General features: G+C 41.5%; 2 protein-coding genes and 1 pseudogene across 2 annotated transcripts; all 3 read left to right on the top strand.

The window, feature by feature from the left end:
• The first annotated feature begins 2,735 nt into the window (after nt 1–2,735).
• xkr5b (XK related 5b) lies at nt 2,736–41,214 on the top strand. The gene is made up of 13 exons (XM_034187764.1): nt 2,736–2,955; nt 12,786–12,875; nt 18,722–18,827; nt 19,025–19,191; nt 21,366–21,499; nt 21,765–21,843; nt 21,994–22,163; nt 25,675–25,786; nt 25,950–26,117; nt 27,357–27,547; nt 38,648–38,713; nt 38,859–39,042; nt 40,406–41,214. The coding sequence occupies exons 1-13, from the start codon at nt 2,847–2,849 to the stop codon at nt 41,020–41,022; spliced, it is 2,193 nt and encodes a 730-aa protein (XP_034043655.1). The 5' UTR covers nt 2,736–2,846; the 3' UTR covers nt 41,023–41,214.
• A 23,907-nt stretch (nt 41,215–65,121) lies between these two features.
• On the top strand, nt 65,122–127,735 carry ctsba (cathepsin Ba). Its single transcript, XM_034187754.1, has 11 exons — nt 65,122–65,279; nt 81,891–82,022; nt 83,137–83,222; nt 92,639–92,753; nt 93,080–93,195; nt 99,587–99,672; nt 99,752–99,898; nt 103,806–103,922; nt 105,602–105,730; nt 126,607–126,683; nt 127,020–127,735. Exons 2-10 carry the CDS (start codon nt 81,900–81,902, stop codon nt 126,678–126,680), a joined length of 993 nt encoding a protein of 330 aa, XP_034043645.1. The 5' UTR covers nt 65,122–65,279; nt 81,891–81,899; the 3' UTR covers nt 126,681–126,683; nt 127,020–127,735.
• A 13,159-nt stretch (nt 127,736–140,894) lies between these two features.
• Nucleotides 140,895–144,179, top strand: part of LOC117503750 — a 29,623-nt pseudogene continuing 26,338 nt past the window's right edge.

Genomic DNA, 144,179 nt, shown 5'->3' with positions numbered 1-144,179 from the left:
TGTGGTTTGACTGAAACAAATTGTCATTAAACTTAAAACGGGGTGAAGTGGAGGTTTAAGAGTTAGTAGGTGTTCACAGGAAAGTTATTTATTTATGTTCATTGTGAGTTGGATTTATCTTTTCTGTTGTGTTTAATCAGGTTCTTTTGTTTCTTTCTGTAAAATTGTATTGTAGTATTACTGGTTATTATTACTATTATTGTTGCTATTATTACTAATATATAAATAAAAAAATAAATTAAATATTACAATTTGTAATACATTTGACTCTTTTACAACAAACACTGAGCCATTATACAGAAAACAAGTGTGCTGACAGCTGCAACAGCTTAATGCTAACTTTAACATTAAAAACGCCATAGACATGCTAATGCGTTAGCATCGGTCCCGTTTTTAAGTTATAAAATACATCTATCAACTGTTTCAGAAGACCATAACAGGTCAGATTAACATAAAAAGGTAAATATTACTCACAGACATACTGTATGCTTTTTGGGGAAAGCGAAATAAAACATCAACAAAGCACTGCTTCGATCTGCGAATCACTGCTTCGATTGGTTCAAGGTTCAAAGCAAAGCCGCGCTGCAGAAACGTAACGGTTGATTTGTATGGAAGAAACGAAACATTTGCGGTAAAAGAGTTATTCAACAACTAATTGATGACTAAATTAGTTGACAACTATTTTAATAATCGATTAAATCGATTAGTTGTTTCAGCAGTACTAAACACCACCTTTTTCTGTCAGCTCCGTTTGCTGTGTGTGTGGGGGGGGGGCAGCGTGCCGCCTGTGTGCCTGGACTAAACCATTGTACAACTGTGCAGGGGTGGAAGGGCCCTAAGAGATCTTTCAATATTATTGTTACAGCAGAGTTATGTTTTGCAACATTTATACATTCATTCAAATTATATTCTTTTACAACATGAATTGTATGGACATTAATGACATGCAACACAAAAATGTATTTGACAGTTTTTTGTGTCCCCCCCCCAATGCTCTGGGCCCTGGGTACATAGTCCCCTTTACCCCCCCAGTCCGACGCCCCTGCCTATTTCTATTGCACAAAGTTTGTTGTTCAAGTCCACCCTTGCCTGTTCTTAATGTAATGTGAAACTGTGCCAGGAAGGGAACTTGCGCCAAATCAACATGCAGATCTACTTTGCATCTGCTGTTTCGAGGATGAAATAAGGGAGAAGCTAAAAGGACTTGCTTTATTCTTTTTTAAAATCTAGTATTGCCACATAACATCATCCCTTATAACATTTAAGATGCTCTCTGTCTCTTACTTCATCCAGATGTACTGTCATGCATTTTAGAATGAACTGGACTCTGTCATGTGACCTGTAATAGTACAAAAAAAAAAGTGTTTCCCCTCACACTTTTATTGAAATATGACTTTTGAATCAGGACAGCACGGTGGATTAGTGGTTAGCAGTGTTGCCTCACAGCAAGAAGGTCATGGAATCGATTCCCACCTGTGTCCTTTCTGTGTGGAGTTTGCAGGTTCTGTCCATGTTTGGGTGGGTTCCCTCCTGGTGCTCCGGCTTCCTCCCACATCCAAAGACATGCAGGTTAGGTGGATTAGAAACTTTAAATTGTCCGTAGGTGTGTGCGAGACTGTGTTTGTTTGTCTATATGTGGCCCTGTGACAGACTGGCGTCCTGTCCAGGGTGTACCCGGCCTCATGCCCTGTGACTGCTGGGACAGGCTTAAAGGTGAGTGAGTGACTTTTGAATCATCTCCAAAACTACCTGATGCTAGTGTAAAAACATTTTTTGTAATATGTGAGTTTTTTAAAATATATGCATTTCCATTAAGTGTATTTTAAATTTGATACTTCAATTTGAATTGGAAGCTAATGCAAACCGGCCTACTGACCGAACACTGGCTCATTGACTATTTGCTGCTAACAAGGAATAATCCAAAGAATACTGTAACTAAAATAAAAATCACCATATTTAAAAAATATTTATTTTACAGGCTACATTTTTGCATTTGCACATGCGTCATTAGCCGCGGTTCAGGGATTAAAACCTCATTTCTGCTTCAAACTGCACTCCAGTCATCATCTAACTCAGCAACAGATATCTGAAGCTTTTGTACAACAATCATTTCCACATAAATTCAGCATTATTTCATCATAAGGTGGCGGAAGCGATCAGAGCACAGTGGCTAAATGAGCTGCCAGCTGATGCGTTCACTGTGCGTCGGCTATTTCAAAGCGTCAGGGAATTTCGCCAACTTTCTGCTTCAAACGGCCTTGTTTATGCTTAAAACTGACCTTAGAATGATTTAAGAGGTTTTACCTTTATCATCTGATTTGGCTTGGGACTCTGGCAAGGGCAGTGCTGCTGTGATCCGAAATGATGCATGTGCAGATGCAAAAGGTGGACCAATTTTTAGGGCCGGACCGTTCGGTGACACTGGTCTGTTCTGTGTCAGCCTGATCCCGTCAGCTCTCGGAAGCTAAGCAGCGCGGGATCTAGTTCGTACTCGGATGGGAGACCTCTTCGGAACACCAGCGGCTGTGTGTGTTTCTCCAGGTAAACCTGGAGGTGCATCAGGAAGGGCATCTGGCGTAAAACTTGTGCCAAATACCAAGACGGCCCTGGCTGTATCCGCTGTGATGACCCCAAACAAAAAATAAATAATAATAATAAATCGCCCTGCGTGCCGTATGTGGCCCGCGGACCGGCTGTTTGGGACCTCTGTTCCGTCAGGGCGCTGTCTCTTTAACGGGACGGGCGGGGTCGCTGGGGGCCCAGAGAGCGGGCTGCGGCTGGACCGACTCCCGAACGGGACCAGAACCTGGGCCTCGGCCACAGACACTGTCCACGCTGTCCACGCCATGAGACACTACACGGAGACTCCGAGCCGCGGAGGCTCCTGCGTGTCCTGCTGCCAAGTTTGCGTCTTTGTCTTTACCGCATTTCTCATCGTTGCAGAGAGAACGGCGCGTGAGTTCCACCTGGGACACACACGCGCGCGCGCACACACACACATACATACAGTAAAGCAGAGTAATTTGTCACGTGTCCTGACTGATATGATGATGTGCGCGTGAGGCTGTGCGCGTCCTTTGCCCATGTTACTTGCGGGTCGGTGCGCGCGCGGGCGGGCTGCGGTCTGATGACAGTTATTTTCAAACACAGTGGTTTAGTGGGATGGTTTAGTTTTCACTGCAGCCGCTCAGTCCTAAAATCTGCAGTGTGTGTTTTTAAAATGATATTAGTCCCCCGAAAACCTGCAGATCTACTCATAATAACTCCAATTAATACTGCAGTTATTCCTGCAGAAATCTCTGAAGCAGCTGCATCATTCAGCTGTGTGGGAGTGATCAACACACACACACACACACACACACACACACACACTGCATGGATGTGGAGTCAAAAACATGCTGTGTTTTTCTAATCTGGAGGTTTGTGGTGTTGATTTTTGTTATTATTTTGTCGTTTTGTATCAGTTACGTGTTGCTTTATGGATTTCAGTGCACAGAGTCATGTTGTCCTGTTTCCAATCTCTTCTTTGGAAGTGCATGTGGGATTGAGTTTATCCCATGTCTGGACAGGTTCATGTTACATATGTGGATGGATGGATGGATGGAGGGATGGATGGATGGAGGGAGGGGGTGGTGATGGAGGAAGGCTGCAGAGTGGCAGGATGGATCAGTAGCTCTGTTGACTATATATACAGTTGTTACAGAACTTTAGCTGTGATGAAGTGCACAGTGAAGGCCACACAGCCATAAAGTCTCTTGAATTCAACTACTGATGAAATGCTGTCATGAGTCATGATGTAAATGTCATTCTAAACATTTCAATACAAACGGTCTCATACAAAGCACTATGTACGATATATAGTAAAGAAAATAACAGGTTATAATAGGATTTTAAAGGATAAGTTAATTTTTTTATAACTGGTGCCTCTGGGTTTTAGTCATCTTTAATCTATGTTTATATAACAGCTGAGTGGATCCTTGTCATTTTATTGGTGCTTTGTATGTCATGGATTATTTGTTCCATTTGTGTTGCATTGCATTTAGTGTGCAAATATTGGTTCCATACAATTTTGTGCTATTACACGCTGCAAACCCTGCCCACTCACATAGGAGTGGGGGCGGCATTACATGGCAGAGTTTGTTTTGCTGATGGACGATGATTTGAAGGAGCTAATTGATGGTGCTGCTAATGCTTGTAACACACAAACAAAAACAAATTCACTACACCATAAGCTGTCTGGAGGTATGAAGAACTGTTGGGATGAAACGCTGGCAAATTTCTGACAATTTTTCGCTGGACTGAGGAAGTACACAAAGTCTTCTTTTTTGTGTGTGTGTGTATGGGGGGAGAGTATCACGCACTATATAACTGTTTTTTCAAGTTGACTGAGAACAATTTTGGACTCTTATTTAAGTTTGTGTTGGACTGTTGATGTCAAAGCACCACACCAAAATGTAGTCCCTTTTCTGTTGTTTATAAATTAATATAATATCAAATAACAAGCATTTTAGTCGTATAGCAGGCCACGCAGCAGATGATTAGAGACCCTGCAAGGCTTATGACAAATGTGGGTGTGGAATCCATTATCTTACCAGGGAAATTAGTGCAGAAAATCCACTATGGTGATAGTGCAGTTTATCTGATAGGGAGGGAAATTCAACAAGTTGAGACTGTGGCCTGTTTCCACAGACGTGTCCATAAAAATCATAGAGGGATATGCTTTGCAAACTTAATACCCATTACTACATTGGATGATGTTGAAATTGAGGATGGCCCGTTGGCTGTCCCAGCAATATCAAATATTTTGTGTCTGCTGCTACAACCCACGTTGAATGTCTCAAACCTAAACCTACTTCCAGGCATCTTATACGAGGTCTATTAGATAATAAACCGACCCTTTTATTTATTTTTTAACTATATGGATTTGAATGACGTGCGATTACACCAATCATGCTTGAACCCTCATGCGCATGCGTGAGTTTTTTCCATGCGTGTCGGTGACGTCATTTCCCTGTGGGCAGGCCTTGAGTGAGATGTGATCCCGCCCTCTCAGCTGAATTCCTTTGTTTCACACGCTGCTCGAGATGGCACGAGTTGCTTTATCAAAATTTTTTCTGGACCTGTGAGGAATATCCGAGTGGACACTATTCAAGAAATTAAGATGGTTTTCGGTGAAAAGTTTAACGGCTGATGAGAGATTATGGGGTGTTTCTGTCGGTGTAAGGACTTCCCACAGAGCGGGACGTCGTGCAGCGCTTCCAGGCACCGTCGTCGGCCTGTTTCGACCTGAAAGCATCCTAATTTAAGGCTTAATTCACCCAGGACATCGTGAGAGAACAGAGAAGATTCAGAAGAGGCTTGCATGAGGACTTTATGCTGACATTCCACTGTTTAAGGACATTTTTTTAATGAAAGACGTGTGCGCAAATTCGCCGAGCCGTTTCCGTGACGACTCGGCAAATCTGTGTGCGCCGCGACAGGAAAAACACCTCCGTGTTGAAAACCATTTGTAAAATTCAGGCGGCTTTTGATGGCTTTCAACAAGTGAGTAACTGAGAAATTGTTTAACAGCTTGGGCATGTTCCAACTTGCCCGTTAAGGTTTCCAACGGAGGTGTTTTTCCTGTGGCGACCCCCCGCGGTCGGGTCCGGCCCAACATGCGACTCTGCCCGCACGTTCTTTCATTACAAAAAGTCCATTAACAATGGAATGTCCGAATAAACTCCTCATGCCGACTTCTTCTGAAAGTTCTCTGTTCTCTGACGACTGAAATGTGGACGTTTTCAACTTGAAACGGCGAGACGCTGCCGCCTCGAAGCGTAGATCGCCGTCAGTCGCCGTGGGCCATCCTTACGGCGACACTACCAGACCAAAATCTCTCATCAGCCATTAAAATTTTTACCAAAAACCAGCTGAATTTATCGAATGGTGTCCACTCAGTTGTGCCTTACAGTTTTGAAAAAATTTTGATCAAACAAAGCAGCAGTCTCTGAGCCATTCCTAAACAATGAAAAAATCGACGAGAGGGTGGGCGACTCCTCACTGAAAGGCTGCCCACAGGCAAATGACGTAACCGACAGGCGTGAAAAAACTCTCGCATGCCCATGAGGGTTCAAGCATGTCTGATGTAATCACACGTGATTCAAATCCATATGGTTTTTGAAAAAAATGATAAGGTCGGATACTTTTCCAATAGACCTCGTATATGCTACTCTGGAACCACCCCTAAATCCAAACAGTCCATCTGTCAACCCCACTGAGGTCCTTAGTCTGGGTCTCATTAATATAAGATCACTGTCCTCAAAATCATTGTTGATGAATGATCTAATTATGGATCATCACTTAGATATGATTGGGTTATGTGAAACCCGGATTAAACCTACAGCTGTCCTCCCCTTAAATGAGGCCTGCCCACCGGCATACACATTTAGTCACATCCCTTGTGGCGGAGGTGTTACTCTTATTTATAAATCTAGGTTTAGCTTTTTAGCTGTTGGGGGTCACAAATATAACTTGTTTGAGCATCTGATTCTCCACTCTGCTCAGGATATTATGGATTGCCAAGGTCAGAAGAATAAAAATCAGCCTATTATTTTGTCACTGTATATAGGCCCCCTGGCCCATACTCTGAATTCTTAGATGAATTTGGTGCATTCGTCTCTAACTTGTCAACCAGTGCAGATAACATTCTGATTATTGGTGACTTCAACATTCATACAAATAAGCCTTCTGATCCCCTCTGCAAATCATTTATCGAAATTGTGGATGCAATAGGATTTCAGCAATGCATTCAGGACTCGATGCACATTAGTGGAAATACCCTGGATTCTCGCACATGGTATTGCTGTCATGAATATTGACTTCATGCCTCTTGCATTGGTGGTCTCTGATCACTCACTTATTAGGTTTACAGTTTTGCTGCCATGTTTAGTGGAACATCAACCTTATTAATCACTGTGGCGACGCATCAACTCCTCAACTAAGACTGAACTCAAAGCTAGACTGCTTGATATCTTAGCTTCACGTTTGGAAAATGCCCAATCAGTAGACAGTCTTGTGGATAGTTTAAACTCAGTACTCAAAACTACACTTGACATGATTGTGCCACCTTTATTAAAACCACGCCACCTCAAAACACAGTCACCTTGGTTCAATGATTACTTGCATGACCTCAAGCATAAGGCTAGAGGTCTAGAATGGAAATGGCGTAATTCAAAATTCAAAGTATTCCACCTCACATGGCGTGGTGCTATAGACTATAAACATTCACTGCTGGCTACAAAGTGGACCAATTACTCTGATTTGATCAACAAAAACAAGCATAACTCAGTTCTTGTTTGACACAGTGGCAACACTTATTCATGGACAACCACCTGTTCGCTCTCCTTTTACAGCACAAGATTTCTTGGATTACTATGAGAAGAAAATAGAACACATTAGGTTAAACATATACCAGCATGCCTTAACCCATCCACTACACCCTGGTATTGAGGTGGGTGCCATTACTGAGGTATTACCTAGATTTAGAGAATTTGATAGTATCTCACTAGAAGTGCTGATGAAACTCCTAATGTCTACAAAAAGCACAACCTGCTTATTTGATCCTATACCAACAAAACTGTTTAAGGACCTGTGGCCCACTCTTGGGCCGACTGTGCTGGAAATGATTAATCTCTCATTAACTTCTAGATCTGTTCCTAAATGTTTAAAATCTGCAGAGAATAAATCATTACAAAGAAATCTAATCTTGACCCTAGTGTATTGAAAAACGATAGGCCGATATCAAATCTATCATTTTGCTCTAGAATTCTGGAAAAAGTGGTTTCACTGCAGCTCATGGACCACCTTACTGAGAATAATCTTTTTGAGCCACTCTACTCTGCTTTTAGAAAATATCATTCCACAGAGACAGCTCTCACTAAAGTGGTGAATGATTTTCTGCTTGCAATGGATTCGGACACCACTACGGTGTTGTGAAAGTGTAGTGACACGGACCCACAACAGGGGACGCAAATGAACGGTCAATAGATGAGCCAAAAGGTAACAATTTAATGTTGTGAAATGTGCACAACGAATATACAGACAATCTCAGAATATGATTACAGTCAAATTACAAAGGTGACGTGTGGGCAGGCTCGAGGATAGAAGACGTCTGTCCTGAGAAGGGCCGGAACCACACGATTTCTGCCACCACCGAACCTGGTGAATACTGGAGCCGCCAAGTCCCGAATTCCCAGGTGATCACCGTCTCCGACTGTCGGATCTGGTACTGCTGGCGAGAACAAAGACAGTCAAGTGTGGGTGTGTGTACACCCAGTAACAACAACGGTGGGACTGCCACCTCCACCTCTCACTCAATATGTGATGAGTACCGCAGTGATTCCTCAGGGGAAAAGAGTGCCGTCCTGCACTCACTCAGCTTCCACAGATAGAGGAACCGGTACTCCTGCAAACACTCACAATATACAGATATATTGTAACACAAAACGGCTGAGGATATTACCTTCAATGAAGTACGATATCTCGGCGATGAGGTGGAGATGACGTCTGGGTTTTATGGAGTGAGGTGATGAAGAATGAGTGACAGCTGTCAGGAAGTAATGAGTAACAGCTGTCACTCCCGGCTGTGTCCGTGGCGGCAGCGCCCTCTCGTGCCTGAAGCCCGCACTTCAGGCAGGGCGCCCTCTGGTGGTGGGCCAGCAGTACCTCCTCTTCTGGCGGCCCACACAACATACGGTTCTGGTGCTGTTAGATCTCAGTGCTGCATTTGATACCGTGGCTTATCATATTCTACTCGCTAGGCTGGAGAATCATTTGAGGATTACTGGGAGTGCCCTTGCGTGGTTGTCATACCTGACCAGTCGTTCTCACTGTGTTTTGTACAGTAACACTACCTCTAACCTTAGTGACATGAAATTTGGGGTTCCACAGGGGTCCGTCTAAGGCCCCCCGCTTTTCTCCCTTTATATGGCATCCCTTGGGTACATGTTGCGGCGTTTTTGGATTACCTTTCATCGCTATGCTGATGATACTCAGTTATACATGCCTATAACTGCTGGTAATATCATCCACATAAAATCCTTAGAAGATTGCCTTGCATCAGTGAGAAGCTGGATGTCTAGCAACTTCCTACTTTTAAACTCTGATAAGACTGAAATGATGGTTCTTGGTCCAATGAGACATCAGCATCAATTTGACCAGCTAACGCTTAGCCTAGGCTCGTGTGTCATACATCACACAGACAAAGTGAGGAACCTTGGGGTAATTTTTGATCCTACATTGTCCTTTGACCTCCACATTAGAGATACAGTTATATGCAAATGTTTGGGCAACCCTGATAATTTTCATGATTTTCCTTTTTAAATCATTGGTTGTCTGGATCAGAAATTTCTGTTAAATACAGTATATCATATAGCAGACGAACACAATGATATTTGAAAAGTGAAATGAAGTTTCTAGTATTTACAGAAAATGTGCAATAATTATTTAAACAAAGTTAGGCAGGTGCATAAATTTGGGCACCCTTGTCATTTTATTGATTTGAATACATTATCACTAATTATTGGAACATAAAATTGGTTTGGTAAGCTCATTGACCTTGACCTCCTTACACAGATGAATCCAATCATGAGAAAGGGTATTTAAGGTGGCCATTTACAAGCCTTTTCCACGTACGTGCCACAAACAGAGTCACTTGAGGTATGCTAAAGCACATTTGGACAAGCCAGCTTCATTTTGGAATAAGGTGCATCGGACTGATGAAACTAAAATTGAGTTATTTGAACATAACAAGGGGTGGTATGCATGGCAGAAAAAGAACACAGCATTCCAAGAAAAATGGGTGGTTCCATCATGCTGTGTGGCTCTGTGGCCAGTGCAGGTATTGGTAATGTTGTTAAAGTTGAGGGTCGCATGGATTCCAGTCAAGATTCTTGAGAGCAATGCTCAAGAATCAGTGACAAAGTTGAAGTTGCCCCGGGGCTGGATCTTTCAACAAGACAACGATTTGTGGTGTGATTTTAAGCGGGCTGTCCATGCTCGGAAACCAACAAACCTGAGATGTTTTGTAAAGAATGGTCCAAAATACCTTCAATCAGAATCCAGACTCATTGGAAGCTATAGGAAGTGTTTAGAGGCTGTTATTTCTGTAAAAGGAGGATCTGCTAAATATTGCTGTATTTTTTTCTGTTGGGGTGCCCAAATTTATGCACCTGCCTAATTTTGTTTAAAGAATTATTGCACACTTTCTGTAAATCCTATAAACTTCATTTCACTTCTCAAATATCACTGTGTTTGTCTGCTATATGATATATTTAACTGAAATTGCTGATCCAAACAACCAATGATTTATAAAGGAAAATCATGGAAATCATTAGGGGTGCCCAAACCTTTACATACAACTGTATTACGAGGACTGCTTGCTTCCACCTGCGAAATATAGCAAAGATTCATCCCATCCTGTCTATAGCTGATGCTGAGACCCTGATTCATGGGTTTAAATAAGCAGGTTGTGCTTTTAGTAGATGCCAAATCAGAAAGAAACATCAAAAGCATCACCCAAGACACAGAAGAAGAGGAATTACCGGTTGCTTTCCAATACACTCTCTACTGGCTGCTCATATGAGCTAACAAACTTAAGAACCTTAATTTTTTAAAATGAAGGATCACATTTATTACTTATGACAAGAGAAGACAAGGGAGCATGGATTCTTGTCACTAAAGAAGCTGAAACATGAATTGAAACAAAATTATGTCCAGCAATGGCACAATGCATTCTGCAACCTCACCACTAGATGGTACTAGATAAATGTTAATCGCTGTAGCTTTAAGAGAAAGTTTCATCTATTATTGGAATTTTATTGGAACATATTATTGTGCTTGTGATTATAAAACTGAAATTAAGTGTAGACAATACATAATAGGATGCACATGCTTAGCTGCTTATACATACATACATCCCCAATTCCAGTGAAGTTGGGACGTTGTGTAAAATGTAAATAAAAACAGAATACAATGATTTGCAAATCCTCTTCAACCTATATTCAATTGAATACAACACAAAGACAAGATATTTAATGTTCAGATTGATAAACTTTATTGTTTTTGTGCAAATATTTGCTCATTTTGAAATGGATGCTTGCAACACGTTTCAAAAAAGCTGGGACAGTGGTATGTTTACCACTGTGTTACATCACCTTTCCTTCTAACAACACTCAGTAAAATTTGGGAACTGAGGACACTAATTGTTGAAGCTTTGTAGGTGGAATTCTTTCCCATTCTTGCTTGATGTACAACTTCAGTTGTTCAACAGTCTGGGGTCTCCGTTGCCGTATTTTTTGCTTCATAATGCGCCACACATTTTCAATGGGAGACAGGTCTGGACTGCAGGCAGGCCAGTCTAGTAGCTGCACTCTTTTACTATGAAGCCACGCTGTTGTAACATGTGCAGAATGTGGCTTGGCATTGTCTTGCTGAAATAAGCAGGGACGTCCCTGAAAAAGACGTTGCTTGGATGGCAGCATGTGTTGCTCCAAAACCTGGATGTACCTTTCAGCATTGATGGTGCCATCACAGATGTGTAAGTTGTCCATGCCATGGGCACTAATACACCCCATACCATCACAGATGCTGGCTTTTGAAGTTTGTGCTGGTAACAATCTAGATGGTCTTTTTCATCTTTTGTTCGGACGACATGACTTCCATGATTTCCAAAAATAGTTTGAAATGTGGACTCATCAGACCACAGCACATTTTTCCACTTTGCATCTGTCCATTTCAAATGAGCTCGGGCCCAGAGAAGAGGGCGAGTTTCTGGATGTTGTTGATGTATGGCTTTCACTTTGCATGGTAGAGTTTTAACTTGCACTTGTAGATGTAGCAACGAACTGTGTTAACTGACAATGGTTTTCTGAAGTGTTCCTGAGCCCACGCGGTAAGATCGTTTACAAAATGATGTAGGTTTTTATTGCAGTGCCGCCTGATGGATTGAAAGTCACGGGCATTCAATGTTAGTTTTCAGCCTTGCTGCTTACGTGTCAAAGGTTCTCCAGATTCTCTGAATCTTCTGATTATATTATGGACTGTAGATGATGATTTTGGGGGTGCTCCTTTTATACCCAGTCATGACACTCACCTGTTTCCAATTAACCTGTTCACCTGTGGAATGTTCCAAACAGGTGTTCTTTGAGCATTCATCAACTTTCCCAGTCTTTTTTTGCCACTGTCCCAGATTTTTTGAAAAATGTTGCAGGCATCCATTTCAAAATGAGCAAATATTTGCACAAAAACAAAAAAAGTCTGCAGTTTGAACATTAAATATCTTGTCTTTGTGGTGTATTCAGTTGAATATAGGTTGAAGAGGATTTGCAAATCATTGTATTTTGTTTTTATTTACATTTCACACAACCTCCCAACTTCATTGGAATTGGGGTTGTACATTTTTATACCCACTTAAGGGTCCTGGGGGGCTGGAGCCTATCCCAGCAGACATAGGAAGTGAGGAAGGGTGCACCCTGGACAGTCTATCACACGGCTTAGCTGCTTATGTGTGTTTTTATCATTCATGCTCTTAATCGTAGTTTTTGCTGAAGTGTTAAATGCTAACCACATTCTGTCGGCAGCAGCAGGTTCTAGCTTGGGCTTAAAAACCACAGGATCTCTCAGCATGTGATACTTGCATTTACTGTAATTCGAGACCTCTGATTTTGTATTGTAACATCCCATTTTTTCAATTGATTATTGTCTTTGTGGACTGAATTTGTGTGTGTTTGTCTCTCTTTCACCAGTCATCTACTGCTTTGTGTACTATCTTTGGGTGGGCCACAACTACTGCTATGCCCATCTTGCCGGTTTTACTGCTCTCTTCCTGCTGCCAGGTGAGCTGATGCTACTTAACTTTATTCATGCCATTAAAACATCATGGCTGATGCAACATCAGTTGCTGTACATTTAGAACAACACAAAAGCAAGGTGAAAACAACAACAAAATTGACATCAGCGTGCAAAAACCAAACAACTTGAGGAACTGCCACTCATTCTCTGCAGGCAGACTCCTTCTTCTTTCGGCTGCTCCCGTTAGGGGTTGCCACAGCAGATCAATCCTTCCCATCTCACCCTGTCCTCTGTATCTTCCTGTCACACCAACCACCTGCATGTCCTCCTTCAGCACATCCATAAACCTTCTCTTTGGCCTCTCTCTTCTCCTCCTGCCTGGTGGCTCCATCCTCAGTGTCCATCTCTCTATATACCCTGGTATATAGAGAGATGGACGCTGACATTATAAATATAATGTCAACTCCTTACACATCCAAGCCTTCTCTGTCTCACCTCTCTGACTTTGTTCCACCTGTGCTGTCCCTCTGATACAGTGGCTTGCAAAAGTATTCAGCCCCTTGGTATTTCATGCATTTTAATTTGTTTATGGCATTTCAAATACAAAAAGTAAGTCATGCTTCTCAATATAAAAATTTCTTTAGTAGAGAAGCTTGAATCTTCGACTGGACTGGGTTGCTTGACGCGAGGACGTTTCACTTCAAATTACAGAAGCTTCCTCAGCTAAAATTCTTGCTCTGATAGTCTGACTTCTGTCTGACCCTTGTAGAGAATAACTATATGCCCCGCCTCGCTTGCGCCGCGGGGCATATAGCATCCGGGTTGTCAGTCCTTCCGTCTGTCTGTCCGTCTGTCTGTCCGGCTGCAGTCCGTTCACTGCAACATAGCTCGGCACCTATTGCTCGCAAAAACTTCATATTTGGTGGGTACATGCCTTGGAGGAGTACTTTGCATGGGTTCGAAGGCCGGTGACCTTGACCTACTTTTCAAGGTCACCAGTGGTCTCAACTATCAAATCCTTCGCCGCAACATAGCTTCGCATCTATTGCTCGCACAAACTTCTTATTTGGTGGGTACATGCCTTGGTGGAGTATTTCGCATGGGTTCCAAGGCCAGTGACCTTGACCTACTTTTGAAGGTCACCAGTGATTACAACTGTCAAATCCTTTGCCACAACATAGCTTCGCACCTATTGCTCGCAGAAACATCATATTTGGTGGGTACATGCCTTGGAGGAGTACTTCGCATGGGTTTGAAGGCCGGTGACCTTGACCTACTTTTAAAAAATTACCAATAGTTGCATGGGTTTGAAGGCCGGTGACCTTGACCTACTTTTAAAAAATTACCAATAGTTGCATTTGTTTGAAGGCTACCAACTTTTTTGATCACTGTTGGCCACATCTTCTAAATAAATATAATGTCAATCTGCAATTTTTCCACTGTGTATCCCAGTTTACGTCAAACACATGAGGGTTCAACCAAATACCTACCCCACACATGTACATATTACTGCACTTTACATGGAAAATAGTACTGCGTGCGGGGCATTTCGTTACGAATGTCTCTAGTTTTATGCTAAAATGCTGTTGAAAGAAATAAGACAGTTTTACTAAACAAGTCCATGTCTTAAGTTTTTTATAAATATCATTTTGTATCACAGAATCAATAATAAGATCCATTTTTATGTTAACAGAGTACAACCTTGCCTTTCGAAGTTAAAAGTTGTATTTGAAAGTAGCAATACATTTAAATATTTAGATAGAGGAAGTGAGTGATGCAAGTTTTCAGATGTTTGAGGAAGTTCTAATCACCACAGCGTGACTCTCTGCTGTCAGGTGGTTTAAGGACACCAGTTCAGAAGCCAGAACAGACAAACAAGATTTACATTCTGTAGCTGACAGCAAGGTGGTGAAGTGGGGACAGAATTGTATCCTTTTTAATAATTAATAAAAAAAACATATTATTTATAAGCTGTCTTTTATCAAAGCACTTGTGTCGAAAGTCAAAGATCCGACCTTGGTCATATTAAACCATTGCTTGCAATCAAACCTCTGAGAGCTCTACTAACATTTGTCAAGCGTGTCATATCAGAGAAATTTTTTTTTTTTTTTTTTTTTACAAATTGCTGTGTAGTTGAGCTCGAAGTGAACTCAGGCTGTTTTTCAAACTTTAAAATTGCATATTCTCATATTTTGTGATTATGACAACATATGTTGCTAATTATTGGGCTACTTCTGGGGACAGACGCATTATCGGCCAGTCACTCCTCTGGCTCATTATTCACATTAAATCTTTCTAAAAATTACTGACACGACCTCTCCCATTTGGCGTGTCTTCCCTTCTCCACTGGAAACCGAAAAAAACCCTGCAGTTTTCGCAACTGCTTTGGTGATTGCAGCTGAAAACAAAACAGTACACCATCTCTCCGTGTGAAGTGATGCTGTGTTTGTGTTGCGCACTGGCAGGCTGTCCCCGGAAGTGCTCAAATCCCACTATATCACTCAGGGGTTCAAACAAGACTGTGCTGCCCCATTACCAGCAACACATGTTGTAGTAATCAGAAAATATGAGAATGTGCACTTTTAAAGTTTGAAAAACACCAAATAAATGAAATGTTTGTCTTGGTTAACTTCCAAAAGAAGCTTGCAACTATTTTATGTTTTACCTGTGTTTTTTAGTATATTCCCTGATTTTGGTTTTATTCTATTGTTTGGCTGTGTTTTCAATATGTTAGGAATAAAGTCAAATAACTAAATGAATGATAGAGGACTAGCTAAGAAAGATCAATTTGTGGTAAATAGTCTGACCAGAGTTAATGATTATGATTGCAGCAGAGTTGATATTAAAGGATTAATAACTGAGCGCGAGGTCTGTACGGGAAAATATCAGACCGAGGTCCATACTGTCAAGACCTCAGTCTGATATCCCCGTACAGACAGAACAAGCGAGGTTAATAATTTGTTTATTATATGGCTGTTTGGAGCTGTGTTTTCATCTTGTTGGTCTTCATTCTGCATGTCCACTTCGAGCTCATTTGCTGTTAATTCCTTCAGTTCAAACTCGTCAGTGTAATAAAATTCGCTCGGAGAATAGTCCTCTTTGTCGCTCATAATTTCTTTGTTTGCTTCTTGTTTTATTTTGTCAGGGTAGCGGTCTGATATGTGAAAATATTAGACCGGAAATCAGCCAATCAGACTGGAGCCATATAATAAAACTTATTTTGCTGCTGTTTACAGTGTATGGTGGATTTTTGTAAGTCGTGTTTGTTGGCTGCTCCATTTACGTTTTTTTCTTCCAAAAGTAATTTTCAAAAAGGATTTTTCATAAATGAATGATCAAAAATAACTACAGAACTCAGTCATGTTCACGAACAACTTTTAATGTAACTATAGTTATTAAAACAAAGAACTTAATCCTTGAACAGAAGGCTCCTTCAGACCACATGACTCGGCTGTTTATATAATGGTGCATAGCAATTATACAACTAGCATCTATAACACTGGTAGCCACCAAACCTCAGCTTTGGGAATTTAAGACAGTAGCAGAAACAGAGAGCTCATTTTACGATATCTGTAACTTCAAACTACGAGTGCATCTGCAAAGTATTCACAGCGCTTGACTTTTTTCACATTTTATGTTACAGCCTTATTCAAAAATGGATGAACTTCTCCCCTCCCCCCTCAACATTCTACCCACAGCACCCCATAATGACATGAAAAAGTTTTTTTTCTAAATTTTTGCAAATTTATTAAAAATAAAAAACTAAGAAATCACACGTACATAAGTATTCACAGCCTTTGTTCAATAATTTGTTGATGCAACTTTGGCAACAATTATAGCCTCACGTCTTCTTGAATATGATGTCACAAGCTTGCTGCACCTACCTTTGGGCAGTTTTGCCCATTCCTCTTTGCAACACCTCTCAAGCTCCATCGGGTTGGATGGGGAGTGATGTTCAGTCAGATTCAGGTCTGGGCTCTGCCTGGGCCACTCAAGGATATTCACAGAGTTGTCCTGAAGCCACTCCTTTGATGTCTTGGCTGTGTGTTTAGGGTCATTGTCCTGCTGAAAGATGAACCGTCACCCCAATCTGAGGTCAAGAGCGCTTTGGAGCAAATTTTCATCCAGGATGTCTCTGTACATTGTTGCATTCATCTTTCCCTCAATCCTGACTAGTCTCCCAGTTCCTGTCACTGAAAAACCTCACCACAGCATGATGCTGCCACCACCATGCTTCACTGTCGGGATGGTGCCTGGTTTCCTCCAAACATGACACCTGGCTCTCACACCAAAGAGTTCAACCTTTGTCTCATCAGACCAGAGAATTTTGTTTCTCATGGTCTGAGAGTCCTTCAGGTGCCTTTTGGCAAACTCTAGGTGGGCTGCCTTGTGCCTTTTACTAAGGAGTGGCTTCCGTCAGGCCACTCTATCATACAGGCCTGATTAGTGGATTGCTGCAGAGATGGTTGTCTTTCTGGAAGGTTCTCCTCGCTCTACAGAGGAATGCTGAAGCTCTGACAGATTGGGCATCAGGTTCTCAGTCACCTCTCTGATTAAGGCCCTTCTCCTCCGATCACTCAGTTTAGACGGGCAGCCGAGGAAGAGTCGTGATCGATCTGAACTTCTACCATTTACGGATGATGCAGGCCACTGTGCGCATTGGGACCTTCAAAGCAGCAGAAATATTTCTGTACCGTTCCCTAGATTTGTGGCTTGAGACAATCCTGTCTCAGACGTCTACAGACAATTCCTTTGACTTCATGCTTGGTTTGTGCTCTGACATCCACTGTCAACTGTGGGACCTTATATGTAGACAGGTGTGTGTGTCTTTCCAAATCATGTCCAATCAACTGAATTTACCCCAGTTAAACTGTAGAAACATCTCAAGGATGATCAGTGGAAACAAGATGCACCTGAGCTCAATTTTGAGCTTCATGGCAACTGCCGTGAATACTTATGTACATGTGATTTCTTAAAAATTAAAATTTGCCAAAAAAAAACAAAAAACTTTTTTTTTACATTGTCAATATGGGGTATTGTGTGTAGAAATTTTGAGGGAAAAAATGAATTTCATCTATTTTGGAATAAGGCTGTAACAAAACAAAATCTGTGAAAAAGTGAAGTGCTGTGAATATTTTCTGGATGCACAGTATATTCAGAGAGAGGCAAAAAGAAGGAAGTCTACTTCAGTTACATTCATTAAAAAAAAGAAAATCTTCCTGCAGGGTCATGTGGACTTGAGACTGTTATTTGAGTTTTAAAACATGAACATGAACCAATGGGAAATGATTAAGTAAATTTCCATGCATTTCTCTCTCTCATAGACCTTATTCACTGTGTACCTCACTCGACCATTTCACTCACTCTCATTTTCTTTGGTGGCTAAATTCATACAAAATCCTTACCCCAGGGTTGTGTGGACTTGTGACCTGTTGTCTGAATTGTAGAGCACGTTATTTTAGAACATAACCACTGTGAAACAATCATAAAATAACTGTTTCTTTGAGCGATTGAATACATTTCTGTGTGGACGCAGTCTGTCTCTCTCACTGACATGCCCAGCTGTTCCTCATCCATCATCAGTCCAGCTTCCACTCACCGTCCAGCAGGTGGCAGGAGATATTAAATAGGCAAACCTAAGTTGCTTTTTAGATTGATCGGATGCGCTAAATTTCATCACATGTGAAAGAGTTTGTCCTCATTTATATGCATGTTCTTTTAATTTGGTGAGTTAGTTGATACCGCTGATTATTTTTTGCGTTGATGTGGTGACAGTCTGGAAGGGATGGACTCATTTCTGTGCATTCACTCACTGGTTTTAAGAGCGTGCATGACTAAGCTTTTCAAAAACAGGAAAATTGTATTAAATGTTTAATTATGTGTTTCCCAGGCTGGGGTCCCCAGTGGCTCAGCTATGTGTGGTACTTATCGGATGGAAAAATCCGCAGGAAGTCCCTCACCTGGATACACATACTGCACCTGGGCATCTTTAAAAGGTTAGCAAACTGTGTATGTGTATAAAGGAGGTGCACCAAGAATGGTAGATAAATTGATTTATTGATAATTAATTTATTAATGAGCAATAATGCCAGTACTACGCATACAAACAGTATTTTGTTAATATGGCTCACAGATGAACATTTTGTTTGTTTATTAATGTCTTTTTTCTGTCTCTTCTGGCTGGCCTGACCAGGATGTGGGAATGTATGCGGCTCCCCGACGAGGATGTGTACAGTGAGATCATGCAGCAGGCTGACGTATCTGCCTTACGTCTGTTTGAGGCCCTAGTTGTCACACTTCCCGAAACGTTGCTGCAGACCTATGTGCTCATCTGTACTGACATCGGACTCAAATCTCCAGGTAGAAACGCTCTAGAGTGCAGAACTGAGAAAATAATAGTGATAATATACATGTGCATGGCATAAGGTCGTTTGGTAATACTCAGCGAGACTGACAGTGATTCCAAAAAGGGCACCTCAAACAGATGTGCATTTTATTATGGCGCATACTATAAAATGACGGTTCCCTATGCTTTATCATCAGGGAGGTTATGTGAACACCAGAATGTGTCTGTTGCTTTATTTGTTTGATTTTTAAGCAGAATTTAGCAGACAATAATCAACTTATGTTAGAGGAGCCCACAGCCCCTGGGCTGTGACATGATGGAATATGGTTGCCAGTTCCATAGAACGTTGCTTTAGTTTCCCAAATAAATCAGTCATTTAGCCCTTTTACTGCTGGGTGGGCATCAGGTGTGAGTCCCAGCTGGGACTGAAACTAGGGATCTTTTGCATAGAAGGCTAGTGCTCTAACCCCCAAACTAAAAAGTCCCACATGAGCCAGGAAAGAATCTATTACATTTTTATTTGAGTCAAGAAAGGAATCCTGACTTTGTTCCTTAATGCTAATTTTTGATCCAGATTCTGTTTATCCTGATTACAGGAACAATGCATTCAGGATAAGTCCAGTGATTATGATCAATGTTCAGGAACATGAGTTGGGGTCAAATCTTATTGATCGGCAATCAGGGTCAAAGGTTAGCTATCGGGATCAAAGTTCAGCAGTCAGGATCAAAAATCGGTGTTTAAGTGTAAAGGTCAGTGAGCAGGATCAAATGTCAGGACCATGATCAAAGATGATTGATCAGGATAGAAAGTCAGCAATCAGGATCAAATCTCAGTGATCAGGTTTAAAGCTTAGAAAACTGGATCAAAGTTCACCAAGCAGAATCAAAGATCAGCATTCAAGTTTAAAGTTCAGTAATCAGGATCTACATTGTGCAATCAAGATCAAATATCAAGATCATGACTTAGCAAAAAGAAACACGTAAATAATAAGGAACAAAGTCACAATCGGCATCAAAGGAGGATGTTCAGGAGCCTTGGTTGTCCATCCATAGGTGTAATTTGGCCCTGATCCAGATAATGATTCAGATCTGATGGACAAAAATGTGTTTAGCTTTTTACTCTGTGGTGGTTTAATAGAGTGCACTAACAATTGGAATTTGGTTTGGGGCCTAAAATCAATGAAAGTGGATCATGGGGCCTTGGTATGTATGCTCTTTTGTTGTTTTTTTTTTTGTATTTTGTTAATGTTTTACGCTTCTATCAGTATTACCCAAAGGTTCAGGGATCATATCTACAGCACACTGGATTTACTAGTTAACACACACAGAGTGACTGTTTCTCAGCATTGATCTCTTCAATGAGCAGCCAAGACTCCACCATTCTTTAGCCCTTCCAGAACCACAGACATTCAGTCTCTACCACCTGTGAGGCATATTGGATACCCACCAGCACCAATGGGCCTATGTTGGACCTACTTCTTCTTTCTGCCACCTGTACAGTCTCAGAGTCAAACTCTGAGCATACCAAGCAAAAGCACACTGCCCCACATCCACAATATGGTCCCAGTAGTCAGGAACCTGCACCAGAGTCCCTGTTTATAAGTCTCAGGTCAATCAACAGCCAGCACTTTGGCATGCATACTCACACACCTGCTGCATGAGCTGGCAGGCGCTTTGGATTTGGCGGTCTACCATAGCAGGATCTACAGTCTCGTGAGTATCAACAAAATGCTTCTGTCTGCATTTTTGTGCCTTGAATGCCCTGTTGCTGCACACGCTCCTAAGTGGGGCCTTCGCAGACACACTTGACACACTGAATCTCTTACACCAGTTACCTCAGGAATGTCCAACAAGCCTGCCCAGTCCAATGTCTATGGGAGCCCTCTTCCTGGTCCCAGGTCTCATAGCTGTTTCTGGTTTTCCAGCAAGGCCACTCTCCTGATTCTTCTGCTCTGCTTGGTCATGCTTCCTGTTTTATTCTGCGAGTTTGGGTGTTTCCTGCTTTTCTCTAGTCTTACTCTTCTTCACACACGTGTTCTCAGGTGCATTATGTCACTGAGTTCTTGAGTCGGATTTCTGTTTTTGCTCCTCTTGTAACATTAAGCCAGAGTCTGTTCAAATTTATTTGCAATCTAAATATTTTACAGCTAAGGGATTGTCTCTATCTCTCCCTCTTTTACCCCTCCAGCCTCTGTGTGCTTTGTGGTGTGTTTGTTATCTCTCGCCTGGGCGTTGGTACTTTATGCCAGGGCCTGTTCACTGATCCGACCGGGACACCTACAAATGACACCCGCTGCCATCCTGTGCCGACTGCTGTGGAGGGTGGGCTTTATTTGAACCTTGTGCATGCACGTCTTCATCCATGTATGTGCATGTCATGAAAAGGCACTAGATCTATTGTTTTTTTTCTCCAGTGTTATTTGCTTTCTTGTGAGAGTAAGAGTATTTCAGTGCATTGTATTTGTAGTAATACTACACCTAATATAGGTTTTGTTCATGTTTTTCTTTAAATGTCAGTTTTGATTGCATGTCCGTCATGACAATCAGTGAAGAATACAAAAAAGTGAGTCGTGTTTACTCTCTGCAGGTCAGTATGCTGGGATCTCGATTCGCTGTGCTCATGCTCTTCACACGTGTGTTCAAACAGTGGGTCATGGGTGTTATTGGTGAGTCATGATGTCAAAGCTCCAATTAAATGTCCAAATTTACAGTAGAGACCTGCGTGGGAGAGGATGCACTGTATATGAGACTGACATTGCACATTTTCTCAAAATCTGAAGATTGAATATTTAATTGGTTGTGTGTTTGTGTGTTAGCCGTGCACTGGCTGGGGGCAACGTTCTGGATGGTGTCTCAGCAGACCGACATAATACGTTCAACAAGTCGTTGGAGAATTTTCAACATTGTTCTGGGAGCCATTCACATCTTCTTGTTCCTCAATGTGAAGTATGGTCAATCCAGATACCGGATGGCTGGGTTCTACCTGGTGCGTGTTTGTGCGTACCGTACTGTATGTGGTTTCACCTTGCTCGTCTTTGCTGGTAGCAGGAATACACAATCACTGTCACTGGGCCTCATGCAAGAACAATTTTGTAAACTTCTCTTCAATTTGTCATTCTTTATTTAGTAGGATGGACTTGTACAGTGATGGGACTTTTCTGAGAAAAGAAGACATTTTCAAAATCGATATTTAATTTTTGTATGTGAGATCATTTGCACAAGTGTGCACTTTGACTCCTGGTTAAATTGTACGAGGTCTGTTAGAAAACTATCCGACCTTTTTATTTTTTGCAAAAACTATATGGATTTGAATCGTGCGCTTGCATCAGCCAAGCTTGAACCTTCGTGCGCATGCGTGAGTTTTTTCACGCCTGTCGGTTTCGTCATTCACCTGTGAGCAGTGGTCCACCCCCCTTGTCGGATTTTCATTGCGAGGAAAATGTCTGAACGATTTGGAGCTTTGCTGCATCAAATTTTTCCAGAAACTGTAAGAGACAGCCAGGTGGAAATCATTCGGAAGATTCAGACGGCTTTCAGGGACGATTCTATGGGGATCACACAGATTAAGGAGTGTTACGGCCGGTTTAAAGACGGCGCACACTGGCTGAGGGCGCGCCGCGCTCCGAGCGGTGATCGACAGGTTGAAACGACCAGATCATTTCCAAACTGAATGCTGTGTTGATCCGGGACATCGTCTGACTACCAGAGAAATGGCAGATGATGTGCACATAGCACTTTTTCGCCACATTCCACTGTTACAGGAGTTTTTGTCATGAAAAGACGTGCGGAGGAATTCACGCGTCGGGACGGAGCCGCTAATTGCGCAGAACAAAAAGCAACACCGTGATGAAGCCTCACAGGACATGTTGTGGCATGTCCAGCTCGTCCACAATTTCTCAGATAGTCACACGACTGAAAAGCCATCGAAAGCCGTCTGAATCTTCCGAATGGTGCAAGAGCTGGGCATGTTACAACATGTCCTGTGAGACAAACACGGAGGTGCTTTTGTCCCGCGCCATTAGTGGCTCCATGGCGAATTCCTCCGCTCCTCTTTCCATGACAAAAACTCCTGTAACAGTGGAATGTGGCGAAAAAGTGCTATGTGCACATCTTCTGCCATTTCTCTGATTGTCAGACGACGTCCCGGATCAACACAGCATTCAGTTTGGAAAGGATCTGGTCGTTTCAGCCTGTCGATCGCCGCTTGGAGCGCGGCGTGCCCTCAGCCATTGTGCGCCGTCTTTAAACCGGCTGTAACACTCCTTAATCTGTGTGATCCCCATAGAATCATTCCTGAAAGCCGTCTGAATCTTCCGAATGGTTTCCACCTGGCTGTCTCTCACAGTTTCTGGAAAAATTTGATGCAGCAAAGCTCCAAATCGTTCAGACATTTTCCTCACAATGAAAATCCGACGAGGGGGGTGGACCACTGCTCACTCAAAGCGTGCTCACAGGCGAATGACGCAACCGACAGGCGTGAAAAAAACTCAGGCATGCACACGAAGGTTCAAGCTTGGCTGATGCAAGCGCACATGAGTCAAATCCATATAGTTTTTGCAAAAAATAAAAAGGTCGGATAGTTTTCTAACAGACCTCGTATCAGTTATTATAAAAAGACATTTTTATGTTTCCAGGTAAAAGTGGGAACGAAAAGCTACAATAGCCCTTGTATTTTGTCATTTGGCCACCTGACTAAGTGTAGGAATTACGAAATACTGTGTGCATGTGATTGTCGTAATCTATCCCAGGATGTCCATAAACCCTTCAGAAATCACTGCTTTTCAGTTAAACTCAGTCTACTCACTTCTTCATTTGACACATCTGCCTCCATTACAAATCCACACCACAAAATCCCAAGATACAAACAACACACTGCAATACAAGCAGCATTTTTATTTTGAAATTCAATGCAAACTTGGTTTGGTTTGGCAGTTATTTAACAAAATTAACATAAGTAATATACCAAACTCAGTTTGATCCTAAAACTGCAGTAGCCTTAATGTGTCTTTTTTTTATTACTGAAGTACTAGGCTGATGACAACACTCAGTGACCAACTGCAGTAAATGCATTTTTACAAAAAATGTATAAAAAAATTAAAGCCAATAATTAATTGCAATTGAAACGTCTATCATGTCACATAATAATAATAATAACAACAATAGTAATAAGTTTGCACTATTCCTTTTTTTCAAAGGTCTGGGCCAAGGTTGTCTTCCTTGCCCATCTTTTGAAATTATTCCGTCACCCATTCCCAAAATTAGTCTCACAGTGATAACTAATTTTATTATGTCCTTGTCTTGGCCCTGTAGCTGATCAAATTTAAATGACTTCAACACATTCTAGGCTCAACGCAAACTCCACATTTCATAAACGCGTCATGACTCAAGGGTGCATGGCACAAAAAGTGGGAGGGCACAAAATGCAGACTCGAGGGCAAGGTGTTATAAGTAAAAAATAATCTTTATTGTTTTCACAAGCAGGGGTACCATACACGGGAAGGTAGGCAACGAAGCAGAGGTACAGATAAGTGCTAGGCAAAAACATGGTTGAGAGACAGGCTGGGTTCAAAGGCACGGAGAGATACTGTATCATAGGCTGAGGCAAAACAAGGTAAACAAAGCAAGGTCGTAACAAGACAAGAGCAAAACGCTGGAATGTGGATACAAGGATCGCAACGAACTGGCAGGGGAGTGGAGAAAGTGAAAGGCTTAAATACACAGGTGGGGTAATTAGGCTAACAACGTGCACATGTGGAAGAATGTTCTAGAAGGGAGACATGGTCAGGTGAATCCAAGAGGAAGGAAGAGATGCAAGAGAGTGAAGGAGTGATCCAGGCAGACTGTGACAAAGATGAAACAGACAAGTCCAAGAGTGTACGTGAAAGAAATACAAACAGTGACCAAAAGCAATGACTATAAAGATAGCATGCTAAACATTACACATGGCAAAAAGTCTCAAAGATAATAAATATAACAAAGTATTCACTAGATAAACAGCTTAACTGTAGAACAGAAAAGAAAAGACAAGATAACCATATTAAGTGAAGAACAAAAGAGGACTGAAACAACTAAAGACTAAGACTAAGAAGCAGCAGAGAAAACCAGAAACAAAAGCACAACACAATGGAAATAACAATAACTGGACAGAAACCATGACTGAATAAACCACACGACTAAAATATGAAAAACAGAAAATACAAAATAAACAGAAAACAAAACCAGAGACTACAGAATACAAAATAAATGATGAACTCAGAACAAAACTAATGCCTACAAAATCGTACTGCGGAAAGGGAAGAGAAGTGACCCCACCTTAGGGCCGAAACCTGACAAAATGTCTTTTTACTATTTTTTTTTTTTTCCTATTGATGAATATTTATGAACAAACATAAAAACAGGTGAAAAAAAAAAACCTCCTTCACAGATATACCGAATAAAATGATAAATATAGACGTCAGATTCAAACCATTCCTGTGTTTCCGTTATTACCTTTTTAGGTAATGTTCTTGGAAAATGCATTTCTTCTCCTGGCCTCCTCTTGGCTGTTTACCATGGTGTCGTGGGATACTGTTGGCATCCCAGCTGCAGTTTTCTGCAGCTTCCTTATTGGTGAGATGTTCGCAAACTGTATATATAGAAAAGTTAAATACAGTTTCAGACACTATTTGTTCAATTTCCTCTTCTTAGTACCTGCACATTCCATGTGTGACTGCCAACAGCTTTTGTTAATCAGTCCAAGTCCTACCCATTTCTATTTTCTACATATCTGTAGGTGTGATAGCATTGGTGCTGTATTACCGTTTCCTTCACCCCAAGTCCTTTGAGATCTTCCAGAGTATTCGCCACAGGGGGATAGGCGGAGCCTGTACAGAGCGTGGATCTACGCTATCGCTAGAGGAGAAAGTTTCACCCACCATCCACCGTCATGCAACACTGTCTGGTACGTACGTATGTATGTATGTATGTATGTATGTATATATTTATGTAGTCCATATTGTAATGGCAACACAGAAGGCGGTTTAACAACAGTTTCGATGGAGCTGAGGTAGAAGAGTCTAATAAAAATGGGAGTAGTCCTGAGGATGGAGATGGATGGCTGGGTACCTGGCTGGATAGTAATATGGATACACCAGGTATTCTCAGATGGGTCTTCCATCTGGGTTCCAACCAGAGATAAAACAGCTTAGGTTCTGCAACCTGCAGTGGATGAAAGTGCTGTCCTGTGGAGCTGATCTTGGAGGTGATGAAGCCTCGAGGCACTGAGAAGAGACCACGAAACTCAAGAACAATGAAAGAACCTAATGAGCCAGCAGGCAGAATTTGGCACCAAAAACGGAGCAGAGACAGAGTTTAGACACAGGTCAAATAGGCTGGAGAACAGTAAAGCCATGCCATCAGGAGATCAGGAGCAGTGTGAAAGTTGGGCAAGTAAGCAGCACGTCAGAAACCAGGGAGAGCAATCAGCAAAGCAGACACACCAAATGAAGATCAGGTTGAGCAGGCAGGATTTACTCTTTTTGTCTGAGGTACAGCAATTGAAGATACTGGGGGAATCGCCATTGCTGATTGTTGTATGTTCGATGAGGATCATTACAGTGTCTGTGGAGCAGTCTTCTCCTGTCTGAGCATGTGGTGTCTGGACCAAAGTCAATGGACAGTGTTCTTTGCCACTTGTGATGAACTGTGCAACACAATGTTCACCGGGCTTTGTATTATCTGGATGCTCTGTTTTGCATGTTTGACAATTCTATAATTGATTTTTGTTATTGTTAGCATGCCCAAAGTATTTGGCCACACCTCTAAGTCTGGTATGTTTTTTCCCCAGAATACACCCAAGGGAGTTTTTTTTTTTTTTTTTTTCTGTTGCAGCCAACCTAATCTAACCAACCTGCTTGCCCAGAGGGATTGGTAAAGTTAGACTTTACCCTTGGGAAGTACCTTAAGATGATTTATATTGTGATTTGGTGCTTTATAAATAAAGTGAATTGAAGAATTGAATTGAGGATTCAGTACTGGCTGATTGTGGATAGGAAACGAGTGAGTGTAAACACGTGGAGCTGATTCCTGACAAAAAGACTAGAGACTGGGGAGAGTGGTATTAGAGGTGAAGAGCAAGTAGGTGAAACAGATGAATGAACCATGACTCTATCCGTCTGTATGTCCATTTTCTTTTGTCCAGGAGGTGGGACCCTCATGGACCTTCCTCTTCAGTGGGAGGGCTGGAAGCATCACCACTGGCTGCTGATTCGCTTGGCATTAAAAACGGGTAATGTTTCTACCATCTGGTCGGCTTATGGTGAAGGAGGACTTGCTGGACTGATGGGTCTGTCTGAAGAAGTTCACTCTCCTGATTACCCTGGGGGCCCCCAGGTTTGTTTTTTGAGTTTCTTCTGTTGAGCGTTTCAAGCTTGATGTCAGTTGGTAGGGTTATTAATCCATACCGCGGATTTCTTCCACATCCACATCTGTTGTATTTTACCTCAGCTGCAGCTGATACAGTGTCCACGTGAGATGCACAGAAGCAGAAGACATGCAGGGAGACCTGTGTGAGACTTAAATAACCAACTTTAAATTTAAATTCAGTAACTATTGGCCACCAGAGGGCAATAGAGTGATGTGACGGTGAAAGCTGGAACTTGGCTTTGCCTCATTGAATGGAACATTCCATATTTCACCTCATGAAATATTCATACCATTGAACTCATAAACATTCATTATTTGTATATTATTGTATTTTCTGCACTATAAGTCACATTGGAGTATGAATCACATGTGTCATCAAGAAGAAAAAAGCTTGCATCAATATGTCATATTTATTTTCGAAACATGGTGCTACTTCATCTAACAAGCAATAAAATTAATTTAATTTTAATAATAATTATTCATAATGCAAACACCACATTAGCAAGCAGAATGTATCAGCCGAATTAATGTTACTTCACACGTCACAAAGAACTCAAGAATAAACTCTTCTTGTCGCCATTGAACAAATGACAACGCCGAGCTTCCATCCTGTTATGACCAAACTGATCAAACCGAGATCGGACCCAAAAAGCAGGGAGCTGTTGTGAAAAGCAATTTTTTAGGATGATATACAAGAGAATTTGGAATGTTGCAGGAGACACAGGAGGTAGGAGATATAGACAGGACGAGAACAGGTGTAATGGCAGGAAACTGAAACCAGGTGGCTGTCCACGGAACTGACGGTAGACTGGAATGTTGGGAACAAAGAAACAAAGGCTGGTCAGAAAATGAGGCAGTGGATACTAGAACAACGTGAAATGGTATCTTCTCAGATAGGGAAGCCAGGTTATCACATAGCGATAACTGGGAGTCTGGTGAAGGTGGGGTGACTGCACCAGGGCTTATAAACAGGTGAGGTGATTGTAGACGGGTAATGAAAATCAGCTCTGTGATATGGTGCCTGGAGAAACAGAAAGGGGGGGGGGGGTAGCAGAGCAGAGTAAACAGAGTAAGCCGTCAGGAGAGGCGTCAGTCCCATCGTTAGGAGGGACAGCTACCCTGTCATTAGGAGGGTGCTAACTAAATCAAATCAAATAAATTTTATTTATATAGCGCCAAATCATAACAAACAGTTGCCCCAAGGCGCTTTATATTGTAAGGCAAAAGTCATACAATAATTACAGAAAAACCCCAACGGTCAAAACGACCCCCTGTGAGCAAGCACTTGGCGACAGTGGGAAGGAAAAACTCCCTTTTAACAGGAAGAAACATCCAGCAGAACCAGGCTCAGGGAGGGGCAGTCTTCTGCTGGGACTGGTTGGGGCTGAGGGAGAGAACCAGGAAAAAGACATGCTGTGGAGGGGAGCAGAGATCAATTACTAATGATTAAATGCATGGTGCATACAGAGCAAAAAGAGAAAGAAACACTCAGTGCATCATGGGAACCCCCCAGCAGTCTAAAGCCCCTTTCACACCGGGGTTGCTCCCGGTTGCGCCGTGTGTCATTATGACGACGCCGCGTGGAAGCAACTCAGTGCCCAGACGATGCAGCTCGGCGCCACAACAGCGCGAGGGCGCAAAGGAGGAAGCAAGTCGGGCGCCGAAAAATTAAACCTGTTTAATTTTTTTGGCGTCCTGTGCTCGACGCAGAAAGGAAGTGGTTCCAGCGCAAGTTGGGGCAAAGAGGCATAACTCGGGGCAAAGAGGCGTTACCCGGTGTGACTCGGAGCCAATTTCTGATTCCTGCTGTGTTCCGTTGTTCCCGCAGTATAAATCACACAGGATTGTTTTTATACCGTGTACTTAATGCAGTAAAAACTACACGCTAAAAAAAAATGCAGACTGATTGCCAGAAATATCCAGTAAAATGTCCGGACATCCAGTCCACTCATGGACGTTCGTTCACACGCGCACATGTGAACAGTTAAAAAAAAAAAAAAGGACAAAAAAGGACATAAGTCCTGAGACAGGACATGTCAAAATCAAGTAGAACTCCAGACATCTCCGCATTGCTTGACTGTTTGCTCGCGCGCGCGTGCATCTCACGGTCAAAGGAGGAAAGAAAAGAAAAAAAAACTGTCTGCAGGCAGTTAGCTCCTTTCTCTCCTCACTCTCTCATCACAGTTAAGAAAGGACATAAGTCCAGGACATGTCAACATCAGGTAGAACTCCAACAATCTCAACATTTGCTAAAGGACGGTCCGTGCACGCGCGCATGCGGTCAAGGGAGGAATGATAAACTATAACAGAACTCAGAGCGCAGCCCTGCAGCTCAGCACAACAAGCAGAAGAGAAGTCAGAGTGCACAGTCTGTCTGCAGCCAAACTGTGCACTCTGACTTCTCTGTGCAGAGAACCTGCAGGCTGCGTTCTCACCTCCTCTCTGCCCCCTGCTGCGCGCACCTGACGCAGAAATTCCTGCGTCGTCATGACGCCACAGGGAGCAACTGGGAGCAGCCCCGGTGTGAAAAGGGCTTAAGTCTATAGCAGCATAACTAAGGGATGGTTCAGGGTCACCTGATCCAGCCCTAACTATAAGCTTTAGCAAAAAGGAAAGTTTTAAGCCTAATCTTAAAAGTAGAGAGGGTGTCTGTCTCCCTGATCCAAATTGGGAGCTGGTTCCACAGGAGAGGAGCCTGAAAGCTGAAGGCTCTGCCTCCCATTCTACTCTTAAAAACCCTAGGAACTACAAGTAAGCCTGCAGTCTGAGAGTGAAGCACTCTATTGGGGTGATATGGCACTATGAGGTCCCTAAGATAAGATGGGACCTGATTATTCAAAACCTTATAAGTAAGAAGAAGAATTTTAAATTCTATTCTAGAATTAACAGGAAGTCAATGAAGAGAGGCCAATATGGGTAAAATATGCTCTCTCCTTCTAGTCCCCTTTCAGTACTCTAGCTGCAGCATTTTGAATTAACTGAAGGCTTTTCAGGGAACTTTTAGGACAACCTGATAATAATGAATTACAATAGTCTAGCCTAGAGGAAATGAATGCATGAATTAGTTTTTCAGCATCACTCTGAGACAAGACCTTTCTAATTTTAGAGATTTGCGCAAATGCAAAAAAGCAGTCCTACATATTTGCTTAATATGCGCATTGAAGGACATATCCTGATCAAAAATGACTCCAAGATTTCTCACAGTATTACTAGAGGTCAGGGTAATGCCATCCAGAGTAAGGATCTGGTTAGACACCATGTTTCTAAGATTTGTGGGGCCAAGTACAATAACTTCAGTTTTATCTGAATTTAAAAGCAAGAAATTAGAGGTCATCCATGTCTTTATGTCTGTAAGACATTCCTGCAGTTTAACTAATTGGTGTGTGTCCTCTGGCTTCATGGATAGATAAAGCTGGGTATCATCTGCGCAACAATGAAAATTTAAGCAGTGCTTTCTAATAATACTGCCTAAGGGAAGCATGTATAAAGTGTATAAAATTGGTCCTAGCACAGAACCTTGTGGAACTCCATAATTAACCTTAGTCTGTGAAGAAGACTCCCCATTTACATGAACAAATTGTAATCTATTAGATAAATATGATTCAAACCACTGCAGCGCAGTGCCTTTAATACCTATGGCATGCTCTAATCTCTGTAATAAAATTTTATGGTCAACAGTATCAAAAGCAGCACTGAGGTCTAACAGGACTACTATGATGAATTCTAAAACCTGACTGAAACTCTTCAAATAGACCATTCCTCTGCAGATGACCAGTTAGCTGTTTTACAACTACCCTTTCAAGAATTTTTGAGAGAAAAGGAAGGTTGGAGATTGGCCTATAATTAGCTAAGATAGCTGGGTCAAGTGATGGCTTTTTAAGTAATGGTTTAATTACTGCCACCTTAAAAGCCTGTGGTACATAGCCAACTAATAAAGATAGATTGATCATATTTAAGATCGAAGCATTAATTAATGGTAGGGCTTTCTTGAGCAGCCTGGTAGGAATGGGGTCTAATAGACATGTTGATGGTTTGGAGGAAGTAACTAATGAAAGTAACTCAGACAGAACAATCGGAGAGGAAGAGTCTAACCAAATACCAGCATTACTGAAAGCAGCCAAAGATAATGATATGTCTTTGGGATGGTTATGAGTATTTTTTTCTCTAATAGTTAAAATTGTATTAACAAAGAAAGTCATGAAGTCATTACTAGTTAAAGTTAAAGGAATACTCGGCTCAATGGAGCTCTGACTCTTTGTCAGCCTGGCTACAGTGCTGAAAAGAAACCTGGGGTTGTTCTTATTTTCTTCAATTAGTGATGAGTGGTAAGATGTCCTAGCTTTACGGAGGGCTTTTTTATAGAGCAACAGACTCTTTTTCCAGGCTAAGTGAAGACCTTCTAAATTAGTGAGACGCCATTTCCTCTCCAACTTACGGGTTATCTGCTTTAAGCTGCGAGTTTGTGAGTTATACCACGGAGTCAGGCACTTCTGATTTAAGGCTCTCTTTTTCAGAGGAGCTACAGCATCCAAAGTTGTGCTCAGTGAGGATGTAAAACTATTGACGAGATAATCTATCTCACTCACAGGGTTTACGTAGCTACTCTGTGTTGCACTGTGTTGGTATATGGCATTGGAGAACATAACAAAGAAGGAATCATATGCTTAAACCTATTCACAGCGCTTTCCAAAAGACTTCTACTGTAATGAAACTTATTCCCCACTGCTGGGTAGTCCATTAAAGTAAATGTAAATGTTATTAAGAAATGATCAGACAGAAGGGGGTTTTCAGGGAATACTGTTAAGTCTTCAGTTTCCATACCATAAGTCAGAACAAGATCTAAAGTATGGTTAAAGTGGTGGGTGGACTCATTTACATTTTGAGCAAAGCCAATCAAGTCTAATAATAGATTAAATGCAGGATTCAAAAGAATTTTATTGTCATATGCACAAAGGAACATGTTCCCTGCACAATGAATTGTGTCTACTGCATTTAACCTATCCTAATTGCCAGTTAGGAGCAGAAGTCGCCATAAGGCGCCCAGGGACCAGCTCTAGATGTACATCCCTGCTTTAGGTCACAGCAGGGCTGAGCAAACCATGACCGACCCAAAGACAAACAACACACACGTAACAGACATAAGCCGGCCTGGTACATAAACACATATAAAAAAGCGAGAAAAAAACCCTCAAGGTTGCTGCCTTCGAGAAGCCACAACAATGAGGAAAAAACTCTTATCAGCACAGAGAACAGTAAACACACAGACAAACAAGAACACAGGACGACAGCCGAGATTTGAAAGTCCAGTTTATCAGAACACTCCAGTAGCAGCCCTTTTTGGCGCTAAACAACGGCCATGACTGAATCCTGGAAGGGAGGGGGGTTCTCTGAGCAGTCCACTGTTCACAGTCAACGTCAGAGTTGGAGAAGCTGAGGGAGGGGGAAACCAGGGAAGCGAGGCTTGAGTGTTTAATCTTCTTGGAGGTTTTTTATCGCAGCGGCCTTGAAGTGCAGCTGTCTTGGGGAAGCCAAACGAATGTCTGATTAGCATACGCCTGAAAGATTCCACAGTTCTGAGAACAAAATGGCTCTCAATGCATCTGAATGTAGAAAGGAAATGTGGTCATTTACTGACGGTCAAGGCGGTTTTCCAGCGCTGCAATCCTCCCAGAGATGGTTTCCAACGTGCGGTTAACACCCGCCGACTGAGCAGTCACTGTCCTTCCAATCGAATCAATCAAGTGGGGCAATCTGCACAGCCCAATCAAAACAGCCTCCACTTTTTTAATTTTCCAGTAAACCAGCGCTATGCCCGCACCACACAGCAGAAAGCCGGTCACTCCCAAGCCAAATAGATAAACATCTTCGACGTCCTCCACAGACAGCGTGTAAAGGCACATGACCTGCCATCTCCTCCACGAGTCCATCACGTAGCCCATCACATGCTTCCCGGCAGGACAGGTCGGGTCCTCCGCCCCCGAATGTCTTGTAGAAAAAATAGTGTCAATTGCGTTCAGAGACCACTTTAACAAATCCATTTTTGTCACTTTTCAGAAGAGCAAAAACTGGAGCCTCACAGACAACACGCCACAGAAGCAGGAAAGATAAGGAGGGAGGGAGAGAAGAGAAAACGCGTCCGTCTCGGCCGAGTGCAAGCTGACAGTGTTGAGGCTTTCATTCTCAGCATCTATGTGGATGTTAAAATCGCCCACTATAATTATCTTATCTGAGCTAAGCACTAAGTCAGACAAAGGTCTGAAAATTCACAGAGAAACTCACAGTAACGACCAGGTGGACGATAGATAACAACAAATAAAACTGGTTTTTGGGACTTCCAATTTGGATGGACAAGACTGAGTCCAGCTTTCAATGAATTAAAGCTCTGTCTGGGTTTTTGATTAACTAATAAGCTGGAGTGGAAGATTGCTGCTAATCCTCCCCCTCGGCCTGTGCTACGAGTATTCTGACAGTGTGACTCAGGGGCGTTGACTCATTTAAACTAACATATTCATCCTGCTGTAACCAGGTTTCTGTAAGGCAGAATAAATCAATATGTTGATCAATTATTATATCATTTACTAACAGGGACTTAGAAGAGAGAGACCTAATGTTTAATAAACCACATTTAACTGTTTTAGTCTGTGGTGCAGTTGAAGGTGCTATATTATTTTTTTCTTTTTGAATTTTTATGCTTAAATAGATTTTTACTGGTTGTTGGTGGTCTGGGAGCAGGCACCGTCTCTACAGGGATGGGGTACTGGGTGGATGGCAGGGGGAGAGAAGCTGCAGAGAGGTGTGTAAGACTACAACTCTGCTTCCTGGTCCCAACCCTGGATAGTCACGGTTTGGAGGATTTAATAAAATTGGCCAGATTTCTAGAAATGAGAGCTGCTCCATCCAAAGTGGGATGGATGCCGTCTCTCCTAACAAGACCAGGTTTTCCCCAGAAGCTTTGCCAATTATCTATGAAGCCCACCTCATTTTTTGGACACCACTCAGACAGCCAGCAATTCAAGGAGAACATGCGGCTAAACTTGTCACTCCCGGTCCGATTGGGGAGGGGCCCAGAGAAAACTACAGAGTCCGACATTGTTTTTGCAAAGTTACACACCGATTCAATGTTAATTTTAGTGACCTCCGATTGGCGTAACCGGGTGTCATTACTGCCGACGTGAATTACAATCTTACCAAATTTATGCTTATACTTAGCCAGCAGTTTCAAATTTCCTTCAATGTTGCCTAGAGCACTAGAGCACAATACGTACTAATTAAAGCAATTGTTTAGTCACTAGCCAATAGCAGTCTGCCTCTCGGTAGGAGGGTGTCTGGTTAGGTTTAAAACTCCAGCTTTTGTGGCTTCTGTTTGTTCTTCTCTACAAGAGTCAAGACAGAAGTCAGACCAGAGCAAGAATTTTAGCTGAGGAAGCTTCTGCGATTTGAAGCGAAACGTCCTCGCATCAAGCAACCCAGTCCAGTCAAAGAGTCAAGCTTCTCTACTATGGAAACCACCTGGACAACTGAGAGCCTTCACAGATACAGCTGTCCGGGAGATCCTCCTCCGGGATCAGGGTGCTGGCATTGTGCGTCCTGGAGTACTCTCTCAATGTCCCATGTGAGGATGCCCACCACTAGGTCTATGGGCTGGATCTGGTCTGGAGGTGATAGCTGGTCTGAGGGATTGAACTGTGCATTCTGTTTAATGTTCTTGGAATTGAGATGGTAGGTGGCGGTGAAGTTAAACCTTCAAAAAAGAGCGACTACCTGGCCTGGCTGGAGTTTAGATGTTTTGCTGACTGGATGTATGCTAAGTTGTTATGGTCGGCCCATATGATGAATGGAACTGCAGTACCTTCCAGCCAGTGTCTCCACTCCTCCAGTGCATCCTTGACCGCCAGGAGTTCCGGGTTATCTTGTCACACTTCTGCTCTGTGGGAGACAGATCCTGGGAGAAGAAAGCACAAGGACGGAGGTGACTGACCCTCTCAGCTCACTGGGACAGGATGGCCTTGATTCCAATGTCGGAGGTATCAACCTCCACGACGAACTGGTGGTGATGTGAGCATAGTGAGAGGGGCTATGACTTGACCGAAGTCATGTTTAAAGTGGCGGTAAAAATTGGCAAGGCCCAGGAACTGCTGAAGCTGTTGAATGGTTGTGTGGGCCATTGAGTGATGGCACTGACCTTAGCTGGATCTGGCTTGATTTGATTCTTTGAGAAGACAAAACTAAGAAAGGGCATGGTATTTCTGTGGAAATCACAGTTCTCTAGTTTGACATACAAACTGTTCTCTAGTAAACGCTGGAGAATCAGATGGTCATGATTTGTGGTGTTCAGTGAGGTTGTTAGAAAGGATGAGGATATCATTCAGATAGACGAACACAAACCAGTTGAGAAAGTTACGCAATGCATCTTTAGCCAGGGCCTGGAATATGGCGGGAGCATTGGTGTGACCAAAGGGTGTTAAACGCGGTCATCCACTCATCACCCTCCTTGTCTCGGACCACATGGTAAGTGTTCCGGATATCCAATTTTGTGAAAATGTATGCTCTGTGCAGGCAGTTGAATGCTGAATCGAGGAGGTGGAGCAGGTACCGAATACGGACTGTGATGGCATTCAATCCCCCAAAATTGATGCACGGATGTAGTGTCCCATCCTTCTTGCCTACAAAGAAGAAGCCTGTCCCCAGTGGTGAGGATTAGGGACAAATGAGACCTGCGGCCAGAGAGTCCTCGATGTATTGCTCCACTGATTCCCCTTCCAGACGCAACAGATTGTATAACTGACTGTAGGGGAGGGAAGTGCGGTAAAAGCTTGTGCATTATTACTTCCAACGGTGAGGAGGAAGCTTTACTGAAAACTTCACCTACGTCGTGATAACAATCAGGGACAGTTGTTAGATCCAGAGGTGAACTCACGGACTCTCTGGCACCTAAACTAGGGGGCATGGAGGACTGTAAACACCTGTGCTCCACCGGGTGATTGTACCTGATGGCCAATCAAAATACGGATTATGGAGGGTGAGCCATGTATGCGCCAACACCAATGGAGAAGAAGAGGAATAAAAAAAGAGTGCCAGTGATTACCTGACACTACTAATGTGAGTGGTTCAGTTTGATGTGTGATAACGGGTAAACTTGTGCAGTCAAGGGTGTGAAACGCAAGAGAAGTGCCAAGTTCAAGACCGGGATTTGCGCTTCAGTGACCACCCTAGTGTCCAGAAGATTACCCTCCGCCCCTGAGTCTATAAGTGCCGGTATTGGTAACAGAATGCTAGAATAGAATGATGCTGGAATAGAATGGTGGCCGGGATTTGGATGTGCACCGAATTCTCACTTGTGAATCTGATATGGCTCACCCTTAGCTCAGGACCTATGGGTGAGCATTGGCTTTTGGCCAAACCGGACATATATAATATGACCCCTGGCACTACAATAAATACACTCTCCAGCTGCTGTCTCTGCCGAACTGCATTGCCTCATCGGTAGGTGGTGTAGTTTTCCTGGGGAGCGTACTGTCGGTAGAGCCGGAGGCAGAAGGAGTGGGACTGCGTTGCTGAGGGATGTGAGGGAAAGACGTGTGCTTGGCCCACCAGCCTTTCTCCCACTGTCTCTCCCTCAACTGGTTGTCAATTATTATAGCTAGGGCAATAAGTTTGTCTCATGATTCCTGTTCGTCCCGGACCGCCAGCACATCTTTAAATTGTTCATTTAGCTCATTTACAAAAATGCTTCACAGTTGGCCTCAGGTGCCAGAACCCAGAACTCGACTGAATAATCTGTGACACTGCAATTCTCCTGACGGAGAGACAACAATTGTTTGGAGGTCATATGCCCCCGCATCGGATAGTCGAAGACCATCTGAAACTGTTGGATAAAGGAGGAATAGGTGTTCAAAATGGGTGAGTTGATACCCCAGAGGGCTGTAGCCGATGCTAGTGCGTCCCCCCGGAGCAAACTCATTATATAAGCTATTTTGTTCTGATCTGTGGTGTAATGTAATGGGTATTATGAAAAGTCTAAAGAACATTGCATCAAAAAGGAAGCACAGGTGTCTACGATTCCGGATAATGGTTCTGGGTGGCAAATAGTGGCTTTGTGTGATGTGGTGGCTTCCGGCAGAGCTAGTGGTGCCGGTGTTGGCGGAGATGGCGTGGGAGCGGGAGTGATCTGAGATAATTAAGTTATGATTGTGGTGAGTTAAGAGCACAGTTGTGATACCTGCAGGGATAAGGACTGCTGTTGGTTGGTGAGGGTTTGGATCTGTTGTTTGCTGTTGGTGTCCCAAGAGTGTCCCCTGTGAACTGAGGGCTTGATGCAGTTTGCCTGCACACACTGAGTCCATGACATGGCCAGAAACTCCTGTTATGATCGAGCTGATCAAACCAAGATTGAACCAAAACAGCAGGGAGCTGTTGTGAAAAGCAAAGTAACAATTTATTGGGATAATATACAAGAGGAGGAGACACAGGAGGCAGGAGACACAGACTGGACCAGAACAGGTGTAGTGGCAGGAAACTGGAACCAGGTGGCCACCCATTGAGGTGACAGGAGACTGGAATGCTGTGAACAAAGAAGCAAAGGCTGGACAGAAAACGAGGTAACGGAGATAAGAACATCATGAAACACTATCTTCTCGGATAGGGAGGCCAGGTTACCACATAGCAATAACTGAGAGTGTGGTGAAGGTGAAGTGGCTGAACCAGGGCTTATAAGCAGGTGAGTTGATTGTAGACAGGTGATGAAAATCAGGTCTGTGATGTTGCACCTGGAGAAAAAGAAAGGGAGGGGAAGCAGAGCAACCACCAAAGCAGCACACCTCCCACTTCCAAAGACAGGTATATTAGGTGAATTGGTGACTCTAAATTGACCGTAGGTGTGAGTGAGAGTGTGAACGTGTTGGTCTGACTATATGTGTTAGCCCTGCAACGTACTGGCAGTCTGTCCAGGGTGTACTGTGCCTCTCACCCAGTGACTGCTCAGAAGATGGCTGGATGGGTTAGTATTCAAACTCTCTGTTTTGACTTGTGTGATTAAAAGGCTTTCTTGTACTTATTGTGCTTTGTCAGATTCCACCTATTCAACCACAAACTCCTCGGGTTTCACAACCAGCTCCTCAACCACCTCCCCCGCAGGTGACCCACAAGTTTTGTTTTCAAATAAATGTTCAACTATTTATATGTGTGAAAAGACTGAGTAGATATCAGCCAGAGTGATACCTACTGATATGGCATTCACTGTGTCTGCGTTCTGAGCCTCTGCTGTTTTTCTTGGCCTCAGGTGAGGGAGGTACACCAACCACCAAAGCCAGCTCACAGCATTGTGGTGGCCAGACCGGTCAGGCAAACCCCTCCCACAACATTTCCAGATATAAGAAAGCATCCGGAACTTATTCCAGTCCACGAAGTCATCCTGGAAGAGACAGCTGAAGAAGAGTCCAGCGCTGCACCCTCAGAGGATAAAGGTACCTGAAAAACACTGAACCCATTATCATTCTGGCAATTACAGCTGCTGACTGCAATTTAACAGTGGGACGTTGTTGTAATATTTTTACAGTACAGTATTTTACAGTAGGCACACTGTAGCATAACAGTACCCTACTGACAACTGTAACTGCCAGTAGGGTACTGTAAAGTAAAATAGAAATAATTTGTTAGAATGTACAGTTCTGTATGGAAAAACATGCTTACAGTTCCGGTGTTCAAAGGCACTCTCAATGCCCAGTACTAGCCGGGACCTCCTTTGCTTTACTTTTGAGATCTGATGAGATCAGAAGTTCTCACAAATGGCTGTATATTTTTTCCATTAGTTTTAACCTTTACTTAATTTATTTCTTGTTTTCTGTTCAGTTTCATTGTAGTTTAATGAGTGATAGTGATGATGAGCACTATTGTCCATCCTGTGCATACAAGCAGAGTATCCATGTGTTGTGAACCCACCTTTATAAGGCATATCTGAATAATGTGACGTATAAAGTGCAGGAAAAACTCCACGTTCAGCCAGGCTTTTGGTGGTCTATGGTGCAATTCCTTTCTCTTTCCCTGCAATAGCAGTGCACACGATCCCACCTTGTATTAAAACCAGCACACCTACAGTGCTTAGATGAGCACAATCACATACACAGCATCACTGTGTGTGAAATTGATAATAATCAGTGACACTTGCATGCCAGGTAAAAGATAATGCCTTTTGTGCTAAACTCCCTGTCCACATGTATCCTGTTAGGCTATGGTTGGCTTCCCGATAGAAAAAATTGCAAAACGGCAAACTCACAACATAATCACCAACCCCACTGCAATCCATCTGCACACATACATGGTCAAACCTGGAGCACGTTGCCCACCAACTGGAGTGTCGGGATAATCTGGAAAAATATTTAGGACGGTTCAAAATTTCGACGCCGATAGAAATCAGCGGGAACCCAACCAGGTCACTGGTAAGCTCGCAGCAGCTTTAACCGGCCATCTGCAACATCCCAGGAACTCTGCAGCAAGCTGATGGCATCAGATTTGTACCAAACACAGATGCAGATCTGTACCTGATCTGTTATCTTAAAGCTCACCACTGCAGCACAACAAGCAGGTGATGAAATTTTCCAACCCGTGAGTAGGTGTCACTAGTGGCAAGGCCACTGTCAGCTTCAGCTCTGCCCCATTTGCTTCCTTATATCTATCTGCAGCCAACCTGGAAATTGATGAGAACATGTGGACACTAGGCATTACTCAGACCTGCCACCTGGTGCCAATCATCAGAATATAGTTAGTCTGTTAAGTCATACTTATGTCTGGGTGAGTCTAGGTCTATTCACATGTTATGTTCCTGTTCAGGTGATGAAGACTTTCAGAGTGCTGCCTACGGATCTCCGTCACCATCATCTCCTCGGCAACCTGGAAGCCTCCAACAAATTGACAGCAATGCCGCAACCCTCACTGAGGCCTCATCCTCTGCAGGTTCCCTGGACATCAAGACTCCTGGCTGGTCACCTGAACGGCGCTCTCCTCTCCTGATTGGTTCTCCAGAGAAAAAAACAGTGATACCTGGAGAGTCCAGCACCACACTGTATTTCAGCGCAGAAGCTCAGTCTCCATCTAGTGGAAGCTATCTGGGCTGGGGCTCTGAGTTGTCACCCATCTCTACCTATCGGAGTCCATACCGCATCAGGGAGGCACGTTTTGTCACATCCACCCCACGACTGGAGTCCCGAGTTGGTGCAGAAAGTCCAGGCCCAACTCCTGTTGTAGTTATACCTGCTACTCCAGGTACCACTCCTGGTGGTACCCCAGGTGGTACCCCTGGTGCTTCCACACCTGTTGCTTCCACACCTGCTGCTTCAACTCCGAGTGGTACTACACCTGGTACTCCAATAACTCCACTCACTCCAGTCATCTCTCATGCTCGTAAACAGATGGTCCAGTTTGTGGATTACAGAGAGAGAGCAGTGTAAGGAGGATGCTATTTAAGGGGGGAAAAAACTAACTTCTTTTGTTTTTAGTTTAGTAAGTACAGCAGTTGAAGATATTCGTGAAAGAACACACAGAATAACTTAGGGTAGGCTTGGTCATGGTTCAGGTCAGTTCCTTTGCAGTCAGTCAAGGAACTGTACCCAATATGAATCAATATTTTCCTTTTTCTTGGTTAAAATAGTAGAAAAACAAAACACAAAGGTGGTGCTGAGGAATATCATGGATGGGGTAGGGCAGCATTTACATAACTTTACATTACAACAACGTTCCTCACTGGCAAGAGTCCACCAGAAAAGATGGCACAGATAAGACCTGTGATAGATTACTGTTTTAACAAAAGTGGGGCTATTGTGGAAAACCTGTGGGCACTGATACAAGTGCATGACTTAAGTACAGTAAATGCAATTGATCATTATATACTATGTACAAGGATTTGCTATCAAGAGAAAGGTGAAATTCACAGCTGCCAGAGGATTTGAACCAAGATGTATTTAGAACCTTTGACTTGTTTTATGTATTAGCCTGAATATAAGATGGGAAAGTACAGTGGGGCAAAAAGTATTTAGTCAGTCCCTGATTATGCAAGTTTTCCTACTTAGAAAGATGAGAGAGGTCTGAAATTTTCATCATAGGTACACTTCAACTGTGAGAAAAAAAAATCCAGAAAATCACATTGTAGGATTTTTAAAGACTTTATTTGTAAATTATGGTGGAAAATTAGTATTTGGTCACCCACAAACAACCAAGGTTTTTGGCTCTCACAGACCTGTAACTTCTTCTTTAAGAAGCTGTTCTGTCCTCCACCTGTTACCTATATTAATGGCACCTGTTTGAACTCGTTATCTGTATAAAAGACACCTGTCCACAGCCTCAAACAGTCATTCTCCAAACTCAACCATGGCCAAGACCAAAGAGCTGTCGAAGGACACCACGAAGAAAATTGTAAATGTGCACCAAGCTGGGAAGAATGAATCTACAATAGTCAAGCAGGTTGGTGTGAATAAATCAACTGTGGGAGCAATTGTAAGAAAATGGAAGACATACAAGACCATTGATAATCTCCCTTGATCTGAGGCTCCATGAAAGATCTCATACTGTGGGGTCAAAATGATCATGAGAACGGTGAACAAAAATCCCAGAACTTCACGGAGGGACCTGATGAATGCCCTGGAGAGAGCTGGGACCAAAGTAACAAAGGCTACACACTACGCATAGAGGGACTCAAATCCTGCAGTGCCAGGCATGTCCCCTTGCCAGTATGTGTCCAGGCCCGTCTGAAGTTTGCCAGAGAGCATATGGATGATCCAGAAGAGGATTGGGACAATATCATGTGGTCAGATGAAGCCAAAATAGAACATTTTGGTAAAAACTCAACTCGTCGTGTTTGGAGGAAGAAGAATGCTGAGTTGCATCCCAAGAACACCATATCTACTGTGAAGCATGGGGTGGAAACATCATGCCTTGGGGCTGTTTTTCTGCAAAAGGGACAGGGCGACTGATCCGTGTTAAGGGAAGAATGAACATGGCCATGTATCGTGAGATTTTAAGCCAAAACCTCCTTCCATCAGTGAGAGCATTGAAGATGTAACGTGGCTGGGTCTTCCAGCATGACAATGATCCCAAACACACCACTCGGGCAACGAAGGGGTGGCTCCGTAAATAGCATTTCAAGGTCCTGGAGTGGCCAAGCCAGTCTCCAGACCTCAACCCCATAGAAAATTTGTTGAGGGAGTTGAAAGTCCGTGTTGCCCAGCGACAGCCCCAAAACATCACTGCTATAGAGGAGATCTGCGTGGAGGAATGGGTCAAAACACCAGCTCTACTGTGTGTAAACCTGGTGAAGACTTACAGGAAATGTTTGACCTCTGTCATCGCCAACAAAGATTATGTTACAAAGTATTGAGTTGAACTTTTGTTATTGACCAAATACTTATTTTCCACCATAATTTACAAATAAATTATTTAAAAATCCTACAATGTGATTTCCTGGATTTTTTTTTCTCATTTTGTCTCTCACAGTTGAAGTGTACCTATGTTGAAAATTAGACCTTTCTCATCTTTCTTAGTAGGAGAACTTGCACAATCACGGACTGACTAAATACTTTTTTGCCCCATTGTATGTCTGGAAAACATGGGTTGTCTTATAATCAAGGCTGTTTTATATTTGAGCCAATACAGCATTAAATTAACAGCATACCAAACGCAGCAAAGTCTGGTTTATTCTGAAATGACAGCCAGCGGAAATGAGAATATGAGAATACTCACTATTCCATATCAGGAAAAATCTGAAATAATACTGAAATTGTGGTTCACAAAAAAGAATCATGAGAATTAAGATAAAATGGTCGTAATGCTGTGAGATCTCTTTGACCAAAAACCTTCTTATAATTGTACAGTTTACAATGCCATCAAATGCTGTCTGCTGGTGCTGTGCCATGTGCTAATGCAAAATCTCAACTACTTTTCAGCTACTCTGATACAATGAAAACAATCGATTACTAAACCAAATGCAAATCCACATGCTAAGTTATTGTGGTTATTCTACTAGAAACTGCATATTTACATATATTTGCAAATACATCTGATCAAGTTTTCATGCAACTACTCATTTATCCTGTCACCTGTAAATTCATGGTTGGTGTTTATGCACATTACTTTTGAATGCACAGAGATGTAGTTCCTTTTTTAAAATCTGTATGATAGTAAAATGTGCCGATTAATGTGTCTTTATATTAATGAGATCATCAGACAGGCAAATGGAAAAAAGCAAAGGTTTAATGAAAAAGCCTTCTTCTATAAGTTCTGTGAAATTCTGTGCTTCCATTTGTGCACTGTAACTGCAATAATTTCACTCAACAAGCACTTTACAGCAGAAAGTTGTCACTTTGGAGATGGTAAATATGAGCCACTAGACTAATGTAACATGATATTCTGCAAATTACACATTATTTTAGTATATCTTAGTGATTTCAGAAAGCTTCTATTATTATATACATTTAATTGTAGTCTAATATTTTTTATGAAGGAATTACTTATTTTCACCCCATTTAGTTAATTTTCCATATAAGAATTTGTTGCCATGCTGTTTTATTATTTATGGCAACTTACTGCGACAGCAAATGATAAAGGAATAAGAGAAATGGAAAATAATAATAAATATCTTTGTCATCGCTCTGTTCTTCAATCCCACATCAGTCAAAATGAAGTTCCCTTTGAAATACATTTATTATCCATATAATAAAACTTATGCGGCCTCTGTGTGTTTGTGTAGCAGGAAATCCAGGAAAATCAATTGAAATCCAGAAAGAGCTGACTTTTGTCCTTTGGCATAGTTATGTATTTTTTCATGAGGATTCAAGTGGTGAAAACAGCAAGGTAATTAGATCAATATTTTTAGAGAATCAGTAATTTTTGAAAACAAGCCTGTTTATGTTGCACTTCCACAATAAGAGCCTGTATTTCAAAATAAAAGTCTGTGAGGTTGCCGCAGACCTGACAGAATTCATCAGCCTGTCCATCCTCTAACATCCCAGACAGCAGATTCAAATCTGGACATTTTCTGTCTGCATGTGACCCCAAACCCAGAATTAACATGTTCACACTCCGGACAAAAAAAGCACAATTGTGTCTCAACACACAGCCCCCCCCCCCCCCCCCCCCCCCCCCCCAAAAAACCCAAATTTGATCAAATGGGAACACTGTCACAGCAAATATAAAACTTCAGTTATTTGTAATTTCCTTTCATGGAATATTGTTCTGGTTAAGCAGCTTCAGAAAAGCTTATTGACAACAAAAATTCATTTTAGAAAATTGAACACAACTGAACTTTAATAAAGACTTTTATAAAAGCCAATAATTTTTCTATGTCAATACTTAAAAATGTAGCATAACTGTAAACAGATCTTCCCCAAAAGTCAACTGTCCTATAGTACAAATGACCTCATCTAGAACCTGTGGTTCCCCACGGGTCAACGTCCTAGTTACTATTATTAGCACTTTTGCTTCATGGTTAGAAGAACGTCCAAGGTTCATTTCCAGCTTGGCCTTTTCTGTGTGGAGTTTAATGCTCTCCCCATGTTCCCTCCGAGTGAATTGGTAATTCAAAAATGATCGTAGGTGTGAGTGAGCATGTTTGTTTTTCTACAATTGTGCTCAAAGGTTGACATACTCTGGCAGAATTTTAGTTTTTTTGGCCATTTATGAGAGAATATGAATGAGGGTCACTTGATTAGTTTCTGTTGTCATTATGATTTAAAAACAGTAAACACAGTTGTTTGACAATAAATGGCTTCACCCAACGACTGAGTGAACAAAAGGTTTTTGTGTTATCATTCATTTTCTCTGAAAAATGGCCAAAAAAACAAGAGTTCTGCCAGGCTATGTAAACATTTGAGGACAAGTGAATGTGTGTTGGCGCTGCATCCCGCAGTGTACCCCGCCTCTCACCCAGTGACCGCTAGGATAGGCCCCACCCCCATGACACTTAACTGGAATAAGCAGACTTAGAAAATTATTATTATTATTATTATTATTATTAGTAATAATAATAATAATAAGTATTGTGGGAGTGGATTCTCTATAAGCCTTTTTGGCTTCCATCACTCCCTTGCACATTACTTATATTGTATTTTTTTTTCCTCTCTCTCTCTTTTGTTGTTTTATGTATATTTTGTGCTAAATAAACAAATCAAAAAAATCATATAATAGTAGTAGTAGTAGTAGTATTTTGGGGGCACAGTGATAAAATTAAATGGTTAACCATGGAATTGAGTCTTAGGATCAGTCAGCACATTTTCAGTTTTGTACATAACATTTTAGGCATAAATGAGGATGGGAAGCAGAAATTCATTAGCCACAAAAGTTGCATTAAAGTAAAACTAGATATTATTTGCTGCTCTCAGTACTAATATTATGTATTGTTATTTTGGTAATTTAAAAAATGAAAAGCTATTTTAATCAGATTCTGTATAATATTGTTTAGTCTTTCTATTCTGTTTGATTATTTGCTTCTTGGCGTCTGTAAAATAACTACAACTAACCTCTCTAAAGCAGTTAGACACTTTAAAATGGAGCAGTAAAGTGTGTTTTTGGCACAGCTTTGTTCAAATGTTTTTGAAGTGAATGTGGCCTGTGGATAGATTATAGAGCCACTGCATGCTACTTGTTCATACAGCTAGGCAGAAAATTGTACGTATTCCAATAGAAAGAAAGCACTTACTGTAATGATACCTGTACACATCTGAATGTACGTGAACACAGTATTGATAAGTCAGCTGATAAAATGCACTTAAGATTTGGAATGAAATGCCCCATGCTTTTGCTTCATTGTTAAGAAGCATTGTTTTGCCTTGTAGAAACAAGCACTCGCTGCTTTGCTTGTATCATACGTTCATCGTCTTATAACAGCTCATGATGCTTTGCTTTGTGTGCCTCAAATATATGCTTAAGTTTCTAATGGGATTTATTTAGAATTTTTATTTTCTGTGTTTGTAAACTGACTGTTGTGAGATAATTTGTGTACAATATTGTCATTTTTTTCAAGGTTTCAATCATGAGAAATTTCTTATAAAATTGAGACTGCATCACAAAAATGACTGAAACCTCACTTATTAACATAACATCATCTGTAAAAGCTGCTTTGTTTGTTGGTCATGATTCATCAACGCTATTGCTGTTAAAAATAAAGTGATTAATAATGATCACATCTCCAGTATCATTTTTGAAACAATCATCTACTTGATATTATAATCAAACAGCAAACAGCAGGCATTCATTAATGAGCACCTGTGCTATATTATAAACCACTGATGAAAAAGGCACTTAAAGTGCTGAGGCATATGGTGTTATATTATACAAATAATGAATGGGACGAATATTTCATGAGGTGAAAACTGGAACATATACCATCCAATGGGGCAAAGCCAAGTTGAATGGTAGGACAATATTTGTTCCATTGAAAGAAAGTAAAAACATTCATTATTTGTTTTATATATCGACTAAAATAGATTCTTGTCATTTGGTATTATATTAACTTATAAACAACAGCAAAAGAACTTACATTTTGGTGCATCAATGCACTGACTTTGTGTACTTACAGAAAAAAAAAAGTGTTTGTGTAAGATCTTCACTCCAGCGAAAAATCAGGTCTGACATCAACAATCCAACACGAATGAGTCCGAGTCCAAAAATAATTCTGACGATGTTCGCAATGCTGTGCACCAACTTCATGTACTTCCAAAAAAAGAGACTACTTTGTCAGTGCAGCTAAAAAAGAATCACGTTAGAAATTAGTGCAGCTTTTCATTCTAACTTCCTCCTAACAGCTCTGCCTCCAGACAGCTTACAGTGCAGTGGATTTGGTGTGTGTGTGTGTGTGTGTGTGTGTGTGTGTGTGTGTGTGTGTGTACATAGTGCAATGGAACCAAATTTGAACTCTAAATGCAATGCAACACAAATGGGAAGAATAATGTTGTGTGGGCCGCTGAAGAGGAGGTACTGCTGGCCCACCACCACCAGATGGCGCCCTGCTTGAAGTGCGGGCTTCAAGCACAAGAGGGCGCCGGAACCAGTGGAGTGACAGCTGTCATCATCACCACCATCTGTCACTCATCTACGTCAACCTCCATAAAACCTGGACTGCAACTCCACCTCCCCGCCGAGAAATCATCTACCATGCAGGTAATTTCTCTGCTAAGCTTAACTGTGACTAATAGTCTGATCTCATTTGCAGCCGTTTTCCTGTGACGTGTTCCGTATCTGTTGAATTGGCGTTTGGTGTGATCAGCGACGGCTTCGCCTCACACTCCAAACCAGATAAGTGGTTTCACAGGAGCTGTACGAGTGTGTGATTGGAGGTGGAGGTTCTCCCTCCTAACTGAACACAGACTGTGGGATTACTGAGTGTGCGTACTCACACTCATCAAACTGTTTCTGTTCTCTGCCAGCAGTACCGAGTCTGACTGCTGAAGACAGTGGCCACCTGGGGCGCAGGGCTTGGCGGCTCCGGTGTTCTTCAGATCCGTTGGTGGTGGAAGCTGTGTGGGTTCCGGCTCTTCTATCACCAGATGTCTTCTATCTTCGAGCCTGCCACATGCCACCTTGTGTATGATTGACATTCCGCACTATTGTTATTGTCTGTACTTCGTTGTGCGCTTCACAACATTAAATTGTTACTTTTTGGCTTATCCATTGTCCGTTCATTAACGCCCCGTTGTGGGTCCGTGTCACGACACTTTCCCAACAAATAATCCATGTCACATGACATACAAAGCACCAGTGAAATGACAATACTCCAGGAGTCAAACCCCTAAATTTTGATGAACCTTGTTTTGTCCGATAAAGTTTTTTCTCTGATTCATGTAGCCTAGGGATAGGTAAACAAGAATTAGGGGGGTGCTCAGTGATATCTCTTGGGCAACTTTGGATATTAACCCCTTTCTGTTGGATACGCTCTATTTCTGTAAAAAGTCAATTTTCTCCATTTCGCAAAAGAAGTGAGTTAATAAAAGGCTTAAATATGCTTGGGTTTTTGTGTGTGTCCAAATAATTTTTAATTCCTTAATTAGGTCAATTAACCATTTTCTAGTCATTTGTGTTACTAGTAGCCTGGGTGTCATCAGCTGAGCGTACCAGTTTAATTTGGTCACTCAGTCTTACTATAGACACCACTTAACTGCAGTTTTTCCTGTTGAAGCACATGTTTGCCATTCCATTGTTTTAAGTTTTCAATTCAGTAAAAGAAGTTATATCTTACGTTTCGTCATTTTCAAAGGCAACAAATGTAAGTACATACACTATAGCAGAACTAGAATGATACCTTTATTTCTCTGATACCCTCATTGTGGTTTTTAAAGCCATAATAATAATCAGCTTAAGCGAACATCTTTAATTAGTGTGTGCTGCCATCTTTTAGCAGATCACCAAACTTACTGCATCATCTCTGTTGTGTGCTAGTTCCTCTGAGCTTTCTTCATGAATACATAGAAACAAGAGTTCAATTACCTCAATTTTCAGAAATAAAATTTTGCTTTGAAACCCTCAACAGATTATGCATGTAAGAAAAATATTTCTACAGCTGACTCTAGTGTGAATATAACACTGAAGATCAGGTGAACCTTGGTAGCTTCATGATAAGAGCAACATCCGGATAATCTAGGGACCCTGGTTAATTCCAACTTTTTTTTTCGGTGTTTCTATGCGTTATCATTATCACGTGTGATGCCTTGAGTGGTTAAAAGACCATATTGGTAAACAATAAAGGGTTTTTCCTTTTTACAGATTTGAAAGTTGGTACTGTTACGGACTTTGTCATGAACTTCAATTAAAGAATAGCCTCCTACATGACTAGCAGTGATGTCTATCTTATTCTTGACAGATATTATGAGTACAGCATAAAGTCCGCTATAAAAGATGGCAGGGAGATGGGTGTTACTAGGAAGCATCATTTGCTTCAAACAACAAAGTTGCCTGCACAGAAGGTTGTCTTGTCTTCTGTTGAAAACAAGAAACAGTTGATCCATATCCTCTGTGAAGAGCTGACACAAGACAGGATTTTTGATCTTCAGAGTACTAGACCACAAGTTGGTAGTGACTGGGGAGGATCCTTGCCCTGTTGAAATCAGAAAGAAAGAAAGGAGGACTCGATTTGATCTTGAAACTCACCAGGAAGAAGCTGATGTCATAATTGTCCAACAAGTGCTGAAGTGTGTCAGGGAGGCCCAGCAAATATCTGTGATTTCAGATGATACTGATGTATTTGTTTTGCTACTTCATCACTACCAAATGGCAGGACTGGAACTGCCACTTACCTTGGAATCCCCTAGCAAGGAAAGGGCAATACTGGATATCACGTTGACACTGGCTAAGCATAAGGAAATAGTTAAGAACCTTCTTCCTGCGCATGCTATATCAGGATGTGACACAGTGGCACGTTACTTTGTGAAATGGACAAGGGAAAGTCATCAAAATCCTGAAAGATGGATATGATCTGTCAGCAGTAGGGAATATGGATGCACCCCTCCAGCAAGTAATTGATCAAGCAACAAGTTTCATCTCAGCGTGTTATGGCACAAGAGACAGCACAGACATGTCTCACACACGACTTCTGATGTGGGGAATAAAGAATGGCAAAGGCCATTCATCTTCACCAAATTTGTCTACTCTTCCACCAACAAGAGAGGCCTTTATAGAAAACGTGAAGCGGGCACATTTTCAGGCAATGTTGTGGCAAAATGTCAATGTTGACCCTATGAAATTGGACCCAGAAGCATTTGGTTGGAAGAAGGACACAGACAACAAATCATTGACCCCAATCACTTTACCGGACAACACAAAACCTGCCCCAGACTACTGGCCACAATAAAAGACTGCCCACAATAAAAGGCCACTCTGAAAGGTGCAGTTTTGTTTTATTGGGGGGGATACCAGTCAGTATCTGGTGTGACCACCATTTGCCTCATGCAGTGCAACACATCTCCTTCGCATAGAGTTGATCAGGTTGTCAATTGTGGCCTGTGGAATGTTGGTCCACTCCTCTTCAATGGCTGTGCGAAGTTGCTGGATACTGGCAGGAACTGGTTTCTGACAGTTTGTGCAGAAATTCTTTGGTTATGCAAACCGATTGTTTCAGCAGCTGTCCGAGTGGCTGGTCTCAGACGATCTTGGAGGTGAACATGCTGGATGTGGAGGTCCTGGGCTGGTGTGGTCTGCGGTTGTGAGGCTGGTTGGATGTACTGCCAAATTCTCTGAAACGCCTTTGGAGACAGCTTATGGTAGAGAAATGAACATTCAATACACGAGCAACAGCTCTGGTTGACATTCCTGCTGTCAGCATGCCAACTGCACACTCCCTCAAATCTTGCGACATCTGTGGCATTGTGCTGTGTGATAAAACTGCACCTTTCAGAGTGGCCTTTTATTGTGGACAGTCTAAGGCACACCTGTGCACTAATCATGGTGTCTAATCAGCATCTTGGTATGGCACACCTGTGAGGTGGGATGGATTATCTCAGCAAAGGAGAAGTGCTCACTATCACAGATTTAGACTGGTTTGTGCACAGTATTTGAGGGAAATGGTGATATTGTGTATGTGGAAAAAGTTTTAGATCTTTGAGTTCATCTCATACAAAATGGGAGCAAAACCAAAAGTGTTGCGTTTATATTTTTGACAAAAATATAAACGCAACACTTTTGGTTTTGCTCCCATTTTGTATGAGATGAACTCAAAGATCTAAAACTTTTTCCACATACACAATATCACCATTTCCCTCAAATATTGTTCACAAACCAGTCTAAATGTTGTGGCTGGGGGGCCTGACTGCCTTTTGTTTCTGTCTTCTGTGCTGTCTTTTGTTTTTCCTTCCAGGTGGTACGCGTTTAGGACTGAGTGGCTGTGTGGCTGAGTTTTCAGGACCTCACCCTGATCACCTGAGGCTGATCAAGTGCAGCTCGTCAGGACTCACAGCTGTGGTGCATCTACACGGATTGGAGCATGGTGGCATTTAAGTCTGGAGTACACAGTGTGCATTTGCCAGAGACTCAACCTTGTGACCAGACAGGTGAGATCGTCGTCTTGAGAGCCATCTCATCATCAGTGGATGCAGAGAACGTCCAGGTTTGATGCATGGTCTGTGAAAGAGGAGGGGGTGAGGTCTCACGCTCGTCAGCACACTTCCTGAGGTACGTTAGGTTTTGTGACTAACATTTGTACAGTCAGTAAATGTGGTGTCCCTCACACCTTATTATATTGAGCTGTATGTTAGTCGTTTAATCAGCTTCCACTGCAGTTGAGTTATGTGAACTGGGTGTTCCATGCCTGCAGGGAGGGAAGCTGATTAGTGATTAAGCCAGGAAGTGTTTGCTGTTTATGTACACCTTTGAGTGGTCTCTCTGTGTGTGGAGTGTGGACTCACATGATGGTTTCTTCTTTCACAGACTCGGTTTGTCGCGGCCACCTGGGGGGTGTCGGCGGGGTCCTTGGGTCCGAACAGTTTCTGGCTCCGGACCGTTAGTGCTGCTGGGAGCACACCGCAATTCCACCACGCCAGACCGCGCACTCATTTGTTGTATTTTTCACATCACTGTTATGTAATTAAATTTTGTTATCCTTTGTACCGTGCTCTGCTTATTTCATACTGGGTCCTTCAAACGCTGGTCGGTTCTCCGGGCTGCGTCCGACACATAACAGTAGTCTCTGGCCAAACATCACGGACCCAGCGGTAGCAGAGACTGTGCCGTGCCGGGAAGGCGGCAGCAGACGTTCGGAGGTTGTCCGGATCAGTTGCGGGTGCTCTCCGCCCGGATGGTGCGTGTTTGAGAACCTATTATTGAATACTGATTTGAGCTCTCTTGTAGCCGTGTTCCTGTGTTTGTTGCCTTATCCGTGGGTCGTGGTGGAGTGTGACTGGCGACAGCTTCGCGTCACGCTCCGACCGGATAAGAGGTTTAAACGGGAGCTGCAAGAGTGTGTCTGTAATGGGTGAACGCGCACGGCGGAGCTCTGTGGCACGGGTCGCTGAGCTTCCTGTGTTACAGTTGTAGCCCCGTTTCCCCGGGTAAAGATAGCTACTGCGTCTGTTGTGACAGTTCCGGCGTAATTTAGTTGAATCACATTTTGGTTGTGTGTTTGCACAGAGCTGTGCACAGAAAAGCAGCATGAGTTGGTTTCTCTGTTACCAAAGGGGGTTTTTCATTTTTAGCACTCTGGCTCCCTCTGTTGGTGACTGAGTCACAGTACCGTTAATGCTCTTAAGATGGAACAGGTGTGTTCATTTGTTTGAGCTTAACGGTATGAGTCACTGATTAGTTTTGTGTTGGTTCATTTTTTGTGGGTGTTTTTTGAGTTGGTTTTTGTGTGGGAGATTTTTTACACTATTAGTGTCTGGGGTTGTGACCCTGCAGTCTGTCTGGAGCATAAAAAGGACCCAAATAACTTTGTTAGTCTTTCTTTTTATTTCTTTTGGTTTCACCTCCCAGGGTTTGATGGGACGGTCCTCTGGGGGGTGATGGGGGGGTAATTGGGTTGTTTTTTCTTTTTTCTTTTTTTTGTTTTTGTTATGCCCTCTCTTCTCCTCTGGCTCCAGCCGTGTGAGCCGTAGGTTGTCGGCGTTGCTGGAGTGGTGCAGTTTGGTTATGCTGGGCATTTCCCAGGTAACCTCTGCACCTGGGAGGGGGGGGTTCGGGGTGTTGTTTTTTTTTTTGTTGATTCCCTGTTCCACCTCCGGCTTCAGCGCGCCTTTGAGCCGTCTGCCATCGGCGTGGCTGAGGTTTGGGGCAGTGGAATATACCCGCAGCTGGTGGCTGGTTTGGAAGTTGGAGGGGTGGCACCGTTTTGTGCCGTCTGCCATAACCGCTGTTCCACTCCTCCCGGTTGACTTCTGGGGTATAGTCATGGTTGGTGACGCTGGACGTGCTTCCAGTTTCCACTGCGCCGAGGGGGTGGGGTTGGGGTTGTTTTGTTTGTTTTTGTTTTTTTTTTCTCCTTTTGTTTTCCCCCCAGTTTCCGCCCTCAGGGTGTGACTGTGGTGTCCTCTGGGGGGGAAAGGGCTGTGGGTCCATCTAGCCATAGACGGCCGGGGCTGGGTCCGTTGGTCATGAGGGGGGGCGTCTCCTGGGGTTGATGGAACGGTCCTCTGGGAGGCGCTGGGAGCCCCCGTGGGTGACTTTGGATCCCAGAGGGACCTCGGCTGTGGTTATCACTCCTGGAGCTGGCGGGATGTCCTCTGGGGGGTGTTGGTCCCTACATGTCGTTGGGGCGGGGGGGGGGGGGTGTTAGCGTTTTTATTTGCAAGCCTGAGTTTGGGTTGTTTTTCTTTTCTCCCCTTCCCGGGGTTTGATGGAACGGTCCTCTGGGGAGGGGGAGGGGGGGGTGGCGTTGGCGTTTTTGTTTGCAAGCTTGGGTTTGGGTTGTTTTTCTTTTCTCCTGTTCCCGGGGTTTGATGGGACGGTCCTCTGGGGAGGGGGGGGGGTGGTTTGGTTGTTTGTGTTTGTCTTTTTTGTTTTATGACTAATCAGACTGTAAACATGGTTGGACAAAGGCTGACCACACAGGTTCAAGAACTCCTGGCCACACCTGTGCTAATTGACTGACAGAAACAAAGGCAAAGATGCAGCCAGAGGAGAAGACATCAACCGTTCTGTTAGATGAAGATTCTGTTGGAAGATGAATGCAGATACGGTTTCCAGCCATGGTCCCTGGAGGGGGGTGTTTCTCCTGGGCCAGGTTTGTGTGGTCGCCGGGAGGCTTCCCATGAGGGTGGGGTGCTGTTGTGGCTGGGGGGCCTGGCTGCCTTTTGTTTCTGTCTTCTGTGCTGTCTTTTGTTTTTCCTTCCAGGTGGTACGCGTTTAGGACTGAGTGGCTGTGTGGCTGGGTTTTCAGGACCTCACCCTGATCACCTGAGGCTGATCAAGTGCAGCTCGTCAGGACTCACAGCTGTGGTGCATCTACACGGATTGGAGCATGGTGGCATTTAAGTCTGGAGTACACAGTATGTATTTGCCAGAGACTCGACCTTGTGACCAGACGGGTGAGATCGTCGTCTCGAGAGCCATCTCATCAGTGGATGCAGAGAACGTCCAGGTTTGATGCATGGTCTGTGAAAGAGGAGGGGGTGAGGTCTCACGCTCGTCAGCACACTTCCTGAGGTACGTTAGGTTTTGTGACTAACATTTGTACAGTCAGTAAATGTGGTGTCCCTCACACCTTATTATATTGAGCTGTTATGTTAGTCATTTAATCAGCTTCCACTGCAGTTGAGTTATGTGAACTGGGTGTTCCATGCCTGCAGGGAGGGAAGCTGATTAGTGATTAAGCCAGGAAGTGTTTGCTGTTTATGTACACCTTTGAGTGGTCTCTCTGCTTGTGGAGTGTGGACTCACATGATGGTTTCTTCTCTCACAGACTCGGTTTGTCGCGGCCACCTGGGGGGTGTCGGCGGGGTCCTTGGGTCAAAACAGTTTCTGGCTCCGGACCGTTAGTGCTGCTGGGAGCACACCGCAATTCCACCACGCCAGACCGCGCACTCATTTGTTGTATTTTTCACATCACTGTTATGTAATTAAATTTTGTTATCCTTTGTACCGTGCTCTGCTTATTTCATACTGGGTCCTTCAAACGCTGGTCGGTTCTCTGGGCTGCGTCCGACACATAACACTAAATCTGTGATAGTGAGCACTTCTCCTTTGCTGAGATAATCCATCCCACCTCACAGGTGTGCCATACCAAGATGCTGATTAGACACCATGATTAGTGCACAGGTGTGCCTTAGACTGCCCATACATGGGCATATGCCAAAACAAAAAAAACAAGCCGTTGGAGTTAAAATAGCCCATTACCTAGAATTCATAAGAAGGGCTTGAGATCAAAGTCCTCATTTAAACCATTAAGTGACATTGTACTGAGAGAATAAATCCAGCATGTCTCCCTTTGAAGGAGTCTTCTTTCTATGTCACCTCCTCTCTGCTGATGCGCCACTCTCTCATTCCATATATATATATATGAGGAAAGAATAAATAAATACAATTTTTTTTAAACAAAACATGTTTCTAACCAAAGCCCATGTTAAACACACCTCTGAATGATTAAGTGTATTAGTGTGATAACCCTGCCAGTGTTTGTGTTTGTTATATGTGAGCTCCACATATAACAAACTTGGCCATTTGTAGCTTTTCCAATCAAAATTTTATTTTATTATTTATTTATTTATTTCTCTGTCCATTCATCTGGTGTGGAAGGGTCGGGTTGTAACCAGTGGCTGGTAAGAATTTTCCTACTAGCTGATATCAAAATACGAAACAGATACATTTACTGAAGTATACATTCATATTTAAATGAAAATCAGTATTTCCTAATACAAGGGTACTAAACTGAAAGGGTAAAATAATTTTCAATATGTTTTCCATTATTGTGTGAGTCTTAGACCAGAACTGTTCTAATGCTGGGGATTCCCAGAATATATGCCAGTGATTGGCTTCTTGATTCCCACAGTCTCCAACACTTAGAATTCCCCTCTGAGGTATGTACTTTCTGCTTTGGGGTGATAAAAAAAAAAAATCTAATTAGGCATTTTATCCAAATTCTCTGTTGTGTGGGCCGCTGAAGAGGAGGTACTGCTGGCCCACCAGCACCAGATGGCGCCCTGCTTGAAGTGCAGGCTTCAAGCACGAGAGGGCGTCGGAGCAACCGGGAGTGACAGCTGTCACTCATCATCAGCACCAGCTGTCACTCATCCACAGTTCATCACCACCACCATAAAGGCTGGACTACAACTCCACCTCCCCGCCGAGAAATCAGCCACTAGAGAGGTAATTTCTCTGCTACACTTAACTCTGACTTAGAGTCTGAACTTCTTTGCAGCTGTTTTCCTGTGGTGTGCCTTATCTGAGGGATTGGCGTTTGGTGTGATCAGCGACGGCTTCGCTTCACACTCCAACCAGATAAGTGGTTAGACAGGAGCTGCAGGAGTGTGTGATTGGAGGTGGAGGTGCTCCCTCCCAAAAGAACACAGACTGTGGGATTACTGAGTGTGCGAACTCACACTCATCAATACTGTTTCTGTTCTCTGCCAGCAGTACCAGGTCTGACAGCTGGAGACGGTGGGCACATGGGGATCCAGGACTTGGCGGCTCCGGTGTTCTTCAGATCCGTTGGCGGTGAAGGCCGTGTGAGATCCGGCTCGGTTCGGGACGGACGTCTCCTATCCTCAAGCCTGCCCACACGTCACGCTACATATAATTGTCTGTGGTACCAAAACTGTTTGTCTGTATTCCGTTGTGCACTTCACAACATTAAATTGTTACTGTTTGGCTTATCCATTGTCCGTTCATTTAACGCCCCCTGTTGTGGGTCCGTGTTCCTACACCTTCACAACAGGATTTCTCGGCCAGCGTCATGGATCCCGAGGGGCGTCAACCATCGCTTGAACAGCCAGTGGAAGAGCGAGGTGCACAGGCGTCAGCAGGAGGCGTGTTAGGTGAGCTGCAGCAAATCTTAACCGCTTTCACTGCTCGGCTGGACTTAGTCACCGAGCAGAATGTGATTCTCAATCGGAGGATGGAGGCTCTCACCGCCAAGGTGGAAGCACAGGCTCAGGGCGCTGCTGCAGCACCTCCCCCTGCTGACCGGAGGCCTGAAACAGACATTCCCGCTGGTTGTTCAACGAACCCCCCCACCGTCCCCTGAAGCTTACATAAGCCCTCCGGAGCCGTACGGAGGCTGTGTCGAGACGTGCGCGGACTTCTTAATGCAGTGCTCGCTCGTCTTTTCACAGCGTCCCGTCATGTACGCGTCAGATGCCAGCCGGGTGGCTTACGTAATAAATCTGCTTCGAGGAGAGGCACGCGCCTGGGCTACGGCGCTCTGGGAACAGAATTCACGGCTCCTAACGACGTATACTGGGTTTGTGAGGGAGTTCAAGCAGGTTTTTGATCACCCCCCATAGAGGTGAATCTGCTTCGAACTTGCTGCTGTCAATCAGGCAGGGGTGTCGGAGCGCAGCTAAGTATGCAGTCGACTTCCGCATTGCGGCAGTGCGAGCCGGCTGGAATGCTGTTGCGCTCCGTGCCTCCTTTGTAAACGGACTGTCTCTGGTCCTTAAGGAGCACCTGGTGGCGAAGGACGAGCCGCGGGATTTAGACGGGCTTATTGACCTGGTTATACGGTTAGACAACCGATTAACAGAACACAGACGGAAGCGAGACGAAGGGCATGGTCAGGCACAAGCCGTCCCTCTTCCTCCCGGGTCCAAAAGGGAGCCGACTTCCCCACGCTCCACAGCCAGGGCACTCCACGTGACGACAGCTCCCCCTGCTGACGTTGCTATGGAAACGAGCAGGGCCAAAAGGCGATCAGATCAGAGACAAAGGAGGCTGGTCCGTGGGGAGTGTTTTCTCTGCAGCTCAACCGAGCACACACAGAAAAAAATGCCCCAAACGGTCAATACAGCAGCACTCGTCCTTAGAGACTGGGCTAAGGGTGGGTCACAATACCCACGCGGGGAGACCCCGAAAATCTGCACGCATCCCAGTCACGATCCTGAGTGGGGATCTAACCCTTCATGCCCCAGCACTGGTGGACACGGGGTAAAAGGGGAATCTGCTGGACAGCAGATGGGCAAGGGAAGTCGGGCTCCCTCTAGTGGCTCTACCTTCACCTTTGAAGGTACGGGCACTAGATAGCACCCTTCTTCCATTAATCACACACCAGACACAGCCAGTGACATTGGTGGTGTCTGGTAATCACAGGGAGGAGATTGTGTTTTATGTAACACCTTCTATCTCCCGTGTGATATTGGGTTATCCTTGGATGATAAAACACAATCCTCGGATTGATTGGCCGTCTGGGGTTGTGGCTCAGTGGAGCGAAACCTGCCACCGGGAATGTCTCGGATCCTCGGTTCCGCCTGGTGTGACAGCTAGTGAGGAGGTTAAAGTCCCCCCCATTCTGACGGCGGTGCCAAGGGAGTACCACGATCTTGCTGATGTTTTCAGCAAAGATGTGGCGCTCACTCTTCCCCCGCACCGTCCGTATGATTGTGCCATTGATTTGATCCCGGGCATTGAGTACCCGTCCAGCAGGCTGTACAACCTCTCACGTCCTGAGCGAGAATCAATGGAGACCTACATCCGGGACTCATTAGCTGCCGGGCTGATCCGGAATTCCACCTCCCCGATGGGTGCTGGTTTCTTTTTTGTGGGCAAGACAGACGGCGGACTCCGTCCATGCATTGATTACAGGGGGCTGAACGAAATCACGGTTCACAACCGATACCCTCTGCCCCTGTTAGATTCAGTGTTCACGCCCCTGCATGGAGCCCAAATATTCACAAAACTGGATCTTAGGAATGCGTACCACCTGGTTCGGATCCGGAAGGGAGACGAATGGAAGACGGCATTTAACACCCTGTTAGGTCACTTTGAGTACCTGGTCATGCCGTTCGGCCTCACTAATGCCCCCGCGACGTTCCAAGCTTTGGTAAACGATGTCTTGCGGGACTTCCTGCATGGGTTTGTCTTCGTATATCTGGACGATATACTCATCTTTTCCCCGGATCCTGAGACTCATGTTACGCATGTACGTCAGGTCCTGCAGCGGTTGTTGAACCGGCTGTTTGTGAAGGGCGAGAAGTGCGAGTTCCACCGTACTTCTTTGTCCTTCCTGGGGTTCATAATCTCCTCCAACTCCGTCGCCCCTGATCCGGCCAAGGTAGCGGCGGTGAGAGATTGGCCCCAACCAACAAACCGTAGGAAACTACAACAGTTCCTCGGTTTTGCTAATTTTTACCGGAGGTTCATCAAGGGCTATAGTCAGGTGGTTAGTCCCCTGACAGCCCTGACCTCCACAAAAGTCCCCTTCACCTGGTCGGATCAGTGCGAAGCCGCGTTTAGGGAGTTGAAACGCTGGTTCTCGACTGCACCAGTTCTGGTGCAGCCCGATCCAAGTCGCCAGTTTATAGTCGAAGTGGACGCCTCTGACTCAGGGATAGGAGCTGTGCTGTCCCAGAGCAGGGAGTCCGACAAGGTTCTCCACCCATGTGCCTATTTTTCCCGCAGGTTGACCCCGGTTGAAAGGAATTATGACGTCGGCAATCGGGAACTTCTTGCAGTGAAGGAGGCTCTGGAGGAGTGGAGACACCTGTTGGAGGGAGCTTCGGTACCGTTCACGGTTTTCACTGACCATCGGAACCTGGAGTACATTCGGACCGCCAAGCGTCTGAACCCCAGGCAAGCCCGCTGGTCACTGTTCTTCGGGCATTTTGACTTTCGGATCACATACCGCCCCGGGACGAAGAACCAATGATCTGATGCCCTGTCCCGGGTGCACGAAGAGGAGGTCAGGACCGAGCTGTCAGACCCAACCGAAACCATCATCCCCGAGTCCACTGTCATGGCCACCCTCACCTGGGATGTGGAGAAGACCGTCCGGGAGGCCCTGACACGGAACCCGGACCCGGGGACCGGCCCAAAGAACAGACTATACGTCCCACCAGAAGCAAGAGCTGCTGTCCTGGACTTCTGTCACGGTTCCAAGCTCTCCTGCCATCCAGGGGTGCGAAGAACCGTGGCAGTTGTCGGGCAGCGCTTCTGGTGGGCGTCTCTGGAAGCCGACGTCTGGGAGTACGTCCAGGCCTGCACCACCTGCGTCAGGGGCAAAGCGGACCATCAAAAGACCCAGGGCCTCCTCCAGCCTTTGCCCGTGCCTCATTGCCCCGGTCTCACATCGGCCTGGACTTCGTGCGGGCTTCAAGCACGAGAGGGCGTCGGAGCAACCGGGAGTGACAGCTGTCACTCATCATCAGCACCAGCTGTCACTCATCCACAGTTCATCACCACCACCATAAAGGCCAGACTACAACTCCACCTCCCCGCTGAGAAATCAGCCACTAGAGAGGTAATTTCTCTGCTACACTTAACTCTGACTTAGAGTCTGAACTTCTTTGCAGCCGTTTTCCTGTGGTGTGCCTTATCTGAGGGATTGGCGTTTGGTGTGATCAGCGACGGCTTCGCTTCACACCCCAACCAGATAAGTGGTTAGACAGGAGCTGCACGAGTGTGTGATTGGAGGTGGAGGTGCTCCCTCCCAAAAGAACACAGACTGTGGGATTACTGAGTGTGCGAACTCACACTCATCAATACTGTTTCTGTTCTCTGCCAGCAGTACCAGGTCTGACAGCTGGAGACGGTGGTCACCTGGGGATCCAGGACTTGGCGGCTCCGGTGTTCTTCAGATCCGTTGGTGGTGAAGGCCGTGTGGGATCCGGCTCGGTTCGGGGCGGACGTCTCCTATCCTCAAACCTGCCCACACGTCATGCTACATATAATTGTCTGTGGTACCAAAACTGTTTGCCTGTATTCCGTTGTGCACTTCACAACATTAAATTGTTACTGTTTGGCTTATCCATTGTCCGTTCATTTAACGCCCCCTGTTGTGGGTCTGTGTTCCTACACCTTCACAACATTCTCTCCATGTTTATGAATTAGTACATTTCCATTGAAATTGACAGCAACTAGAAGTTTCTTCATTTGAGATTATTAGGTTCCCTTCAGTCTCCCATTTATTCCTTACATCATCTATGGAGTGAGTTTTTTTTTTTTTTAAAGTCATAAAACCCTGATATAATCTAGATATAGAGCCCCTGTTCAATCAGGAGTGTATTCCTCAAAAGACTTCTTTAAAATCACTGGGTGATCATTATGTAGATTATTTTTTTTTTTACAGCTTGCTTGAAGTCATGGCGTAGCTGATAGCGTAGCCTAGTGATAGTCCCACCAGGTTTTGTGAAAATCCATGCAGAGGTTTATTTGTTTAAATAATTCTTTTTACACACATATTATCAAATAGGTGCAATTACAATACTCTGCTCACCGCACATGCAGGCTGAATATATTTACATTTTCAGAGTGCAAATTCATAATGTTTGTATTTAACCATCCAGCACAGTGTAATTCATATCATAATTGATGAAAATGTGCTGACATGTTTTAATAAGAAAAATTAGCTGATTGAGGTATAAAAAAGATCTTATCAGTTTGCCTGATTCAACAAACTTTTTTGGCCATGTAAGAGTCTACTGCTATGCAACTGGCTTCAACAAGGACTGAAGTTGGTGTGCTTTGGTTACACTCGGTTTTTTAAAAGTCATGTGACTGATAAAGGGAAGAGACTGATAAAGGGAAGAGAAAGCTGCTCGGCCGTCAGAGTCTTCTGTGGAAATACGTATACCACATACGTATGTATGACCAATGAACAACAAACAAGGGGAAACTAGTTACAATTCTTAACATAATTGTATATTATGTTTCCTATATACACAGTCTGCAGAGATGTTAAAAGTACTTCTATCACAAGTGATGGATCATTCGACAGTGTGAGGCAGCTTTTGACTAGTCATCATGATCCTATACAAGTTATAAACCTTTCACTGATGCTATTTTAGTTGATGTATTGTTATTTGTGATGTTTGGATTTTACAGGTGATTTATACTTTTGGTATACCTTTTATTGATGCCATTTTAGTCAATGCATTATTTCTGATGGTTGAATTTTAAATGTGATTTTTATATATCATCACTCATCATCATCACTCATCTTCAACCGCTTATCTGGGATCAGGTCGTGGGGGCAACAGCTCCAGCAGGGGACCCCAGACTTCCCTTTCCCGTTCCACATTGACCACCCATGACTGGAGGATCCTGAGACGCTCCCAGGCCAGTGTGGAGATATAATTTCTCCACCTAGTCTTGGGTCTTCCCCAGGGTCTCCTCCCAGATGGACCTGCCTGGAACACCACCCTAGGGAGGCGCCCAGGGGGCATCCTTACCAGATGCCCAAACTACCTCAGCTGGCCCCTTTCAACGGGAAGGAGCAGTGGCTTTACTCCGAGCTCCCCACGGATGACCGAACTTCTTACCCTATCTCTAAGGGAGACACCAGCCACGGTCTTAAAGAAGCCCATTCAAGATTGTCCATTAGATCAAGAGTTTTGCTTTTCGTCACAACAGTACGGTAGAGTGAATGCAATACTGCCCCTGCTGCGCCGATTCTCCGGCCAATTTCACGCTCTATTGATCCCTCACTTGTGAACAAGACCCTGAGGTACTTGAACTCCTTTATTTGGGGCAAGACCTCATTCCCTACCCGGAGTAAGCAATCCATTGGTTTCCTGCTGAAACCCATGGCCTCAGATTTAGAGTTGCTGATCATCATCCCAGCCACTTCACACTCAACTGCGACCCGATCCAGTGAGTCTTGGAGGTCACAGGCTGATGAAGCCAACAGAACCACATCATCTGCAAAAAACAGTGATGAATCCCTGAGGCCACCAAACTAGAAACCCTTCTCCCTCGACTATGCCTTGATATCCTGTCCATGAATAACATAAACAGGATTGGTGACAAGATGCAGCCCCGACAGAGGCCAACCCCCACCAGAAATGAGTCTGACGTACTGACGAGCACTTGAACACAGCTCTCGCTTTGTGAGTACAGAGATTGGATGGCCCTGAGAAGGGACCCCCTCACTCCATACTCCGGCAGCACCTCCCACAGTATCTCCTGGGGTACCTGACCATATGCCTTCTCCAAGTCCACAAAACACATGTAGACTGGATGGACATACTCCCAGGCACCCTCCAGGATCCTTGTGAGAGTGAAGAGCTGGTCGGTTGTTCCACGACCAGGGTGGAACCCGCACTGACCCTCTTCAATCAGAGGTTCGACTATTGGCCGAACCCTCCTTTCCAGCACCCTGGAGTAGACTTTACCAGGGAGGCTGGGTAGTGTGATGCACACACTCTCTGGTCATCCTTTTTAAATGTGGGGACCACCACCCCAGTTTGCCACTCCTTAGGCACTGTCCCAGACCTCAACGCAATGTTGAAGAGACATCTCATCCAAGACAGTCCCTCCACAACCAGAGCCTTCAGCATTTCAGGATGGATCTCATCAACTCCCGGGGCCTTGCCACTGTGGAGAAATTGATGAAAATCCTCCATCAGCCTCCAGCACTGCCCCTACTATAGAGGGCACTCCGGTCTGATGCAGGAGTTCCTCAAAGCGTTCCTTGCAGCGCCGGATTACATCCTCAGTTGAAGTCAACAGAGTCCCATCCTTACTGTAGACAGCTTGGATGGTTCCCCGTTTTCCCCTCCTGAGGTGCCTCACGGTCCACCAGAAGTGCCTTGGTGCCAACTAAAAGTCCTTCTCCATGGTTGCTTTGAACTCCTCCCACACCCACTGCTTTGCCTCCCCCACAGCAGAGGCTGCTGCCCTTTGTGCCTGTCGATACCTTGCAACTGCCTCCGGCTCCGGAACCACTCTCCTTGATTTTTATATATGTGACTTTTATATATGTGTATGTTTATTTATTATCTCTTCCTTTGAAGGCAAAATAAAGAAATGAAATGAATGAAATAAATAACCAACTTGTATGTGTAACAGGCTGACATAAATAGATTAAGTAATGGTAGGATTTCATTTTTTATAATGCTCAAAGTGACTGTTGGCAAATATAAAACCAAGTCTTCTAAGATCAGTATATAATACTGTATGGCAAAAGAAGTACCATTTATTGATTTTTTTTTTAAGCCCCCAGAAGCATTTTACATGAAAAGCACCTTGCTTAGACATAGCAAATCTAAATAAACAAACAAATATGAAGCACCTAAGACTGAGGAAAAATGTATTCAAATGTGCTTCAGATGTGATGAGAACTTTTTTAAGTAGACAAAAGTGAGGATCATTGTGACACTCAGATAGCAATATGTATATTTTCAAGCTTACCCAATTTTATTAAACACTATTTTAGACTTTTATTTACCTACAGATTGGTAGGTTATAGTTCGCAGACGTTATGTGGTCACTCCTGTGTTTTTGTCTGATTATGATGAAATTTTACTTTTGCCAGTGATATGAATCTGCATTCATGTATTTTAACATTGTAAAATAGCATTTTTCTTTAACCTCATTCCTTAAAGGTGACAAATTGCATAAATTTATTTCCATCTACCTTTTATAGTCAAACATGGTTTGTGTTTTATATTAACATTCTCAAAGTTCCCAAATTTGATGACTGTGTTTATGTAGCGCTTCTCTTGCTACATACAAAATTTAGTCTTGAAACCACTTGTTTTACATATCTGTAATATGTCATTGAACAACAACATTAAACCTGATTGACATATTTTCATATTTTGGCTCGTAGAGGCTACCATTACTTGAGCCAGGCATACAAAATTTTGTCACAACCCACAACTTACTCCACCAGGAGTGAGATGACCTTTACATTGCCTTTATCAGAGAATGGTAGTGAGAAACATGCTGAACACAGAGGGAGATGTTTTAATGGCAATTGTCATTTTTCTGAGGGAGCTCTTGATATTCTTTGGGGGGCTACAGCCCCATCGAACCATGAGCTAGAGCCACCCGTGTCTCTGAATCCACTTTATAGCTCTCCACTTTCTGTCAAAAACGTGATAGTGGTTGTTGTGGGCAACTAAACTTAAACCACCGGAAGAGAAAGACGAACTAAAGGTCTGTGCACATGCGCAATAAAAAAGGGGGGAAAAAACAATCTCACTAACGATCACATGAGCTGTGTCCATGTGACTGTGTTTCAGGAATAAGTATCAGAGGAGTTGTGTTCCCCGAGTCGTTTTTGTCCGGTGACTGACAGGACGGAGAGGGGAGTCTGGAGCTGAAGAAGTAGCCGATTTAATATCAGCAGCTGATAATAAATAAGCGACAGGTAATAGATTTCTGTTTTTGTTTGCGCGCTGTTAGCATTTAGCGCTGCCAGTTCAATCCAAGTTTACAGTAACACTTGAAACTAGATCAGACAATACTAGAAACAATATGCTGAGTTAATATTTTAAAGGTCAGTTATTATATTCAAGAACTTTACAAATTTCAGGATTATTTATGTATTCATTTAGTCGTGTTTTTCCCATGTTAATTGAAAGGACAGTTCACACATGAATGACGACACCAGGAAATGACTCAGGAAAAAAAAATGTTGCGAAATAAACAGTAACTTAAAACCTGAAGTTAAATGAAATTAAAGACATAAGAAACATAACTACAGTAAGAGGCCAAGTGTAAATGAAACTACTCTTTATCGCTTGACACTAAATGTCAGAAGGTGATGAAACCTGCAACTCAAATATTCTGATTCAGCCTCCATAGTTCCATTCAAACTGTTGTTTTGTCCGACAAACACATCGAACGTCAGACATCACATGTATCTGTAGATCGGTGCAGGGTTATATAAAAACCAACAAATGCAAAAATTTTTCCCACTAAATCAGGACTCAATATTGAAGAGAAGAGTTAACTTTTGCTTAAAAATATTTTTTAAGGTGGGGGTTTTCCCAACGTGTGGGCCCTCAAGGTACTGTTGGTGGGCCATGTGAGGTCATTAAATAAATAAAAATAAATAATAAATATATATACCTATAAATGATACGCCAATATGATTGGCTAAAACACTAAAGAATAAATAGCAATACACCCTTTTCGCGGACGGGTAATATTTTTCATACCACCCAAGTAATCAGCCAATCAGGTGTCACGTACAATTCTTTCCACCTCGCTTAGAAAACAGAGCTTGGAACTTGAGGTGGATGGATGATGAAAGAAGCAAAACACCTTTGCAACTTATGTTGATATTTTGATGAATTTCTTCATTTACAGCAGCTTCATTAAACAAATGTATTCAAATGATTATCAGCACGATGGCAAGCTTACAGGCTAACCTCCGCTAACACCTCAGAAACCCATACTCCCTTTGGCCTTCGACCTCGGGGTGTATGGGTTTCTTCAGGGTGTATAAAGCCATATTCATTGGTGAACAACTTGATAACTGCTAATATACACTCAACAAAAATATAAACGCAACACTTTTGGTTTTGCTCCCATTTTGTACGAGATGAACTCAAAGATCTAAAACTTTTTCCACATACACAATATCACCATTTCCCTCAAATATTGTTCACAAACCAGTCTAAATCTGTGATAGTGAGCACTTCTCCTTTGCTGAGATAATCCATCCCACCTCACAGGTGTGCCATATCAAGATGCTGATTAGACACCATGATTAGTGCACAGGTGTGCCTTAGACTGTCCACAATAAAAGGCCACTCTGAAAGGTGCAGTTTTATCACACAGCACAATGTCACAGATGTCGCAAGATTTGAGGGAGCGTGCAATTGGCATGCTGACAGCAGGAATGTCAACCAGAGCTGTTGCTCGTGTATTGAATGTTCATTTCTCTACCATAAGCCATCTCCAAAGGCGTTTCAGAGAATTTGGCAGTACATCCAACCAGCCTCACAACCGCAGACCACGTGTAACCACACCAGTCCAGGACCTCCACATCCAACATGTTCACCTCCAAGATCGTCTGAGACCAGCCACTCGGACAGCTGCTGAAACAATCGGTTTGCATAACCAAAGAATTTCTGCACAAACTGTCAGAAACCGTCTCAGGGAAGCTCATCTGCATGCTCGTCGTCCTCATCGGGGTCTCGACCTGACTCCAGTTCGTCGTCGTAACCGACTTGAGTGGGCAAATGCTCACATTCGCTGGTGTTTGGCACGTTGGAGAGGTGTTCTCTTCACGGATGATGCGAAGGAGATGTGTTGCACTGCATGAGGCAAATGGTGGTCACACCAGATACTGACTGGTATCCCCCCCCCAATAAAACAAAACTGCACCTTTCAGAGTGGCCTTTTATTGTGGGCAGTCTAAGGCACACCTGTGCACTAATCATGGTGTCTAATCAGCATCTTGATATGGCACACCTGTGAGGTGGGATGGATTATCTCAGCAAAGGAGAAGTGCTCACTATCACAGATTTAGACTGGTTTGTGAACAATATTTGAGGGAAATGGTGATATTGTGTATGTGGAAAAAGTTTTAGATCTTTGAGTTCATCTCATACAAAATGGGAGCAAAACCAAAAGTGTTGCGTTTATATTTTTGTTGAGTATATATAGGTAGTGTATATTTTGTCAGATATGGCAAATGCGCGCCTAGCAATATTTGACCGGATCTCCTCGCTGATTGGCTAGTTCAAATGATGTCAATGTAGAGGGTATTTCAACATGGCGGTGCCCTCGGCATTGAGTGTTGTTGCTAATTTTTCATCTTTAAATGCTGTTTTGGGTGCCATAAAGTCATTTCGGAACAGAAAATCACCTACTGGTGGAGGCATTCTCGGACTCTAAAAGCAGCTCAAAAATGTGGCATAGCCGTGCCCAAAATTATTTCCACCGTGTTTTGGAACAGAAAATCACCTACTGGCAGAGGGATTCTATACCGTTTTGGGTGCCATAAAGTCGTTTGAATCAGAACAGAAAATCACCTACCGGCGGAGGGAGTCTCGGATGCTAAAAGCAACTCAAAAATGTGGCATAGCCGCGCCAAAATTATTTCCACCGTGTTTTGGAACAGAAAATCACCTACTGGCAGAGGGATTCTATACCGTTTTGGGTGCCATAAAGTCGTTTGAATCAGAACGGAAAATCACCTACTGGCGGAGGGAGTCTCAGATGCTAAAAGCAACTCAAAAACGTGGCATAGCCGCGCCAAAATTATTTCCACAGTGTGGCGAATATTTCCACCGTGCCCAAAATGATTTCCACCGGCGCTTTTCACCATGCCAGAAGTCCACGTTGGCATGTGTGTTTATCCTGTTTTTTTCTCTGTCAGTGCCATGTCTGCAAAACCTTCGATCAGTCCACCCGTGAAAATAGTGAATGGTAAAATATGCCAATTTTGAATAATGAAAATCACCAATATCAAGCTACTATCATGAATGTGAAATAAGGAGATCTTAAACTCCGATTGCCTTTAAATTCCCGCCTGGCTGCGGCCGTTTCGTTGTGAATAAATTTAGACGGACGGCAAAACAGCACAAGCCGCGTACGGCGAAATATCGTCCAGTTCAATTTTGTCAGAGCTGATTTAATCACAGGTTCTGGTACCGATGACGTCTTTTGAATTAGCCAATCAGACAGGAGATCCGGCAAAACATCGCTAGCTGTAAGTTTGCTGGGTCTGGCAAAATATATACACCGACGTGTGTGTGTGTGTCTGTTGTTTCAGATAATAGAAAACAAATGCATTTTTAAAGCTGTAATAAAACAAAACTATGGGATTTGAATTGTATGTAACACACACACACACATTAACATTTCAACATGATATCAACATGTACTTCTTGGCCCCAACTCAAGGTCTTATGCCTAATTTCTGGGAGGAAATGTCCAGAATTTTCTAAATGTTTCTCTTTAAAGATGTACCGCTACTGTTTGCTATGTTATGTCCATAGATCGAGCACTTGTGTACTCACATGGGAATATTTAACTTGACATTGTAAAAGTTGTTGTGTGTAAAGCAGCTATTCTACTTGAGAAGAGTATTAACAAACTGAAACCTCTATTCTTTGTGGTTTGGGTACTGATTTACCTTGATGGGAAGTGTCCCATCTTTGAGGAAACTGACAATATCTTGGTCTTTTGAAGCCTTCAGAAACTTTGTGCTACAAAATGTCACTCTAATGGTGAGCTTTTTAAGATGAGGAACCTGACGTTTTGAACATGCCAGGCCTACCACCACACAGCTGTGTGACTCAGTGAGCTGATTTTTGCAGTTGTTAGCTGTTTGTTTGACATATTTGCCCCCAGCTTCATGTGACACAGTTTTCACTTCCTCAAATTTGCAGCTCAGTCATTTCAACTGTAAACTGTTTTGTGCCATTTATCTCTTACAAAAAGAGAAATGCAGATGCTTTGAAATCTATGGAGGGCTACATTTCATTTATTATTAATTCCCCTCCTTGAGCACATTTACACATTTCTGTAGTTGACAGATTAATAGAAAACAGCTGTTTTTCTCTGTTTGTGGACTCCTATTTACAGAAAACATAATAACTTGGGATGTTGAAAAATATTATCTACTTAAAAGGCTCTTTCAGATTTTGTAGAAATAGTTCATAGTTGAAGGGCCAGTTTTCAAAAGAGGCTTGGAAATAGTTTTTTTTTATAATAACTTTTGAGTAGATTTAGTTTGACCTCTTGGGGTGTTGGGGTACCCAAGCCTGTACCCTGAAAGTGTGGGTTTCCTTCAGGTTTACTTGTCTATGCGCATGCATAACCCAAGAGTGGTGTAATTTATGCCAACGTCAGCAAACATTTCATGGGAACTCTCAGTACCGGCTACAAAATGACAAATATTCCATATATCAAAACCCAGATGTTTCTAAACTAAACACTGTGATCAGGGTTGGGTAAGATTACTTTGAAGGAATACATGTGGATTACATGTATGTATGTATGTACATACATTTGGATTACTTGTAATCTGATTACTTTTGGATTACATTTCAAAGTAATCCTACCCAACCTTGAATGTGACCTAGAGCAATGTTTTAAACTTATAAATGTTATTGTTTCACCATTTTCATTTTTGCCGAGAAGTTATTGCTACATTTTGCTTTAATTTATTATGCTTTGACATAAACTTGCTAAATATTAAATGTAACGTTTTTCAGTTACAGGTAGACACATGATTTAAACTGCAAAAATCTTTCTCATAATCTCTGCTTTCCAAATATACCAAACATGGTGTATTATATAACGGCCTTGTCATTTGATTGGTGCTTTGCATGTCACATGACATGGATTAATTCATCCCATTTGTGTTGCATTGCATTTAGAGTGCAGCTTGGTTCTATTTAGAGTGCAAATTTGGTTCTATATGCTTGGTACCATTGCACTCTGCACGCACACGTGATCACGCACGTCCTCGTGCACATGTGCATGCTCGTGCACACCCACACTTGCCCGCGTGCGCACATGCACGCGCACCAACACATGCGTGCGCGCACACACACAAAACAAATCCATGGTGCTGTTTGGAGGCTGTTAGCAGAAAGAAAAAAAAAAAAGCTGGACTCATTTCTGACATGATTTTTTTTTGTTGTTTTTTCGCTGCACTGAGGACGCTCGGTCTTTTTTCTTTTTTTTTTTGGTAGTACAGGCATGCACAAGCGCCGACCAGGTTGCACGCGTGTGCGCGCGACAATGACTCTCCCGAGACATAATTTGATTGAGGTAACTGACGCTGCTTGTAAAACACACATAGACATACACACACAAAACAAATCCACTGTGCTCTCTGGAGGCTGTTAGCAGGAAGAAAGGGGGGGAAGAAAAAAGCTGGACTCATTTCTAACGTGATTTTTTTTTTTTTTTTTTTTTTTTTTCTCGCTGCACTGAGAACGACATCCTCAGAATTATTTTTGGACTCGGACTCAGTTCTGTTGGATTGCTGATGTCAGACCTGATTTTTTGCTGGAGTGAGGATCTTACACAAATGCTTTCTTTTTTTTTTTTTTTCTGGAAGTACACAAAGTCAGTGCAGTGATGCACCAAAATGTAAGTCCCTTTGCTGTTGTTTATAAATTAATATAATATCAAATGACTGACAAATAATGAATGTTTTTACTTTCTTTCAATGGAACGAATATTCGCCTCGTTGAATGGTATGTTCCAGCTTTCACCTCATGAAATATTCGTACCATTGAACTCATAAACATTCATTATTTATATATTATTACACTTTGTTTTGCATTAAATTTGCTTAAAGGTTTTGCACATACATTATTTAGAAATTTCTGAAAAATTAAGATCTGAAGTACTAAATGGTACATAACTCTGCCCGAACAGCAACATATAAAGTGTCAGTCACATGTTCATGCACACATTACACCAGAATATTTTTACCTCCGCCAAGGAGGTTATGTTTTCGGTCGCGTTTGTTTGTTTGTCTGTTTGTCAGCAGGATAACTCAAAAAGTTTTGAACGGATTTTGATGAAATTTTGTGGAGTGGTTGGAAATGACAAGAGGAACAAGTGATTCAATTTTAGTGGTGATCTGGATCACAATCCGGGTCCAGGAATTTTTTTAAAGGATTCTTCATTGCGGGATAGGGGGAATTTTGACTTTCTAGTTTCTAACTCCACAAAAACAAGGCAGAAAGGCTTGGAAAAAATTAGGGTGTAACATAGTCAAATGTTATATCAAACAACAAAGTTTGGTGATGATCCGGATTCCAGATCTGGTGATCCAGAATATGCAAAAATATAGGGAAAATGGAAAATGTGTCAGTGTGAGGTGACAAATGAAGCTAGAGATGTACAACTAACATCAAATTGTAGCTGAATCTGTACTGATTCAGTAAGGTGTCATCAGATTTGATGTAGCTTCAGATGTTATGGAGCTAGATCCAGAAGAAAACCGCCATTACTGAAAAACTGTTTTTATACAATAACCTTTGAACTAATAAAGACATAAAAGTGATTCCAAGTTCTAGTGGTATGTTTTCATGGTCAAGGATGTCAAATATAAAGGAAAGAAAAGTGTATGTATCATAGTTTTGGTGGTAACACTGAATTGAATAGATCACTGTGCGAAGGAGGGAATCTCTTTAGGGTCAGTGACCCTATGGCCTCGGTGGAGGTTTGCATTCTCTGAGTGCTTCTAGTTTACGCTGTAAGTTTAATTTTCAGCTTACATCTACAGTCTAAGACTACATGACAATCTTATAACATAGCTATGAAGCTACAAAAGTTATGTAACAGCACCATGGAGAATTGTTCTTTTATAATATCTAAAGAGTCTAAAGCAATGTATTTACAGAATTATATTGTCTTACAGTACTAACAAGTAACTTCAGGGCCTCAGTAAAAACAAATTAGTACACATTACTTGAGCTACCTGATTAAATAAGACATTTCTGACTTACAACCATTAGCAACTCAGTGCAAACGTACCCACCGGCTGCAAATGTGGCCTATGGATAAAGCTACAGTAAAAGTAGAAGATGAATGTGTTCACTGATTAATCATAGTCTTGTCATCATTTGCATAACTATCAACAGATTATAACTAACCACAAGCTGCAAGTGCAGGTTATGTGCAGTGCTACCGAACAAGTTGAACATCAGCCACCTGCTTTTCAATTTCACTCACTAATTTGTCTTAAGTGTGGAAAACAAAGGTGCATCTTCAGTGACCTCTGGCATAACAGACCATTTAGAGTTAAAAACCCATAAACAGTTAGTAATGACAGCAAAAATGACAGATCTTAGTCTGAATCCTCATCTGAATCACAGCAAAGTGTTCGTGTTTCATACTGGATGTTTAGACGGGGCCTATTGTTTGCAAGTGCAGAAAGCTTGGATTGTCATGCACAGAGGTATGCAGTTGTTCAGTTTATTGAACAATCTGAAGAACAACCACACCTGGTGAGTGCAATGAATGCAGCAGGAACAGCTGGGGTGGTCATCAGGAGGAATGCGAAGGTGCCATTTTCTTCTTCCCACCAATTTTTACCAGGACTGGATCGACTTGGCTGAGGCTCCAGTGTATGCTTCCAGGTGTATGCCTGGTAGTTAGCTCTCCTCAGATGTTGGTCATGGCTGTCCCTTGTGGGTGGTGGAGCTTCATTTTTCAGCAAAACAACTTATATCTCAAGGTACTGATGTTGGTTATGTTTCATTTGGCACCATACAGTGCTTCAACAAAGGTGATTTGTGATTGAATTCTTATTTAAACGCACAAAGAAAGGGAAGGAAACAACATAACTTTTCATAAGCTATTATGTTATAATGTAACTACAAAGTTTAAGTAGCCTGGGTATCTAGTCTTTCTATTGATATATTTTGAAAACGTGTACATCATTGATGTCTTATGTATATTTGTCTTTCATATGATATACAAAAATTTAAGTTTATTAAATGGTACACAACTAAACAAGTATGTTTAACATTTTAATGATTATAACCAGCAGAACGCAGACAATATGCTATCACAATTATTTTGTAGTTCAAATCATTTTTCTACCTTTAATAGAAAACAGTTCTAAAGAAAAATTTGAATGGCTATATCTCAAAAATATAAAAAATTAAAGCAAAATTTAGCAATAACTTCTATGAAAATGGAGAAACAATGTAACATTTATTAGTCTAAAACATTGCACTAGGTCACATTGCATTTGGGTTTTGATATATGGAATATTTGTCATGTTGTAGTAAGTACTGTGAGTTTCCATGACATTTTGCTGATATCGGCACAAATTACCACATTCTGGGGTTATGCGTGTGTGTAGACAAGTAAACCCACCCTTTCCAGGTACAGGCTTGGGTACACTGTCACCCTAAAAGGTCAAACTAAATCTACTCAAAACAAAGTGTGTATCGAAATCATCTTTCAGGAACTTGCCCTTCAACTATCAGTGGTGGACTATTGTAAATGGGACTTGAAGTGTGTGTTTTTTTTTTTTTTGTTTTTTTTTTTCGGGGGGGTGGGGGGGTGGGTGAACAGATGTTCTGTTAAGGGCAGCTTTGTATTCTTACTTCCCTCTACTTTTTTTTGCTGATGGCATTTAATTTTTTTTTTTAATCATGTGACTAGTTTCATTATAAGGAGTGTTCTCTCTCTAGTTCTCTGCCTTGTTGCAGATTTAACTCTCTTGTTGCTGCAATGCAAATTACAGAGGAGTTAATTTAAATCTCTCCATGTGTCTAAAGTAGAAACAGGAATTTGCTTACATGGATCCTTACATTTTCTCATCAAAGTTTATTTATATAGCTGTTTCCACAGACCAGAGGTTGACCAAAGTGCTTCACAGACAGATAAAAAAACATAGAGAATAACTTAAGACAATGAGACGATAAGCAAATTTAAAACAGACGCATCAGTAAAATATACATCCAAAATATTTGCAGATAAGAACCGAATAGAATGTCAGAGCGCTGCTGGTTGTGCAAAAGCTTTTCTAAACAGGAAGGTTTTTAATTTAGATCTAAAAAGACTCAGGTCAGTGGTGGTGCAGATAAGTATCGTGGGGCCAAACCATTCAGAGCTTTCAAAACAAACATAAGAATTTTAAAATCAATTCTTGCCCGAACTGGAAGCCAGTGCAGAGTGTAGAGGACTGTGGTGATGTGGTCGTGTCTATGTGTGTTAGTTAACAGATGTGCTGCAGCGTTTTGGACCAGTTGAATTTGACTGAGGGAAAACTGGGAGACTCCAACGTAAAATCCATTGCAATAGTCCAGCCGAGAACTAATAAACATGAATGGCTATTTCCAGCTCTACACGATTTTAAAAAAGGCTTCACCTTCACTAAAAGCCGTAGCTGATAAAAGCTCAATTTGACCACAGAGTCAATTTGTTTGTCGAAGTTAAAACCACTGTCAAACATCACCCCAAGATTTCTGACATTTCTGACAATTTCCCAGTGTCCATTATTTGTGAGTCACCAAACAAAATACACTCCGTCTTGTCTTCATTTAGGTGTAGGAAATTCAAAGACAACAATTGATTTATTTCTGCGATGCAGCTGGCCACCTTGCCCCCAATGACCATGCCACTTTGTTCCAACGGGAGGTAGATTTGAATGTCGTCTGCATAACAGTGGAACGACACATTGTGGTTTGCAATGATTGATCTTAGTGGCACCTTGTACAGGGAGAAGAGTCTGGTGCCAAGGATTGAGCCTTGTGGAACACCACAAGCAAGAGCAGCACTCGAAGAGGACAGGTCGCCAATCATTACATAAAAACGTTGATCAGAAAGATATGATGTGAATCACTTCAGAACAATGCCATTGAGTACAGCAATTTTTTTTTTTTTTTTTTTTTTTTTTTTTTGACTGGACAGACGGACTGAGTGGTCAACTGTATCAAAATCAGCTGTCAAGTCCAGTAGCACTAAAACCATGGGGCGCTTAGCGTCTACTGAGAATGCAATGTCATTATGAACTTTTAAAAGAGCCGATTCAGTGCTGTGCCTGGTCCTGAAGCCTGATTGAAATTTTTCAGACAATGTTATTTTCTAAGAATGATTGTAACTGTATGAAAACAACTTTCTAAAACCTTGGACAGAAAGGGCAAGGGAGAAACTGGTCTAAAATGCGATAATAATAGTGGCGTTGGTGGCCGCCTAGGCTTTGAAGATGAAAAGAAAGTGGATATCAAGCTATGTAATTTTTAAAACTGTCTACTTTGGCTTTATTCATACAAAATCCTTTCCACAGGCCGGTGTGGATTTGTGACCATATACTTGAATTTTAGAATGTAAGAGCTATTAAACAGAATGAGAAAATAGCTCTTAACTTCTCTGATTTTAGTACGTTTCTGTGCAGTAATTCTCCCTCTGTCTCACAGACCCATGATCTGTGTTCCTGGCTTGGCCCAGGTGGCTTGCTTTGTTTTTCTGAACATGACTAAATTCACACAAACCTTTCTGTGGGAATTGCTTTCAGTTTTAGAAGGTAACCACTGTCAAATAATCAGAAAATAAATTATTACTTCTCCAATTTACTGCATTTTTATGTCTGCCTTTTCTCACTCAATCATCAATCCAATGTCCACTAGCCATCCAGCAAGTGGCAGACATGCAAATGAGATATTACAGAGGCAAAACAAAGTTGTTTATTGGCTTGATCTGTTGCATTGAAGTTCACCACATTTTAATGAGTTTGTTCTTATTACATGCCATTTTTATTTTGTCATTCACAAGATGATGGTTTTGATTCATGTTAAGTTGGAGGGTGTGATCTCTGTCCACTCGCTGTGCAATACAGAGTACACATTTGCTATAACAAATGAAGTATTGTGCTAAAATACACATTTCACTTTACCATTTCTGAGACATTTGTTTTTGTTCTTCTTTCTGACACTTGATCTGTTGTTGCACTAATGTCTAAATTCTTCTTTTGTATCAGGGCTGATAACACATTATGCAATCCACTTGTGTGTTTATTTTAGAGATAATGGCTGCAAAGTTATTGATTTGGCTGCATTTGGAACGTCCTCTTCCTGAGCATACTCAATCTTTCCATTTACAGAAGCAATAGAGGCTACATTATGACCTGAGCTGGATGCATATCTGGAGCTCTTCTTATATTAGTACATTCCACATCCGATATTCATGTTGCACAATAATTATGTCTTTGAGGGAGATTTAAAGCATTTTAATTAAATAATTTCTGTTTCTGCTAAAACACTTGGTACATATCTGTTGTCTCCAGAGTTCATTTTTAGTGTATATACAGTATATATATTGAAACAAAAATGGCTTGACATGTGGGTTGTCCGTTCATATAAGTTTGTCATTCCAGTGATTAACACTAATGTTGTCTGTTTTTTGTCATGTTGTCTACATTCGTCTTTATGTAGCAAGAAGTCTCACCCAAGCTGTAAAGTCATGGAAAACCCTCCTCCCTGCGTCAGTTTCTTTCTATCCACAAAGATGTATGTACTCTGAAGACAGTAAAGGAAATGCTGTCATCAAATGGCATCCCAGTAGGTCTTGGGGTACTTGGGGTTTGTACTGTCCTCATAAAACGTGTCTATAGGTGCTGGTCATATAATTAGAATATGAAAAAGTTGATTTATTTCAGTAATTCCATTCAAAAAGTGTATATGTTGATTGACAGCCAGCAAACCAATGAAGAAAACTCCAGACATAAGGCTTGCTTTTCTTGCTTTAGTGAGGCATTTCTTGTAAATGCATGTCCTAGGTAATTGGAACATACAGAAAAGGCACTTACTACCAACAAATGTACATGTAGTTTGCTTAACACAAGCAGTCAGCTAATATACAGGTTCCAGGCCTGTGATTAGAATATCATGAAAAAGTTGATTTATTTCAGCCATTCCATTCAAAAAGTGAAACTTGTATATTATATTCATTCATTACACACAGACTGATATATTTCAAGTGTTTATTTCTTTTAATTTTGATGATTATAACTGGCAACTAATGAAAACCCCAAATTCAGTATCTCAGAAAATTAGAATATTGTGAAAAGGTTCAATATTGAAGACACCTGGTGACACACTCTAATGAGCTAATTAACTCAAAACACCTGCAAAGGCCTTTAACTGGTCTCCCAGTCTAGTTCTGTAGGCTACACAATCATGGGGAAGACTGCTGACTTTGACGTCTTGCCTGGGCTAAAGACAAAAAGGACTGGACTGCTGCTGAGTGGTCCAAAGTTATGTTCTCTGATGAAAGTAAATTTTGCAATTCCTTTGGAAATCAAGGTCCCAGAGTCTGGAGGAAGAGAGGACGCTACGTTGCTTGAGGTCCAGTGTAAAGTTTCCACAGTCAGTGATGGTTTGGGTGCCATGTCATCTGCTGGTGTTGGTCCACTGTGTTTTCTGAGATCCAAGGTCAACACAGCCGTCTACCAGGAAGTTGAAGAGCACGTCATGCTTCTTGCTGCTGATCAACTTTATGGAGATGCATTTTGTAACAGGACTTGGCACCTGCACACAGTGCCAAAGCTACCAGTACCTGGTTTAAGGACCATGATATCCCTGTTCTTAATTGGCCAGCAAACTCACCTGACCTTAATCCCATAGAAAATCTATGGGTTATTGTGAAGAGGAAGATACGACACGCCAGACCCAACAATGCAGAAGAGCTGAAGGCCACTATCAGAGCAACCTGGGCTCTCATACCACCTGAGCAGTGCCACAGACTGATTGACTCCATGCCACGCCACATTGCTGCAGTAATTCAGACAAAAGGAGCCCCAACTACGTATTGAGTGCTGTACATGCTCCTACTCTTCATGTTTATACTTTTCAGTTGGCCAACATTTCAAAAAATCCTTTTTGTATTGGTCTTAAGTAATATTTTAATTTTCTGAGATACTGAATTTGGGATTTTCATTAGTTGTCAGTTATAATCATCAAAATTAAAAGAAACAGTCTGTGTGCAATTAATGAATATAATATACAAGTTTCACTTTTTGAATGGAATTACTAAAATAAATCAACTTTATTATGATATTCTAATTATATGACCAGCACCTGTACACCTAAAAGAAGAACCAACTTAAAAAGTTGTTTCAGATGGTACTTGTTAATATCTAAATTAACTAAGTTGTTTGAACTTAAGTTAAGTTAGATCAACAGGTTAATTAATTTAGATGTTACTAATTGAAACAATTAATTTAAGCTGGTTCAACTATTCTTTTTTCAGTGTAGATGTAATACATAGGTAACTGCTAAAGAAAACCTATTTTTATAAACCTATTTCAAGTAATATTTCAGTAACATTTGTGAGCCCTAGATAAGTAGTTTGGATGCACAGATACTCACAAAGATGAGAATTTCCCAAGGCTCAAATGTTTTAGCATATTTATTTACCAACTATGAACTAACTTATAAAACTTCTGAAATTACAAATGTCTGACCCAAAGACATGACAGGGTTGTGAGATGGACCTGTTTTCTGAAGTAGAAGTTGCAGTGTGGTCTTGTGACTTATGCTCCGTTGTGACGTACACTACGAGAAATCCCTACTGTTGGTAATTATTATTTAGATAGGGCTTTTCCAGGAATCAAAGCACTAAACAAAATTAACTCCAACAATAAAAATTACAATACAACAATGCACAAAAATCCCAAATTAAGGAGCTGCTAATACAGAAAAAAGGAGTGACTTATACTACGGAAAGATATGACGGCTCATATGTTGGCTCAAGGAAGACAGTTTACATTTCCTCTTTAACCTATCAGTATGCAAACGTGTCATTAGAAATAAGACATTGGCATTCAACCCGGCAGGACTTGTTGATTGAGATTTTGAAGTTGGAACTGAAACTTGTAGTTTTGCCTCTCATGGAAAAACACTTGAATCTTATTCAGGCAAAGAGAGCACTGAAGTGATTCAGCTGCAAGGGTTGTATCTTAAGGAAGTGGGTGACATGAAGTTTATCGCATGACTGCTACCTGCTGACACCAGACTTTTGAAAATCTGTTCCTTAATGATAGCTTGGCATGGCTGTGGAAGAAGGGTAAATGGACTATATTTCTATATGTACTTTTCCATCAGATGCAGATGTTCAAAGCACTTGACAATGATGTCTCATGTTCACCCATTTACACACATAGATGTTGGTGTGCTGCCATGCAAGGTGTGCACGTTCATACTGGGAGCAACTTATGGTTCAAATTTTAACCAAACTAATTTCGGACAAGTTATTTAGAATTACTGTCACGTCTGGGGTTTTTTTTTTTTTGTTTTTTTTTTTTTGTTTGTTTTATAAAGTGAAAATATCAGATGTATGTTTTAGTTTTAAAGTAATGCCCTAATTTTAAGGTCTTATTGTGGACATGCTGTGCCCAGCAGTGCATTATGGGTAGGATAGGGTTCACGACAGGACAAATGCATTTCAGACACTCTGTTCAGGCTCCACAGACAACAGCATTAAACTCTAGTGCCTAAAACTCTTGTGAATATATTCTCTGGGTATATAGACATTGTTGTGTTTGTTAAATTCCACACATCTTAAATGTAGCAGACATGGATTATTTGGAATTTTGTTTTGGCAAGTTTTCACGGTCTCTACTGCCATCTACTGGCCAGAAGTGTTCATGGCACTATTGGCCCTGAAGCTGGGCTGATATTTTCAATCACTGTACTAGGTTCAGCTCAAACTGTACCACAGAACCGTACGGTATAAAAGTTCAGAGCGCACGATTTATGTTCTCATACACATTATACGACGCGTGATTAATCTGAAACTCGGTACGATCCGAAAAATCAGCTGAAAAAGGGCCAAAACATCTGGCACCAGTAGATCATGGCAGTGTTCTATTATTTATTATTTATTTTTGACACAGGTTATATCAGACGGTTATCTAATTACAACTTGGCTTTTGAAAATGCCTTTTTTTACAAATATAAAATGGAATGTTTTACACAAGCACATTTATCTGTAAACACCAACACACCTCACATTAACGTGTTGGTTTACATAATGTATGAGTCAAACCAATCAGTGTTAGCTGAGGCACATTTTACTCAGAATCCTTTGTGATCTGTCTGTGTTTGTTATAAAACTTCAGAATTAGTGCATTATTCAACATTAAAAGATATGTTATATTTTAACTTTGTACAAATGACAGAATTGACAGTTATTCTATCAGTATTAATTTTATTTATACACCAAACCATAACTCAGCATTGCTTTATTTTCCAAGACCACCTCCGCTTGACGGCATCATTGTGTTTGAGTAGAGAGTTGAGTGTCATAGCTCCTCTCAGCTTGCGTCTGTGCTGGAAGCCATGTAGTAAACAGGAGCTTCCAGCAGGGGGCAGGACGCTCAAAGACAGAAGTGCTGACTCATTGTTTGGGTCTCTTGTCCCTTTTGATACTACCAGAAGCGATCCTGGTGTTACAACTCAAAATCAGCTTGTTAGTAGTTGCAAGTGTACCGGAGACAATACTGGAATTTATCAGTTATCTGTAACTTCTGATACATTTTTTGGTGGTTTATCTTTATCAAAGATAACTTTTAAGTTATCTGATTATCTGTTATCGAAGTTAATTTTTTGGTTATCTGTGCCCACCACTGGGTAGAGAGAACTGCGCATGTGCGGTTTCGATCCTCTCCACTGGTAGATCATCTTGTCAAGACACTGGCATAACTCCAGAAATAAAGCATTTAACACACAGAAATATGTCCAATTTCGAACAAAACAAATGGGACTGCTAAGATAATGGTTCTCCCACTGACGTCACTTCCTCCTCTTTTCTCCAGTTTCGTGATTCACCTGGAAATTCCTGGTTTTTAGTGGTGTGCTGTTCAAAATCCGAATATTTACCTCTTCAGTAACCACACACCTGGAAAGAATTAATTTCAAACTGTTGTTTAATTTTAGTCTTAATTGCTCAAAAAACATATCATGTCACCTACACTTTGATTTAATTGCGAACAATTCTTTTTTTTAAGAATTGCACCCACTTTTTTTGTTTTGAAATCTAAAATAAATGGGAAGTTCTTTCAGCTTCTCCCTCTTTGATCGGGGTTACCACAGCAGAGCCGACATGGATCTGCATGTTGATTTGGCAAAAGTTTTATGTCTAATGCCCTTCCTGACGCAACTCCATAGTACATGATTGAGAATGGGCATGAGTTTTCTTGAACTGGGAACCGTTTGTTCTGGAAGAAAGTCCACTGACCACTTGGCTACCAGGCCAATCAAATGCAAAACTAACTAACTAAATAGGTTGTCATAATTCTGTCTGCCCCCTGTTGGACCAGGGTGGTAATAACGGTTAACAGAGGTTTTCTCCCTCCTAGTGAATCTTCTGTTTAGGTTCACATTTTCAATTAATTTTGCAAACTTGGATTACATGCAGTTGAGGACCAAATTTAAATGGACAAAGTGGTGTTTTTATCATACATTGACTGGGTTTTGTGTGAATGCATAAATTGCTTTAAAATGTCATCTGATGAGTAACCTATATTTTCATTCTGTGTCAGGCAGGAAAAATGTGGTGTTCAATCTACGTATTTCTGGCTGCTGCTTTGTCAGTCACATTGGCCAAACCCTACTTTCATCCACTGTCCAATGAGATGGTCAACTACATCAATAAAATGAACACTACATGGAAGGTGAGCTTTATTTTATATTCAAAAGCAGGAAGGGTTTTTTTTTTTGTTGTTGTGCTAATGCACAAGTCAGAGGTTTAAAATTATGACAAATGTTCATTTGTTTTCCATGACAAAATGCAAACTTCATTGGTCAAGACAACTTGGTGGCTTGGAAAGCTTTAAAAATTAAAAATGCTCCAATCAAATTTAAAACTACACTACATTATTTGTCTGATCATAACAATTCCAAAAAGGTATAGTTTGGACCATCTATGACTGAATGTTATGGGGTAAAAACAGCAAGAATGGTGACAAAGGACATTTTATGTACTACTGCTAATACTATAATAATAATTTTAACAACTAAATTGTTGAGAAAGAATTAAAATGTTAGAAAGAATTTAATAGTTACATTTATAAACAATGTAGATTATAAATTGTAAGTTTTACTGTTACAGTGCTGTCAGCATTTAAATATGAGGTCAAGAAAGATGTCTTTATTTTTTATAAAACAAATATTTATGTTCATTGAAGTCAAGAAAGGGTGACTGTAAAGTGAGTATCGGCAAAACGGGTTATCATTTTCATGTTGAGGTGGCAGAGGGTTGTAATCAGTAATTGGATTACTTTTTCAAAGTAACTGGCAACACTGGTGCTCACAGACATAAGTAAAGTTAGTGATGGACAGTTTTAGTTCAGATATTGGTGTGGTATATTTTGTAGTGCTGAAGTCCACAGGTTACATTTCAGTGAGAGGTCTGTCATTGTCATGTTTAAGAAACACACGATTGATGTTAAAGCACAATTTGATGGAGTCAAAAAGTGAAGTTACATGATATTAGTAGCAGATACAGTCAGAAAGTAAGAAACAACTGATGAATAAAACATTTTCAAAGTCATCATAAAACTATAATGGTATTAAGTATTCATATTGGCACTCTGTATCGATGAGTACCCAAATGTATGTACTCATACTTGTTCTCAGTCTGGGAAAAAGTGGTATCAGTGCCTCCCTAATTTTTTTCCCTGGCGTAATGACATTTTAGAAATATCAAGTATGTGCTAGGTATATTTTAGGCTGGGAAAGCACTGCATGTTCAACTGCAACTGCCTAAATCTCTCTTCTGTCGTGCAGGCGGGTCACAACTTCTATAATGTTGACTACAGCTACATCCAGAAACTGTGTGGTACAATGCTGAAGGGGCCGAAACTGCCACTCATGTGAGTCTCTCCCATTGTGTGAAACACAAAATTCAAGTGTTTCAAAATGTTGGCTCTTTGAGTGCATATCGTATCTTCAAATGGTAAATGGACTGCATTTATATAGCAAATTTCCTTCTGAATCAGAGGCTCTATGCGCTTTACAATGCTTCCTCACATTCACCCATTTGCACTCACACACACTGACGCCGGTGTGCTGCCATGCAAGGCGCTTGGCTGTGCACCAGCAGCAACTTTCAGATTAATGACCTTTGCCCAAGCGGACTTAGTGATTTCTGATGTGTAATCATTTCATTCTTTTTTTTTTTTTTTTTTTAAATCAGAGTGTATTTATTGTTATTTTTCAAAACATACATAGAATGTTAAGAGCTGGCAGTGACATTTAGAGATAATTCTAAAGAGTCAAATGTTTGTGCAGAATGTCCCACCAGTTCAAGGTCACATGTACAGTAAGTAATGTGAAGTTTAAAAAAAAAAAAAAAAAATCAATACAGAACAAAACACACACACATAAAAGCAAAATATTAAAGTAATCCCACCCACCCTCCCAACCTGTCACCACCAAGATAGGATATTAACATGTGCCATAGATACACAAATGCGACCATTTAAAAAAAAAAAAAAAAATTTCAAAGAGCTGGATACAATTGCGTAAAATGTCTCCATGTGTTCTCAAATCCAATGAGATTCTGTTTCAATGAAAACCTTAATTTTTCTAGTTTTAGACAGGACAGGAAAAATTCTTGAAAGGGTAGTTGTAAAACAGCTAACTGATCATCTGCAGAGGAATGGTCTATTTGAAGAGTTTCAGTCAGGTTTTAGAATTCATCATAGTACAGAAACAGCATTAGTGAAGGTTACAAATGATCTTCTTATGGCCTCAGACAGTGGACTCATCTCTGTGCTTGTTCTGTTAGACCTCAGTGCTGCTTTTGATACTGTTGACCATAAAATTTTATTACAGAGATTAGAGCATGCCATAGGTATTAAAGGCACTGCGCTGCGGTGGTTTGAATCATATTTGTCTAATAGATTACAATTTGTTCATGTAAATGGGGAATCTTCTTCACAGACTAAAGTTAATTATGGAGTTCCACAAGGTTCTGTGCTAGGACCAATTTTATTCACTTTATACATGCTTCCCTTAGGCAGTATTATTAGACGGTATTGCTTAAATTTTCATTGTTACGCAGATGATACCCAGCTTTATCTATCCATGAAGCCAGAGGACACACACCAATTAGCCAAACTGCAGGATTGTCTTACAGACATAAAGACATGGATGACCTCTAATTTCCTGCTTTTAAACTCAGATAAAACTGAAGTTATTGTACTTGGCCCCACAAATCTTAGAAACATGGTGTCTAACCAGATCCTTACTCTGGATGGCATTACCCTGACCTCTAGTAATACTGTGAGAAATCTTGGAGTCATTTTTGATCAGGATATGTCATTCAAAGCGCATATTAAACAAATATGTAGGACTGCTTTTTTGCATTTACGCAATATCTCTAAAATCAGAAAGGTCTTGTCTCAGAGTGATGCTGAAAAACTAATTCATGCATTTATTTCCTCTAGGCTGGACTATTGTAATTCATTATTATCAGGTTGTCCTAAAGGTTCCCTAAAAAGCCTTCAGTTAATTCAAAATGCTGCAGCTAGAGTACTGACGGGGACTGGAAGGAGAGAGCATATCTCACCCATATTGGCCTCTCTTCATTGGCTTCCTGTTAATTCTAGAATAGAATTTAAAATTCTTCTTCTTACTTATAAGGTTTTGAATAATCAGGTCCCATCTTATCTTAGGGACCTCGTAGTACCATATCACCCCAATAGAGCGCTTCGCTCTCAGACTGCAGGCTTACTTGTAGTTCCTAGGGTTTGTAAGAGTAGAATGGGAGGCAGAGCCTTCAGCTTTCAGGCTCCTCTCCTGTGGAACCAGCTCCCAATTCAGATCAGGGAGACAGACACCCTCTCTACTTTTAAGATTAGGCTTAAAACTTTCCTTTTTGCTAAAGCTTATAGTTAGGGCTGGATCAGGTGACCCTGAACCATCCCTTAGTTATGCTGCTATAGACGTAGACTGCTGGGGGGTTCCCATGATGCACTGTTTTTCTCTTTTTGCTCTGTATGCACCACTCTGCATTTAATCATTAGTGATCGATCTCTGCTCCCCTCCACAGCATGTCTTTTTCCTGGTTCTCTCCCTCAGCCCCAACCAGTCTCAGCAGAAGACTGCCCCTCCCTGAGCCTGGTTCTGCTGGAGGTTTCTTCCTGTTAAAAGGGAGTTTTTCCTTCCCACTGTAGCCAAGTGCTTGCTCACAGGGGGTCGTTTTGACCGTTGGGGTTTTACATAATTATTGTATGGCCTTGCCTTACAATATAAAGCGCCTTGGGGCAACTGTTTGTTGTGATTTGGCGCTATATAAAAAAATTGATTGATTGATTGACATGACATCCTGTAGCCACTATGAGTGCAGAGGAGGGTTAGGATCTTTCCACTTGAAGAGAATGGCTCTACGTGCTATAAGTAATGCGAAGGCCAAAGATTGTTTTTTCCTAGCGCTCACATGTGGCTGATTTTCCAAAACACCAAAAAGTGCGAGTACAGAGTTTTGTTCCAAATTAATATTGAATGCCTGGGACAAAGTGTTAAAAATGTTCGTCCAGAAGACCTGAAGGCATGAGCAGGACCAAAACATGTGACAAAAGGTGGCCTCAGTCAAATTACATCGAATGCACAGAGGACTGACTTCGGGATACATCGTAGACAACCTGGCCCTGGAGATGTGCGCTCTGTGCACCACCTTGAATTGAATCAGACGGTGCCTAGCACAAAAGGAAGAGTACACAAGTTTAAGTGCAGAGGCCCAGGCATCATCTGACACAGCGTGACCCAGGTCTTTCTCCCATGCATTTTTGAATTTATCAACTGATGAACTTTTAAGATCAAGCATGATGTTATACAACTTAGAGATGAGACCTTTGTAAGGTTTAGATGATAGTATTTTGTCCACCATGGTCTCCTGTATAGGAACCTGAATGTTAGATAGTTGTATGGTGAGAAAATGTCGCAGCTGAAGATAATGAAAAAAAATCTAAATTTTTAAGGTTAAATTTCTCCTTCAGCTGTGCAAATGATGCCATGGTACCATCCACTAACAAATCTTTAAAACGTTTACCCCCCTCATGGTGCCATTGCCGAAAACCCACATCAATAACAGATGGCTTGAATAAATGATTGTTAAGAATGGGGCTCCAAAGTGAAAAAGTGTCCATGCCAAAATGTTTTCGAAATTGTCCCCAAATCTTCAAAGTGTGTTTAATCACTGGATTATCAAATAGAGTGGTGGGGGGTAAAGGCAAGGCTGAACCAGCTGAGGCCAAAGGAGAGATGCTTTGTGAGAAGAGCTCTAATGAGACCCAATCAGGACAGTCCAGCCGGTCATAACAGTGGGACCAATGTATCAGACATCTCAGGTGGGCCGCCCAGTAATAAAAACGAAAATTGGGAGGGGCAAGAGCCCCCTGATGTTTAGATTTTTGAAGGTGAATTTTACTTAAGCGAGGTTGTTTGCCCTGCCAAATGTAAGAGGTTATGATTGAGTCCAACTGTTGGGAAAAAAGCAAGTGGAATAAAAATGGGCAATGTTTGGAAAAGATACAAAAATTTGGGTAAAATTACCATCTTGACAGAATTTACACGACCCACCAGAGACATCAACAAGGGTGACCACTGCGACATCAACTGTCTGGCCCGATTTAATAAAACAGTTAGGTTTTCTTTAAAGAGGTCTTTTTGTTTTTTAGTGACTATGACTCCCAAATATGAAAATGTGTCATACTCTACCTTAAAATTTAAATTAGAGAGATCAATATGCCGTGCTTTGTCATTAATTGGAAATAGCTCACTCTTGTTAACATTTAGTTTGTAGCCTGAAATCGTGCCAAAGTTATGGAGCAACGATAATGCAGTAGGAATTGATTCATGTGGGTTAGACACATAAAGCAGGAGGTCATCAGCGTAAAGGGAGACCTTGTGCTCCACAGCCCCCCTCCAAATTCCAGACACCTGACTACAAGTACGAAGTGCTATAGCAAGTGGTTCTATAGCCAGATCGAAAAGCATGGGACTCAATGGGCACCCTTGATGAGTGCCACGGTACAAGCTAAATGGTCTGGATAGTTGAGAGTTGGTACGAATCATGGCGGTAGGGTGGGAGTAGAGCAATTTGATCCATGAAGTAAAAACGGGCCCAAATCCGAACTTGTCCAGCACCGCGAACAGGTACGGCCACTCAATGCGGTCGAACGCTTTCTCCACGTCAGTGGAGACCACGCATTCAGGTTGGTCTTCTTTAGCGGAGTACATAATATTTAAGAGACGCCTGATGTTGAAGTAAGATTGCCTGTTTTTAACGAAGCCAGTTTGGTCCTTGGATATAACAGATGGGAGTATATTTTCCAATCTGTGCGCTAACACTTTAGCCAGTATTAAATAATTTACCTGTGACCATTACATATCGACCATTTGGGTCTGATGAAACATTGTGCACTTCAAATGATAAATCATGTGAGATGAAAATAGAAACGCCCCTGGCTTTGGCCTGAAATGTGGAATGAAAGGAGTGCCCAGGCCAATGCAGTAATCTATTTAAATCTGAAGTGCAGACATGGGTTTCTTGTAAGAATAGTATTTTGGATTTTAGGTGCTTAATGTGAGAAAAGACTCTTTCTCTTGACAGGGTGGTTTAAGCCGTTTACGTTCCAACTCACAATGTCTAAACCATTCATCATGGTCCATTTTTTAATTGGTAGATATGTAACTGTTTATAGCAACTGGGTGACCTATAATAGGTAAAATGACCAGCGTTTTTCCCCGTTTTTACAAAATAGTGGTGACAGGTACCCACCCACTCCCCCCCCCCCCCCCCCCCCCAAAAGACAGCTGCGATTATTAAACAAAAAAGCAGCAAGCTCTTAAAACAGAAAAACTTCAAAAAACTCGTCCTCCAGTAAAAACCTAACATTCGAGCTATAGCTCCGGCATATAGAAGGGAATTGAAATCAAAATAGCTGCCCCTTTTATGAAAGTGAACATATCAAAAATGAGCATAACTGAGAACAATTGATATTACCAACAGATAAAACAGGGTGCCGTTTGCAGTACAAAATGCTCAAATAACAGTATTAAACAAGGCATTTAGCAGGAAATATTAAACTGGCCAAATATAATCATTGTACAAAAAGAAACCGCAACTTATATACATTTGTGGATAGAAAAATATGTAAGCTTGATGGTGACAGTGCTTACTGTATTTTACCCACTGTTATGAAGTCCAGGTCTGATCCAAGAACAGTTCAGTCTCTCCATCTGTGTAGCATTAGGTCCGAACGGTCGGTAGGGGGTGCTCATCGATAAGTTTTTGTGCTTCCTCCACCGTGTTGATCCATTTCTTGCTCCCGTTGGGCAGCGTCAGGCAGAGACGAGCTGGGTAGAGTAGAGCAGGCTTCATACCACGTTTGTAAAGCTCCGCCATCACGTCTCTGTACTGCGCTCTTTGGGACATAACTTCAGCACTGTAGTCCTCCACAATACGAATCTTCTGGCCATGGTAGTCAAATGTACCCCAAGGTCTTTGACTTGGTAGCGGTGTAGGCGGAGGATCACTGGCCGTGGCCGCACACCTGGACCCGGTCTGGCTGCGCCTATGCGGTGGGCTCTGTCAATCTCCAGTGGGGATGGCAGCGCGTCTTTTCCATATACATCCTGAAGCAGACGTGCATAAAATTCTGAAGGACATCCTGACTCTGTGGCCTCCGCCAGCCCCAGGATGCGCACGTTTGAGCGTCTTCCTCTGTCCTCCAGTTCTATAACTTTGGCTTTAAATTTGGTGTTGTCATCCCGGAGCGACACGATGGCGTCTTCCAACTCGCTAACGCGCTGGCTAACGTCGTCAGATGAGAGTTCCAGTGATGATATGCGCTGGTCGTGGTCATCCACCAGCAGTTTGTACTGGTCAAACTTATTCTCTAATCCAGTTAATGATGCCTTGAAATCAGCAGACAAAGATTCACGGAGTTTATCGAGCAGCGCGGAGATAGCTGCCAGCGCTAACAGTGCTACCCTCTTCCTTGTCGACAGACTTTTGACTCTTAGGCGGCATTTTGACAGAAGTTTCGGCCACAGCTGGGGAAAATGAAAAGCGTCAATATTCCCGAAGGAGCAGATGCCAAGACAGGCTTGTAGGGGCTCAGTGAAAAAAGTAGTTTTAGTTATTTGCCGGAGCGGGCTAACCACGCGTCTACTCCATTAGAGCCACCAACCGGAAGTCTGTAATCATTTCATTCTGATGGCTATTTGAACCAAAGATCCTCTAGTCTCAAACCCATCATTTTGAGACAATCACCTCCCCCCAATATAAATAAAGATTTAAGTGTTGCTGAACATCATACTGTAGTGTGCTGTTCACTTATTTTTAACCGATGTGTCTCACAGAATACATGCCTCAAATTTTGGCTATTAGAGGCCATGTGATGATATACCTGTTTTAATGTGTGCACTTCTGACAACAGTCTCTAAGCATACACCGATCAAAACAAATGGCTACTCAGACTGCCAAAAACAAAGTACTATTTTTTTTTTTTTTACAGTGTGCCACTCTGAGCAAACGTCCCAGTACGCTGTTGAATGGAATGTAGACAAACTGCTGCTAACATAAAGAACAGTGCCGTAATTACTTGCAAAGTTTATGTATGTGATAACTGTTCATTTTAATGCAGTTGCGGTAATAGCAGCACGCTGCTCTTCACTGTGAGGAGAGGGGCTGTTTGTGCACGTCCTTCAGTCATGAACGCAGCCTGTCAAAAACAGTCTCTGCTAGAGGCACAACTTTGTGCACACTTGTGTGTCTGTCATCTATGCGGTAATGGTGACAAGTCTGTGTAAGAAGTACGAGGTCTGTCAGTAAAGTAACGTACCTTTTTATTTTTTTCAAAAACTATATGGATTTGAATCACGTGCGATTACATCAGCCAACCTTGAACCCTCGTACGCATGCGTGAGTTTTTTCACGCCTGTCGGTTACGTCATTCGCTTGTGGGCTGGCTTTGAGTGAGGAGTGGTCCACCCCTCCCGTCGCAATCTCTTTGTCTGAGAACTTCCTGAGAGACTGGCGCTTTGCTTGATCAAAATTTTTTCAAAAACTGTGAGGCACATCGAAGTGGACACCTTTCGAGAAATTCAACTGGTTTTCGGTGAAAATTTTAACTGCTGATGAGAGATTATGGCGTGATGCTGTTGCTTTAAGGACTGCCCACGGAGCGGGACGTCGCGACGCACTCTGAGCCGCCACTGTCTGCCTGTTTCGAGCTGAAAACTTCGAGATTTAAGCCTCTGTTGACCCAGGACATCGTGAGAGAACAGAACTTTCAGGAGAGGTCGGGATCAGCAGTTTATCCGGACATTCGTGAAAAAACTCACGCATGCCCATGAGGGTTCAAGCTTGTCTGATGTAATCGCGCGTGATTCAAATCCATATAGTTTTTGAAAAAAATAAAAAGGTCCGATACTTTATGTATAGCTGCATCATCAGGCATATGTCCACATAGCATTGTGGTAAATTCCAGGTGCACGTTCATGCTGGAAGTTATAACCGAGTTAATACAGTTTTGTCCTCCGGTGCAGAGAGCAGACTCCTCACACGTCTGGATCCAAAATTCAACAGATTCTCAAAAAATTAGGGGAGTTGAGGGTGAAGCGTTCATCGTCTCCTCTCTGTACAGAGCACACTAAACCAAGCAGCATGCGCGTGCACATCAGCAAGCCGGTAGAAAGTATGTAGCTCCGAAAAATGTGTTCTCGACTTTTTCCAAGCATCTGCTCAGCAGGTCCACTGATCTGAATGAATGCTGAGCTATCTCCTTCAAATGAATAGTGAATAGTTCCATGATCTGGTGTTGCAATGTTCGTTTCACTCTGTTGGTTTGCAATTGTGTGGTTATTGTCTTTGCTCAGACTGATGTCACCCGCCGACAAAATGCCAATAAATGCAGAGTTTGACGCTTTTCCGAAAATGCACTTAACCGAGAAGCTTAAGTAGCAGTAAAGTTCTTGAGCGACCACTGACTGTGACCGCATGTGCATGGATAGTCTTAAAATTGTGAGTACTTTGATGTTGAGTTGTTGTACGTAGGGCAGTCACAATTATTACAATATTCGCCAATCACAATTATTTTTCATATTCGCGATTATTTTTCATATTCGCGATTACCGTGAATTATTTATTTTATCCACAAAGCATAAAATGACTGAGAATCTGACGTCATTGTGCTGCAGCCTCGCTCACTCTGTTTCGCTCTCGTCTTAAGGCAGGACAATAACATGGAGGCTGAGGAGCGATCCGTCCTGCCGTTTGGATAAGACGGCCGATTAAAACAGTGACTGTCTTCTTCAAGCCGTCTAAAATGTGGAGTTTACCAAAGGAGCTGTGTGTGTGTGTCTGTGTGTGTGCGTGCGTGCGTGCGTGCGTGCGTGCATGCGGAGTCAACAGGCTGCAGACTTTGAGGGAGGGGGTGGGTGAGGGAGATTCCTGAACGGAGGCACAACACGTTAGTCTGCTGAGAACCATCAGTGCACATGAGACAGAGAGCGCGGAGCAGAGAGAGCATTTTAACCCGAGTGAACATGTTAAAAAAAAACAAAACCAAAACGTGGAGCTGCCTTTACTTCTCTCTGAATTTTCTCTCCCGGTGTGATTCTGCAGTTACCATCCTGTTCACACCATGTGCGCATCGAATACTGAATTTATGAGATCATGAGATGAAATAAACGGTCAAATATCTTTAAAACGTATTTAAAAAATGAGAATATATGAATGAACGTGGAGAAGCTGTGGTGATGTTCAGACACACAGATCACAAAAAGCAGGTGAGAACTCTGAACTTTAACAGCTGTTATTTTCCAAAGGTATTTATTTGTTCAGTCTTGAGCTTAATGTAGTGTTTAAGCACAAAATGTGACTGATGAGGAGAAACAATTTCAGAAATGCAACAGAAACAATCACAAATCAGAAAAAGTTGGGACTGTATGTAAAATGAAGATAAAAATAAAAATGTTGCACTATTCCCAGTTTCTCCACTCACAGAAGCCAAACGTTCTTCCAGAGTTGTGTAGCCTTGTACTACGATAGTACAATATAAAGAAGGGCAAAAAAAAGAAAAAAAAAAAAGACAATATATTCGTCAGTCGCAATTGTCTGACAATTAATCGTCTCCAGAAATTCCTAATCGTGACAGCCCTAGTTGTACGGCACATCAGGCAACATAAGACATGTCTTTTAAGAAGCTTTAGCAAGTTAACTTAAATTGTTGTGGCTCACAATAGTGCTTAACAGTCGTACTGCTTTTGTCTTCAGGGTTCAGTATGCTACTGATGTGAAGCTTCCAGACACCTTTGATGCTAGAGAGCAGTGGCCCAATTGTCCAACTCTGAAGGAAATCCGAGATCAGGGATCTTGTGGATCCTGCTGGGTGAGAGGACTCTGTAGTTAATAATGTGATTATGGATTAATATTTTTACAATTGTAGAGGAGCTATGTTTCTAATTATAGACTGGACACTTGTCACCACTGACTGCTGGATAGACTCCAGCCGCTCTGTGACACCTAACTGGAATAAGCGGATTCAGAAAACAGATGGATATTTCTAATTGTTATTATGATTAATCGAATTTAGCAACACATGTAAGAATGACAGTATACCAGTCATCTTTAAAAAGGATGCTTGAAGGCTTATTTTTGATTTTGTATTTTGTGTGTGTGGTTTGTAATTTTTTGCCCCCCTTTTCTGTAAAACAGGCTTTTGGTGCCACCGAGGCCATGTCAGACCGTCTCTGTATACATAGCAGTGGTAAGATCAGCGTGGAGATTTCAGCTGAGGATCTGCTGTCTTGCTGTTACAGCTGTGGCATGGGGTGAGACAGTGACGCGTGAATAGTTTCTGCCATCTTGTCGCATCGAGATGTCCCACTATGTAATGACAGTGAGCAACTTTGTCAGTGATAATTCTGTGCATGTTATGAAGGGATACCGCTTCATTTGGACATCAGATTTGAGAAGATTGTCAGTACTAAGTATTGTGTGTTAAGAGGGAATTAGGGGCTGCCTCCCTTTGCTAAATTCCTGCCCTGATTGCTGTCCACATTCCAAAAATGAAGTAATCAGGCCCGATTGTACACAACAGCAGTCTAAATTTGTGTGTCATAATATTATACAGCAGATTACTGCTGATTGCAAGCAACATTGAATGCAGCTCCATGGCACAAAAGCTACTGGGCATGCTCACAGCTGGACTGTGTAGGAAATAGGAATGCCTTGTTATAACTACAGACATTAGTACATAGACTGCACAAAGTTAAAATGTACTGTTAATATATGAAAACTGTGTTTTCCTGAAGAGTACACCATCCTTTTCATGGGATTATGGTTGTATATTATATTTCCAGGGGAGGCTTAAAGACATCAGCTAACAGTAAGTTCTTGAGCACACAGACTGATTGATCCACTGCCTGGTCTGGTCATTTTCACCCCACTGTAAAGAAATTTTCCACCGCTCACTTTACAAATGACAAAATCTCTGCTGTATTTTAATTTTAGCCTACACTGTAGCCTGTAATCAAAATAACTGAGCTACCCATTCCACATTCAAACAGGAAATTATTTATTTCAGGAAGTACTGAAATAATAAAGACATCTGTAAAAATAAAATGGAGGCATGGTATGTCCAGTACCTTTCCAGTATGTCACAAATACGCCATACAGCTGATGTGCTAACCACCCACAGAAACTACACGCCACTGTACACTAACTGTATCTGCTCTGGTCAATAAAATCACTCTGCTCCAAAACAGACAACAATCTGTGCTGTATAGGCTTTTTTGAGGAGGATTATTGATGCTTAAATATGGTGGCTATCTTGGCAGTACCTGACTCCATACAAGTCCAGGTCAACTCATAAATGGGTAAAGATGTGGAGCGCGTGTGGGCAAAACCAGAAGGATGAATGAACTCCAAACACACATGCGAACAAGCTAACCCAGTGGTTCCCAAACTTTTTCTGCAGGGCCCCCCCTCAAGTAGATAAAAAATATTGTCGAATCCCACTTCACACTTTTGTTTTTTTTGTTGTTGTTTTTTTAAGTCCACTGGAATTTGTTTTAAATATTGTAATTTATACAAAACTACAACTTATTGAACAAATCATGTTTGCAGTAGAATTATTAAAAGTGACATTTGTCATGTATCTTTAAAACGATGCAAATTTATTTTGTTTCTGCATGTTGACAATCATGAAGATCAAAACTGGGACTCCACAGCCACCGACGCGCCCATATCAAATGAGGATGAGTAGCACATAGACATCATTGTTGACATAACTGACTACCTAACATATAGTAACTGTCCCAGTTGTTTAGTATATCGCATAAAAGGCAACCAAATCAAAATCCTACAGTGTCAAGAATTGCCTCACTTACACACTCTTTGGGAACCCCTGGGCTAATGTTTGTTTGGAAATGCATATTTTTTGTGAATTGGGTGGCGGTTTTAATAATTGGCTTTGTTTTGGTATTAACCTATGGCCCACATAGTGCAGTAACTGTTGCACTATCAGTGGAGCTGACCTCACCAAGCTATTGGTGCTAACAATACTACTTTACAGATGAAATAATTATTTTTCTCTCTGTGGAAATACTGGAGGAACAATGATCCATTAGTACAATTAACTGCACAGCAAGCTTTATTATCATGGATATTTTTAATAAAATGCTTAGAAAGGATAAACACAGTGGAGTCCACATTATGTATCAGCTTCTGCTGTCCATGCTCTGAACCAACCGGCACACACTGGCTGTTACTCAAAGTGGCCAATCCCTAATTATTCATAAAATTATGTCTTAAATTGGGATGGGTTTTAAACCTTTAATGCAACTACTACTCTTAGCGCTACTATCCATCAATCTGCTGCTTTAACAGTATTCTTATATTTCCTTTTTGGAGGAAAAAAAATTAAGAATGAAATTAGCAAAACTTTATTTTCTATATGGCATTTGGCAGTCAAGTGTTGCCACACTTTTGAGCATTTATTTCTCTAGGCCATAGTATGTGGCACATACTATGTGCCCACGCACACATAAAAGAAAGCTGTTTCAGCAGCACTACACACACACACACGCACTCAAAGACCCAGAGAGAGACTATACATGAAGTATGACATGAAGATCTGCCTTAGGCTTTGCACACAGAGGCTCCAATGACAGAGCTCTAAATTTTTCCTCAACTTCTCGAGTACCATTAAGGGGTGGAGTTTATTGATACTCCAGTTTTTAAAAATTTATCACAGGGCCTTTTTAATACTAGGTTTCGGTACCCATCTCTAGGCTTAAACTGATTAATTTTATATAAAATTTTAGTTTTATATACTCCCGTCAAAGGAGAGTGACTCACTTTTGGAGCAGCTTCAAGTAGCCATTCAAGAAACAGAAAGATTTGTGACTTCTGCATTGGTTTTGTTTTTCAATACTGGAGGTTGGGATTTGATTCTAACTCAAGAGCCCTGGGTTGGGTCACCAAAATCCAGTTCTTGTATTGTATACACAGGAACCAAGGCAACCAGGGGCTGGAATTTTTGGAAAACAGTCAAGAAGCAAAACAGACAATTTTAGTAGTAATATTTGTCCAGTCAAATGTACAGCTTTTGTTGATTGACTGCTTCTTCCCAGTCATGGCTAATGTTGACAAAGGCCTAAAAACAAGGTTGTAATCGGTTGTATTGTTTTATTCCTGAAAATATTTATTAGCAGCTGGAATTTAATGAATTTCAGCAAGATGTCAAAGAAAGAAATCTACATTGATTTCCCCAAAACAGCACTGTCTCTTTTATAAAATTCTCTCCAGTGAAGGAGCTGTAAAAACAGAAATCTAACATTGAACAGTGTTTCTATTTGTAGCAGGAGTAGAGGCAGGGGGTGTATTTACCAATGTCATAATGCAAGGGTGTGTAAATTTGGAACTTCATTTTAATCCTATGTATGTATATGTGTATGTATGTTGAGATATATACGAGGGCTGTCCATAAAGTATAGGTCCTTTTTATTTTTTTCAAAAACTAAATGGATTTCATTCATATGTTTTTACGTCAGACATGCATGAACCCTCGTGCGCATGCGTGACTTTTTCCACGCCTGTCGGTGACGTCATTCGCCTGTGAGCACTCCTTGTGGGAGGAGTCGTCCAGCCCCTCGTCGGAATTCCTTTGTCTGAGAAGTTACTGAGAGACTGGCGCTTTGTTTGATCAAAATTTTTTTCTAAACCTGTGAGACACATTGAAGTGGACATGGTTCGAAAAATTAAGATGGTTTTCAGTGAAAATTTTAACGGCTGATGAGAGATTTTGAGGTGATACTGTCGCTTTAAGGACTTCCCACAGTGCGAGACGTCGCGCAGCGCTCTCAGGCGCCGTCGTCAGCCTGTTTCAAGCTGAAAACCTCCACATTTCAGGCTCTATTGATCCAGGACGTCGTGAGAGAACAGAGAAGTTTCAGAAGAAGTCGGTTTCAGCATTTTATCCGGATATTCCACTGTTAAAGGAGATTTTTTTAATGAAAGACGTGCGGACGGGTCCGCGCGTCGGGACGCAGCTGGCGCGGTGCGGCGGCACAGGAAAAACACCTCCGTGTTGATAACCATTTGTAAAATCCAGGCAGCTTTTGATGGCTTTCAGTGGAGTGAGTATATGAGAAATTGTTTAACACCTGGACATGTTCCAACTTGTCCTTAAGGCTTCCAACAGAGGTGTTTTTAGTGAAGGTTACAAATGTGAAGGTTACAAATGATCTTCTTATGGCCTCGGACAGTGGACTCATCTCTGTGCTTGTTCTGTTAGACCTCAGTGCTGCTTTTGATACTGTTGACCATAAAATTTTATTACAGAGATTAGAGCATGCCATAGGTATTAAAGGCACTGCGCTGCGGTGGTTTGAATCATATTTGTCTAATAGATTACAATTTGTTCATGTAAATGGGGAATCTTCTTCACAGACTAAAGTTAATTATGGAGTTCCACAAGGTTCTGTGCTAGGACCAATTTTATTCACTTTATACATGCTTCCCTTAGGCAGTATTATTAGACGGTATTGCTTAAATTTTCATTGTTACGCAGATGATACCCAGCTTTATCTATCCATGAAGCCAGAGGACACACACCAATTAGCTAAACTGCAGGATTGTCTTACAGACATAAAGACATGGATGACCTCTAATTTCCTGCTTTTAAACTCAGATAAAACTGAAGTTATTGTACTTGGCCCCACAAATCTTAGAAACATGGTGTCTAACCAGATCCTTACTCTGGATGGCATTACCCTGACCTCTAGTAATACTGTGAGAAATCTTGGAGTCATTTTTGATCAGGATATGTCATTCAAAGCGCATATTAAACAAATATGAAGGACTGCTTTTTTGCATTTACGCAGTGTCTCTAAAATTAGAAAGGTCTTGTCTCAGAGTGATGCTGAAAAACTAATTCATGCATTTATTTCCTCTAGGCTGGACTATTGTAATTCATTATTATCAGGTTGTCCTAAAAGTTCCCTAAAAAACCTTCAGTTAATTCAAAATGCTGCAGCTAGAGTACTGACGGGGACTAGAAGGAGAGAGCATATCTCACCCATATTGGCCTCTCTTCATTGGCTTCCTGTTAATTCTAGAATAGAATTTAAAATTCTTCTTCTTACTTATAAGGTTTTGAATAATCAGGTCCCATCTTATCTTAGGGACCTCGTAGTACCATATCACCCCAATAGAGCGCTTCGCTCTCAGACTGCAGGCTTACTTGTAGTTCCTAGGGTTTGTAAGAGTAGAATGGGAGGCAGAGCCTTCAGCTTTCAGGCTCCTCTCCTGTGGAACCAGCTCCCAATTCAGATCAGGGAGACAGACACCCTCTCTACTTTTAAGATTAGGCTTAAAACTTTCCTTTTTGCTAAAGCTTATAGTTAGGGCTGGATCAGGTGACCCTGAACCATCCCTTAGTTATGCTGCTATAGACGTAGACTGCTGGGGGGTTCCCATGATGCACTGTTTCTTTCTCTTTTTGCTCTGTATGCACCACTCTGCATTTAATCATTAGTGATCGATCTCTGCTCCCCTCCACAGCATGTCTTTTTCCTGGTTCTCTCCCTCAGCCCCAACCAGTCCCAGCAGAAGACTGCCCCTCCCTGAGCCTGGTTCTGCTGGAGGTTTCTTCCTGTTAAAAGGGAGTTTTTCCTTCCCACTGTAGCCAAGTGCTTGCTCACAGGGGGTCGTTTTGACCGTTGGGGTTTTACATAATTATTGTATGGCCTTGCCTTACAATATAAAGCGCCTTGGGGCAACTGTTTGTTGTGATTTGGCGCTATATAAAAAAATTGATTGATTGATTGATTGTTTTTCCTGTGGCGGAGCGTCGCGGCGGCTGCGTCCCGACGCGCGGACCCGTCCGCACGTCTTTCATTAAAAAAATCTCCTTTAACAGTGGAATATCCGGATAAAATGCTGAAACCGACTTCTTCTGAAACTTCTCTGTTCTCTCACGATGTCCTGGATCAATAGAGCCTGAAATGTGGAGGTTTTCAGCTTGAAACAGGCTGATGACGGCGCCTGGGAGCGCTGCGCGACGTCTCGCACCGTGGGAAGTCCTTAAAGCGACAGTATCACCTCAAAATCTCTCATCAGCCGTTAAAATTTTCACTGAAAACCAGCTTAATTTTTTGAACCATGTCCACTTCGATGTGTCTCACAGGTTTAGAAAAAATTTTGATCAAACAAAGCGCCAGTCTCTCAGCAACTTCTCAGACAAAGGAATTCTGACGAGGGGCTGGACGACTCCTCCCACAAGGAGTGCTCACAGGCGAATGACGTCACCGACAGGTGTGGAAAAACTCACGCATGCGCACGAGGGTTCAAGCATGTCTGACATAAAAACATATGAATGAAATCCATATAGTTTTTGAAAAAAATAAAAAGGACCTATACTTTATGGACAGACCTTGTGTGTGTATATATATATATAGATATAGATATAGATAGATAGATATCGGTTTAGGTGTGTAGGAATCTGTGTATATGTAGCAAAGGGTATTACTGGTTGTGGGGAAGAAGGGGTAGGGATAAATAAGCTGATGCTTCACCCTACCCCTTTTCGGACATGTTGGGTACACAGTAGGAACTTTTTTGTTGTTGTCTTTACTGATCTATCTTGTAATTGTTGTTGTATCAAATGTTTGAAATAAACAGTTTTCATTCATTCATTCATCCATCCTCTGTTCTTAGTTGTAATGGTGGCTTCCCTGCAGAGGCCTGGGGATATTGGACTAAGGCTGGATTGGTGTCTGGTGGTCTCTATGCATCCCACGTTGGTAAGTTGTATATATGAATGAGACCGTAATGGCGGGAGTGTGTGGTGTCTTGTAATTCTGATGCAGTCTTTGCCTTCAGGTTGCCAGCCTTACACCATCCCTCCATGTGAGCACCATGTGAATGGTTCCAGACCTGCTTGCACTGGTGAGGGGGGTGACACACCCCAGTGTGTCAAAAAGTGTGAACCTGGATATACACCCAGCTACGAAGAGGACAAACACTATGGTAAGAAAAGCAGTGGAGACTGTTTGTTTTCCATGAAAGTGTTTGGGATGGATTGGAGGTCACCATGTTCATGATACTCGATACTAATGGAACCATAGTTTCTAGGTCTGTCATGATAATTCTGATAAATGGACATGACTTTGATTGTTTTGTTTTTCTGACCTCAGTAATGCCCATTGTCATTGCGTATATAAGAATTTCATCAGCGTGCCTGAATAAAGGTAGGATTTCCACTGCCATATTGCAGGGCAGAGTTCTCCCTCACCCCTATGTCTGAAACAGGGGTCCCCAACCTTGCTCTTGGAGATCGCCTGTCCATATCTACTTGCTGCAACCACAGCTGATTAGACAAGAAAGTTTGGTGTTTCCTAACTCTTGACTGGCTGCATATGCCTGACTTGTTTATTTAGCAATAGATGAAGCAGGGAGAGCTGGAAAACCATGCAGTGTTGGTGATCCCGTGGTCTAAGATGAATGAACAGGGTTTAACAAAAAAAAAAGATACAAAGACACTTTAGCGTTATTTCTTGTCTGTCCTGCTGCTGTTTGCACTCCACCGTGTTGTTGTTGTTGTTTCATTGTGGATGGGGATGACCGTTCAACCACATGTGGTAAAGCGGAAAAGTTTTAATTCTGATTGCCAGTCACATGGCACTTAACGAAGGGCAGCGAAGCCCAAACGAAACAAGAAATCTGGACTTCTGTTGACATCATTTAACCTTTGCACAGCTTCATTTCTGCAGCTGGCGCTTCATCAGGATTTTTAAACTGTTGAAAAATTTGAACGAATGCCACTGAAAACCTCAATTCGTCCGTATTTGTTTTTGCTGTCGTTCTTGACGGTTTTTATCATTTGCTTAGTTTTTGTAACGTTAGCATTTAGTTTGACTTTGTTTGACCAGCTGAATGTTTTCACACAGTACAGAAGCCATTTCTGAGCACTGCCGCTGCGTTCATGTACTGTCAGAAATTACAGGGCAAACTCAGCCTGTTTGCTTGGATTTTTTTTTTTAATCTGGGTGGGGGGGTCAGCTTCAATGGGCTCAGGCACCTGATATAGGCCAGAATTAATCTTTTGTGTGGATACAATTAATTTTGCCACAAGCAACTGCTGGATTTGAAACAATAAAAAAGTTGTGTAATTTCTGACAAAGAATATGAGTGTAGGAATGACAATCCAGCCCTTATGTACATGTGGCAACAGGTAGATAATTCAAATGATTATATAAAGAGCTGTTCTGGAAGGCAGAATTCACGTTGTGGGTCAGTGGCAGCTGGTGGAAAGAACCGCACCTGTGAGTCAATGCGCGGCGTTCAAACGGACTGATCACTTTACTACTCTGATATATTCAATCATCTTTACGCTTACATTTATTACCCCTTTTGATAGTTTTCTGTTACAAATCAATATATATGGCTTAGTAATGTAATACGGTGATAGAGCAGTCACCACGGCACAAGATCGTTTTTTTTTTTTTTTTTTAATTGGCGCAAGATGGAGCGCCCAGCGTGTCAAGACAGTGAAGGTTCGGTTGCGCTCCTTCCCAGCACTGAGTCCTGGAACTCAGAGATGCAGACACACTGCTCCAGCTGTGGCTCCAGGCGCATTTCGTTTAAAGCGTCAAGATCAACATTAGCTTCGGTCTCATTCTGTTCCTCTTTCGTCCCTTTTGCACTCTTGGTTAGCAGGCTGTTCGGTGATAAAGCTCATTTGGGCACCTTTTCTCAATTAATTCTTACTTTTTCCCCTTCGTTCAGGAATCGTTGTATGCCGTGTGACTGGGCCATAAGATAAGACCAACAACACCACCCGGTGATATGGCCCCGTGACCATTCAAATTTAAATTATCCCAAAAAGGCTACGCTAGGTTCATGGAATAAAGAGAGGTGTGTTATCAAAAAGGTAGATTTATTTACACAGCTTAAAAGGAGACTTACAATTACATACAGTATATTCCCACACTCTCATTACTTGCACAAGTCATGAAATACACAGTTCACCTGTGACTGTTCCTTATCTCTGTCTCAACCAGTTTCTTTATATTGCACTTTCCCAGACAGAAGTCAGACTACCACAGCAAGAATTTTAGCTGAGGAAGCTTCTGCGATTTGAAGCGAAACGTCTTTGTGTCAAGCAACCTAGTCCAGTCGAAGATTCAAGCTTCTCTACTTTCCCAGAACTTCTATATTGCACTTTCCAGTCAGGGTGAGCGATTCACCTGTGACCCTGATTCACGTGAACTAAACAGAAACTGAAGGCAAAGAACAGAACTAAAGAAAACCACATATTCTACAAACCAAATAAATCATCAAAATAACCAGGCAAATATACACAAAATTAGGACACAGAAAATTCAGACATATCAGTCAGGTGATACGAATCCGGTAACAGGTGTGTGCAGCTGCTGCGCCAGAAGAAGGTGCAACACTTCTGAGCAGCAACACGCCCACAGCTGTTGAAAACCAGTCGAACCAATATGAACAAAACAGCCCCTTTAATAGGAAGTGGTGGCTCAGCCGTGATTCTTCAAATGAGAAACATGGGTATGAATAAACAACCAATTACTTTATTAACCCTGCCTGTGTGGTTAGCATTTTACCTGCTGGTGGAGGTGCGCGCACTCACAGACAGGAGGAGAGGAGGAGATCTGTGACAGAAGTCACAACAAGGTCCCATAACCCAGGCTCACAATAGAGAGCCCCAAGCCCACTAGGAGTCTGACCGCACGCAGGGTTTTATTAAAAAGACGACCTGAAAGTTCAGCTACAATTTGCCAGAAAGTACATCTGAGATGCAAGACTAGATTTAATCTTTTGATGAACGAAAACCCTCCTCTGTGCCACTTCATCATGAAGCTGTATAACTGGGGATACAAAATGCAAAACATGCACTGTGCACAATTTCTCCAATCACAGTCACAGAAGCCTGTAACTTCTTCTGGGTTGTCTGGGTCTCTTGGTGGCTTTCCTCACGCTTCTCCTTCTTGCACATTTACTTAGTTTTTGAGAACTGTCTACTCCACACAGATGTACCATAGTGCCATACTGTTTGCATTTCTGCGTAACTGATGTAAATAAAGTTCAAGACATATTCAGTGACTTGGAAATGTTCATCCCCTAACTTATCTGAAGAGAACTGGCAATTAAACTGATTATTTACAGGTATTATACCAAAGGGGCTGATTACTTTTGCAACACATCATCTTGGCTTTTATATTTTTAATTAATTTATATCAAATTGTCGAGATTTGTTTTGAGTTTAGAATAAAGGAAGACAATTTTAGAAATTTTTATATTGAGAAGCCTGATTTGCTTTTTGTATTTGCAATGCCAAACAAATTAAAATGCATGAAATACCAAAGGGGGCAGCACGGTGGCTTAGTCGTTAGCACTGTTGCGTCACAGTGAGAAGATCATGGGTTCAATTCCCGCCTGTGGCCTTTCTGTGTGGAGTTTGCATGTTCTCCCCATGTTTGCGTGGGTTCCCTCTGGGTGCTCCGGCTTCCTCCCACATCCAAAGACATGCGGGTTAGGTGAATCGGAAACTTTAAGTTGTCCATAGGTGTGCGTGCAGGTGTGAATGTGTTTGTCTGTATGTGGCCCTGTGACCGACTGGCGTCCTGTCCAGGGTGTGCCCTGCCTTAAAGTCTGACTGCTGGGATAGGCTCCAGTGCCCCATGACCCTTAATTGGAGTAAGCGGTTGAAGGTGTGTGTGTGTGTGTGTGTAAAACCAAGGGGCTGAATCCTTTTGCAAGCCACTGTATTATATAACAAAAAACAGTTATCGTGACAGGCTCAACTGTCTCAAATCATTAACTAGCTGTTAAATGAAATTAATGTAATGTGATATATTGCAGCTGATAAGAGTCTCCTCCTCCCCCCCCCCCTTCTAAATGTGTGTTTTAGGGAAAACCGCTTACAACGTTCCATCAGAAGTGGAGCAGATTCAGACTGAGATTTACAAGAACGGTCCAGTAGAGGGAGCCTTTACTGTCTATGAAGACTTCTTGCTGTACAAGTCTGGTAAGAATGCAGTAAAAATGTTAATGTGTACATACTTGTCAAGCAGTTTAATTGATAAAATTAAAAATGCAGATGGTAAAACCCACTGCAGTGTTTCTGTAAAACATTCTTTATTGAACATACTGACTCTCTTTCTTCCTTGTAATATTCCTCACCATTTTATTTATTAAAATATTTGTGGGTCAGCCAAGGACCTATTTATTTATTATTGGACGAAAAGCTGGTTAAAAGCCAAGGTCAAAATGTTGGACCTGTGTTTATATTTGGGATATTAATTAAAATGGCCATATCAAGGAAATGGTTACAGATACACCTATGTTACAATTAAGTATTGCTAACACCCTTGGCACGCCTTGACGATTTAGCCAGCGTATGCCGAGCATAGCAAAAATGCTGGCATACGTCATATAAGTGGTAAGTTTTGTTTAAGATAAGAGCATGCTGATATACGGTGAGTACATCGAAAAATTTTGAGCATGCACAATATTTTCAACGGCAGCATATGGCCGATATGTCCCGCATATGCAGACCATACGTTTAGGTAAGTTAAGCAATGGTTGACACACATTTAAGTTATTCATAAGTTGAAATGCATCCCTTGATGCTGTTCATTGATTGGCTGAATAAGTGAAACCTGTAGTCATGCTAACAGTTCAGACGGTTACAAATATTTAAACCATTCACACACTAAGTAAATATAAAGTCTTAATCTTACCTGTTATGTCGTTTCAGTCGGCTTCATCATCCCAGCTTGATGATTGTCCGTTTTACAGACAATAAAGTTTTATCTTATGAAAACATATCCACATAAAGCATCCTGGTTTTGGAAAATGACGGCTAAAACTATTTTAATTTCTTGTCATGGTTGAAGAAATGTAGCGTTTTTAAAGAAGTCCTTTGTGTTTGTCTGCTCTCTGTGCGTTTCTCAGCCTGAACCAGAGAACACTGGCGCTTTGTGATACAACAAGAAAATTAACTTATTTTAAAAGTTGAAAGAGTCACAGCGCCTCATTCATTTACGTCAGCGTTTGCCACAGGCATCAGTCGATTCTTCAACATTCTGCACGCAATGAAAATAAATCCCATGATCCACCAAGACAAAAATTTAAAAAAAACTAATTACTTTGTTAAATTACTTTGTTTGGCCTCCATGTGGAACGCCGAGGCCGCGCAACAGAGTATATGTGCTCAGTGACCTGCTCGTCAGTATTTACATGTTCCGCCTGCCAGGCAAAAGGGTTCTGCTGGTAGTGGAGATGCAAAACAAGCCAGACTTAACTGTTGCGACCGTACCATACTGTGCAATACTGACCTGGACTGCTCAGTGGAAATGGTGCTGTCAGCTTATGCTGGCTAAATCATCAAGGTGTGACAGCTGCATTAACGTATTCGGTGCATTTTTCATACATCGGCATGTGTTGGCTAAATCATCAAGGTGTGACCGGGCCCTAACTGTTTAACTCAAAAACAGTTTGGAGCTAATACAGATGGAACATGGTGGAATATTGTATGTCAGTCATTGTTAAAGTGGTTCAGTTTTTTTGAGAGGATTGATTAGAAAAATAAAAAAGGCCACCTAGAACCATATATTACAGTATCAATCGTTCTCAAAAAATTGTAAGGATTGAGTGTTGCACTCTGAGTGGCCCTGTGTGTTTGTTTGTTTATTGTATGTTCAGGTGTATATCAGCATGTGTCTGGATCTGCTGTGGGTGGCCATGCCATTAAGGTCCTGGGTTGGGGTGAGGAAGATGGTACTGCCTACTGGCTCTGCGCTAACTCCTGGAATACAGACTGGGGGGATAATGGTGAGACTAGGGACACTTTATTACTTTAACTTGAATTGTCAGAATAATTACTCTGTCATAAACAAATCAGTGTCCATAAAAATAATATATATTAGTTTTCAGTAGATTGTGCAGGCAGACCTAATAAAATGTTAACTTACTGTATTTTGTGGAGTATAAGTTGTGTGTGTGTGTGTGTGTATATTTATATATATATATATATATATATATATATATAATTTATTTATTTATTTTTACTAGTTTGAGAGGTCCTGTCCTGTGATTTATAGTCTGGTGCGGCTTGTATACAAAAAAAGTATTACCACAAAGTTTCTTTACACTTGAAATGAGAAACGCACCATTAAACTACCTTTTCATTTTTAAAAACAAGAGAGGTGGAAACTTCTAACAGGGCTTGATTACTTTCAGCATGCATTTTAAACTGAGTCGGTCACACTTAAAGCATTCTTTAAATGAGCGATCATGATGGCGTTACTATTTTGAGATTTTCCTCATGTCAGGCCCCAGATAAAATACAATTAGCAGTCATGCTCACTTAAAGCAAATATGTACAGGGATAGAGAAATCCACTGGTACACTGACCAGTAACTTTTGACCTATGTGTAGTTGATATTTTCCCCTGCTAGACCAATATCTACTTAAAAATCTTGTCAGTCTAGTGATTAAAAGTGTGCGACAAGACCAGCAATTTTTTTTTTCAATCTTGCGCCTTAAATAACTGAGCCACTGTTCGCAGATTACAGTGACCCATGCTGTTCAAACCACTGACTTCATAAATGAAGCTCAGTCATCAAAGGAGAATTGTGTAAAAGTATGCAGTGTACACATACTATTTTACCTTAAATAGAATGTGTGTAACAGGAGCAGTGCACAGAAAGAGTAGCAGAGCAGAGCTGGTTCAGACAGACTCAGCAAGAGTTAACACTGCATGCCCATATATGGCACACATAAAAAGAAAACTTAGATCAATTGACACTCAGCACACAGCCAAGATATCAAAGGAGTGGCTTCAGGACAACTCTGTGAATGTCCTTGAGTGGCCCAAACCGAACCAGACCTGAATCCAGTTGATCTGTAGAGATCTGAAAATGGCTGTGCACCGACGCTCTCCATCCAACCTGATGGAGTTGAGAGGTGCTGCAAAGAGGAATGGCCAAAACTGCCCAAAGATAAGTGGGCAAAGGGTGTGAATACTTAAGTTCATGTGATTTCTTAATGCTTATGTGTGTCCAGGCAGTCTGTAAAAACAGCATGATGGAGACAGTCCATATCCATCATGTTCACAACAGCAGTAAACCAGCATCCTGTGACACAAACAGCACGTCACCATAATTAGGTTCCACAGTCCGACAGACTCTGAAAAAGTTAAGTGTTTTGGGATGAAGTGTTTCGTCTCCTCTGTAAAGCCGAGCCACCACTTTCAAAGAAATGCCCCAAAGCTTCGCTATCAGACATGCCCGTATTTGTTTCACTTGTCTGTCAGCCATTGGGATGTTTCTGTTGCTATGTATGTCACAGGCTGAGAATTGCTGAGTGAGATGCTCAGGGAAAGCAATAAAAACCTCAGAGACCACTCATTATTGGGTGCGGAGAGACTTACAGTCATGAAAACTTTGATGTTGTGTTGCTAACTGGGACGTTAAAAATATGTGACGTCCTTTAAAGCTAAAAGGAGACTTGGTCTGGTGCCATTGGAATAATATGTTCTTCTGGTCCTATGTATTTAAAAACTCTGCCCTATGTCGTAACAAGAGTTAAACTCAGTTCTTGTCACAGCAATTCTGCCTTGTATCAGAATATGTTGCTTGTTATTGCGCCTCTAGTTAAGTGAGAGTATTCTCCGGTTTGGTTATCTTGTTTAATCTACTTTATTAAGGTAGGATAAAAATGAGAGTGAGGAGTCTCTAATACAACCATTTATAGCATCCCATAAAAATCCAGGATCACTACTGAGCTTGCATTAATATCTATAAAAGGTGTTTAACTTTTCTTTGAGAAAAGTGCAAAAATCTACATTTGTAAGAAGTGAAACATTGAATCGCCAACGTGGAGCTCTAGAGGAGATATACGTAGGAGTGTAAAATGCGCTACGACAGTGCTCTGATCTGATAAAGAACAAGGCTTGATAACAACATCATGTATTTTTTGAAAGGGAAGTAGTTTAGGTTAATATATCTATTCTGGAAAAACTCTGGTTTCTGGTTGCATAAAAAATGTATTGTTTAGATATGGGGTTGATAGTGCATTAAAGGTCTGTTAAGCTAAATGCTGACAGAAAATTCTGAAAGTCTTCTGATGCTTGCTGCTGTGGACTGCTGAGCAGATCTATCCAATATCATGTTTACAACACAATTTATGTCAGTGTCAAGAATAAGTGAAAATTCCTGAAGTTGCAGTAAGACTTCTGTTTAGCTGGGAAAAAAAACAAACAAACTCTGGTTTGTATTGAGTACGTTTACATGCAGCCAATAACCCTTTCATAACCTTTTCATAACCAGAATATTAGCAATAACCCGGTTGCGCATGGCCATGTAAACACCCGCAAAAACCCGAATATGCTCATATTCCGGTTTTTAAAAACCCGAATAAGACCCCTGCGTTACTCCTTTTCTAACCCGAATATCAGGTCATATAAACACGCATCGGGATATCCCCATAGAAAGGAACATTATTTTGGGTTCTGCGCATGTCCTATCCACAAGGAATCTTGGTCTTTTGAGTATGGCAACTACTTGTATGCGGCACGCGCAACCCATCGGACACCACAGAAGCAGAGGTAAACAGCGCATTGTATTCTGCGTCCTTATCAGGCGGGCCGGTCGCGGCACTGGTCCGCGTCACCGCGATTGCTCTCGCTGCCTCCGATGCGCTTACTGAGTCTGCGGGCTTGGTAAACGCCGCAGCGGGCCACTCACACTGCCCCCCTCTCTGCTGTGCGGAGCTGCGCCATCTCTGGCGACAGGTCCAGAGACTATGCTCGCTGTTTTGATGCAAAGGCAGCCCGCAAGGATAGATTTCTTGCGGAAACAAATCCACAGTGCCACAGGATCTCGGTATATTGCAGCCACAGAGCTCCGTGGCCATGACTTGGATTCCTTGCGGTTCCCGCATCAGTACCCCTGAAGGCAGTGAGCGAAGGGACAGCACGCGCATTGTGTTCTGCATGTGTCTATTTATAATTTTCTCGCCCGGAAGAAAAAAGTGTGTATACACAGGAGAGAAAAAGTGAGAAAATGTTAATGCCTGTTTGAGAAAAGTGTATAAAGTGTGTAGTGAGGGGTTTTACACGAAGCAGGATTTGCACGAACGCCAGACCAAATCAAGCACCGGTGGAAGACGTGCATCGCTGTTTAGATGAGGATATTCCAAATGATACCAGTGACCATGTATACAGGAGTAACTCTGTCAGCTTAAGCATGTAAATGGGTTATTCCTAATGATTCAGAAACCAGAATATTGACCTTAACCCGAATATTAACGGCATGTAAACATACTAATTGTGATGGAGCATAAACTGAAATAAAAGCAAATTTGCCTCCAGATACAGGGAGGCAAATAAGTATTTGATCCCACCTACAAAGAATGGAGAGGTACACTTAGGTACACGTAGGTACACTTCAACTGTGAGAGAGAGAATCGTTTCCAGAAAATCACATCATATGATTTTTAAATAATTAATTTGCATTTTATTGCATGAAATGAGTATTTGATCACTTACCAACCAGCAATAATTCTGGCTCTCACAGACCTGTTAGTTTTTATTTACCTGTATAAAAGACACCTGTCCACACACTCTGTCAATCACACTCCAACCTGTCTACCATGGCCAAGACCAAAGAGCTGTCTCAGGACACGAGGGACAAAATTGTAGAGCTGCACAAAGCTGGAATGGACTACAAGCAGCTTGGTGAGAAGGCAACAACTGTTGGTGCAATTATTAGAAAATGGAAGAAACAGAAGATGACTGTCAATCTTCCTCAGTCTGGGGCTCCATGAAAGATCTCACCTTGTAGGGTAAGGAGAATTCTGAGAAAGACCAGAACTACATGGGAGGACCTCGTCAATGACCTGAATAGTCACAAAGATTACATTAGTAACACACTACGCCGTCATGGTTTAAAATCCTGCAGAGCATGCAAGGTCCCCCTGCTCAAACCAGTGCAACCGTAACCCTTTGAACTTCACCAGTGACCATCTGGATGATCCAAGAGAGGCATGGGAGAAGGTCGTGTGGTCAGATGAGACCAAAATAGAGCTTTTGGCATCAACTCCACTAGCCATGTTTTGAGGATGAGAACAACCTCAAGAACACCGTCCCAAGCTTGAAGCATGGGGGTGGAAACATCATTTTTGGGGTGCTTTTCTTCAAAGGGGACAGGACGACTGCACCGTATTGAAAGGAGGATGGATGGGGTCATGTATCGCAAGATTTTAGCAAACAACCTCCATCCCTCAGTCAGAGCATTGAAGATGGGTCATGGCTTCCAGCATGACAATGACCCCAAACACACAGCCAGGACAACTAAAGAGTGGATCCGTAAGAAGCATTTCAAGGTCCTGGAGTGGCCTGGCCAGTATCCAGACCTGAACTCAATAGGAAATCTTTGGAGGGAGCTGAAACTCGAAACCTGAAAGATCTGGAGAAGATTTGTATGGAGAGTGGACCAAAATCCCTACTACAGTGTGTGGAAACTTGGTCAAGAACTACAGGAAACATCTGACCTCTTTAATAGCAAACAAGGTTTTTTGTACCAAATATTCAGGTCTGATTTTCTATTGTATCAGATACTTACATCATGCAATAAAATGCAAATTAATTATAAAAAAAAATCATACAATGTGATTTTCTTTTTTTATTATTATTTTTTTATTTTCTTTATTAGGGCTGGATCAGGTGACCCTGAACCATCCCTTAGTTATGCTGCTATAGACTTAGACTGCTGGGGGGTTCCCATGATGCACTGAGTGTTTTTCTCTTTTTGCTCTGTATGCACCACTCTGCATTTAATCATTAGTGATTGATCTCTGCTCCCCTCCACAGCATGTCTTTTTCCTGGTTCTCTCCCTCAGCCCCAACCAGTCCCAGCAGAGGACTGCCCCTCCCTGAGCCTGGTTCTGCTGGAGGTTTCTTACTGTTAAAAGGGAGTTTTTCCTTCCCACTGTCACCAAGTGCTTGCTCACAGGGGGTCATTTTGACCGTTGGGGTTTTTACGTAATTATTGTATGGCCTTGCTTACAATATAAAGCGCCTTGGGGCAACTGTTTGTTGTGATTTGGCGCTATATAAATAAAATTGATTTATTAGAAGACAAAGACAACATGACAACATAAAACAAAACAGGCATTAACGAACACTGGCAACAACGGTAATATAAAGAAATAAATGCATGAGGATAATAACCATATAACAAACAATAGACATGATACACAAGGAGGTATATATACATATGCATACATACACACACATATATACACATATGTACATGTATACACATACATACATACCCACATGCACACACGTCTACAAAACACATATCTGTGTATATGAATAGCAATAATCATAACATCAATCCATACCACAGCAACAACAACGATTAAACAACCTTTCAAAATAGTGTGACATTGATTATTGCGTTGTATCTGACCCATTCTTTTTGTTTTTTTTTTTGTTTTTTTTTGTTTTTTTGTCTGTGTGTGGGTCTCATCTTGTATGCTGCATTAAAAAAAAAGTGGAATGTAGTCCATTAAAAACACACAGACATAAATGTAGGGTTAGAATGGACAGGATCCTTGAATGTGAAGTGTTTTATTTTTAATTATCTTTAATGTATATATATATTAAATATATATTGGTTGGGTGGTTGGCTCTCACTGCGGTATTGTATCACTTCCTGTTCCGGAGCACAGCGGTGTTTTTCTGTATCTGTTAGCTGTTTAATCTGCGCAGTTAGATTGATCTAGTTATCTAGATTATGATTTGTTTCCCAGTGTAATCTTTACGTGCCTTAACTAAAGCACTCCTTCTGCTGAATCACCTCTAAATTATTTACACATTATTCACTTTGCGTGTTTTTAGGAATCCGCTAGGTTAGCGTAGCCACTAGCTCTTAGCCGATTTAGCATGGCGGCTTCTCCTGTCTCTCCCGCACTTTTCTGCTCTGGGTGTGAAATGTTTAGTTATTCCTCGGCCTCCTTTAGCAGTAACGGTACTTGTAATAAGTGTAGCTTATTCGTAGCTTTGGAGGCCAGGCTGGGCGAATTGGAGACTCGGCTCCGCACCGTGGAAAATTCTACAGCTAGCCAGGCCCCTGTAGTCGGTGCGGACCAAGGTAGCTTAGCCGCCGTTAGTTTCCCTCTGGCAGATCCCGAGCAGCCGGGAAAGCAGGCCGACTGGGTGACGGTGAGGAGGAAGCGTAGCCCTAAACAGAAGGCCCGTGTACACCGCCAACCCGTTCACATCTCTAACCGTTTTTCCCCACTCGACGACACACCCGCCGAGGATCAAACTCTGGTTATTGGCGACTCTGTTTTGAGAAATGTGAAGTTAGCGACACCAGCAACCATAGTCAATTGTCTTCTGGGGGCCAGAGCAGGCGACATTGAAGGAAATTTGAAACTGCTGGCTAAGGCTAAGCGTAAATTTGGTAAGATTGTAATTCACGTCGGCAGTAATGACACCCGGTTACGCCAATCGGAGGTCACTAAAATTAACATTAAATCGGTGTGTAACTTTGCAAAAACAATGTCGGACTCTGTAGTTTTCTCTGGGCCCCTCCCCAATCGGACCGGGAGTGACATGTTTAGCCGCATGTTCTCCTTGAATTGCTGGCTGTCTGAGTGGTGTCCAAAAAATGAGGTGGGCTTCATAGATAATTGGCAAAGCTTCTGGGGAAAACCTGGTCTTGTTAGGAGAGACGGCATCCATCCCACCTTGGATGGAGCAGCTCTCATTTCTAGAAATCTGGCCAATTTTCTTAAATCCTCCAAACCGTGACTATCCAGGGTTGGGACCAGGAAGCAGAGTTGTAGTCTTATACACCTCTCTGCAGCTTCTCTCCCCCTGCCATCCCCTCATTACCCCATCCCCGTAGAGACGGTGCCTGCTCCCAGACCACCAATAACCAGCAAAAATCTATTTAAGCATAAAAATTCAAAAAGAAAAAATAATATAGCACCTTCAACTGCACCACAGACTAAAACAGTTAAATGTGGTGTATTAAACATTAGGTCTCTCTCTTCTAAGTCCCTGTTGGTAAATGATATAATAATTGATCAACATATTGATTTATTCTGCCTAACAGAAACCTGGTTACAGCAGGATGAATATGTTAGTTTAAATGAGTCAACACCCCCGAGTCACACTAACTGTCAGAATGCTCGTAGCACAGGCCGGGGCGGAGGATTAGCAGCAATCTTCCATTCCAGCTTATTAATTAATCAAAAACCCAGACAGAGCTTTAATTCATTTGAAAGCTTGTCTCTTAGTCTTGTCCATCCAAATTGGAAGTCCCAAAAACCAGTTTTATTTGTTATTATGTATCGTCCACCTGGTCGTTACTGTGAGTTTCTCTGTGAATTTTCAGACCTTTTGTCTGACTTAGTGCTTAGCTCAGGTAAGATAATTATAGTGGGCAATTTTAACATCCACACAGATGCTGAGAATGACAGCCTCAACACTGCATTTAATCTATTATTAGACTCTATTGGCTTTGCTCAAAAAGTAAATGAGTCCACCCACCACTTTAATCATATCTTAGATCTTGTTCTGACTTATGGTATGGAAATAGAAGACTTAACAGTATTCCCTGAAAACTCCCTTCTGTCTGATCATTTCTTAATAACATTTACATTTACTCTGATGGACTACCCAGCAGTGGGGAATAAGTTTCATTACACTAGAAGTCTTTCAGAAAGCGCTGTAACTAGGTTTAAGGATATGATTCCTTCTTTATGTTCTCTAATGCCATATACCAACACAGTGCAGAGTAGCTACCTAAACTCTGTAAGGGAGATAGAGTATCTCGTCAATAGTTTTACATCCTCATTGAAGACAACTTTGGATGCTGTAGCTCCTCTGAAAAAGAGAGCTTTAAATCAGAAGTGTCTGACTCCGTGGTATAACTCACAAACTCGTAGCTTAAAGCAGATAACCCGTAAGTTGGAGAGGAAATGGCGTCTCACTAATTTAGAAGATCTTCACTTAGCCTGGAAAAAGAGTCTGTTGCTCTATAAAAAAGCCCTCCATAAAGCTAGGACATCTTTCTACTCATCACTAATTGTTGAAAATAAGAACAACCCCATGTTTCTTTTCAGCACTGTAGCCAGGCTGACAAAGAGTCAGAGCTCTATTGAGCTGAGTATTCCATTAACTTTAACTAGTAATGACTTCATGACTTTCTTTGCTAACAAAATTTTAACTATTAGAGAAAAAATTACTCATAACCATCCCAAAGACATATCGTTATCTTTGGCTGCTTTCAGTGATGCCGGTATTTGGTTAGACTCTTTCTCTCCGATTGTTCTGTCTGAGTTATTTTCATTAGTTACTTCATCCAAACCATCAACATGTTTATTAGACCCCATTCCTACCAGGCTGCTCAAGGAAGCCCTACCATTATTTAATGCTTCGATCTTAAATATGATCAATCTATCTTTGTTAGTTGGCTATGTACCACAGGCTTTTAAGGTGGCAGTAATTAAACCATTACTTAAAATGCCATCACTTGACCCAGCTATCTTAGCTAATTATAGGCCAATCTCCAACCTTCCTTTTCTCTCAAAAATTCTTGAAAGGGTAGTTGTAAAACAGCTAACTGATCATCTGCAGAGGAATGGTCTATTTGAAGAGTTTCACTCAGGTTTTAGAATTCATCATAGTACAGAAACAGCATTAGTGAAGGTTACAAATGATCTTCTTATGGCCTCGGACAGTGGACTCATCTCTGTGCTTGTTCTGTTAGACCTCAGTGCTGCTTTTGATACTGTTGACCATAAAATTTTATTACAGAGATTAGAGCATGCCATAGGTATTAAAGGCACTGCGCTGCGGTGGTTTGAATCATATTTGTCTAATAGATTACAATTTGTTCATGTAAATGGGGAATCTTCTTCACAGACTAAAGTTAATTATGGAGTTCCACAAGGTTCTGTGCTAGGACCAATTTTATTCACTTTATACATGCTTCCCTTAGGCAGTATTATTAGATGGTATTGCTTAAATTTTCATTGTTACGCAGATGATACCCAGCTTTATCTATCCATGAAGCCAGAGGACACACACCAATTAGCTAAACTGCAGGATTGTCTTACAGACATAAAGACATGGATGACCTCTAATTTCCTGCTTTTAAACTCAGATAAAACTGAAGTTATTGTACTTGGCCCCACAAATCTTAGAAACATGGTGTCTAACCAGATCCTTACTCTGGATGGCATTACCCTGACCTCTAGTAATACTGTGAGAAATCTTGGAGTCATTTTTGATCAGGATATGTCATTCAAAGCGCATATTAAACAAATATGTAGGACTGCTTTTTTGCATTTACGCAATATCTCTAAAATCAGAAAGGTCTTGTCTCAGAGTGATGCTGAAAAACTAATTCATGCATTTATTTCCTCTAGGCTGGACTATTGTAATTCATTATTATCAGGTTGTCCTAAAAGTTCCCTAAAAAGCCTTCAGTTAATTCAAAATGCTGCAGCTAGAGTACTGACGGGGACTAGAAGGAGAGAGCATATCTCACCCATATTGGCCTCTCTTCATTGGCTTCCTGTTAATTCTAGAATAGAATTTAAAATTCTTGTTCTTACTTATAAGGTTTTGAATAATCAGGTCCCATCTTATCTTAGGGACCTCGTAGTACCATATCACCCCAATCGAGCGCTTCGCTCTCAGACTGCAGGCTTACTTGTAGTTCCTAGGGTTTGTAAGAGTAGAATGGGAGGCAGAGCCTTCAGCTTTCAGGCTCCTCTCCTGTGGAACCAGCTCCCAATTCAGATCAGGGAGACAGACACCCTCTCTACTTTTAAGATTAAGCTTAAAACTTTCCTTTTTGCTAAAGCTTATAGTTAGGGCTGGATCAGGTGACCCTGAACCATCCCTTAGTTATGCTGCTATAGACGTAGACTGCTGGGGGGTTCCCATGATGCGCTGTTTCTTTCTCTTTTTGCTCTGTATGCACCACTCTGCATTTAATCATTAGTGATCGATCTCTGCTCCCCTCCACAGCATGTCTTTTTCCTGGTTCTCTCCCTCAGCCCCAACCAGTCCCAGCAGAAGACTGCCCCTCCCTGAGCCTGGTTCTGCTGGAGGTTTCTTCCTGTTAAAAGGGAGTTTTCCCTTCCCACTGTAGCCAAGTGCTTGCTCTCAGGGGGTCGTTTTGACCGTTGGGGTTTTACATAATTATTGTATGGCCTTGCCTTACAATATAAAGCGCCTTGGGGCAACTGTTTGTTGTGATTTGGCGCTATATAAAAAAAAATTGAATTGAATTGATATTAATTCAACCTGTCCTTGTGGTGTTGTCACTATTAGTATTTCATGCAGCCGTTAATCATATAAGTAATCATAAAATCTCATACATACACATACACACACAATGTCATATCATATGAATACAATTATTATAATATCAATAATTATTATATTACCATCAATAATGAATACATAGCCTAACTTTTTTAAATTTTATATATATATATATATATACTTAACAAAAATATAAACGCAACACTTTTGGTTTTGCTCCCATTTTGTATGAGATGAACTCAAAGATCTAAAACTTTTTCCACATACACGATATCACCATTTCCCTCAAATATTGTTCACAAACCAGTCTAAATATGTGATAGTGAGCACTTCTCCTTTGCTGAGATAATCCATCCCACCTCACAGGTGTGCCATATCAAGATGCTGATTAGACACCATGATTAGTGCACAGGTGTGCCTTAGACTGCCCACAATAAAAGGCCACTCTGAAAGGTGCAGTTTTATCACACAGCACAATGCCACAGATGTTGCAAGATTTGAGGGAGCGTGCAGTTGGTGTGCTGACAGCAGGAATGTCAACCAGAGCTGTTGCTTGTGTATCGAATGTTCATTTCTCTACCATAAGCTGTCTCCAAAGGCGTTTCAGAGAATTTGGCAGTACATCCAACCAGCCTCACAACCGCAGACCACGTGTAACCACACCAGCGCAGGACCTCCACATCCAGCATGTTCACCTCCAAGATAGTCTGAGACCAGCCACTCGGACAGCTGCTGAAACAATCTGTTTGCATAACCAAAACATTTCTGCACGAACTGTCAGAAACCGTCTCAGGGAAGTTGATCTGCATGCTCGTCATCCTCATCGGGGTCTCGACCTGACTCCAGTTCGTCTTCGTAACCGACTTGAGTGGGCAAATGCTCACATTCGCTGGTGTTTGGCACGTTGGAGAGGTGTTCTCTTCATGGATGAATCCCGGTTCACACTGTTCAGGGCAGATGGCAGATGGCAGACAGCGTGTGTGGCTTCGTGTGGGTGAGCGGTTTTCTGATGTCAATGTTGTGGATCGAGTGGCCCATGGTGGCGGTGGGGTTATGGTATGGGCAGGCGTCTGTTATGGACGAAGAATACAGGTGCATTTTATTGATGGCATTTTGAATGCACAGAGATACCGTGACGAGATCCTGAGGCCCATTGTTGTGCCATCCAAGAACATCACCTCATGTTGCAGCAGGATAATGCACGGCCCCATGTTGCAAGGATCTGTACACAATTCTTGGAAGCTGAAAATGTCCCAGTTCTTGCATGGCCGGCATACTCACCGGACATGTCACCCATTGAGCATGTTTGGGATGCTCTGGACCAGCGTATATGACAGCGTGTACCAGTTCCTGCCAATATCCAGCAACTTCGCACAGCCATTGAAGAGGAGGGGACAACATTCCACAGGCCACAATTGACAACCTGATCAACTATGCGAAGGAGATGTGCTGCACTGTATGAGGCAAATGGTCACACCAGATACTGACTGGTATCCCCCCCCCAATAAAACAAAACTGCACCTTTCAGAGTGGCCTTTTATTGTGGACAGTCTAAGGCACACCTGTGCACTAATCATGGTGTCTAATCAACATCTTGATATGGCACACCTGTGAGGTGGGATGGATTATCTCAGCAAAGGAGAAGTGCTCACTATCACAGATTTAGACTGGTTTGTGAACAATATTTGAGGGAAATGGTGATATTGTGTATGTGGAAAAAGTTTTAGATCTTTGAGTTCATCTCATACAAAATGGGAGCAAAACCAAAAGTGTTGCGTTTATATTTTTGTTGAGTGTATATATATATATATATATATATATATACATATATATATCATATAAAAATAATTATAATAATATCAATAATTATTATATAAATAGCCTAAAATAAAAAAAAATTATATACATATGTATATACATACACATACAACTGGTGTGAGGTTATGAGAGAAAAGTTATTAATATTGACCAGATGCCAGTGGGCTCTGTGAGGGGGGTAGAGGCGAGTGTGCTGTCAGGAGTGACATGGTTTGATTTTTTTTTTTTTTTTTTTTTTTCCCCTCTCTCTCTCTTCCATCCCCTCCCTTTTTTTTCCTTTTTCTTTTCCTTTCCCTTCCCCTCTCATTCCCTTTCCTTTCTCCTTCTCCCTCCTTCCTTTTCTTTCTTCTTCCCTCCTCCCCGAAAGGAAACTAAAACAATACCAGGTCAGTTAATGTTGAGTGGGAGGGTTGGGATTCTGCTGAGTCATTGTAGGGAGGTGAAGAATATTGCATTGTGATGAAATCTGTGAGAAGATTTCTCCAATAATTGATGTTTATACAGTTTCATGTTTTCCAGTTCATGAGGATAGTTTTCTTGCCGATGGTTAGAGCTATGAGAACCAGTTTGAAATCTCTAGTTTTTTTTTGGTAATTACTAAAGTGTCCCCTAGCAAGCAGAGTATGGGAGATAATGGGATGTGGCAGTCCAGCAAGGATGAAAGTACCTGTGTAACCTGTCCCCAGAAGTGTCTGATGGGGGTGCAGTGCCATGTCACATGAATGTATGTGTCTGTGCAGTTCTCTGTGCAGTGCATGCAAATTTCTGATGTGAGTCCCAGTTTTGATAACCTTTCCCCCGTGTAATGTGTTCTATGCAATGTTTTGTATTGTATCAATTGTAAATTTGCATTATTAGTCATTAAATAAATATTTTTACAGATTTGATTCCAAAAGTTGGCATCGGGAGAAATTGACGAGTCATTTTCCCATTTGGATGTCGGTAGAGATATTTCTTGAAGAGGTTTTAAAATAATTTTGTATATTTTGGAGAGTAATTTTTTGGATGAAGATAGATTAATTAATTGTGATATTACAGGTGATAGTTGTAGAATTGATTTTAATTGCAGGTATTTCAGGAACTGATTACTCCCGATGCCAAACCTCTGGATCAGGAGTGGAAATTGTAAAAGTTCATTGGAATTGAAGATATGGTATGGTTAATGTGAGTGATACCCTTTTCAGCCCACGTGTTAAAGTTAAGTGATTTTTTTATTATTTACAAAGTCCGGGTTATTCCACAGTGGAGTGAAGTTAGATGGGGCAAGAGTGGAGTTAGTGATTTGGTGGAATTTCCACCAGGCTGTCAGGGTGGAGGCTATTGTGACCGCGTTGAAACATGTATGGTGATTAATGGACTTTGTAATAAAAGGAATGTCTGATATGTTTATGTCTTTGCACAGAGTTTGTTCCAAGTCTAGCCAGATATCAGATTGGGTAGGGTGTGTCCATTTATATATGTATTGTAGCTGGTTTGCCAGGGAGTATAATTGAAAGTTTGGTGCTTCTAGACCTCCTTGAAATTAATTTTTTTGCAGAGTAGTTAGTTTTATTCTTGGTGGTTTGTTTTTCCAATAGAAATGGGAAATGATTGAATCTAATTTTTTGAACCAGGTGGGTTTGGGATGGATTGGAATCATTGAAAATAAATAGTTTAATTTAGGTAATATATTCATTTGTACGACTGCTATTCTGCCAATTATGGTAAGTGGTAAGTTATGCCAGCGGAGTAAGTCATCTTCTATTGTTGTCAGTAATGGTGTAAAGTTGAGAGCGCTCAGCTCTGACAGCCTGGAGGATATCTTCACTCCTAGATAAGTGATGTGATCTGTGCATAAGGGAATGGGTGACTGCTGGATTACCACATCCCAATAACTCTTAAGTGGGAGAATGGATGATTTATTGCATAATCAGAGATTTGGGAAAATGAGTGAATTGTTGTAATTACTTCTTGTAGAGAGATTTGTGGATTTTGAATGAAAAGTAAAATATCATCTGCATATAATGATATTTTATGACTTTGGGTTGTTTCAATACCTTTGAGTGGGTTCTGACAGTGATTTTTTTTTTTTTTTTTTTTTTTTTTTTTTTTTTAGATTCTGTCTCTCACAGTTGTGGGAGTGTTTTATTACAAAATAATGCTGAATTTATGTGGAAATGATTGTTGTACAAAAGCTTCAGATATCTGTCGCAGAGATCGATGATGACTGGAGTGGTTTTAAGCAGAAACGAGGCAATAATTGGTGAATTGCTGCTGATGGTCCGAAATGACGCATGCGCAGTGAAGGCAGGGCAGACCAATTTTTAGAGGGGACCGTTCAGTCATTGACGCTAGCTGTCCACTTCCGCCATACATTTCTGGCCCTTCTCCATGTAATCCACATACAGTGAGGAAAATAATATTTGAACACCCTGCGATTTTGCAGGTTCTCCCACTTAGAAATCATGGAGGGGTCTGAAATTTTTCCACTGTGAGAGACATAATCCAAAAAAAAAATCCGGAAATCACAATGTATGTTTTTTTTTGTTTTTTTTGTATGTTACTGCTGCAAATAAGTATTTGACCCCTGCCAACCAGCAAGAATTCTGGCTCTCACAGACCTGTTAATTTTTCTTTAAGAAGCCCTCTTATTCTGCACTCTTTACCTGTATTAATTGCATCTGTTTGAACTTGTTACCTGTATAAAAGACACCTGTTCACACACTCAATCAATCACACTCCAACCTGTCCACCATAGCCAAGACCACAGAGCTGTCTAAGGACACCAGGGACAAAACTGTAGACCTACACAATGGTGGGATGGACTACAGGACAACAGGCAAGCATCTTGGTAGAAGACAACAACTGTTATGATTATTTATTAGAAAGTGGAAGAAACACAAGATGACTGTCAATCTCCCTCGGTCTGGGAGTCCATGCAAGTTCTCACTTTGTGGGGTAAGGATGATTCTGAGAAAGCTCAGAACTACACAGGAGGACCTGGTCAATGACCTGAAGAGAGCTGGGACCACAGTCACAAAGATTACATTAGTTACACATGATGCTGTCATGGTTTAAAATCCTGCAGGGCAGCAAGGTCCCCCTGCTCAAGCCAGCACATGTCCAGGCTCGTTTGAAGTTCACCAGTGACCATCTGGATGATCCAGAGGAGGCATGGGAGAAGGTCATGTGGTCAGATGAGACCAAAATAGAGCTTTTTTTTTAAACAACTCCACTTACCATGTTTAGAGGATGAGAACAACCCCAAGAAAACCATCCCAACCGTGAAGCATGGGGGTGGAAACATCATACTCTGGGGGGGGTGCTCTTCTGCAAAGGGGACAGGACAACTGCACCGTATTGAAGGGAGGATGGATGGGGTCATGTATTGTGAGATTTTGGTAAACAACCTCCTTCCGTCAGTAAGAGCATTGAAGATGGGTCATGGCTGGGTCTTCCAGCATGACAATGACCCCAAACACACAGCCAGGGCAACTAAAGAGGGGCTCCATAAGAAGCATTTCAAGGTCCTGGAGTGGCCTGGGCAGTCTCCAGACCTGAAGTCAATAGAAAATCTTTGGAGGGAGCTGAAACTCCAAACCTGAAAGATCTAGAGAAGATCTGTATGGAGGAGTGGACCAAAATCCCTGCTGCAGTGTGTGTGAACCTGGTGAAAAACTACAGGAAACATTTGACCTCTGTAACTGCAAACAAAAGCTACTGTATCAAATATTAACATTGATTTTCACAGGTGTTCAAATACTTATTTGCAGCAGTAACATACAAATAAATTATATATATATATATATATATAAAAAAAATCATACATTGTGATTTCTGGATTTTTTTTTTTTTTTTTTTTTTTTTTTTTTTTTTTTTTTTTTTTTTTTTTTTTTAGATTATGTCTCTCACAGTGGACATGCACCTAAGATGAAAATTTCAGACCCCTCCATGATTTCTAAGTGGGAGAACTTGCAAAATCGCAGGGTGTTCAAATACTTGTTTTCCTCACTGTATATCAGCCTGCATGGCAACCATCTCACCTCAGAATACCACGACCTGTGCGTCCACCAAAGTCTGTGTCTTATTTGTCAGCTGAGACACTACATCCTCCGCGAGTGTGAGGACAGCCTCCTTGATAGCTTCTGCAACTGCTAGCTTCAGTAGCTCCTCATTGTCAGCTAAGTGAGCTGTTGCTGGCTGTTTGCTTGTCGTTCTTTTTGAGCTAGTCGCCATGTCAGTGTGCACAAAGCGTCCACAAAACGGCAAAATTAATGTTGGGTATGAAAATAATACTTATATATTGGGGGTTTCTGAGAAGCAATGAGTCGAAGCGTCTACATCCCTTGCGGTGATCATCTGATGTCCCCCGTGATGTGTGTTTGGACTTTTTTCCCCCTCTCTATTTGGAAGAAGCCTTATTTGAAAGTACTAGGAATGCTCTTTAAATAAGAATGAGTTTATTTTATAAATGTACTAAAAAGGAGTTTACATTGTACATTCTCCTCTCATATGATCATCTGTTCAGTTTACTCACATTTTGTGGCCTTATAGTGACATTAATTAGCTCGTTAGCTGTGCTCCTCTACACAGTGTGTGCCTTTATAAATGAATAATTCAGAGATTTATTCCATTTTGCTTCTTCTTGCATAAAGTGATAAGTGCAGCTTGTACTCTGGCGCAAGTTATATATGGATATTCCTCTTCAAGAGGCATTTTTTGACAGGTGCGACTTGTACTCCGGAAAATATGGTATTTTCTTCATACTTTTTAAATATTCTATTAACCTCACTGTCAGGAATTCCAAATGAAGCAATCTTGTATTGGAACATTTGATTTTATTAAAAAGATGGGAAATTTCACCTATAGTTTACCAGAAGGCAGGTGGGAGAATCGATCTTACAGTAAAGTCCATACACATATGGACAGTGACACAACTTTTGTAATTTTGCCGCTAAACACCACCACAATGGAATTCAGATGAAACTCCCAACATGTGCTGGTATTTTAGACTCCTAGCTTTAATTCAAGGGTTTTAACAAAAAAAATCACATTAACTGTTTCAGAATTACAGCTATTTGTATACACAGTCCCTCCAATTTTCAGATCCCATAAGTAATTGGACAAGCTATGGGAATTGTTTTTCAGTAATATATATATATATATGTATATATGTATTTGCCTTTGACTTATTTAACCCATTATTAACAATTTAGAAACTGTATGGCAAACTTGTCTGGAGAAGGCCATTCTGAAAAGCTAACTGTACAAGAATAAGAGTGGTGAGGGAAGCCACAAAACTCTGAAGTTTTAAGTCTAAAACGTGATGATATTTCATGTCTAAGAAATATCTGCTTTTTGCCACTCAACCTTGAACTTGCACGACTGACCTCAACAGAAGTTTGTGACTCCTTCAGAGTTCTCATATTTGTCTTGGTGGCTTCTGTCATTGCGCAGTCACTAATTTTCTAGAAACTGCCTACTCTAGACCGATTTACCATAGATTACCATACAGTTTGTTTTATAGTAAATGATTCATTTATATCTCTGAAATGTTTATGTAGCCATTACCTGACTTCCTTAAGGAAACCTGCCTAACTTCATCAAAGTGTGCCAATACCTAACTGTCACCAGTGTGTGTTATGTCTGTAGGTTTGGGATTTACGGTGCATCTGGAAAGTATTCACCGTGTTTCACTTTTTTCCACATTTGTAATGCTACAACCTTATTCTAAAATGGAGTAAATTTATTTTTTCCCTTCAAAATTCTGCTCACGACAAACCATAATGACATGAAGTTTTTTTTTTTTGCTAATTTATTAAAAATAAAAATTAAGAAATCGCATCTGCACAAGTATTCACACTCTTTGCCCACTTATCTTTGGGCAGTTTTGCCCATTCCTCTTTGCAGCACCATTCAAGCTCCATTAGGTTGGATGGGGAGCGTTGGTGCACAGCCATTTTCAGATCTCTCCAGAGATGTTCAGTCGAATTCAGGTCTGGGCTCTGGCTGGGCCACTCAAGGACATTCACGGAGTTGTCCTGAAGCCATTTATTTGATATCTTGCCTGTGTGCTTAGGGTCATTGGCCTGCTAAAAGACAAACGGTCGTCCCAGGATGTCTCTGTACATTGCTGCATCCATCTTTCCTTTAATCCTGACTAGTCTCCCAGTTCCTGCCGCTGAAAAACATCCCCACAGCATGATGCTGCCACCACCATGCTTCACTGTAGGGATGGTGCCTGGTTTCCTCCAAACATGGCGCCTGGTATTCATACCAAAGAGTTCAATCTTTGTCTCATCAGACCAGAGAATTTTGTTTCTCATGGTCTGAGAGTCCTTTAGGTGCCTTTTGACAAACTCCATGTGGGCTGCCATCTGCCTTTTACTAAAGCCCCTTTCACACCGGGGCTGCTTCCAGTTGCGTCTTAATGACCCGCCGCGTGGAAGCAACCTAGTGCCGAGACGATGTATCTCAATGCCACAACAGCGCGAGGGGCGCTAAGGATGAAGCAAATTGGATGCCAAAAATTAAACATGTTAAATTTTTTGAAAATTAAACATGTTTAATTCTTTTTTTTTTTTTTTTTTTTTTTTTTGCGTCCTGTGCTCAATGCAGAAATTAAATGGTTTCAGCACAACTCGGAGCAACAGGACGGTACTCAGTGTGACTGGAAGCAACACACTCACAAAACAACGTTACCTGACACCAATTTATGATTCCTGCTGTGTTCCATTGTTCCCAAAGTATAAATCACGCAGGATTGTTTTTATACCATGTACCCAATGCAGTAAAAACTACATGCTCAAAAAACAGCACAAAAAAAAAAAAAATGCTGATTGCAGCTGCTGCTCCTCGCTCTTCTTTCGTAAAATTGTTTAAATAAAATACATAAAAGTCCTGCTCACAGATTGATTGCCAGAGACAGGACATGTCCACATCCAGTAAAAAGTCCGGACATCTCCAGTCCACTGACGGACGATTTGTTCACGCGCGCACATCTGAACAATTAAAAGAAAGAAAGAAAGAAAGAAAAAAAACTGTCTGGCTGCAGGCAGTTAGTTCCTCGCTCCCCTCAAACTCTCTCATCACTGTGTTTAAAAAAAAAAAGACAAGTCCTGCTCACAGACTGATTGCCAGAGACAGGACATGTCAACATCAAGTATAACTCCAGACATCTCCACATTTGCTCACGGATGGTTCGTTGGCGCGCATGTGTACGCGCATCTCACGGTCAAAGGAGGAAAGATAAACTATAACAGAACTCAGAGCGCAGACCTGCAGCTCAGCACAAGAACATATATAAACTAGAAGAGAAATCAGAGTGCACAGTCTGGCTGCAGCCAAACTGTGCACTTTGATTTCTCTGTGCAGAGAACATGCAGGCTGCATCCTCACCTCCTCTCTGCACCCACTGCGCACTCCTGATGCAGATATTCCTGCGTCGTCATGACGCAACAGGAAGCAACTGGAAGTGGGCCCGGTGTGAAAGGGGCTTAAGGAGTGGCTTCTGTCTGGCCACTTGAGATAATCCTGTCTCAGAGGCCTACAGACAATTCCTTTGACTTCATGCTTGGTTTGTGCTCTGACATGAACTGTCAACTGTGGGACCTTATATGTAGACAGGTGTGTGCCTTTCCAAATCATGTCCAATCAACTGAATTTACCGCAGGTGGACAAGCTGTAGAAACATCTCAAGGGTGATCAGTGGAGACAGGATGCACCTAAGCTCAGTGGCAAAGGCTGTGAATACTTATGTACGCGTGATTTTTTTTTTTTTTTTTTTTTTTTTTTTTTTTTTTTTTTTATAAATTTGCAAAAATTACAACAAAAAAAGCTTAGTCTTTATGGGGTATTTGTGTGTGTGTGTGTGTAGGTGTTTGAAGGGGTTGGAATAAGGCTGTAACATAAAATGTTGCAACAGTGAAGCGCTGTGAATACTTTCCGGATGCACTGTATGAATGGAGCATTATTGTTGACCCTGGACCATACAAAGGGGTGGACAAGGGTGGCATGACTGTTAACTGAAAATACTTTGACACAAGTCTGAATAGTGTTGGCATGCCCTTTGGACATTGAAAAATATTCAGATTGTACAAAATTCTCTCATTTTCAATTTTATTTCTGAACACTTTAAAATATATTAATGTTCAGGAGATCGAATAATTCACACTGTGATTATAGATTTTTTTTGTTTTTTTTTTTTGCCTGCATTTTTTAAAATACTGTGACAAGCTGGCCATTTAAATAATTTAGTTTTCTACTCTTCAAAGTGAGTACTTTGCCTGCCAACTTCTGACACTTTAAATTGCACTGGTATTGCAAAGAATTTGTTTTTAAATATCCTAATTTACTAGATTGTGTGTGGTTTAATGCAAAGAATACAACAAATGGTGTATGCTCACATCTAAATTGTGTCTTCCTCATTAATGAAGATATTGTGCCCTTATAAAAATCCATTCACTGGGCCCTGTTTTGTGTGTGTGGTTTGTCTAACCCCCCCATTCTTCTATTTATGTAAAACTAAATGTCCCCTCACCTTTGCCTGTAGGTTATTTTAAAATCCTCCGTGGAAGCAATCACTGTGGCATAGAGTCGGAGATTGTGGCAGGGATTCCAAAGTAAAATGTAAGTGTTCAACAGACCTGGGACAAAGGGATCGAAGTGTTTGCATAAAGACAGCTGGCATTTACTGTGTGTGTGTGTGTGTGTGTGTGTGTGTGTGTGTGTGTGTGTGTGTGTGTGTGTGTGTGTGTGTGTGTGTGTGTGTGTGTGTGTGTGTAATCTCAGAAACGAGACAGGAATGTGTGGATTTTTGTGCAAGTTGTCTGACTCTTTTTGGTTTGTTAAGTCATTTTTGTTTCCTTCCTGAACTTGTCTTTGTGGAAAGTGAATGAGAGGTCAGTTCAGATCCCTGACAGAGGTTAATGTGTTCTGAAGTCTTTACTTTTGTTTGACTTGTAGGTTTTGACTGCAGTGACAAGACATGATCATTAGATGGCAATGCACTCCTTTTACCAAAACTGGAAGTAGAACGCTGACCATCTTTATGTTTAAAACTATGATAATTGCTTTGTGCACATCATCTGTCCTGTTGACTACAGCAGGGGACGTACACACACACACACACACACACACACACACATCTTTGATTAAGGTAGATTCTCCTCCTCCAGCTGTCTGATTTGTCTTGTGTCCAGTTCATAGCTGTGTAGCAGGCAGAATGTGGAAGCCTGTGAAACTTGTATTGTTGTGTACTGGTTATTTTGGATGACTGAGTATTGTCCCTTCATGCTTAAGACAATTTCTGAAGAATTAAGACAATTTCTGAAGAATTTTTGTGTTTTGTTTTGTTTTTTCTTGAGATGATCAAAGTGCATTTTATCACTATAGATTTGTTTTTTCTGCACTTTTTGTTTTTAACAGAAACCTGTTCATAAGTCTCTAAAAGAGCCTAAGAACTACTTTAATTTTTTAATGATTGCAATGCCATTTTTAATAAAATAAAATTTCAGCACCACCACTGTACGTATGTTGTTATATGATACACACTTCATATGTAGTGCCTAATGGGTATTTTTAAAAACCTGATTATCAGATGAAAGGAATTAAACCTTTATTTTGAAATATGTATTGGCTTTAATTGCTATCTGAAGTAAATAAAAGTGTCCTTAACTGGCTTTTTCAAGGGGTATGTCAACTTCTATTAAGAACATAGACTTTTAATTACAGAAGCCTGAGATTTGTGTAATGAATGAATGAAAGATTTATTTCAAACATGTAAACCAGAGGTCTCAAACCAATTCCAGAAATTTCACTGATTAACTGATTCCACCTGCTCAAAGTGATGTTAATCAGTGAAATCACCTGGTGGAGTGGATGGTTGTACAGAATACCTGCACCATCTTGGCCCTTTCTGGAATCAGTTTGAGACCTCTGATGTAAACAGATTAAGAAGTCGGGGGGATTTCCAACAAAACACAAGTACCTGCACGCTGTAGTGTTGAGTTCACGTCAAAAAGGAGTAATAAACTTCTACAGCCCCACCTCTTCTCCATAACTTAATTTGATGTAACTAAAACTAATAAGACTATACTACATGTGAAAAATACCGAGGTGGATAGAATGCATGTCAGTTTGACTCCTATTCAGCAGTGGTGGGCACAGCTAACCAAAACGTTAGCATCAATAACTACTAATCGGCTAACTGAAAAGTTTCTTTTATAATGCTAAACCAATAAACTGCCTAAAACTGAACGGAAGCTACACCTAACCAATAACTTTCAAGTTTGTTTCCCGTACAGTACACTTTCAGCTACTAACAAGCCGATTTTGAGTTTAAACACCGCGAAAGCTTCTAATAGGATCGAAGGCAATCACAAACCCAAACACAGCAAATGAGCCAGCGTTTCTTTGTGCACGCTGCCCACTGCTGTAGGGAAGTCATTTACCTTGACAGCTTACAGTGATCCAGCCATGAGGCAGAGGTCTTGAAAAGGAAAGTGGGTTTGACTTATGGTTTTGATTTATAAATCAAATTAATCCGGATAGAATAACTACATTAATGTAAACTCTTAAAATGTACAAAGTGATATATAACACATATCTGTTAATTTTAAAATAATGCACTCATTCTGAAGATTTGAACATTAGCACACAGGTGCCCAAAGGGATTATGGGTAAACTTAGTCTCCGCTCATACTGATTGGTTGATGTAAAAACCAACACAAGTGAATGAATGTAATGTGTATTGGTGTTTACAAATAAATGTGCTTTTGTAAAATGTTTTTTTTTTTTATTTGTGAAAAAAAGGGGGAAAAAAGGCATTTGTAAAGCCACAAAGTCTGTTAAATTGTAGTGGAGGATTTTCAAAATCCCACTAGACGGCGCCTAAGCGCATGCATGATGACATCACAACTCTATCCGGTTAGGGGGATGCGGTTTCTTTCAAAAACAAGAACTGTCATAGAATGAATTAGTCAACCAATCAGTATGAGCGGAGGCTAAGTTTACCCATAATCCCTTTGGGCATCTGTGTGTTAATGTTCAAATCTTCAGAATTAGTGCATTATTTTAAAATTAATAGATATGTGTTATATATTCACTTGGTACATTTTAAGAGTCTACATTAATGTAGTTATTCTACCCAGAATAATTTGATTTATAAATCAAAACCATAAGTCAAACCTGCTTTCCATTTCAAGACCTTTGCCTCATGGCTGGACCACTGTGTAGTGTTAAAAAGTAAAGCCTCGGTCCCACTGAATAATAAGCCATGAATAATGAGCCACGAATGGGTGTGTAGTGATTATTCAAAGAATGATCCACGTTTTCATCTATCACATATCCACTACTAAGGCACCTCTATGTGCCTCTCTGTACCCCGCATGTGCCACATAGCAGCCTCTCGTGAGCCACGACCAACCAGTCATTAGAGCCTCGTATGAGTCGTATCAGCCACACTAAGCCACGTAGAGTCACGTATGAGCTATGCAGTGCCGTGTAGCGCGACATCGGGGCAGGAACGCACGTGTTTGGCCCTACCCTCCGCCTCTCCCACACTTGTTTCCTCATGGAGCAGGAAAGAGGAAAAAAAAGTGTCCAGATGAAATAGTCTTCTGTGATTTCAGAAGCTATTAGCAGTGTTTTCAGCATCCAAGGTTTGGCAGAAAATGATTCTAATCTGCTAAAAAAAAAAAAAAGTATTTTATATACAGCGTCCGGAGCACAGAGCAGGTGGAATTGTGTGTGCAAGAGGCATGGGTGCAATTTGGTGGGGGATGGGGGAACATGTCCCCCCCCCCACCTTTTCAACCAGGGGGGACAGAATATGGTATGTCTCCCCCCCCCCCCCCCCCACCTTCTGACATATATGTGTGTACTTGAAACATGCTATGCCAGTCTTATGTGCAAACCATGTCAGAATAGTATCTTTGTTTCTGCAAGTTTGTATTTTTAGCAGCATTGACTTGTTTACAACACCTGTTTCTTGTTTATCACATTCTGAATTTTCTGGGACTGCATTTGCCCAGATTTGAAACCAAAAATAGTTGCTTCTAGGGACTAGTGTCTACACGTTTATCAATGGACCATATGCTAACTTACTAAATTCTGAAAGTTAGAAAAGGAAATCATAAAAACTATCTGGGACCTCAGAAAGCCTATCTGCAATTACTGCTTGATCTCCAAAATCAGTCTATGCAGGCAAAATTATGTTCAGTATGAGTGTCATTAGTGCCACTTCGAAAATTAAATTCATAAGTAATTTATCCTAAACTTATGATCTGTTGTTTTTTCAAACTTATGCAAAAACAAATCTTGAGAAAAAAAAATACAGTATGCGATAGTTAATAATTATTAAGAGCCGGTTCTTTCATGTTTATGTATACATTTTACCACATTGCAGTTGTTTTTTTGTTTGTTTTTTAATGAAAACTCAACCTATCATTCTTTTTGAGTTCTACACATGTGGTGATACCTTATTTACACCAGGATGTTAATAAAATCAATGCTGGCTATTCTCAGAATAAAGTACTTATATCCACAGTTTCAAATTGCATAAGTCAAATGGTGTCCACTTTATGGTCTTCTCAAAACATTAAAATTACTGTTCTGGGTGCTCAGAATGCATCTGAACTTATCTAGAAACCGTTGGCTTCTGGGGGCCTAAAGTGGCCCCCAGACCCCCGGCCTATGGGCTTCAGCCCTGCGGGCCTCGCACTTTGTCCCCCCTACTTTCTAATTCTAAATTGTGCCTGTGGCAAGAGGGCACAAGCTCCAAAAATAGTCTCTCACGTCCTGTGTAGCTGCCATGCGCTGGGATAATGGGCTTTTAGCAGCCTCATCCACACCACAAACATGCCTCTATAATCCTCATTAGTCATCATAGTAACTCATACACAAACTGCCCCACGCTGTTGTTGCTGTTGAACTTCTTGAAATTAGCGCCACGCTCAGAGATGAGTCTTGTTAACCAAAGATAATGGCTCTAAGAGCCTCTCAGAGCCACCATTCTCCCATAGTAGTTGAATAAACCCTGTCTTAGCAAAAAACAAAAACATGCTGTATGGCTCATTGTTCATCCATCATTATTTGGTGGGACCAGGGCTTATGACTTTTTTTTTTTTTTTTTTTGGTAGTCTGGATCCCAAGCCCCTTCTGTTGGGCGCAGAGTTGAGCTCAGCTCCTCTACCTCACTGCTGCAAAATAGCAGACAGGAGCAAAGGGGATTCTAAATGTTTTTCAACGTTACTAGCTATGTAAAAAACGTTAGCGATCTAAAGGTTGTCGGAAACAAATTGGTCCGATGATGGTTTTAAACTTATCTGAAAAGCTAATCCGCTAACAAAAATATTAGGTTCGGATTAGCTGAACAGTGCCCACCACTGCTATTCAGGTAATAGTTTGCTTCATAAGTATTTTGACCTTAACCTTTTGTGTGTGTAATTTTGCATCTGTTCCACCACCACAATGAAATAAAAATAAAATTATCAAGAGATACTTCTGGTATAGGCTTTTAATTCAAGAGGTTGAATAAAAATATTACTTCGGCCATTTAGGAATTGCAGCTGTTTTAGTTAATCTTTATTTTTGAAAGATTGTACGGAATTGGACACACGCCTAGTTTTCTTTTGAAAGTCAGGGGATGGTTACATGAACATTTCATTTCCAAGTCAAGGACTAGATCATGGACTAAACATTCATTCAGAAGTACAAACAGAATACTATGATATGGTCAATCTTCTGGAACAGACAGTTCTCAAAAAATGAGTGACTATCAAAGAAGGAGACTATGTGAGGGAAGCTACAAATATATTCATGATAACTTTGAAAGAGTTATATGCTTCTGTGGCTCTCTCTCTCTCTCTCTCTCTCTCTCTCTTCTCTCTCTCCTCTCTCTCTCTCTCTCTCTCTCTCTCTCTCTCTCTCTCTCTCTCTCTCTCTCTCTCTCCTCTCTCTCTCTCTCTCTCTCTCTTCTCTCTCTCCTCTCTCTCTCTCTCTCTCTCTCTCTCTCTCTCTCTCTCTCTCTCTCTCTCTCTCTCTCTTCTCTCTCTCTCTCTCTCTCTCTCTCTCTCTCTCTCTCTATATATATATATATATATATATTATATATATATACTAATATATCTATATATATATATATATATATATATATATATATATATATATATATATATATATTATCTATAATATATATTATATATATATATATATGATATATATATATATATACCGTGCTTCACTTTCCACATTTTTGTTACAGCCTTATTCCAAAATGGATGAAATACATTTTTTCCTCAAAATTGAACACACCAATCCCCATAATGACAATGTGGGAAAAAAAAATTGAGATTTTTGCAAACTTATTAAAACAAAACAAAAAAAACACTAAGAAATCATGTACATAACTATTCACAGCCTTTGCCATGAACTTCAGAATTGAGCTCAGGTGCATCCTGTTTCCACTGATCATCCTTGAGATGTGTGTACAGCTTAATTGGAGTCCACCCAGGGTAAATTCAGTTGATTGGCTATGTTTTGGGAAGGCACGCACCTGTCTATGTATAAGGTCCCACACTTAACAGTGCATGTCAGAGCACAAACCAAGCATGAAGTCAAAGGAATTGTCTGCAGACCTCTGAGGCAGGATTACTTCAAGGTACAAATCTGGTGAAGGGTCCAGAAGCTCCTAATGAGCACCATGGCCTCCATCATCTGTAAGTGGAACATGTTCAGATTCACCAGAGCTTTTCTCAGAGCTGGCTGCTTGTCTAAACTGAGTAATCAGGGGAGAAGGGCCTTTGTCAGGGAGGTGAGCAAAAACCTAATGGCCAGTCAGTCAGTTTTCCTCCATTACTCTGTGGAGAGAGGAGAACCTTCCAGAAGGACAGCCATCTCTGTAGCAATCCACCAATCAGGTCTGCGTGGTAGAGTGGCCAGATGGAAGCCACTCCTTAGTAATAGGCACATGGCAGCTCACCTGGAGTTTGCCAAAAGACATCTGAAGAACTCTCAGACTGAGAAACAAAAACTTTGGTCTGATGAGACAAAGATTGAACTCTTTGGCATGAATGCCAGGCATCATGTTTGGAAAATGTGTTGTGTTAACTACCTTTCCCAGAATGCTCTGTTGTTAAACAAGATGGCACACAATAAATCTTCATGGAGAAACCCACGCTGACTGTCCCGAGCTGCTCTTAAAATGTGCTACAAAACATAATGTCAGATAAAGGAGTCTGTAGAGCGACTCGTGAGCGAGTTGGAGTTGAGCAAAAAGGCACACCAATCAATGCCAACGGGTGAAACTAACGGCTACGGTGACTATGCCCGCGAGAGTGTCGATGTGCCAGAGCCAGTGTCAGGGTGAATTCCACAGCAAAACAAGTTAAGTCTAAGTCCACTCTGACAAATGCTGCTTAGTGGAAATGTTGCTGATAACTGGAAACATTTTAAGCAGAGATTTGAAATATGTTTGGCTACAAGTGGAGCAGGTGGAAGAGATGAGAAAATGCAAGCTCATATCTTTCTTCACGCGATAAGGGAAGATGCATTGCACACTTATCAGCTTTCAGATTCAGACAGAAAATCTCAAATTGGACATGATGCAAAAATTCTAAACGTATCTTGTGTCAACTACAAAAATAACTCTTGAGCAATACAAGTTTCTCCTGTGACCAGAAGCCGGGGATTAGAGGTGGGCGATACCAGTAATTTTGGTATTCATCCGATACCAAGTAAATACAGGCCCAGTATCGCCGATATCCATACCGATACCAATACTTTTTCATATTTAAGCTTCATAGATCCAAAGGATCCAAAAGACCTAGGATAGAATTTCGCCAAACATTGTACATGACAACAAAATATTTTATTATCACAATCAACATTTTTGTTTAAAAAATATCACTCAACACCACTTAAAACAAAATCTCCTGAGGTAGAGGGCTGACAAACCACAATACCACAAAATTAACACACCACAACAAAATTGACTGGCGGCGCTGAGCCACGTGACAGTGCAACAACAAAAGACCAGAGGGTGGAGGGTGCGCTGCTCTGTGTTGTGTGACACAGTGAAGCGCTGCTCTTACAGACAGAGAGTAGACTTTGATGAATCTGTGTGCGAATCAGTCAGTGCGTGCGGGAGAGAAAAAAGATCTTGAGTATCAGTCTTTTTACACGAGGATCGTTCGATATCAATACCAGCGTTGGTATCGATATTATCGATATTAGGATCGATCCGCCCACCTCTACCGGGGATTACATTTGACCAGTATTTAGCTGAGCTACACACATTGATCGCATCTTGTGAATTTCAAGACCTCGGAGACTCTCATAAAAGATTCCACTTTTTGTGGAATTGTGGAAAATTTTAGAACAAAGTCCCTACTCACCAGACATGAGTCTAAGTATTTTAGCTTCATAATCATGAAATCATTTCCTTAAAGGTGTCCACTAGTGATGTTAAGCTTGAGTCAGTCTGTTCGACACAGCATCGACCTTTTTGAACCAGAAGTGTCAGTGAGCAGCGTTTCGAGCACGCCCCCATCATGTGATCACTTCGAGCGAGGCCTCGTTACGTCACACCACGTGTCGAGCTTCGCGTAATCTGGGCGTTTCAATACGACCCACCAAGTATTTAAATGAGATCTGAATCACAGCTCAAACTGTGGGTTTTTGAGAGGAGGAGATTGCTAGCAACACTGTTATTGCCAAATACCATGTGAATCGAAGCCAAGGAAAGCATTAGTTTTTATTTAGGTCTAGTTTAGAGTTTATTTAGTATAGTTAGCTACATACACATAGGATCTAACATAGAGACACACACCATACACAACAGGCATCCATTCATACACAACATTCACACAGTACATCATCATCAGGGTTGGGTAGGATTACTTTGAAATGTAATCCAAAAGTAATCAGATTACAAGTAATCCAAATGTATTTACATACATATGTAGCGGCTGCACTCTGCATTGTGTTGTTATGACTCCGCCCATGCGCTCCCCTCGGGACGCGAACTCACAATCCTCGGCATGGAAGTCGGACTCTCTAACCAGAAGGCTAAAACCCAGGGCTCTGGCCTTGTGACCAGAGAATCCTTTTGAGCTGTTGGGAGTGAGGTTTACTAACTACATCAGCACAGTGACACCTGTTGGCCTCCCTTACACATACATGTAATCCACATGTATTCTTTCAAAGTAATCCTACCCAACCTTGATCAACATAGGTTATAGGTTAGACTATAGGTAGATCAGAGACTGAGCTGAATGACTGAAGAGCTGTGATTTTGTTGAAGTGAAAGGTGTGAGAAAGGTGAGTGTGTGTGTGAGAGAGAGTGAGTACTGGTGAAGAAGGGACATGGAGGAGCCAGTTACAAAAAGAGCATGATCAATCGCTTGGGAGCACTTTGATCTAATAAGCCCCAAAAAGGTCAAGTGCTTGATTTGTGCTCAAGAGTTGAGGTACAGTAACAATACGTCTTCAATGACACCTGAGGTCCAAACATCCCGAGACGACAATGGCTGCTGCTTCTGTTGCTGCTCCTGGAGCAGGAATCAGGCCATGTAACCTGTATTTTATTCTTTAAGATTAAAACATACTCATAAACAAAAATAGCTCAGCATGTCAGACTGTATTTCCATTAAAGGCAGACAAGCTGATTTGGATGAGGCACTGGTGGACTATGTTGTGGAAGATGCACAGCCGTTCAAAATAGTGGAGAGCAAAGCCTTCAGGGCTTTACTACAAAGGTTTGACCCAACACATGCCTACCTCCAGAGGAGAAGAGCCGCTCAAATACTGGGCGACACGAGTCGCAGTCTATCCCAATTTACAGAGAATGGCAAAAAATATTTGTCGATGCAGCAACATCAGTGCCTTGTGAGCAGGTCTTCTCCAAAGCTGGAGAGGTGGTGAGGCAGAAGAGGAGCCGATTAAAGTCCAGCACTGTTGAAATTATTCTTTTTTTGAATAAAAATTGTTGAAAGTTGCACAATCACCGTCTCCTATCCCCTCTATTCTAATTTACAAATTACAGTAACATAAGCACCAGTTGCAGAAGCACATGCCTTTATCACTTTTCCCGTCACATTTTATCCAAATATAGTTTGAGGAATGATAACACAAATCTACATATAGTCTACAATAAAGGCTTTCATAACCATTATGTGTGCATCTGTAGGGACTATTTATTACATTAAAAAGACACAATAATACATGGGTGATTCTTAGACTACGGGCACTTATGTCCTTTGATCATATTGTATGAAAAACAGAAAAAAGGGGAAATTTCACACTTTTATAGTTATCTTTACAATGAAAGTGTGTTAAGAAATTTGTTCTAGTAGTCTAGACCCTGAACCATCCCTTAGTTATGCTGCTATAGATGTAGACTGCTGGGGGGTTCCCATGATGCACTGTTTCTTTCTCTTTTTGCTCTGTATGCACCACTCTGCATTTAATCATTAGTGATCGATCTCTGCTCCCCTCCACAGCATGTCTTTTTCCTGGTTCTCTCCCTCAGCCCCAACCAGTCCCAGCAGAAGACTGCCCCTCCCTGAGCCTGGATCTGCTGGAGGTTTCTTCCTGTTAAAAGGGAGTTTTTCCTTCCCACTGTCGCCAAGTGCTTGCTCACAGGGGGTCGTTTTGACCGTTGGGGTTTTACATAATTATTGTATGGCCTTGCCTTACAATATAAAGCGCCTTGGGGCAACTGTTTGTTGTGATTTGGCGCTATATAAAAAAAAATTGATTGATTGATCATTATATGCAAATATTGCCGTTTTGTGCTTGTCCCACACCCAGACTTTTGATCTTCAATGATAAAAATGAATGGTGAAGAAATGTTTTTTTCTAATGTTTTAAAATATCTCTGAATAAAATATCAGTAAAATAATCAAAACATAATTGGGGTATTCAATGTCATACAACTGTTGTGATTTTTTTAAACAAAATGTAGTTGTCCCACACTATTGCCGTAATTTCCACCACAACACTGTAATGTCCCTTTAAACAGTTTGTATGAAAGATTGTTTGGGTAGTTTCTATGGAGATAAACAGTGACATCAGAGCACATGTATATAGCGCCAAATCACAACAAACAGTTGCCCCAAGGCGCTTTATATTGTAAGGCAATGGTGTGGTGGAAATTACATTTACAAGGCCAATAGTGCCCGTAGTTAAAGAATCACCCACATATGACATTTTCTTTTATTATTATTTTTCAAGAACAAACCACATCAGTCATGAATTAATGCAAGCATTTGTCAGGGCACTCGCTCAAGGTAATTCTCAAAGCAATCCAGCAGATGTCACCCTTCAAACTGTATCAAAGCGTCGAAGCAGTGTGTTGATTTTCAGTCAGTTGTGTTGCAGTGGCTCATTGGTTCATGAGGCTTCGAAATTGCCATCACTAGTGTCCACAGAATTGAAGTCCCAAAGCAACAGTTTTTATTTTTTGCCGGCAAAAAGGAAGCAAAATCAGTGAGGAAAGCTTCGAAAATACAATGACTGACAATGCATTTTTATACACTTCAAGGGTCAGTGACTCCTCCCAAATGGGCTGACCTTTCTAAACTTAGCACTTCTTACACCAATAAGTATATTTCTCAGAGACCGTCCATTACCACAAACTAGACTTTTTTTGTTTTTGTGCAAATATTTGCTCATTTTGAAATGGATGCCTGTAACACGTTTCAAAAAAGCTGGGACAGGGGCAACAAAAGACTGGGAAAGTTGATGAATGCTCAAAGAACACCTGTTTGGAACATTCCACAGGTGAACAGGTTAATTGGAAACAGGTGAGTATCATGATTGGGTATAAAAGGAGCATCCCCAAAAGTCTCAGCCATTCACAAGCAAAGATGGGGCGAGGATCACCACTTTGTGAACAACTGCGTGAAAAAATAGTCCAACAGTTTAAGAACAATGTTTCTCAATATTCAATTGTAAGGGATTCCATCATCTACAGTCATAATATAATCAGAAAATTTAGAGAATCTGGAGAACTTTCTACACGTAAGCGGCAAGGCTGAAAACCAACATGAATGCCCGTGACCTTCAATCCCTCAGGCGGCACTGCATTAAAAACCAACATCATTGTGTAAAGGATCTTACTGCGTAGACTCAGGAACACTTCAGAAAACCATTGTCAGTTAACACAGTTCATTGCTACATCTACAAGTGCAAGTTAAAACTCTACCATGCAAAGCGAAAGCCATACATCAACAACATCCAGAAACGCCGCCGCCTTCTCTGGACCCGAGCTCATTTCAAATGGACAGATGCAAAACGGAAAAGTGTGCTGTGGTCTGAGTCCACATTTTAAATTGTTTTTGGAAATCATGGACATCGTGTCCTCCGGACAAAAAAGGAAAAAGACCATCCAGATTGTTACCAGCGCAAAGTTCAAATCCAGCATCTGTGATGGTATGGGGGTGTGTTAGTTTTTTGAAAGGTGTTGCAGGCATCCATTTCAAAATAAGAAAATATTTGCACAAAACAATAAAGCTTACCAGTTTGAACATTAAATATCTTGTCTTTGTGGTGTTTTCAATTGAATATAGACTGAAGAGGATTTGCAAATCATTACCTCCGCCAAGGAGGTTATGTTTTTGGTCGCGTTTGTTTGTTTGTCTGTCTGTTTGTCAGCAGGATAACTCAAAAAGTTTTAAACGGATTTTGATGAAATTTTGTGGAGTGGTTGGAAATGACAAGAAGAACAAGTGATTAAATTTAGTGGTGATCCAGATCATGATCCGGATCCAGGAATTTTTTTCAAGGATTCTTCACCATTGCGGGATAGGGGGAATTTTGACATTCTCGTTAACTCCACAAAAACAAGGCAGAAAGGCTTGAAAAAAAATTAGGGTGTAACATAGTCAAATGTTCTATCAAACAACAAAGTCTGGTGATGATTGGATCCAGATTCTGGATCTTGTGATCCAGAATATGCAAAAATATAGGGAAAATAGAAAATGTGTCAGTGTGAGGTGACAAATGAAGTTAGAGATGCACAACTAACACCAAATTGTAGCTGAATCTGTACTGATTCAATAAGGTGTCATCAGATTTGATGTTATGGATTCAAATGTTATGGAGCTAGATCCAGAAGAAAACCGCCATTACCGAAAAATCGTTTTTATACAATAACTTTTGAACTAATAAAGACATAAAAGTGATTCCAAGTTCTAGTGGTATGTTTTCATGGTCAAGGATGTCAAATATAAAGGAAAGAAAAGTGTATGTATCATAGTTTTGGTTGTAACACTGAATTGTTGAATAGATCACTGTGCCAAGGAGGGAATCTCTTTAGGGTCAGTGACCCTATGGCCTTGGCGGAGGTTTGCACTCTCTGAGTGCTTCTAGTTGCATTCTGTTTTTATTTACATTTTACAGAACGTCCCAACTTCATTGGAAATGGGGTTGTACATTACAGAAGGTGAAGACCAGTGATATTTGCGCGAGTCGCTTCTGAGTCCTTATACATCACTGATACAGAAGCAGTCTTCATATTATTTTTATTTGTTTAATTTTTTGGTATTTGACCTTGCTGGAGCGGCTGCTTTTGGAGTGATGTTATGGCAGAAGGTATTTCTAGGCCAAGTGTTTCAAATCGGGGTGCAGATATCCTGTCTGGCCCCTAACCTTATGATATTTAATTTCAATAAGAGTTCGATGAGATGTTCTCTGAAGATTTACACTTTTGCATTTGGATCTTTGATTAGTTTCTCCTTTGCATTTCAGTGGTGAGGTCTTTCCCATATTATTTTCATAATTGGGTGATTCTTAGACTACGGGCACTTATTATGTCCTTTGATCATATTGTATGAAAAACAGAAAAAAGGGGAAATTTCACACTTTCATAGTTATCTTTACAATGAAAGTGTGTTAAGAAATTTGCTCTAGTAGTCTATGATGACTTTTTCACCTTTTTTCAGCATTATTATATGCAAATATTGCCGTTTTGTGCTTGTCCCGCACCCAGACTTTTGATCTTCAATGATAAAAATGAATGGTAAAGAAATGTTTTTTTCTAATGTTTTAAAATATCTCTGAATAAAATATCAGTAAAATAATCAAAACATAATTGGGGTATTCAATGTCATACAACTGTTGTGATTTTTTTAAACAAAATGTAGTTGTCCCACACTATTGCCGTAATTTCCACCACAACACTGTAATGTCCCTTTAAACAGTTTGTATGAAAGATTGTTTGGGTAGTTTCTATGGAGATAAACAGTGACATCAGAGCACATGTATATAGCGCCAAATCACAACAAACAGTTGCCCCAAGGCGCTTTATATTGTAAAGCAATGGTGTGGTGGAAATTACATTTACAAGGCCAATAGTGCCCGTAGTTAAAGAATCACCCAATTAACTCTGCAAGTAAAACAGTAGATCAAAGTCTTGCCACGTCCACATTGAGCACACAAATAAACACGCCCCCTTAGTTGATATTTGTTCGGTTTTGTCACGCTGGTTCGCCGATTTCCTAAACCCACATACCAATGAATAGTTTTAGATGCAATAAAACACACAAAAGAACTGTTTATATAAAAAGCAAATACAAACTGCGAGGCCAATTTAGACTTTCTAGAAATCCGAGCCAGACTATATCGAGAAACACAGGACCAATTGGACCGCTACTTATAAATTTAGCATAATTATAATTCAATTTCAATTAATTTAATTGTTGGACACATACAAGTAAATGTTAAACAGTAAATCTTTTAAAATCACTGCAAGAACGATTGACCCTAAAGTAACCGGTTAAAGAGCAGGCGGCGCGCTCCGGTGATTAAAACAAACGTACAGCTCCCCCGCCCCCCGCGCTTCCTACAGGTCTGCTGCGTTCAGCAGCAGCAACCCAGCGACGGCTAACGCAGCTAGCTTGTTCGAAATGGATAGGGGTGGTAGGGTTTCGTGGATGAAATGTGGGTCTGTGGTGTCCCTGTTTGTAGTTCTTTTGGCTCTCTGGTTCCGGTCTCCTCAGAATATGGGACAGGACGACCGGCTGGACACCGTCCTGTCCTCTTTGCTCCGGGCTGAACGCCAAGTCGGAAGGAGCAACATCGTCAGACCAAGAGTGGCCGTGGGTGAGTGCTAACGTTAGCATGAGTTAATTCCAAAAGGAAAAAGTACTACTTAGGAGTCAAGGAAGTTAATGCTTGTTGCGTTTACTCGCTAGGCTAATTCCACTTGTCAGCAAAAGAAATAGAACTGTTCGTAAAAAAAAAAGTTGGTGGCTTATCTTAACTGTTAAGCCAAACATTTGCTTTCTTGTTCGCAGCACCGCGAGCTCTGTGTTACGTACTGAGATGACCCCCGTACCAGGTTTGTATCTTCGCTATCTGCGCATGCGCAAAATCCGGGAAGATTTTGTACTGAATTTACTTTTTCTGTGCGAGGACAGGACTGGGAGCTGGTTTCAATTTGTGGACGAAATAACCAGCCCGTAAACCTGATTTTGGTCCACACACAGAAAGGGTAAACTCGGTACAGAACAATCTATCAGTTTCTCACGCATGCGCAGAGAGTGAATTTACAAACTGGTACGGTGGTAACCTTAGTACGTGACACCCGTGTGTGCGTGTGCGCGCATTTAAAGACAAATGATAAACAAGAAGGCTGGATATGCATCACTGATTCAAAACAACATGAACACAGCCAAAGTAATAAACGATAACCAAATTAAATTCATAATGATTTTCCATCTTCATCAAAAACTCAAAGTGCTTTACAATTATGCCTTGCATTCACACAGACAGGCTCAAGGTCCGTAATACTCATGTTGCTCCTACAACCCCTGGCAAAAATTATGGAATCACCGGCCTCAGAGGATGTTCATTCAGTTGTTTAATTTTGTAGAAAAAAAGCAGATCACAGACATGACACAAAACTAAAGTCATTTCAAATGGCAACTTTCTGGCTTTAAGAAACACTATAAGAAATCAAGAAAAAAATATTATGGCAGTCAGTAACGGTTACATTTTTAGACCAAGCAGAGGAAAAAAATATGGAATCACTCAATTCTGAGGAAAAAATTATGGAATCACCCTGTAAATTTTCATCCCCAAAACTAACACCTGCATCAAATCAGATCTGCTCATTGACATTGACCCTATGCCATGACATTGACCCTACGTGTCTTCTTGCAAGGAATGTTTTCGCAGTTTTTGCTCTATGGCAAGATGCATTATCATCTTGAAAAATGATTTCATCATCCCCAAACATCCTTTCAATTGTCCAAAATATCAATGTAAACCTGTGCATTTATTGATGATGTAATGACAGCCATCTCCCCAGTGCCTTTACCTGACATGCAGCCCCATATCATCAATGACTGTGGAAATTTACATGTTCTCTTCAGGCAGTCATCTTTATAAATCTCATTGGAACAGCACCAAACAAAAGTTCCAGCATCATCACCTTGCCCAATGCAGATTCGAGATTCATCACTGAATATGACTTTCATCCAGTCATCCACAGTCCACAATTGCTTTTCCTTAGCCCATTGTAACCTTGTTTTTTTCTGTTTAGGTGTTAATGATGGCTTTTGTTTAGCTTTTCTGTATGTAAAACCCATTTCCTTTAGGCGGTTTCTTACAGTTCGGTCACAGACGTTGACTCCAGTTTCCTCCCATTCATTCCTCATTTGTTTTGTTGTGCATTTTTCGATTTTTGAGACATATTGCTTTAAGTTTTCTGTCTTGACGCTTTGATGTCTTCCTTGGTCTACCAGTATGTTTGCCTTTAACAACCTTCTCATGTTTGTATTTGGTCCAGAGTTTAGACACAGCTGACTGTGAACAACCAACATCTTTTGCAGCATTGCATGATGATTTACTCTCTTTTAAGAGTTTGATAATCCTCTCCTTTGTTTCAATTGACATCTCTCGTGTTGGAGCCATGATTCATGTCAGTCCACTTGGTGCAACAGCTCTCCAAGGTGTGTTCACTCCTTTTTAGATGCAGACTAATGAGCAGATCTGATATGATGCAGGTGTTAGTTTTGGGGATGAAAATTTACAGGGTGATTACATAATTTTTTCCTCAGAATTGAGTGATTCCATATTTTTTTCCTCTGCTTGGTCTAAAAAAGTAACCATTACTGACTGTCACAATCTTTTTTCTTGATTTCTTATAGTGTTTCTTAAAGCCAGAAAGTTGCCATTTGAAATGACTTTAGTTTTGTGTCATGTCTGTGATCTGCTTTTTTTCTACAAAATTAAACAACTGAATGAACATCCTCCGAGGCCGGTGATTCCATAATTTTTGCCAGGGGTTGTAGTGTGCAGTCGAGAGCTTTGCATGGCACCACACTGACGTGTGGGTGTGTGCATGAATGTTTGAATGCAAAGCATCATTGTAAAACTCTTAGCTTCTGCTTCAGGTGAAAAAGTCATATAGACATGCAGTGTATTTACAATTATGCGTGTTGTTGTTGTTGTTTGTTTACGTACTGTGAGCTAACCCAGTACACGGCGCACTTGAAACTACAAACTGACTTAAGTTGACACCATTAGTTGTGACCACTACATTGCAACGGTACATCTTAAGGTAAATTAAATGAATAAATTCAGCATTTTCTGCTTGCGGTAGTGATGAGGACAAACTGGGTATTTATTTATTTTTAATGAGATTGCAAGACGAGAGGTAGAATTAGTTGACGTAACGGAAAATGTAACCTGTAAGAAGTTGACCTCTTTAAGCATCAGTCAGACAACTTCCTTTTTATTATAACATGATGTCAAAAGATAAAAAAGTTCTTTCTTTCAGTTAAATGAATTGCCTCTATATAACTAGATCAAAAGTGCTCATAACACAGCCCTGCCCACATTTCAAAGTGTCAGGAAAATGTAACCTGACTAACAGGTAACATCTGAACTAATATCTGTTTAAATTTGTTTTGGACTGGAAATTTGACATTGGACTTTTACCTTGACCACTGACTGATCAAAGTCAAATTGGCCATGAAATGAACATTAAGAGACATTTGGTTTCTTGTTTTTCACCCTTCATCTGATTCACACTTTACATGTGTTTTTTTTTTTTTTTTTTTTGTCTTGAGTGTGGCATTTACTGGCTTTAACAAGTAACATGCAAAGGAAAAATTG

Source organism: Thalassophryne amazonica, chromosome 2 (genome assembly GCF_902500255.1).
Source record: "Thalassophryne amazonica chromosome 2, fThaAma1.1, whole genome shotgun sequence".
NCBI classification, from domain to species: domain Eukaryota; kingdom Metazoa; phylum Chordata; class Actinopteri; order Batrachoidiformes; family Batrachoididae; genus Thalassophryne; species Thalassophryne amazonica.
Note: the sequence above shows the minus strand (reverse complement) of the source record. Positions and strands in the feature narration are given on the sequence as shown.

Bases quoted from the DNA above. Each gene is read 5' to 3' on its own strand.
- xkr5b (XM_034187764.1), top strand. From the start codon at position 2,847: ATGAGACACTACACGGAGACTCCGAGCCGCGGAGGCTCCTGCGTGTCC. The intron at 19,192-21,365 runs GTAGAAACGCTC...TTACCCCTCCAG, and splicing joins CATCGGACTCAAATCTCCAG to CCTCTGTGTGCTTTGTGGTG. The intron at 21,844-21,993 runs GTGAGTCATGAT...TTTGTGTGTTAG, and splicing joins GTGGGTCATGGGTGTTATTG to CCGTGCACTGGCTGGGGGCA.
- ctsba (XM_034187754.1), top strand. From the start codon at position 81,900: ATGTGGTGTTCAATCTACGTATTTCTGGCTGCTGCTTTGTCAGTCACA. The intron at 99,899-103,805 runs GTAAGAAAAGCA...TGTGTGTTTTAG, and splicing joins CGAAGAGGACAAACACTATG to GGAAAACCGCTTACAACGTT. The intron at 105,731-126,606 runs GTGAGACTAGGG...CTTTGCCTGTAG, and splicing joins TACAGACTGGGGGGATAATG to GTTATTTTAAAATCCTCCGT.